Raw genomic sequence first — 128,598 nt, 5'->3', positions numbered from 1 at the left:
CTGGTAATGAATCTGGCTGCAAAGCAGGAGACACGGGTTCAGTCCCTGAGTTGGAAAGATCCCCTGGAGAAGGGAACCACTACCCACTCCAGTACTCTGGCCTGGAGAAATCCATGGACAGAGGAGCCTGGCAGGGGTCCCAAAGAGTTGGACCATGGGGTCCATGGGGTCCCAAAGAATCGGACATGACTGAGCAACTTCACTTTCACTTTCAATGTATATGTTTCCATGCTACTGTCTCAATTCATCCCACCCTCTTCTTCCCCCTCTGTGCCCACAAGTCTGTTCTCTATGTCTGCATCTCTATTCCTGCCCTGCAAATAGGTTCATCAGTATCATTTTCCTAGATTCCATACATATGTGTTAATATACAATATTTGTTTTCCCCCTTCTGACTTACTTCATTCTGTATAACAGGCTCTAGGTTCACGACCTCACTAGAACTGACTCACATGCTGAACCCACATTTTTAAGAGAACTGAACTAGCAAAACCCCTTCAAATAGATCTAAGAGGGTTTGAGATTGCTCCATTTGCAAATTCCAACTGGGCCCCCAACTTTCTGTGTATAGGGAGGGAGCAGACTGAGAAAGCCACTAAGCTGCTAACATAGGCCTTTTTTTTTTTTAAATAAAAGTATGACCCATGGGGTCATGTAAAGAGCCCAGAGGATGAAAATAAGAACTATGAATAACAGTAAACTAGGAAGCCACTCCCAGGGAATAGAATGAGGATTGAGCCAAGGATTTCTCTGCTCCAAGAAAAGGGGGACCTGGCAGCACATATCCAGGTGGTTCTATGGTTGCTATGGATCAATGACTCCTTTGTACCTCTCTTTTCAAGTGGGGGTGTTTACTGTAGTTATCTTGTCCCCATAACACCAATGTGGTTGGAGGGCGGTACAGATAACTTGTGTGGCAGATTGCGTTTTTCCAAATATGGGCACATTAATATATAGATGATCCTATATGCTGTTCTCACAATGTGACATTGACAGGTCTCTTCAAGCTGCTGGCATCCATGTTCCTTGCCTTTGAGTTTTGGTGGACTTTTGTAACTGCCTCAGCCAAATAAAATGTGGTGAAAGTGATGCCGTAAAGGTAACAGCTTTTGCCTGGCACCCTCTCTCACATGCTCTTGCTCTCGCACTCTCTCTCGCCTTGCCTTGGAAATGCAGTGCTGTGTTGTGAGGCAGCCCAGTCAATATGAAGAGATTAGTGTGGCTGTTCTAGCTGACAACCACAGACAGGCTACTAGCCAACAGCTACAAGCCACACACTTGAGTAAACAGAGCCTTAAGATGACGCCAGCCTTCACTGATGGAGAAGGCAATGGCACCCCACTCCAGTACTCTTGCCTGGAAAATCCCATGGATGGAGGAGCCTGATAGGCTGCAGTCCATGGGGTCGCTAAGAGTCGGACACGACTGAGCGACTTCACTTTCACTTTTCACTTTCATGCATTGGAGGAGGAAATGGCAACCCACTCCAGTGTTCTTGCCTGGAGAATCCCAGGGACGGCGGGGCCTTGTGGGCTGCCATCTATGGGGTCGTACAGAGTCAGACACGACGGAAGCGACTTAGCAGCAACAGCAGCAGCCTTCACTGAAAGGGTCTTCCAAGTGAAGCCCCAGACATCATGGAACAAACTATACCCTCTGATGCCCTGTCTGAAAGAGAAGCCAAGAAGGTAATAAATTATTTTGCATTGTTTTAAGCCACTAAGTATAGGGGTAACTTGTTATGTGGCAGTAGATAACGAATGCAAACTGTTTTACGAGAAGCTACCTCTGGGTGTGACTGTAGACATAATTCTGGACATTGAGCTGAGGCTATAATTGGATGAAATATCTGAGGTCTTAGGAGAGATAAGTATATTTTGCACATAGGAAGAACACAAATCACAGGTACCAGAGAGAGGACAGTGCTATATTGTCATATTAATCACCAACAGTGGTTAACCCTCTGCTATATTGACTACGGGCTTGACTGTGTGACATGCTTTGGCCAAGATGATGAAAGCAAAATCTTGAAACTAGTTGCATTTTGGGGTTTACCCTTTCTTACTGCTGGGGAACCTAAGACCACCATGTGAAGCAGCATAGCCTTAGCTCCTAGAGGATTAAAAAACTCAGAGTGAGAGCCCAATTATACAGGTCATTCCAGTTGAGACCCCAGAATTAGCCAGGCAAAGACAGGGCACAGTCATGCAAGGCAGAGGCACAGAGTCACAAACCGGCTGGTTGTGTGCTGTTCTATATTTCTGTAAGGTCAGGTTTGAGAGGTGCTATTGCAATAGGGTCTTGTAGAGGTAGACAGGGACCAAGGCACAAAAATGTTTTATGCTTTGTTTTCATTCTTTCTTCTTTAGGATCATTAGGGGTTTTAAGTAAGGGAGAGACACGATCAGTTAGCAATTTAGAAAGATAATTTTAGTGGCAGAACAAAAGATGGATTAGAGAGGTGAGAGGTGGGAGATATGCAGAGGTTGTGCTAATGGTGTGGTCAAGAAGTGACAAGTGGCCTAATTGGAGCCATGGTGGAAGAAGTGGCAAGGAGAGGGAAAATATGGGAAACATTTAGGAGGTGAATACACTAGGGCTTAAGGATGGATTGAATGTCAAGGTCGTGGAGGAAAGGGAGGCATCTAGGAGCATTTTCTGGGGTCTGGCTTCAGTACTACTGGTACCAGTCACTGAGGCAGGAAATATAGGAAGAATAATAAGGCCTTTTTTTTAGTTCTGTTTTAGTGAGGGGAGGCTGAGTTGAGTTTTGAGTATGTCCGTTTCAGTTGTTTGTCAGACATCCATATAGAGATGTTTGGCTGGCAGTAGTGTATATAACCAGGCTAGAGTTTTAAATGCAGGAGTTGTAGTCATATATGTGAAAATAAAACAAGAACACATACAATGTACCGATTAAGAGTATAGCTTTTGGGCTCATTTAACTTGGATTCACAGAGAAGGCAATGGCACCCCACTCCAGTACTCTTGCCTGCAAAATCCCATGGATGGAGGGGCCTGGTGGGCTGCCGTCCATGGGGTCGCTAGGAGTCGGGCACGACTGAGCGACTTCACTTTCACTTTTCACTTTCATGCATTGGAGAAGGAAATGGCAACCCACTCCAGTATACTTGCCTGGAGAATCCCAGGGACGGGTGAGCCTGGTGGGCTGCCGTCTATGGGGTTGCACAGAGTTGGACACGACTGAAGCGACTTAGCAGCAGCAGCAGCAGCAACTTGGATTCAAATCTCAGCTCCATCACATGTTACCCAGAGTCATTGAGAAAAAATGTCTTCATCTACAGAGACAGAGTAAACATAGACAAGGTTGTTGTGAGGATTAAAGGAGGCAAGGTTTAGCAAAGAATCTAAAATTAATAAATTCTCAATAAATGGTAGATATTGTTACTAAATGATCAATAACAAAGAAGTAAACCAAAACCATGGAGCCAAGAAGTGGCCAAAAGGCACTTGAAAAGATGCTTAACATCACTAATCATCAGAGAAATGCAAATCAAAAGTACAATAAGATAGCACCCCACATCCATTAGGAGAGCTAGTATAAGAAGGAAAGAGAGAAAGAGAGAAAAGGAGGGAGGGAAAGGGAATGAAGAGAAAAAGGAAGGAAGGAAGGAAATAACAAGTGTTGGCAACAAAGTGGAGAAATTGAAACTCTTGTGTACTGTTGGGGGGATGGTAAAATAGAATAACCCCCATGGAAAACAGTAAAGATCCTCAAGAAATTTAAAATACAATCACCATATGATCCAGCAATTCCACTTCTAGGTATATATATCCAAAAATTTTTGAAATAGGGTCTCAAAGAGACATTTGCACATCCATGTTCATAGGAGTACTATTCACAATAGGTTGTCTGAGGAGGCCTTACAAATAGCTGAGAAAAGAAGAGAAGCAAAAGGCAAAGGAGAAAAGGAAAGATATACCCATCTGAAGGCAGAGTTCCAACAAATAGCAAGGAGAGAAAAGAAAGCCTTTCTAAGTGATCAATGCAAAAAGAAATAGAGGAAAACAGTAGACTGGGAAAGACTAGAGATCTCTTCAAGAAAATTACAGATACCAAGGGAACATTTCATGCAAAGATGGACACAATAAAGGACAGAAATGGTATGGACCTAACAGAAGCAGAAGATATTAAGAAGAGGTGGCAAGAATACACAGAAGAACTGTACAAAAATGATCTTCATGACCCAGATAACCACAATGGTGTGATCACTCACCTAGAGCCAGACATCCTGGAGTCCAAAGTCAAGTGGGCCTTACGAAGCTTCACTACAAACAAAGCTAGTGGAGGTGATGGAATTCAAGGAATTGAATATAAGAGTCTGTTCTTATATATCACTCACTCATGAATATTAATTATATTCCTTGATATAAGTGAAATCAAGGAATCTTTTGTGATTGGCTTATTTCAATTAGCAAAATAACTTCAAAGTTCATACGTGTAGAAGCATGTGGTATGATTTCTTCCCTTTTAAAGGGTGAATAATAGTCTGTTAAATGTATCTGTCTCTATCACATTTTCTTTATCCATTCAACCATTAGTGAACATTTAGGTTGCTTCCACTTCTTCAGTCCAGTTCAGTCCCTCTGTCCTGTCTGACTTTTTGTGACCCCATGGACTGCAGCACACCAGGCTTCCCTGTCCATCATCAACTCCCAGAGCTTGCTCAAACTCATGTCCATCGAGTTGGTGATGCCATTCAACCATCTCAACTTCTGTCGTCCCCTTCTCCTCCTGCCTTCAATCTTTCCCATCATCAGGGTCTTTTCAAATGAGTCAGCTCTTCCCATCAGGTGTTTCAGCTGATATCTGAAGGTATCTGTAACAGTCCAATTCCTAGAAACAGAAAGCAAAATGGTAGTTCACCAGGAACTGGGACAAGGGAAGAAAGGAGAATTGTTTAATGGGTACAGACTCAGTTTTGCAAAATGAAAAAATTCTGGAGATCTGTTACATAACAATTTGAATATATGTAACATTGACTGCAGCCATGAAATTAAAAGACACTTACTCTTTGGAAGAAAAGTTGTGACCAACCTAGATAGCATATTGAAAAGCAGAGACATTACTTTGCCAACAAGGGTCTGTCTAGTCAAGGATATGGTTTTTCCAGTGGTCATGTATGGATATGAGAGTTGGACTGTGAAGAAAGCTGAGTGCCGAAGAATTGATGCTTTTGAAGTGTGGTGTTGGAGAAGACTCTTGAGAGTCCCTTGGACTGCAAGGAGATCCAACCAGTCCATTCTGAAGGAGATCAGCCCTGGGATTACTTTGGAAGGAATGATGCTAAAGCTGAAACTCCAGGACTTTGGCCACCTCATGCGAAGAGTTGACTCATTGGAAAAGACTCTGATGCTGGGAGGGATTGGGGGCAGGAGGAGAAGGGGACGACAGAGGATGAGATGGCTGGATGGCATCACTGACTCGATGGACGTGAGTCTGAGTGAACTCTGGGAGTTGGTGATGGACAGGGAGGCCTGGCGTGCTGCGATTCATGGGGTCGCAAAGAGTCGGACATGACTGAGCAACTGTACACTTAAAAATGGTTAAGATGGTAAATTTTATATTATGCATTTTAGCACAATGAAAAGATTCATGAAAGAACATGGAGACAAAAGTACAGATTCCCGACAAACCAAGTGCAGTCTCAGCTATTAATATATTTACCATCTAGTGAGTTCCTGGGCAGCAAGAACTATGCTCTACTCACTGTTGTATCCTCAGCACCCAGCACAGTGTCTGGCAGAGCAGGCACTCAATAAATGTTGGATAATCTAATGTAAGGTGCCTACGAGCTACGTCGCGTCAGTCCTGTCTGACTCTTTGCGACCACATGGACTGTAGCCTGCCAGACTCCTCTGTCCATGGGATTTTCCAGGCAAGAATACTGGAATGGGTTGCCACTCCCTCCTCCAGGGCATCTTCCCCACCCAGGATTCAACCCATGCCTTCTGTCTCCTATATTGGCAGGCGGGTTCCTTACCTCTAGCGGCACCTGCAGTATATATCCTGTATTGGCAGGTGGGTTCTATATCACTACCGCCACATGGGGTATGTATCCTGTATTGGCAGGTGGGTTCTTTACCACAAGCTCCACCGGGGAAGCGCTGATAAGGTAGAAACCATAAGATAGAAAGAAATAGAAGAACGAGAAAGGGAGGACAAGGAGCATACAGAGATGAAGAGCCCAAAACAGGAAAGAAAGCATTGAGTCCTGGAAAAACCAGTATGTTTTAAATCAGACTAGGGGAAGGATATGCCTAGCGGAAGTGGGCGGTCCCGGGATCTATAAAGTGGGCAGATGTATTAAGCCAATCTTCTGGTCTTAGTGCAAACTCCACAATTACTCAGAGGCGTGTGTTGAACAGAATCATAGCTCTTTGAGGGTCAGGAAGAATTAGAATTACAGGCAGCTATCCAGAGACAAGGGCTTTCCTAGTGGCTCAGTGGTAAAGAATCCGCCTGACAATGCAGGAGATGTGAGTTCGATCCCTGAGTCGGGAAGATCCCCTGGAGAAGGAAATGGCAACCCACGCCAGTATTCCTGCCTGGGAACACCCACGGCCAGAGGAGCCTGGTGGGCTACGGTCAAAAGTGTCGGACACGATTTGACGAATAAACGAGAACAATACATTGACAAAACCTGATACATGGCTGCTGCTGTTGCTGCTGCTAAGTCGCTTCCGTCGTGTCCGACTCTGTGCCACCCCATAGACGGCAGCCCACCAGGCTGCCCCGTCCCTGGGATTCTCCAGGCAAAAATACTGGAGTGGGTTTCCGTTCCTTCTCCAGTGCATGAAAGGGAAAAGTGAAAGTGAAGTTGCTCAGTCGTGTCCGTCTCTTAAGCGACCCCATGGACTGCAGCCTACCAGGCTCCTCCGTCCATGGGATTTTGCAGGCAAGAGTACTGGAGTGGGGGGCTATTGGTTTCAGGTTGAAAGGTAATGTCAACTATGGTGGTCCTACACCAAGTCTTTTGGACCATTTCCCCATCTCACCTGGCCCTTGCGGCTTGGGCTCTGCGCATGCGCCGGAGGCCCCAGGTGGCGGCTAGTGTGGTCACAACGCCCCATCCCCTCACTTGAGGGTGACGCCCTTTGGAGAGGCGCCCTTTTAGGACGTCAGCACGGCAGCCTAGAACCCAGCATTGTGTGGGGCGTGGCCTGGTGGAGCCGTTACCCTAGTGACCACTGTCTGGGTTGCCCAGACTTACTGCGGGCGTAGAGAGGGAAAGGTGTGCACGAAGAGAAGAAACCGAGACGGCTTGTGGCACCCTAGCCCCCGGCCCCCTGGGGGCAGATGGCTGTCCATGGACCGGTACCTCAATAACTGCTACAAGGCTGCCCAGGCCGCCACCTCTAAGGCGGCCGCCAGCAGCCTAACTGCCAACAGGGAGCTGTGTGACTCTGTGAGTGGGGGCCGGTCGGTCATCCTCCTTCTCTTTCTTGCTCCAGGGCTGGGTCTTGGGAGGGAAGGAGGGCGGGCAGATGAAAGACTACGGGGGAGGACTCAGCAGAGCGGGGTGGGTCCTTGAACCTGGGTTTCTAAGCCAGTCCTCTGGTCTTAGTGCAAACTCCACAATTACTCAGAGGCGTGTGTTGAACAGAATCATAGCTCTTTGAGGGTCAGGAAGAATTAGAATTACAGGCAGCTATCCAGAGACAAGGGCTTTCCTAGTGGCTCAGTGGTAAAGAATCCGCCTGCCAATGCAGGAGATGTGAGTTCGATCCCTGAGTCGGGAAGATCCCCTGGAGAAGGAAATGGCAACCCACGCCAGTATTCCTGCCTGGGAACTCCCACGGCCAGAGGAGCCTGGTGGGCTACGGTCAAAAGTGTCGGACACGATTTGACGAATAAACGAGAACAATACATGGACAAAACCTGATACATTGCTGCTGCTGCTGCTGCTGCTGCTGCTGCTAAGTCGCTTCAGTCGTGTCCGACTCTGTGCGACCCCATAGACGGCAGCCCTCCAGGCTGCCCCGTCCCTGGGATTCTCCAGGCAAAAATACTGGAGTGGGTTTCCGTTTCCTTCTCCAGTGCATGAAAGGGAAAAGTGAAAGTGAAGTTGCTCAGTCGTGTCCGACTCTTAAGTGACCCCATGGACTGCAGCCTACCAGGCTCCTCCGTCCATGGGATTTTGCAGGCAAGAGTACTGGAGTGGGGGGCTATTGGTTTCAGGTTGAAAGGTAATGTCAACTATGGTGGTCCTACACCAAGTCTTTTGGACCATTTCCCCATCTAGCTTGGCCCTTGCGGCTTGGGCTCTGCGCATGCGCCGGAGGTCCCAGGTGGCGGCTAGTGTGGTCACAACGCCCCATCCCCTCACTTGAGGGCAACGCCCTTTGGGGAGGCGCCCTTTTAGGACGTCAGCACGGCAGCCTAGAACCCAGCATTGTGTGGGGCGTGGCCTGGTGGAGCCGTTACCCTAGTGACCACTGTCTGGGTTGCCCAGACTTACTGCGGGCGTAGAGAGGGAAAGGTGTGCGCGAAGAGAAGAAACCGAGACGGCTTGTGGCACCCTAGCCCCCGGCCCCCTGGGGGCAGATGGCTGTCCATGGACCGGTACCTCAATAACTGCTACAAGGCTGCCCAGGCCGCCACCTCTAAGGCGGCCGCCAGCAGCCTAACTGCCAACAGGGAGCTGTGTGACTCTGTGAGTGGGGGCCGGTCGGTCATCCTCCTTCTCTTTCTTGCTCCAAGGCTGGGTCTTGGGAGGGAAGGAGGGCGGGCAGATGAAAGACTACGGGGGAGGACTCGGGTGGGTCCTTGAACCTGGGTTTCTAAGCCAGTCTTCTAGTCTTAGTGCAAACTCCACAATTACTCAGAGGCGTGTGTTGAACAGAATCATAGCTCTTTGAGGGTCAGAAAGAATTAGAATTATAGGCGGCTATCCAGAGACAAGGGCTTTCCTAGTGGCTCAGTGGTAAAGAATCCGCCTGCCAATACAGGAGATGTGAGTTCGATCCCTGAGTCGGGAAGATCCCCTGGAGAAGGAAATGGCAACCCACGCCAGAATTCCTGCCTGTGAACTCCCACGGCCAGAGGAGCCTGGTGGGTACGGTCAAAAGTGTCGGACACGATTTGACGAAGAAACGAGAACAATACATTGACAAAAACTGATACATTTCTGCAGCTGCTGCTGCTGCGTCTCTTCAGTCGTGTTCGAGTCTGTGCAACCCCATAGACGGCAGCCCACCAGGCTGCCCCGTCCCTGGGATTCTCCAGGCAAAAATACTGGAGTGGGTTTCCGTTTCCTCCTCCAATGCATGAAAGGGAAAAGTGAAAGTGAAGTTGCTCAGTTGTGTCCGACTCTTAGCGACCCCATGGACTGCAGCCTACCAGGCTCCTCCGTCCATGGGATTTTGCAGGCAAGAGTACTGGAGTGGGGGGCTATTGGTTTCAGGTTGAAAGGTAATGTCAACTATGGTGGTCCTACACCAAGTCTTTTGGACCATTTCCCCATCTCACCTGGCCCTTGCGGCTTGGGCTCTGCGCATGCGTCGGAGGCCCCAGGTGGCGGCTAGTGTGGTCACAACGCCCCATCCCCTCACTTGAGGGCGACGCCCTTTGGGGAGGCGCCCTTTTAGGACGTCAGCACGGCAGCCTGGAACCCAGCATTGTGAGGGGCGTGGCCTGAAGGAGCCGTTACCCTCGTGACCACTGTCTGGGTTGCCCAGACTAGCTGCGGGCGTAGAGAGGGAAAGGTGTGCGCGAAGAGAAGAAACCGAGACGGCTTGTGGCACCCTAGCCCCCGGCCCCCTGGGGGCTGATGGCTGTCCATGGACCGGTACCTCAATAACTGCTACAAGGCTGCCCAGGCCGCCGCCTCTAAGGAGGCCGCCAGCAGCCTAACTGCCAACAGGGAGCTCTGTGACTCTGCGAGTGGAGGCCAGTCGGTAATCCTCCTTCTCTTTCTTGCTCCAGGGCTGAGTCTTTGAAGGGAAGAGGGCGGGCAGATGAAAGACTACGGGGCAGGACTCAGCAGAGCCAGATGGGTTCTTGAAGCTGGGTTTCCGGCTCCCAGAGCCTCTGCAGTGGCTAGAGCTCTCTCTGGCCGAAATTAGCTTTGAATGGAGCTCAGAGATTTGTTTGGTAACAGGTGTCAACTGGGAGGCCTTCAGGTTATCAACAGTGCATTTTCTTTCAACCCTGAGTATGTGTCTTTGGTTTATTTGGAGGTATCAGCCCATTTAAGTTTAAGTAAATTTGTCTAAACTAAAATAATAGTACTAGAAACAAAAAACAAGTTTTCTACTTATATCTGACAGGGCACACACAAAGACCCCATCCCAGAGGTCGGAGCCGCTAAGCTATTGGATCTTCCTCTTTCGGTCAAGCTTCCGGTTATTCCAGGAAGTAATGTATTCTATACTACAAATTTAAGTGAAAAGGTAAACTAACTTTTAATGGTGCATAAGTGATTTTGTTGACTGTTTTCTGCTTGCTATTAAACTTGAAACACTGCTATTATTTTGCTTTGAGTCAACTTCAGTTTCACACACCAAGTGAAGTTAAAATGAGTTGATGTATTCAGTGTCTGAACCTCACTTTAATGATAGAAGGCCCCGTGATAGGCCTCCGCCACCCACTTCAGCCTTATCTCCGACCCAGACCTCAGCTCTGAAGGGTCTGGGTGTTTTCTCCCTGTCCACACATCGTATGATAATTTCTACTTCTGTGCCTTTGTCCATCTGGTTCCTGAAACCTGGCATGCTCTCCTCTCCTTCCTGACCTTCAATTTGAGCCGTCTTTCAAGAGCTACTATGTGAAGCCTTTCCCCAGTGTCCCAAACCCTAACGGTTTCATCTTTCCTTGGAATTTACATTGCCCTTGATCTGCATTCTCTCACTCAGCACCAAAGTACTGTTTCTGGTTCAGAGTGCTGCATGCACTGTTTAAGTCCTCTGCCTAACACTCCCCACCCTGTCCTTAGCTTTAGGCCAAGCCTGAAGGAGGTTTGGAACTCTCTGAGTGTGTGCTTTCATCACATTATTTCTACTTATTTCCTGATTTTACTTATTTCCTTACCATTCTCCTCTCTAGGGTGTCATCAAGGATGCATAGGGGGCTCCCTGGTATTTCTGATACGTGTCAAATATATATATTATTTTTTTAAGTTTTATTGCTGGAAAGCAATATAATTTCTCTTTTCAAAACCAATACATTCTACCCCTTCCCACAAATTAACATTCCTAAAACATACTCAAAGCCTATTTGACTATAAGTGATAACACTGCTTTTCAATTTGTAAATGTAGCCCTCTTCATTGGTTTCTTGTTCCACTATCTTCTATTTCCCATATCTTCATTGTGTTACTCTTTTATTCACTTGTTAGCTACTTATTTCCTGAGTTTTTCCCCATACTTATACTGATTCACTGTACACTTTATTATATTGATTCCCCCCAAACACATGTATTTAATTATGATCAGGTACTATATTCAACTACCCTAAACGCTAACTTAGTGGGATCCTTCTTTATCTTCTAGCAATATCTCCTCAAGGAAGTAACACTATATTTTGCACATTTAGTTGTTTGTTTTTTTTTTAACTCTACCCTTGATCTGGAGAAGGCAATGGCACCCCACTCCAGTACTCTTGCCTGGAAAATCCCATGGACGGAGGAGCCTGGTGGGCTGCAGTCCATGGGGTCACTAGAAGTCGGACATGACTGGGCGACTTCACTTTCACTTTTCACTTTCATTCATTGGAGAAGGAAATGGCAAGCCACTCCAGTGTTCTTGCCTGGAGAATCCCAGGGACGGGGGAGCCTGGTGGGCTGCCATCTATGGGGTCGCACAGAATCGGACATGACTGAAGTGACTTAGCAGCAGCAGTAGCACCCTTGACCACCTTGTAAGGTGAAGCTATGACAGATAGATGGTAGTAGAGTTTAGACTAGAACCACAGTCTCCCAATTTCTTAGGCCATGCTTCTTCACCTGACCTTGCTGCTTTGTGAACTACAAATCACTTTAGCAGAGTACCACGGAAACAGAATTTAAAGGTCTTTCATATTGATTTAAATGCAAGTGGAAGGAAAATTACAGTATTCTACTGTCTTCTTTTCAGATCAGCCCATTGTCAGTATTCTCTCACTTCAGATTCTTCTTGCATGTTTTATTTTCAATGAACAGCCTAATCACCTTAACAAATTGAGGTTTAAAAGCGTGATTTCACTCATTTTACATATGTAACACTTTTCAATCTATGTGTTTGTAGCTTTATCAACCTTCTTATGACTTTAACCTGTCTGATCCGTATTGTCAACTTTTGGAAACTGGCTATAAAAACCTGCACCATCCACATTTAAAATCGTACTATAGGGGAAAAGATATCCCGAGGAGATTAAAGAAAGGCGGCTATGTCACCAGCAATAATAAGGTGGGTTGAAGTTTGCTTCCAGTTAACCAGCATAAACCCATGGTCTTGATAGAAGCTTGCTTCTGTACTTCACTGGGAACCTGTGTCAACTTTTAATTGAGCAATAAAGAATACCTGATAGAAAACTCAATGAATTACTCAATATTTGAGTAAAGAGAAATCAGGTGGCTGTTTCTAAATAAAATTGTTCCCACTTGATCATTTTTCTTTGATAAAAGCAACAGATAAACACCAAATGATTTCAATATGTAAAGACATATGCATACACATTTATTTATGCATTTTCTCTCAGCTGTATTATTAGTGCCTTTCCTTTGGCTCTAAAAGTATTAATGGCACTGTATACCCATCAAGGGATATTTCCAATATCCTTTGAGAAGACTAGAGACAAAATGGAAACCTAACAGAATACAGCTTGATGGAATAAATTCTTCTGAAAGTTAAACATCATTATTATACTGGTATTTTAATAACATTTATTTTGTGTGAACCATATTATTGAAATAATATTATTTAGGTAGACATTTCCTGGTGATACAGCCACTGTATTGCCTTCTAAATTATTACCAAAATGTGCTATCACTACCCTTGATCCCAAAATTGTTACTAAAATGAATGTTCTTATGACTCTTTTCTCTGGAAAGTTTCATGATTGTTACAACTTTCTATTTATATATTTGTTTTTATAGGTTTTATGCACCTTGAACAAATTGAATAAGTACAGGCAGTATCTCACCAGTTTGAAATTAGACTTTGAAAGAAACTATGTAAGAGAACAAGTAAGTTAAATACTTGAATTTGTTTTATTTGAGGCCTGTAAGAAAGTTTTTATGTAGGTTGTGAAGAAAGACTTAAATGCAGGTTAATTAACTATTTGTGGGCTGCAGTCCATGGGGTCACTACGAGTCGGTCACGACTGAGTAACTTCACTTTCACTTTTCACTTTCACACAATGGAGAAGGAAATGGCAACCCACTCCAGTGTTCTTGCCTGGAGAATCCCAGGGAGGGGGAAGCCTGGTGGGCTGCCGTCTATGGGGTCCCACAGAGTCGGACACGACTGAAGCGACTTAGCAGCACAGGACGTTTACCAAGCCCGAAACATGAGAAGTCATATCAAAGGACAAGGTTATTTCTGGCCAATATAAACACTGTAGTTCTTTTTTTCTCCCTCCTAGAAAATGATTGAAAAACAAGTAAATAAATTGTATGAAACCAAGAGAGCCTGTGACAGTCATGGCAGTACACAGTTCCAAGATTTGCTGTTACAAGAAAATAAACAAACAACTCCAGACCAAGAGCTGTTGATAAAGCAAAGGTATGACCAAAGTTAATGCATATTTTTGTGGACGTATTGTGGACTCCAGAAAACTGTAAAAGTACTAAAAATAATTGAAAGCAGAATTTAAAAAGTATTAGACGCAATTTAACTTCCTATAGTCTTCAATGTGGACTGAAAAGAAAGGAGATTAAGAGATAGCAGGGATTGGAAACTTTGATACCATATCTAGGAAAGAGTTTCTACCTGAGAAAATGGAGTCATGAGGAACGCAAAAGGTAAGACAAACTGATATTTGAAGAACAATTCCGAAGTACAGCTCCCTGAGCTTGGGAAACCCAAGTTCATAGTAGTAGAGGGAAAGGTGTCATTAGCACATTTCAAACTTAAGTTTAAGGGAATTACTGCCGGATAAAAGAGAGAGAGTTGCTATAACTTCATCTGATGCTAATATAAACAGGTGTTACCCCCCCAACCAACCATGTATGTTCATTTAGCTATTACTCACACACATTCAATCTTATCATTCAGCGGCTGAGCCCATGCCCCAGGAGGCAAAGGGATGAGTTATAGTTCCTTCTGTTTTTCCTTTATCAGGGATGAGGGCCAGTTCCCCATCACCTACTCTTACATTCCATGGATTCATGTCATGATATGCCAAAATATATACTGATTCATCAAAGTGGCAGACTGGTAGTCTGCAGACCTGTCTATACATGAGAGATTGTTCAAGGACTTGACAATGACAGAGAGGCCAATAGCCACTTATTTTTTAAAGAAAATTCAAATATACTTGGTTTTTGAAGTCAGTCCTTAAGTTGACTTCAGCCGTCTTTGGAAACTCATGTTACAGAGCTCCTGAATTATGACTAATCTCTGTATAAAATGCTTCAAATCAGTCTGTTCTACATTTTGCCATTGTCCCAACCACAGTAACAGTCTGATGAGTACATCATGGTGAGTTGGTGAATCAGGCTAGCTTAAAGAACTCTACATTCCTGTAGTTTAAGAAATAAAAAGCAACCCAGAAGGTGGTTTGGGAATATCAGAGTAGATAATACCATCATAAGGGAAACACCCAATTTATATTCCCTTAAATTTTCACTTTTACTTAGATATTTAGATATGATTAGCTTGGAATTAAACAAGCTTGAACACATGGCAGAAAAGCAGAATGTACTCTGGATAAAGGAAGAAGAAAGACTACATCGGGACCACATTAGAAGAAAACTTAGTCTCCGGAGACAAATTGAAGAGGTGAGAAACACCAAATTATAAATATTGATGGGGAAATTATGTGTGATTATTTTATTTATAAACATTTTTAGCAGTCCCACCATATTACCTGAAGTTATTTCAGGTCTAAGAAATAAACCACTGCTTAAAAAATCATAATTATTTTAAAATAATAAACTGCTATTAATCTTGTATCACCATTATAACAGACAAGCTTGTACTTAACATAGTGAGACTGATACCACAAATTACATACCCATCATAGTATAGACACACTTCATCTGCTCTTAAAGTTTTAGAATTTAATTCTAGTGAAAAATAATCATGTCTGTATTCTCACTCCTCAACGCTCAGACAAGGCTATTTGTTCAGGCTCTCTGTCAGAATACATTTAAGGGCAACATATTACATATGATAATTCCTCAAATCTATAAGAGAAAATCACCTTTCCAGCATCTTTTTAGATCTACCTTTGAAGCATAAGCCCATTCTAAAGCCAAGGTAAGATTTTTATTATGGTTTTCCAAGTTCCTGTCAGGGCCTTAATTTGACCTAATTTGCTTATTGACCAAAACAAACAAACAAAAAAGATTATAAAAGAGAAGGCCTGCTGACTACCCTGACATTGTGCTCCTTAGAAATGGAAAACAAATGAAATGTTACTTCTGTCAAAGATTGGAGAAGAAGTAAAAAGAGAATCAAGACTTGAAGAACAACGTAAAAAAGTCAAAGAAGATGCTCACCGTAAGGTAGAGTGACCTTTAAACAATAACTTGGACTGTTTTGAGGAAAGGGTTTTGCTAATTTTGATATTTTAAAGTGTGGATTTTCAGAAGTGACTTAAATTTACAAGGATAGCTATTGATGGAAAGAGCTAGTCTGGTCTGAACCTGGACTTTAAGGGCTGGTCTAAAATGGGACCAGTCTCCAGAAAGTAGGCAATGAGTTCAGTTGGACCTAGTTATTAAAATATATTCTTCAAGCTGGACAGCAAAAGGAAACTTACCCTTATTACCTTCCTAGCTCTGTACTCTGATTTTAGAAATCTCAAGAAAGAGGGCTTCCTTCAAATGTACCATCATATTTGAAGTATCTGTTATGCATTTCCAGTGGCAAATTGATATTAAATTTTAAACATTGAATATATTTTTTTAATATTTAGAAAAAAGCACAACTCAAGAAAAAAATCACTTATCATTTACCAAAAATGCAAAGGAATGACCTTCAGAGAGAAGGATCAGAAGAAAATGTATTTGAAAACAGAAGTCAAGATGAAACAGAAGGTGAGAGAGAAACAATAAAAGACAAAGGTAAGTAGAATATGCATAAATATTTATTAATTATCAGTGGCTTTGTTAAAACCCCTCTATGTGCTAATATAGTGAGGTGACAAAGCCCTTGCAAAGAGAAATTCAAGAAGCTCACACTTACAGGCACTTCCCAGTTACAGGTCAAGTTGTAAAGAATGTACAGACACCCACACACATTTACACAATATTGTTATGTTACAGACATTATAACAAATTACACACTTCTGTAAAGTGGCTCAGCAGACAAGACTGCCTTTACTAGGAGTTTAAAAAGGAGCCAGTAGAGGAGACAGAACAACAAAAAGGGAAAGAGACAGTTATATATAGATAGAGAAAATGAGCCAGTAAGACAAAACATTACCCCCAAAACAGACAAAGAGGGAGACAATGAATGAAAAATAGAAGGAAAATATTAACTGAGGTCCACTAAGAAAAGATTATACAAAACAGTAAGCTAGAAAGAGAAAGAGAAAAAAAATTTAAGTAGAAAAAAAGAAGAGACATTTAAAATATCCTAAGCAAGAAATAGAAATAGAAAGAACAAAAAGGTTAAAAAGGAGAAAATATGATACAAAAAGAAAGAATGGAATGGAGATATAAAGAGGAGGAAAGTGAATGAATGAATAAGAAGAATATTGAGCAGAAGACGCTAGTAAGAAAATACACATGCACGTGTGCGTGCACACACACACTCCATGAGGGAATGGAAGGAGATAAAGGCAAAGAAACGAGAAAAGGACAAGGAGTATGAGGAAGAAAGGCAAACAAAACAGAGAATGAAAGAAAGGGAGCAAGAAAAAGACATATAGACAAAAATAGAGAAACAAAGGAGTAGGAGGAAGAGAGAGAATAAAGAAGTTTAAAAAGGATATGTGAACAGAAAAAAGTAAAAAAAAAAAAACAATGTGAGAGTGAGAAAAAAATTTGAAAAGAAGCCAGTAGGAAAATCTAATACAATTTGGAGTAATAGGGAAAAAATGAGAAGTTAGTAAAAGAAAGAGAGACTTAAAAAGGAGATGCCAATATGAAAAAGCAGTACATTGAAGATAGACTGAATGGAATAAAAGGATCCAGTAGGAGAGGGAGAATAGGAGAAAAGGAAAATATTAATATTAAAAAGGAAGAAGTTAAAAAGTCAGTAAAAGAAAAGAAAATAAAAAATGAAAAGATAAAAAAGGCAAAGAAGGAAATGAAAAGAGGAGAAACAGAGACACAGAGCAAAAGGGAAAGAAAAAGTATAGTACAATAAGGAAAGAGAAGGATTTCAAAAGTTACAGAAGACTAGCATTAAATAAGGGGGGAGGGGGAGGTAGAAGTGAGGGAAGATGGATAGATGGAAGGCAGAAAATATGAACATACTTCAAAAAGGAAGAGCCAGTAGCCAGTAAGAAAAGCAGTACAGGAACATAGAGAAACCATGGAAGAAAGAGAGAAGGGACAGAGAAAGAGAGAAGACAGAAATATAGAAAAGAGGTAAATAGGATGAGTTTATAAAATAGGAGCCAGTAAAAAAGGCAGGACAAAAAAAAATAGAAGGAAGAGAGAAAGGGAGAAGGAAAGCAGTTTGAAAAGAGAAGCCTGTAAAAAGAGAATAAAATAGGAAGAAAGAAAGGGAAGAAGGCAGGCATGCAGGCGGACAAAGAAAAGAGAAAGCAAAAGAAAAGGCATGAAAAGGAGCTATTAAAAATGGGAATAAAGGAGAAAAGGACAGAATTAAAGGAAAAAATTGTAATAAGTTACAGGAAAAAATAAAATGAAGAGAATGTGGCTGTGTAAGAGAGACTTCAAAAGGAGTCAGAGGAATTAAAAAAAAAAAACCTGTAAAATAAACATGATAGATAATAGATAGGTAGAACCAACTTTTAAAATAACCCAGAGGGCTTTCCTGGTAGTCCAGTGGTTAGGACACTGTGCTTCAAATACAAGGGGCCTGGTTCAATCCCTGGTCAGCGAAGTAGATGCACATGCCACAGCTAAGAGTTTGCACACCACAGCTAAAGATCTCACACGCCCAACAAAGACCAAAGACACCACATGCTACAACTAAGACCTGCTACAGCCAAATAAATAAACACTTTTTAAAAGAATAACCCAGAAATAAATGTAAGTACAAAACAAGATAGCAGATGAGAGAAAGAAAGAAACCTTTCAGAAGAGGAGCCCTTAAAAGTGAGTTTAAAAGGAGCGAGAGGGATGGGGAAAGTGCTGGGGGAGGGTGAAGGAGGGAGGAGGGAAGACAAAAAATGTAAAGCAAAAGGATGAAAGGCAGCAGGTAAAAGACAAAGAGAATTAAATCAGAAAAAAAAAGAAAAAGAAGGTAAGTGTTTAAAGGATGGGACAGTAGGAAAAAGTAAAATAAAAAGAGGGAATGTGATTGTATAAGAGGCTTGAAAAGAAAGAGTAAGTAAAAAATTCAAGTACAATTTGGGGAAGAGGGCTGTTTAAAAAGGAGACTTCCGAGGAGGCTTCCCTGGTGGCTTTAGTTCAGTTCAGTTCAATCACTCAGTCGTGTCCAGCTCTTTGGGACCCCATGGACTACAGCACACCCAGGCCTCCCTGTCCATCACCAACTCCCAGAGTCTACTCAAACTTATCTCCATTGAGTCCGTGATGCCATCCAACCATCTCATCCTCGGTTGTCCCCTTCTCCTCCTGCCTTCCCAGCATAAGGGTCTTTTCAAATGAGTCAGCTCTTCTCATCAGGTGGCCAAAGTATTGGAGTTTCAGCTTCAACATCAGTCCCTCCAATGAATACCCAGGACTGATTTCCTTTAGGATGGACAGGTTGGATCTCCTTGCAGTCCAAGGGACTCTCAAGAGTCTTCTCCAACACCACAGTTCAAAAGCATCAGCTCTTGGGTTCTCAGATTTCTTTTTAATCCAACACTCACATCCATACATGACCACTGGAAAAACCATAGCCTTGACTAGATGGACCTTTGTTGACAGAGTCATGTCTCTGCTTTTTAATACGCTGTCTAGGTTGGTCATAACTTTCCTTCCAAGGAGTAAGAGTCTTTAATTTCATGGCTGCCATCACCATCTACAGTGATTTTGGAGCCCCAGAAAAATAAAGTCTGACAGTTTCCACTGTTTCCCCATCTATTTCCCATGAAGTGATGGGACCAGATGCCATGATCTTAGTTTTCTGAATGTTGAGCTTTAAGCCAACTGTTCACACTCCTCTTTCACTTTCGTCAAGAGGCTTTTGAGTTCCTCTTCACTTTCTGCTATAAGAGTGGTGTCATCTGCATATCTGAGGTTATTGATATTTCTCCCAGTAATCTTGATTCCAGCTTGTGCTTCATCCAGCCCAGTGTTTCTCATGATGTACTCTGCATATAAGTTAAATAAGCAGGATGACAGTATACAGCCTTGACATACTCCTTTTCCTATTTGGAACCAGTCTGTTGTTCCATATCCAGTTCTAACTGTTGCTTCCTGACCTGCATACAGATTTCTCAAGAGGCAGGTCAGGTGGTCGGGTATTCCCATCTCTTGAAGAATTTTCCACAGTTTATTGTGATCCACACAGTCAAAGGCTTTGGCATAGTCAATAAAGCAGAAATAGATGTTTTTCTGGGACTCTCTTGCTTTTTCGATGATCCAGCGGATGTTGGCAATTTGATCTCTGGTTCCTCTGCCTTTTCTAAAACCAGCTTGAACATCTGGAAGTTCACAGTTCATGTATTGCTTGAAGCCTGGCTTGGAGAATTTTGAGCATTACTTTGCTAGTGTGTGAGATGAGTGCAATTGTGCAGCAGTTTGGGCATTCCTTGGCATTGCCTTTCTTTGGGATTGGAATGAAAACAGACCTTCTCCAGTCCTGTGGCCACTGCTGAGTTTTCCAAATTTGCTGGCATATTAAGTGCAGCACTTTCACAGCATCATCTTGTCAGGATTTGAAATAGCTCAGCTGGAATTCCATCACCTCCACTAGCTTTGTTCGTAGTGATGCTTTCTAAGGCCACTTGACTTTGCACTCCAGGATGTCTGGCTCTAGGTGAGCAATCACACTATCATCGTTATCTGGGTCATGAAGATCTTTTTTGTACAGTTCTGTGTCTTGCCACCTCTTCTTAATACCTTCTGCTTCTGTTAGGTCCATACCATTTCTGTCCTTTATTGAGCCCATCTTTGCATGAAATGTTCCCTTGGTATCTCTTATTTTCTTGAAGAGATCTCTAGTCTTCCCCATTCTATTGTTTTCCTCTATTTCTTTGCACTGGTTACTAAAGAAGGCTTGCTTATCTCTCCTTTCTATTCTTTGGAACTCTGCATTCAAATGGGTATATCTTTCCTTTCCTCCTTTTCTTTTGGCTTCTCTTCTTTTCATAGCTATTTGTAAGGCCTCCTCAGACAGCCATTTTGCTTTTTGGCATTCTTTTTCTTGGGGATGGTCTTGATCACTGCCTCCTGTACAATGTCATGAACCTCCGTCCATAGTTCATCAGGCACTCTGTCTATCAGATCTAGTCCCTTAAATCTATTTCTCACTGCCACTGTATAATCGTAAGTGATTTGATTTAGGTTATACCTGAATGGTCTAGTGGTTTTCTCTAGTATCTTTAATTTAAGTCTGAATTTGGCAATAAGGAGTTCATGATCTGAGCCACAGTGCAAAAAGAATAGAAGGAACATTTAGGGGAAAAAGAGAAGAAAGAACAGTTTTTTAAATGAAGCCAGTAAGAAAATCAAGTCAAATTCTATGTGGTGTGTTGCTGAGGTATAGCTAAAGTGTAAAAATCAATAAAAAATACAGTAAAATGAAGATAGATGATTTGATACCTAGATAAACACATAGGTATAGGTAGGACTGTAAAAAGAAGCCAATGAAAAAAAGACTACAGAAAATAAAAGCGAGAAGAAGTAAAGAAGAGTGTTTAAACACTGGATACACTGAGAGGAGAGAAAGGAAGGGAAGGAGTAGAGAGGCTGCTATGACAGAGGGAACAGGCTGTTAGAGGGAGAAAGATAAGGAGAAAAGTAATGAAAGACAAAGGAAAAGAGGGTGGAGGGAAAGAGAGGAATATAGGAAGAAAGAGGAGGAGAGAAGCAGTGGGGAAAAGCAAAGAGGAAGGAGGGGGAAAAGGGCTTGCAGGCAGCAGGCAAAGAAGACAGAAAAGCCAGAGACAGAGAAAGCCATCAAGATATATAGGAAGGGGGAGGGAGGGAATGAAGACAGGAAAAGAGAAGAAAGACACAGTGAAAAAAGGGAGCAATAGATACACAGAAAGGAAAGAAGGAATGGAGGGAGAGAGGAGGAAAGGAAGGAAGGAAAGGGAGGGGGAGGAAAGGATGGAAAAAGGAAGGAAAAGAGGATGAATGAGAGGAAAATAAGAAAAGGACAAGTCATTCAAAAAGGAAAAGGTAAGAGATTAAAGATGAGCATGAAAGTGTTTGAAAAGGAGTAGCCAGTAAGAAAAACAATCAAGTACAATGGTCTGTACAAGTGAAAGAGATTCAAAGATGAGAAGGAATAATTTTTTAAAGACCCTAATATATAGATTAAAAAATAGATGATTTATAGTTTGGTAGCAGGCAGTCAGAGGGACAGAACAGACTATAAATAGGAAGTACCAGTAAAAAAAAAAAAAAAAAGGTATAAAAAAAGCATAAGAAAAATTGAGCAAAAAATGAAACGCAGCAGGCAGGAAGAAAAACGGAGTAAAAGAAGGTGGGAAGAAGGGATGGAGGGAAGGAGAGCAGGCAGGCAACTTGAAAGAATGAATTGGTAGGAGAAAGTAAGAGGATAAAGTTTGAAAGTGAGAGAAGCTTGAAAAGATGGGGTCAGTAAGAAACTCAAGTAGGACTGTGGGGATGAGAGATTTAAAGAGAAGTTGTTGAAGAAGACAGTAAAAGATAGATAAACAGATAGAAAATAGAGTATAATTTTAAAAGAAGCCAAGTAATAAAGATAATAGAGAAAGATAGTGTTGGAAAGAGAAAGATGAGACGAAAACAAAAAAGTGTAAAAACAGGTCCCTGTAAAAATACAGTAAAATCAAGCAAAAAGAAAAGAAAAGAATGCATCCATACATGGAGGCAAAGGAAACAAATACAGAGTGGGAAAGAAAGGGAATGAGAAAGAGACATGGGAAATTAAAAAAAAAAGAAAGAAAGGAGGGGACAAAAGAAAATAAAGAAATTAAGATGCTAGGAGTAAGTTAGAAAAGAAAAATAAAATAAAAGAGACAAAGAGAACAAAAGAATGATTGAAATAGGGAGAGGAGATTGAAAAAGAGGACCCAGTGAGAAACTTAGCACACTAGGTGGGGAAGGGGAATTTAAAAAGAAGTCAGTCACAAAAGAAAATTAAAAAAATGTATATACAGAGATTATTAATAGACATTCTTAAAATTAAAAAAGCAAGTCAGAAAACTCAACAGGAAAAGCAGAAGGAAGAGAGGGAGGGAGGAAGGCGAGAAGAAGGGGTAAGGGAAGGATGTATGGTCAGGGAGGGAGACAAAGGAAAGGAGGGATGCAGGCAGCCAGCAAAGAACAGAGACACAGTGAAAGGGAGAGCTAGAGAGACACAGCCAGGAATAGTGGAAAGAAAGGAATTAGGAATTAGGAAAGAAGAGGTTTAAAAGGAAGAGACTCAGGTACAGTTGGGAAAGGGGAGAATGACAGATTTTTTAAGTCAATAAAAATACAGTAAAATGAAGATGATTGATAGGTACATAGCAAGGAAGATAAGTGCACAGGTTTAGGTAGGTGGAACTTTAAAAGGACAGTCCAGTAAAGACAGTACAAAGGAAGGAGAGAAGGGGGCGGGCGGGGAGAAAGAGAAGTTTAAAAAGGAGCCAGTAAAAACGTAAGAAGGAAGAAGAGGGACTTTCCTGGTGGTCCAGTGGCTAAGGCTCTGCACTCCTGGGTCTGATCCCTGGTCAAGGAACTAGATCCCACATGCCACAACTAAGATCCAGTGCAGCCAAATAAATAAGTCAAAACATTATTTTAAAAAATGGAAGAAGGGAGAGAGGGAGGGAAGGAAATAAGGAAGGCAGGGAGGGGAAGCAGGGAGGGAGGAAGAAAATCAGTTTAGAGAGGATGTTTCAGAAGACAATTACATGAATAAGTAGAGAGAATGAGAGAGGAGGATACAGTAAGAAAATTAAGTATAACTGTGCAGGGTGGGAGAGAGTTCTAAAAGGTAGAAGTCAGTACAGAAAGAGTACAATGAACATAGATCATTAATAGCTGGATAGATAGCTAGGTAAGTAGGTATTTATGTATGTATGTAGGTGTATGGATATAAAAAGAGAGAAGAAAGGGGGAGAGGTAGGAATGGAAGGAGGGAGGGGTGAATAAAAGGAAGAAAGGGGCAGGAAAGAAAGTTTATAAGGGAAGAATCTCTGAGAAAAAGGCTAACATAAAGAGTGTGATCATGAGAGGCAGCAAGAGAATGCTGAAAAGGAGAAACTAGTGAGAAAATAAAGTCATGGACAGAGAGATCTAAAAATACATTAAAATAGATAGGAAGATTGGATAGATAAGAAACAGATTTTAAAAATAGAAGCCAATAAGAATGGCAGTATAAAAGAAGTGCAGACGACAGAAGAAAAAATTTTAAGGGGAGTCACTTAAAAAGTATAAGAAATTAAAATAGATAACCAACAAGGACCTACTGTATAGCACAGAGAACTATACTCAATATTTTGTGATAACATATAAGGGAAAAGAATCTGAAAAGTGTGATTCATAGAAACTGAATCACTTTACTGTACACCTAAAACTAACACAACATTGTTAACATTGTTAACAACTATATGCAATAAAGCATAAATAATTAAAAATTTAAAAGTATAAGTGGGGAGGGAGGGAGAGGAGGGATAAAAGCAAAGGTTTAGAGATGAGACTGCAAGAAAAAGAAAGAAAGAGTGGGCGGGGGAGCCCAGGCAAGGCAGGGCACAGGCCTTGTGACTCAGCCTCTCATGGGAGCAGGCCTCCATGGCAGGCCCTTGCCAAGCCCAACTGCCAGCCCAGGGGCCTGAAGTCACCAATCCTGTTTATAGCCTGGGTTCTTGTGGGGTTCCCCATGCAGATTCCAAAGGAATTGGTTATCTGGCTGGTTTCGCCATGGGCTATACAGCAGCAGCTCCAGCCTCTTCCCTCAACATATATCCTGGAGCACATCCTACCTTCCAAACAGTACCCTGCTAACTGCCCACTCCCCAACTCCTGTCACCACCCACCCACCCACCCCACCACTGTGCCAATGTATGCAGCCCCAAGAATGCCTGCCTACAGCTGTGTGCCCCCTCAGTGGTCACCCCACAGACATTTGCAGATGGAGCTGTGTAGTCACATCATGGAGGGTCCACAGCTGGTGCCGCAGGCCTCGTGTCTCCAACCAGGACTTTCTTCTTTATGCGCTAGGATGTATGCTTAGTCACTCAGTCATGTCTGACTCTTTGCAGCCCCATGGACTGTAGCTGACCAGGCTCCTCTGTCCATGGGATTCTCCAAGTAAGAATACTGGAGTGGGTTGCCATTCGCTTTTCCAGGGGTTAATGCTCTATACAATTAGCTAAACACTACTACGGCTGACCCAGCAGGTCCCAGTGCACTCAGTCTCCAGTTGACTCTGTGGGTTGGTCTTAAAGCAAATCCTGTTTGGTGGGCTGTCAGGCAATTTTTTAGCTAACTGTAATTAAGCAAAGGGAGTATTCATCTATTCTGAATCATATCTAGTTGAATGCATGTTAAAAAAAAAAAAAACACAAAAACAAAACTCACATAATTTATCCACAGTGACTGATGAAGAATCATCACATGCAAAGCTCAAAAGTATGGAAAAATATTTTACAACTTGTGTCACTAATGACTGTCATAATATATGCAAAGTCTTAAAAAAGAGACTGTGTGAGTAAGAATATCAAGTACAATTGTGTGTGGTATGGGAGAGATTTTAAAAGTACAAGTCAGTAAAGGACAGTAAACATACATAGATGATTGATAGCCAGATAGACAGCTAGGCATGTAGGTATGTGCAAAGGAAGACAAATATATGATCGAAGAAAGAAAAGACAGAGATAGATTCATCCAAACATGCACACATATAGAAAGGACACTCATAGGCAGAAGCCAATAAAAAAGAAAGAAAAACTTAGAAATGGATGGAAAGAATGATTTAAAAAGAGGACACTAAAAGAGAATAAAAGGAGAATGGAAGGGGAAAAGTTAGAGACAGAGGAGGAAAGGAAAGAAGGAGGAAAGAGGAAAGAAGGAATTAAGAAAGGTAGAGGGTGAAGCACTGAGGGAGAGGATGGGAAAACAACATTATTGAATAAGAAAGAAACGAGAGAAGAAAGGAAATATGAAGGGAGCAAGAGAGTGGGGAGGAAAGAAAGAATCAAAGAAGGGAAGGGGACAGATAAAAAGAAGACTGAGGCAGGAAAGAAACAGAGGTTATGGAGTCCCTAGGAAAAAGAGTAAAATCAAAAGAGAAAAAATGTGAGTGTGAGATGAGAGTGATACATGGGTTCAACCCCTGATCTGGGAGGATCCAACATGCTATGGAGCAACTAAGCCTATTTGCCACAAATACTGAGCCTGTGATCTAGAGCCCATGAGCTGCAGCTGCTGAAGCCCGCGTGCCCAAGAGCTCATGCTCCACAATAAGAGAAGCCACCACAGTGAGAAGCCTGCACACCACAACTAGAGAGTAGCCGTCACCTGCCACAACTAGAGAAAGGCCCACACAGCAGTGAAGACCCAGCACAACCAAAAATAAATACATACTTTTTTTTCGAAGAGAGAGAAGAAAAGAAAGGGGAAGAGAGACAAAGAAGTTGTTTAAAAAAGAAAATAAGAAATATCATTACAAAAAATTTGAGAGAAAAAAAATAAGTTCTAAAAGGAGGAACCAGTAAAGAATGCATAGAACAAGAATGACAGAATAAAATATAATGGAAGTAAAGAGAATGGAGGGAAAGAGGGAGAAAAGAAAAGTAAGACTTTTGAAAGGATGAGGGAGCTTCCAGTTCAAGATGGCAGAGTAGAGGACATGCGCTCATCTCCTCCTGCAAGAGCACCAAAATCACAACTCGCTGTTGAACAGACATTGACAGGAGGATGCTGGAACCCATCAAAAAAAGATACCCTACTTCCAAAGACAAGAAGAAACTGCAATGGCATGGTAGGAGGGGTGCAATCACGATAAAATCAAATCCCATACCCGACAAGTGGGCAGCCCACAAACTGGAGAACAATAATACCAAAGGAGTTCTCCCACTGTTGTGAAGGTTCTGAGCCCCACATCAGGCTTCCTAGCCTGGGGATCCCACAAAGGGACTGAGACTCCCCAGGGAATCTAACCTTGAAGGCCAGTGGGATTTGATTGCAGTACTTCCACAGGACTGGGGGAAACAGAGACTCCACTCTAGGAGGACATGAACAAAATCTTGCACACGCCAAGACCCAGGAGAAAGGAACAGTGATCCCACAGGAGACTGAACCAGACCTACCTGCTAGTATTGAGAGTCTCCTGTGGAGGCATGGGTCGCAGTGATTCACTGCTGTACTAGCAGCAGCAGTCCTGGAAGGTGCCCCTTGGCGTAAGTCTTCTTGCAAGTGGCCATTAACCCTACCATAGAGCCTGTAGACCCCGGGCCTGGGTCTTGCATGCTAAGTCACTTCAGTCGTGTCCAACTCTTTGAGACCCTATGGATTGTAGCCTACCAGACTCCTCTGTCCATGGGATTCTCTAGGCAAGAATACTGAAGTGGGTTGCCATGCTCTCCTCTAGGGGCTCTTCCTGACCCAGGGACTGAACCTGTATCTCTTATGTCTCCTGCATTGGCAGGCAGGTTCTTTACCACTAGGGCCACCTGGGAACCCCTAGGAAGGGAGGGAGTGCAACTCCATCCATCAGCAGATAATTGGATTAAAACTTTACTGAACATGGCCCTGCCCACCAGAGCAAGACCCAGTTTTCCCCACTGCCAGTCCCTCCCATCAGGAAACTTACACAACTCCCCTAGCCTCATCCACCAGAAGACAGAAGAAGCAAGAAGAGAACAATCCTGCAGCTGCCAGAATGAAAACCACATCACAGAAAGTTAATCAAAATGAAAATGCAGAGAGTTATGTCCCAGATGAAGGGACAAGAGAAAACCTGAAGTGGAGATAGGCAACCTCCCACATAAAGGATTCAGACTAATGATAGCGAAGATGATCCAGGATCTCAGAAAAAGAATGGAGAAGATGCAAGAAATGTTTACCGAAGACATAGAAGAACTAAAGAACATAAAACCAGATGAACAATACACTAGAAGCAATCAGTAACAGAATAATTGAGGCAGAATGGATAAGTAACCTGGAAGACAGAATGGTGGAAATCACTGCTGAAAAACAGAATATAGAAAAAAGAATGAAAAAAAAAAACAAGCAAACAAACAAACAAAAAAAACGAAGACAGCCTAAGAGACCTCTGGAACAACATTAAACACACCAACATTCACATTATAGGGTTCCCAGAAGAAGACAGACTGAAAGGACCTGAGAAAATATTTGAAGAGATAATAGCTGAAAGCTCCTCAAACGTGAGAAAGGAAATAGTCAACCAAGTCCAGGAAGCACACAGAGTCCCAGGCAGGATAAACCCAAGGAGGAACACACCAGGACATATAATAATGAAACTGACAAAAATTAAAGACAGATAAAATATTAAAAGCAACAAGGGGAAAACGACAAATAACATACAAGGGAGCTCCCATAAAGTTATCAGCTGATTTCTCAACAGAAACTCGACAAGCCAGAAGGAAACAGCATGATATTAAAGTGATGAAACGGAAGAACCTACAACCAAAACTCTACCCAGCAAGACTCTCCTTCAGATTTGATGGAGAAATCATAAGCTATCCAGACAAGCAAAGTTAAGAGAATTCAGCACCACAAAACCAGCTTTACAACAAATGCGAAAGGAACTTCTCTAGGCAGGAAACACACAAGAAGGAAAAGACCTACACGAAATAAACCCCAAACAATTAAGGAAATGGCAATAGTATCATATATACTGATAATTAACTTAAATGTAAATGGATTAAGTACACCAAACAAAAGACATAGACTGGCTGGGTGGATGAGAACACGTGCATATATGCACTTCCACTTACCATATCACTCTACTTAACCCCCCAAATTGTATGTAATTGCTTTATATTGTTAGGATAATCATGTTTCCATTATGGCTTGCAATCGTAATTATCTTTTATTTTTTGTCTGACTATTGATTGTGAAAACTGATGAACATCTTTTACTATTGTGGTTTAGTTCAATTCAGTTCAGTCGCTGAGTCATGTCCAACTCTTTGCAACCCCATGAATCACAGCATGCCAGGCCTAACTGTCCATCACCAACTCCCGGAGTTCAACCAAACTCGTGTGCATCGAATCGGTGATGCCATCCAGCCATCTCATCCTCTGTCGTCCCCTTCTCCTCCTGCCCCCAATCCCTCCCAGAATCAGGGTGTTTTCCAATGAGTCAACTCTTCGCATGAGGTGGCCAAAGTATTGGAGTTTCAGCCTCAGCATCAGTCCTTCCAGTGAACACCCAGGACCGATCTCCTTTAGGATGGACTGGTTGGATCTCCTTGCCGATGGACTGGTTGGATCTCCTTGCAGTCCAAGGGACTCTCAAGAGTCTTCTCCAACACCACAATTCAAAAGCATCAATTCTTTGGTGCTCAGCTTTCTTCACAGTCCAACTCTCACATCCATACATGACCACTGGAAAAACCATAGCCTTGACTAGACGGACCTTTGTTGGCAAAGTAATATCTCTGCTTTTGAATATGCTATCTAGGTTGGTCATAACTTTCCTTCCAAGGAGTAAGCATCTTTTAATTTCGTGGCTACAATAACCATCTGCAGTGATTTTGGAGCCCCCCAAAATAAAGTCTGACACTGTTTCCACTGTTTCCCCATCTATTTCCCATGAATTGATGGGACAAGATTCCATGATCTTAGTTTTCTGAATGTTGAGCTTTAAGCCAACTTTTTCACTCTCCTCTTTCACTTTCATCAAGAGGCTTTTGAGTTCCTCTTCACTTTCTGCCATAAGGGTGGTGTCATCTGCATATCAGAAGTTATTGATATTCTCCCAGCAATCTTGATTCCAGCTTGTGCTTCTTGGTTACCTAACTGTTATTCACTTAATACCATTGTATCATGATTGGTCAACAGAAAATAATAAAGTTCTACATCACTAAAACTACTATTTAATAGAAAAACCTGTAATCACTTTTTAAAATCCAGATGCATATCAGAATTAATCTTGGAATTTTTTGAAAAATACAAATGCCCAGGTATTGCTTTTTTTCTCCAGAGCTCCAGATGTGTTTCTAATGAGCAGCTATGTTTAAAAGCAACTGGACTATATGATGATTTTTTACTTTTATCTAATTTGTTTCACTTTTTTAATTTCATGTTTAGTGCTCCCATGTCATTTAGTTTATGTTTTCCAATTTCTCTTTTTTATTTTTGACGTTCTTTCTCAAGCCTTTATCAAGTATAGTAGAAAAGCTTTTGTATACATGTATATATATATATATAGATAGATAGATAGATAGATAGTATGGATTATATATATATATATTTTTTAGAAAGCTTATGAATTTTTGCCTAGCTAAAAAATTTATGACATTTATGGCATTCCACTTGTTTGACTCAGTATGAATAGAATGCTAGATTTCTAATTTATACATTCACTCAGAAGTCTGATATAGTTCCATGTATTTTGCGTCTGTTATTCCTGCTAAAAGTCTAGAAAGTTTATAACCTTAGTGACTTTTTAAAAATTTGAATGAGGCTTGAAACTTCTAGTTCAATTCTGAGAATATAAAGAAATACTATGTTGTAAAAGAAAAAAACCCCAGAAAATTAACATGTGATACAGTTATTAAATATAGACTTTGTTCAAATTTCACACACAAAAAGAGTGGATATATGTATGTATAACTGATTCACTTTGCTATTCACTTGACACTAACACAACATTGTAAATCAACCCTACTCCAATACATAAAATTTTTTTAAAAGGGATGAGGCTAGGAAAAAATATGAAATAAAAACCAAAATGTGAGTGAGAGATGCTGAGGAGATTAAAAAGAGATGTTGATAAAATTAAGTATAATTGAAGGCATGGAGAGAGAGAGATCTGAAAGAAATCAGTTTAAAATGGTAAAATAATGATACATTGATAGATGACAGGTTGATAATAGATATTCATAAAGGAGAAACCAGTAGTAGTAAGACAGGACAAAGAATACAGAAAATGAGAGAAGAAAAAGGTTTTTTCAAAGAAGACAGTAAAAGAAGAAAGGAAGAATCAAATTCTATAAAGGATGAGTCAAGGAAAAGAATGGCATACAGAAGGAGAAGGAATGTGAGAGTGTGATGGAGGATAAGTAGGAAAACCAAGTACAACTGTGTGATGTGCAAATAGTTAAAAGTAGAAGACAATAAACGTAACATAAAGCTAAATGATTGATACCTATGTGGATAGCCAGCTAGATAGGTAGGAAATTTAGGTAGAAAAAAGTTTTTACAGGAGAAGGCAGTTGTAAGGAGAAGACTGTATAAAGAAAGAGAGAGGGAAGGAAAGAAAAAAGTTTTAGGAGTAGTAATAGAAGAAAGGAGTGGGGAGGAAGGAAAGGAGAAGGAGGGAATACAAATGAAGGAAGACAAGAGGGGAGAAGGGTGGTAGGGTGGATGATGAAAGGAGGTAGGAGGAAGGAATAAGACACGAGGAAAGGGAGGAGGGACAGGAAGGAAAGAGAGAGGAGGGGCTTCCCTAGTGGTCCAGTGGCTAAGACTCTGAGCTCCCAATGCAGGGAGCCTGGGTTCCATCCCTCTAGGTAGGTAGAACTTTAAAAGGACAATCCAGTTAAGACAGTGTAAAGAAAGGAGAGCGGAATGGGGGGCGGGGGGCGGGGAGAAAGAGAAGTTTAAAAAGAAGCCAGTATAAAAGCTTAAGAAGGAAGAAGAGGGATTCCCTGGTGGTCCAATGGCTAAGACTCTGCACTGCCAACGCAGGGGGCCTGGGTTTGATTCCTGGTCAGGGAACTAGATTCCACATACCATAACTAAGACCCAACCAAATACACAAATATTTTAATAATAATAAAATTAATTTCACACTAAAAAGAAATAGTGATGAAAAGAAAAATCTTTAAAAATAGGAGACAATGCGAAAAGAATGGAAGAAGAGTGGAAAGAGGGAAGTAGGGAAGGAATGGAAGAAGCAAAGAGGAGAGAAAAGGGATGACAGAAGGGAGAGAGAAAAAGAGAGGAGGAAAGACAAAGAGAAAAGGACAATGAATGACACAGAGCTAGAAGGGACGGAAAGAAGCTTTTAAAGAAGGACAAAAAGAAGAGGCAAGATCGAAAGGAGGAAGTGGGAGGAAAGAGAAGTTTAAAATGATGAGCCTGTAGAAAGTGTAAAATATAAAAGAAATGAAACAGAGTGTGAAGGGCTTGAAAAGGATGCATTAATAAAAAAATTAAGCACAGTTGTGGACAGTGGGGAAAGAAATCTAAAAAGAAGCCAGTTAAAATATTTCAGTGATATAAGATTCATGGATGAATTGACAGGAGAGTAGGTTGATAAGTAGGAAAGTATATAAAATATAAATAGATAGAACCATAGATAGGTGAGTGATAGATGATTGATGGTTGGATGGATGGGTAGGTCTTATTTTTAAAAAGAGAACCAAGTTTCTAAAAGTCAGTAAGAAGTCAGTACATACATATACACAATGGAGTATCACTCAGCCATTAAAAAGAATACATTTGAATCAATTCTAATGAGGTGGATGAAACTGGAGCCTATTATACAGAGTAAAGTAAGCCAGAAAGAAAAACACCAATATAGTATACTCATGCATATATATGGAATTTAGAAAGATGGTAACGATAACCCTGTATGCGAGACAGCAAAAGAGACACAGACGTATAGAACAGTCTTTTGGACTCTGTGGGAGAGGGCGAGGGTGGGATGATTTGGGAGAATGGCATTGAAACATGTATAATATCATATGTGAGATGAATCGCCAGTCCAGGTTTGATGCATGATACAGGATGCTCGGGGCTGGTGCACTGGGATGACCCAGAGGGATGGTACTGGGAGGGAGGTGGGAGGGGGGTTCAGGATGGGGAACACGTGTACACCCGTGGCAGATTCATGTTGATGTATGGCAAAACCAATACAATATTGTTAAGTAATTATCCTCCAATTAAAATAAATAAATTTATATTAAAATAAATAAATAAAAGTCAGTACATAAAAGATAGAAAAAGAGAAAGGGAAAGAAGTTAAAAAATATTTTTCAAAGGGGCCAGTACACAGAGAATAAAAGAAAAAGGGAAGATGGAAAGGACAGGATAGGATAGGGTAAAGTAGGAAAGGGAAACAGGAAGGCAGGGAGGCTAACAGAGAAGAAAGAAATACAGAAAGGGAACAAAAAAATGATGAACAGAAATCGAGTAAGAGAAGGAAAGAACGAAGGAAGAAAGGAAGACATATGAAAGCAAAAAAGAGGAGAGGTTTCAAATGGAATAAAATTATAACAAAATGTAAAATCGAGAAAAATACGAGAATGGGAGACAGAAAGGAAAGAAAAAAGGAGAGTCAGACACAGAAAGAAAGGAAGAATGTCTCACGGGCCAAAAAGTTTTAAAAGTAGGAGCCAATTTAAGAGTGATTGACAGCTGGATATAGAGCCAGCCAGCTAGGTAGGTAGATAGGTAGAAAGAACAGATTTTTAAAGGAGAAAGCAGTAGTAAAGATAATAGCAAAATGTATAAAGAAAGGGAGAAGGAAACAAAGAAAATGTTTTGCAAAAGGAGTAGTATAAACAAAGCAAAAGAAGAATGGAAGGAAGGAGGAAGGGAAGAAAGAAGGAAATGAGAGAGAAAGTGGGGGGGGAGAGGAAGGAGACAGGAATGGACAGAAGGAGAGAGAAGCAAATGAAAGAGGATGAGAGAGCGAGCGTGGGTGGATGGATGGAGAAAGGAAAGGAGGAGGCAGGGGCAAGGAAGAAAGACATGAGGAAAGGGCGAAGGGGCAGTGGACAGTAAGAGGGGAGGAAGGGATGGCGGAAGGGAGGAAGCGAGGGAGGGGAGGGGGAAGACATGCATGCAGGCGGGGAAAGAAGAGAGACAGAGACCACGGAAGGAATGGAGTGAGGAGAATACAGAGAAAGAGGAGAAAGTGAGAGGAGGCAGGAAGGAGGGAAGAAGAAAGGGAGGCTGTAGGGAGTGAGGAAAGAAAGCTCTAAAAAAGAGGAACTCAGTTAAAAACAAATAAAGATGAATGCAGAACAGCTAGGTAGTTTGGTAGGTTGATGGATAGATGGGTAAGTAGACAGGATTTTTATGTGGAAGATCTAGTTTTTAAAAGTCAATATTAAAAAGATGAAGAGAAACAGGTTTAAAAGAGGAAACCCAAAAAAATGGATATAAGAGGAAGAGAGGGGGAAGGAAGTAAAGGAGAAGGAAGGAAAGGAAGAAGGAGGTCAGGAAGGCAGGAAGTAGGGGAGATAGGGAGGGAAGGAGGAAGGCAAGCAGGCAATAAGTTTACAAAGGGTGGAACTTGCGTGGTGGCTCGGTGGATAAGAATCCACCTGCCAGTACAGGGGACACAGGTTCGATCCCTGGTCCAGGAAGATCCCACATGCCGTGGAGCAACCAAGCTCATGTGCCACAACTACTGAGCCCACACTCTAGAACCTGTGAGCTGCAATTATTGAAGCTCTCACGCCCTAGAGTCTGGCTCTGCAATGAGAAGCCTGCCCACCGCAACTAGAGAGTAGGCCCTGTTTGCTGCAACTAGAGAAAGCCTGCAAGCAGGAACAAAGACCCAGTGCAACCAAAAATACATAAAAATTTAAAAATAAAAGATGAGTCAGTAGGGAAGTAAGCTAAAGAAGGGAAGAGAATGTAAGAGTGAAAATGTAGGAACCATTTTCCTACAAAAAACCTAAAACAGTTGTGTGGTGGGGGACAGATCGTAAAAGTAGGAGTCAGGAAAGCAAAGACAAAAATAAAGACAAAGATAAATGGTTGAGAGCTGAATAGGTAGGTAGGCAGTTATACAGATGATAGGTAAGTAGGTAGGTAGGTATATAATTTTAGAAGTGGAAGCCAGTAAGAAGGAATGCATGAAAAAGAGAATGAGAGAGTTAGAGCAGGAAGGAAAAAATAAAAGGGGAGCCAGCAGAAAGAGAGTAAAAGGAGGATGGGAGGAAGGAAGACAGGAGGGTGGGAAGGGCAAAGATAAAGAAGGAAGGAAGGAAGATAGGAAGAAAGGATGATGGAACAGAAGTAAGAAATAATGAAGAAAGAAAAGAGGTTTCTAAGTGATGAGTCAGTAGGGGAAAGTGAGAAATAGCAGAAAAAGACAATGTGAGAATGAGGGGGAGAACCAATAAAGCCAAGTGCAATTGTGTGTGATGGAGGGAGATGGGTTTAAAAAGTAGAAGTCAGTTTTTTAAAAAAGAATACAATATAGATGGATAGATGGCTAGGTAGGTAGAGGGATAGGTAGGTACTGCAGATAGGTAGATAGATGATAGGTAGAAACATACATACATACATCCCTGCATACACATATACACATAGAACTGATGTGGAAAAGGAGAAACCAGTGAAAAGTCAATACATGAAAGGTAGAGAGTTGGAAAGAGAAGGAATGAAAAACTTTTTAAAAGTGGATTGCTAAATAGTGAAAAGGAAGAAAAGAGAGGACAGGAGACAAGATGTGTGAGGGGGGACAAAAGAGAAAGAAGGGAAAAGAACCAGATAAAAAGAAGTTTTAAAGGAAAGCAGAAAAGACTTCACTTTTAAAGAAATGAGCAAGAGAATGGGTTCAAGAGAACTTTTAAAAAGGACCAGTCAGTAAACACAATGTGAGAGGGAGGAAGGAACGAAAAGTTTGTGAAGGAAGAGTCAGTAACAAAAGCTCACAGTTCAGTTCAGTGAGATGAGGGTGTAACCTTCTGCCTCTGAGACAGTACATCACTTTAGCAGCCAGCTTTCTCCCTCCATCTTCAACTGTTAACTTCCCCTTCCAGTAGGAGGAAAGTTTCAGGTAGGCATCTTAAACAGTGCCCACCTCAAATGCTTTTTGAAAAAGAAAACATAAAAGAACTTGATGTTCACAGTATTACAGAGGTGACAGGAGAATGAAGATGTCTATTTCACATATGAAATTGACTTATCACTGTAACAAAGACATCATGTTCTATCATGTCAACACCAAGGAATATACATAACTCTAATGAAAACCCAGTTAGCACACATATAGTTTAGAATCCTTTTGTCTATTTCTAAATGATTAGAAACAGGAACGGCAGTCACCTTTTTCACAAATCAGGTGTATATATGTATGGTTGCCTCAGCCAGATTTTTGAGGCACAACCAAGAATTGTCATGGCCATTGTGGGGTCTCCAGCACATGGCCTCCAGGGTCTCTAGCACAGGTATTATGCTGGTCTGCATCCCCACACAAAGAAAAAGCCATGTTCTTCTTGAGCAGGACAGAGGGGTGGAGTTTTTTCCCTTTTGCCAGAAGACAGTTCTGCCCCCCCGCGCAGTAGAGCTTTAACTATACAAGATAATATTATAAAAGTGATTGTCCTGCCTCCCCATCACATCTATCCTAAGGTTTCTTAACCTTGCCACTTGGCATGTTGCACTGGATAATTGCTTATTATGGGAACCATCCCGTGCATTGTAGTATGTGTAGCATCATACGTGGCCCCTATCCACTAGATGCCAGGAGAAATCCCTCTCCCTGATTTGTAACAACCACAAATGTCTCCAGACATGTCCCAATTCCATTGTCCTCTGGGGTACAAATTTGCCTCCCACTGAGACCTACTACGTCCCCTCTCCAGTTTCTCCCCATATACAGATTAGGATATGGTTCTCCCCCTAGTGGGCATAAAAGGATAAATAGAATCTATCTTGAATATCTTTGTCATCACCACTATTAATTTTTTTTTTTTTTATTTTAAGCTTCTTATCCAAAGATCAAGAAAATGAGTGTCACTGCCGGTCACCAGAAGTCACACCAAGGACAAAAAAGTAATAGAAATAATTAGAAATACTAAAATAGTCATTTGTGCTTCTTTCCCAAAGGTGTTGTCTGGGGCAAGAGGTGTGACTTATGTTCTTACTCCTCTACGTGTCAGCAGTATGGGCCACTGAGGCACTTATTATAAAAGCACAGTCTCAGGCACTGCCCCAGTACTGAATCAGAACCTGCATTTTCACAAGACCCCAGTGCATGACACGCACATTGACTTTTGGGGAACACTGGCTTCCATAGCCCCATGGAGGCAGAATAAAGTAAGGGTGCTTGGATGACTATTTGTCCTCTGCCTCCTCTGGTCTTCAGAGACATACCCTTATCTCCACTGATATAGTGCTTGGCCTGTCATCATTCACAGTTAAATTGGCCATCACTGCAATGACTCATGGTCTGGTCTCGCTGGGCTTAGTAGAACCCTCTGGATTTCCCACGCCACCTGAGTCCTGACTGCCTGCTCCATAACACTCTGGGAGGAGCCCTCTTACCCCCAGCCCAGTGACTCCCCTTGACGAGCTTCCCAGCTAGACCCTCAGCCCTTCCTGGGCCATGTGTATACCACATGGGAACCAAGAGTGGCTTAAGAAAGCAAAACCTTAAGGGGAAATAGGGAGAGGTTGGTCAAACGGTACACATGTTCAGCTGTAAGATTAATAAGGTCTGAGGATCTGATGTATAACATGGTGACTATCGTTGAAAACACTGTATTGTATAATTGAAATTTGCTAAGAACAACATGATAGATATGTGAGGTGATGGATGTTAATTAACTAAATGGAAGCGGGGAGAAATCCTTTCACAGTATACATATTTATCAAATCACCACAATGTACACTTTAGCTATCTTACAATTTTATGTGTCTATTATATAAGTCCTAAAGAAAGGCAATGCCAAAGAATGCTCAATATAAGTCAGTAAAGCTGAAATGTTTTAAAACTGGAAGAAAAAGAAAGCAAAACCTCGGCGAGAGCCTTGCTCTGCCTGACCACACTGTATTACAAAGTTTGGGGTCCATGACCCCAGTGAGGAGGAAGAGTCAGAGTAGGGGTAGCCAAGGAAATCTCTTTCTAGAGTCTTAAACAGAGAGCTGAGCAATAGTTCTTCTTTTCTCTCTGTTAACCTCAGTTATCTGAAGCACCAAGGCCCAAAGTAAGCAAAATGTGAAGCCCTGTCTGATTTCTTTGGTCTCCAGTCACTCTCACCACCTTCCCATTTTCCCACCATCTCTGAGCTGCTAAAGGAGTGGACATTTTCCCCCTAACTTTCCTAAAGTCATATCCTTTTTCTTCCTGAGCCCAGATAACTCTTTATTTGGTAAGCTAAGGGTATCTCCAGGACACTATGAAGAATTTTCTCAAGCATTCCAGGATGTTTCTACACAAAAAGGAAGATAAAATTTAACGAAATTCTTGAGACAACTGCATGGCTTGCAAGGCATAATGTCTTGGTTGTGTCATCATTTTGGGGGATGACAGATATTGAATATTATTACCTGGGTGTTCATCATGGCATTTGTCCTGTTAAAAATTCTAACCTCTCCTTCCTTCCCTAGCTCCACCCCCAGGCAAGTGAAAGCCTATGAAAGATGAGGGTAGCGATCTTATACTTAGTCAAAAATGAAAAAGTAATATAAAATTTAAAAAATAGCCCTGTTGCATAATGGCTGTTTCTCATTTCTCAAGCCCCAAAAGTGAGTACAACAAAAGGTGGTCTCCAGACCTACATCTAGAAGGCATGATCACTGTAAAAAAAGTGTAAAATATAGAAAAACATAGTATATGTAATGTGAGAACGTAATAAACTTGGGCAAAAGGCATGAACAAACATTTTACTGAAGATACACAGATGGCAAATAAGCACACAAAACACTGCTTAATATCTTTATTCCTTAGGGAAAAAGAAATCAAACCACAATGAGATACCACTACACACCCAGTAGAATGTCTAGTAGAATTGAAGTAACTGACCATACCAAGTATTTGCAAGGACTTGAAGCAACTAGAACTGTCTGACAATGCAGGTGGGAATGTAAAATGGTACAACCACTGTGGAAAAAATTTTGGCAGCTCAAGTTAAACTACATCTGCCATGTGATTCAGTCATTTCACTCCTAGGTAGGTGCCCACAAGATATGAAAATATATGTTCAGATGAAGACTTGTACATCAATGTCCATAGCAGCATTATAGTCAAATTGGAAACAACCTAAATGCCCTTCAGCAGGCAAATGGATAAACTAGTGTATCCATACCATGGGATACTACTCAGAAATAAAAAGGAATAAAGTATTAATATAGGCAACAATATTGATGACCATCAAAATATGCTGAATGAAGGAAGCCAGATCACCACCCTCCCCCAACAAAAAAAGGGTGGTACAACCCCTGTTTGATTCCATTTATAGCAAACTCTAGAGAATGCAAACTAATTTATAGTAAAGCAGATCAGTGATTGCCTGGGAGATAGGAGAGGAGAGAGGGATGAACTATAAGGGGGCACAAGGAAACTTTTGGGGATGATGTAAATGTTTACCTTGATGGTGGTGATGGTTTCAAGGGTTTATATATATACATATATATATATATGCCAAAGCCAAATGGTACATTTTAAATATGTTCAGTTTATTGTACTTCAATTACAGTTCAATCAAATTTAAAAATTAAATGATTTCTCTTTCATTTGCCTATAGGACCATCCCAGCATTTGTATAGTTCTGTAAAGACTCCCGAAAGAAGATCAACCTTGTTGCATTCTCCACATGATGTAAAGAGTAACACAACAGAACAAAAGGTAGAGAGCTGTATGTCTCAGGTGCTTTGTATTGGCCTCTCATTTATCAGGTTAATTTTTCTTTCTAGGGGATATCCCCATTCACTGGGCATGGCACTGATTGGTTAGAAATAATGGAGTTCTACACAGATCTGAACAGTCTTCCTGGTAGAGAAGGTTCTGAGTCAGCTTCATGCTAAATGTACCATGTAGTTGAGCAGAAACTAACAAATATTTGATGATGATGATGATGATGACGCTAGCTAATGTTTATTGGCAACCTGCTGTGGGCCAGGTCCTAGTAGAAAGTAGGGAAAGGTAGAAGGAAGGGGAAAGGGGGGAAGTAGGTGACATAGGCTACAAAGATAGAAAAGACATAACTGCTCTTGGGGATGCACTGTCCAGGGATCAGACACATAAACAAAAGTCCTTACAGTCAAATGAGAGGAGATTTTTGCTTTGCATAAAATATGAAGCACAGAAAGTGTGGAGAAATAGCCCTGCCTAGAGAAATCGAAAAAAGCTTTATAAAAGGAGGGCTTCATTGAATTGTAGTATTCCCTGGTGGCTCAGAGGGTAAAGCAGACATCTACCTGCAATGCAGGAGACCTGGGTTCAATCCCTGGGTCAGGAAGATCCCCTGGAGAAGGAAATGGCAACCCACTCCAGTACTCTTGCCTGGAAAATCCCATGGACAGAGAAGCCTGGTAGACTACAGTCCATGGGATTGCAAAGAGTCGGACACGACTGAGCGACTTCACTTTCATTGAATTAGGTCTTGAAACATGAGTGGGAAGTTTTCAGATGAGTTAGATGTGAGGATGTAGTGAGGCAGTATTGCAGACAGGCTTACAGTGTTAAGTGAAAGCATGAAAGCTCAAGCCAGCAAAACCAGAGCAGTGGGACAGAAGAGACTGAAATGGTAGGTTGAAGCCAGAACTTTGTATCCCTTGCTGAAGTATGAATTCATTCTCTCAGTAGTAGAAAACCATTGCCGGTTTTTTAGTAGGATGTGAGATACAAATGATTTGGGTTTTAAAAGATACTCTAGTTGCAGTGTGAGATAGCTACATAGAGGAGATTAGAGGCAAGATCGTTTTGAGTCTACTGGGATAGTCCAGATAAAAATGATAAAGGCCTGAACTAAGGCTGTGACAATGAGGGTGAACCAGAGGCCACAGATTTAAGATATTTCAGAGTCAGAGTATGTCAGGATTTGGTGACTCAACAGATGTGTGGACCTAGAGAAAAGGAGATGACAACGATGGTGATGATTTAATTTTTGTGTGCAGGTCTGGTATGCTCTCATAGTGCTGAGGCCTACTTCTATCTCAGAGCTCATTATCCTCCATCATATTTGTCTGTCTTTTCTACTGGGTGATAAACTTCTTGAGGTCAGGAATTATGTATCTTAGTTCCAGGCAGTGTACTCAATAAACATTAGACTGGATTAAACTAGCCTTATCTGAAATAAACAGAACAATTCTATGCTTTCTGGAATGGAGCACTGGATGATTATTATTGGTTATAGGATTATTATACCTATAACCAAAATGTGGAAGACAGACAAGTAGCAAGTTTGAAAAGACAGGAAAAGATAGCGTACCTGGGTACAATATACGCTTCATTTTAAACTAGTTATAAAGTGAGGTACCTGTAAAAGATATCCAGTAAGAGGTTAATAATATGTATTAGCATTGAGACCAGCACGTAGTAGAGAGGTAGAGATGAGGGGAAGGGGGAGATAAGATACTGTATTATTCTGATTGCTTTAGAATCAGCAAAAGTGTCTTTTAGAAGAAGAATTACTAATTAATTTTTTTCTTGAATGTTAAACCATACAGAAAGATAGAGAAACCATTAGGACATCATATCCTTCAAATGATGGAGGTAAGAAAAGGAACAATATTTATAATTGCTCTGATATCTTTTGGTTAAATAATTCATTGTGTCATATAGTCTTCCAAGTTATGCTTTTTTTCTCTTGATTATACAATCCATGATTAATTTGATAAAGGAAGACAGAAGAATTATTCATGGTTGTAAATATAAGCATCACATTTTTAAGTGATTGCTGGGAGAATAGGCCTTCTGGAATCGATAAGGTGTGAGGAAGTTAGAGTTTCTGCTGTGACTGCCTCTGTAAGTTCCTGACAATGCGGCCATTAGAGAGTCCCAGTGAAGAGATGTCTCCCCAGGAAGGTCTCTTTTACCATCTTTTCTCCCCAGACATAAAAATCCATCCTGTTTCCCATCTCCCAGGGCTGGACTAGAGATTAGCTAAGTCTCTGTTCGTCTCCATAAAAGATTCCCACGCGTAACCTCCACACTTACCAAGAGCGCTGGGACATCTTCACCTGGGCGGCCCATGAGTACCTCAGATCCAACATGCGCAAAACCATATTCATCCCCAAACCAGCGCTCTGTTCCTCCTAACTTTATTCAGGCACAAAACCTGAGTCATTTTTGACTCTTTGCTATTTGCTCCAGTCCAGTCTGCCTCCTTAAATTCTCTCATAACTCCCTTCCTTTCCATTCATGCTTCCTGTGCCATTAAGCACTGTAATAATTAGTCTCCAATTTCTTTTTCTTGTTGATCTGTCCTACATTTTGCTGTGAATGTAACCTTCCTGAAATACAGGTTTGAACATATAATGCCTCTACCCAAAAGTCCTCTGTGGTTCCCCTTTGCTTACTGAATGAAGTGCAGAACAGTTTGCTCTAGGGCAGGGGAGTGGTGAGAAGTTTAGCTGGCAAAGTAACTTAGAGCCAGGGAGTTCAGGCTTGTCCCTAATGGCAGCAGTGGCCCCTGGAAGCTGGTAAGCAGGGGACTTCACAAAAGGGGATCTTATACTCGGAGATACTGCCTTAATGTCCATAAATACATACATTCTCGATTATGGTAATCTTAGACTTTATGGCAGCCCAGCAAGGAGAACTATACGATTTTTTCATATTTAAAGTTACCTCTTCTTTTCCCTAGAAATTACTACACTTCAGAGTCCAGGTGTTTCTGCGAAAACACCAAGTATCTGTAGATACTGTCTACAGGATACTTCAAAACAACAGGCAAGTAACTTTTCTTTTGTCCCACATACACACAGAAACAATGAAGTATAAAATGAGGATCAAGACTGACATAACACAATTTCATTCATTAAATGACAATTCAGAACAGTCTTATTCCCTGAAATTAGGCATCTTATAGTAAGATTTTATTTAAAAAAATTGAAATGCGAATCCACAGTAATAATCCTGTTACTTCAGACTTCCAATGCTTATGGCTATCTGTTGTGTTAGTGTTGCCATACTCTAAGTGTAGGGAGTATCAATAACAACTAGTAAGCTAACAGAAGAAAAATCTCAGGTGAGCCTGAGATTTTAAATGTGTTAAATAGACCCAAAATTTGAATACTTGTCTCAATTCTTAATAGAAATTACCAGAAACAATGTGAGTGTTCTCACTTAGCTCTTAGGTATGTAGGCTTCTTAAAAGATGAGCTTCAAGTCCATTCACACAGGAAGCAACATACTGGACTTTCGTGAATCATTTCTCTTCTCATGCTGATGGGTTGTACAGAAACAGCCATACAGCCTCACCCTCTCGCCTTTGTGGTCAGTGATCACTCAGTCGATGGTGGGAAATTGACAACAAACATTTAGGGTACAGCCTCTGGTCACAGCATCTGTCATCTCTGTGGGTCACCAATTGGTCATTCACTTTCAGACTCAAACCCACATCCTTGGCTCCATTAGCACTGTATTAAATGACTCACCTGTTCTAAAAAGTTAACACATTTTCCTATATCCTATGTTGAATGCATAATCTGTATTCTCAGTATCTGAAGAAAGAATCTTAACTACCTTAAGACAATATATGAGTTGCACATCAGGAGTTAATAACTTTTTTCACTTGCCTCACTATGCATGTATGCTAAGTCGCTTCAGTCGTGTCCGACTCTATGCGACCCTATGGACAGCAGCCCACCAGGCTCCTCTGTATACAGGATTCTCTAGGCAAGAATACTGGAGTGGGTTGCCATTTCCTTCTCCATGCCTCACTATACAGTCAGAAAAAAAAGTATTTTCTGAGTGTAGTATAGATGGGAAACTTAATACTATCAATACATATGTTATCCAAAAAATAAGCAATAAACAAATTTAGACCATCTGTTTTTTAAGGCTTTAAAATACACTGGACAATATGAGTAAGTCAAATTGTCACAAATACCTAATTCGGTTTGAGAAATAGTACGACCACTTTTATCCAACAAAATCCAATACTATTTTCCAGCTTACTTCACCCATCCCATCAGTGTCATGAAATGTACTTCTGGTGGCTTGTGTTCAGTTCTCAGGCCTAGGAAAAAGCAAAGTCTACTCTGCTGGATTTCTCTTCCTGTATGATTACCTAAGCAGGTGGAGCTCCTGGCCAACTGAGAGAGCCCCATCGCACATATGCAGAAAAACTGCTCTCTGCCTTCCAGCTCCCTCACAGCATTCCCCCTGTGCTTAACTTTCTTTAAAACCCACACATATTGTTTTTAGCTATTCAACTGATTACCTTCCATGCTGGTCAGTGCACTCTTCAGTTAATTAATTTTAGCATACTAGGAACTCTGTAAGCCTTTGAATTATGTAAGAAATGGAAACCAAATAAAACATAAATATTTATGATAAATAGATTTCTAAAATCATTTTATTAAATTTCTGTGAGACATAGGTGATGCTCAAATTCTTTGAAAACTCCTTTAAGGATTTTTTTTGTTTTCATTTTTCTTGTGGCATGTATAGGTGACACGTGCTGATTTGAATGGGGAAAAGGCCAAGAAATCAAGCTTAAACTATGAGCCAGGTAAACATTATCAACAGCTGTTAAGGAAATCATGCAATGCATTAATACATTCAACTAACATTTACTAAGCTTTTGCTACACGCCATGCACTATACTAATTATTGAACAAAGTAGAGAAGCCATGGTTCCTACCCTGGATTTTACAGTGTGGTATAAAACAGTCATGCCAGTAATCACAACATAATATAATAAGTGCAATAAAGGAGGCAAATACAAAGTCCACTGGAAGCATAGGGGAGACAAGGAAGCTTCTACAGAAGATGCCACACGAGCTCAGACATGAAGGACGAGATGTTGATGTATGGCAAAACCAATACAATATTGTAAAGTAATTAGCCTCCAATTAAAATAAATTTATAAGAAAAAAAAAAGAGAAAGAATTTTCTAAGCAGACTAATGGAAAGAGAACTTCCAGGAGAAAGGAATACATTTACCAAGATATATACATTAGAGCCTAGTGGGTTTGTGGAAATGCAGATTTTTTTTCAGAATTGTTTTAGGTAAAAGTTCAAGTCAGAGAATTACAGAAGATGAAGCTTGACTGGTAGATATCGGTTGATCATTAAGATTCTGGTAAGCTGTGCCAGGAGATCTACCTTTTATCCTATTATCGAAGTACAACTATTGAAGAATATTGACAGGAACCTAATATGGTCAGAATTTGCCTTTTCTACCCACAGAGATAGAAAAGGAACTTCTGGTTACCAAAGGGGAAAGTGGGCTTGGGGGGATGAGTAAATTAGGAGTTTGGGATTAACAGGTACACACTACTATATATGAAGTAGATATACAACAAGGACCTACTGCATAGCATGGGGAACTATATTCAATATCTTGTAATAACCTATAATGGAAAAGAATCTGAAAAGGGATGTGTATGTGTATATATATATATATTATATATAAAATATATAATATATATAGAACTGAATTATTTTGTTGTACACCTGAGACTAACACAACATTGTAAATTAATTATACTTCAAAAAATGACCCAAAAAAGAAAGAAAGAATTTGCCTTTTCTAAAAAAGGAAAGCAGAATTAGAGGTGAGGAGACTTGAGACAATGAGACAATAAAAATAATAGCATATTGAACACTCACTATGTGCCAGGTTCTACGCTAAACCGTATTCTCTCATTTAACCCTCTGAACAACAAAACTGTTTTACCTACCATTTTACACATGAATAAACTAAGTCTCAGAGTTGTAAATTATCATGCCCAAGATTTCACATAACATGTGGCAAAGCCAAGGTTTTAAAAGCCAGGTCTATCTTACTCAACCAATCCTAACCACAATACCACACTGCCCCTTATTACAATTAAGAGGCTATTATAATAGTCAAAGCTAGAAATGAGTCCTGAACAAAGTCAGTGGCAGTAAAGATGAAGAGCTGGGCACAGATTTGACTCAGACTAAGAAAGGCAAATGGATGAGATCTGGCTACTGATTGAATGTGGGAGAAGAATGAATTGAAGACAACGCCCATATTTCTAGTACAGGCAACTTAATGGATTGTGGTGCCATTCAATAGATAGGCAATACAGAAAGACGAACAAGTTTGGAAGACAAATATTTAGTTCAGCTTTGAATATATTGAGTTTGAGGTGCCTGAGGGCATCCAAATGGGACATCTAAGTGGAGCAGTCAAGGAGGCAGTTATAGGTATTGGTCTGGGATGCATGGGAGAAGAAATGAAAGGAACGCCTTATGTCAAAACCTATGGGAAATAATGAAAGCCGTTCCCATAGGTTTGATATACCTGTTCTTTTTAAGGTAGGTTATGCTTTCTCCTCTTTATTCCATCTTTGATCTAAGAGTTATCCTTAAGTATGTTTCTTAATTATCAAGAAATTCATATTTTCAGTCACATTTTTAAAGTTAGATTCAGAGAATGTAGCCTGTAAATATTCAACACATTGAAGTTGTTGACATTTTCTTTGTGGCCAAATATGTGATTGATATTTTGAAAGTATTCCATAGATATACAAAAAATATATATTCTCTATTTAAAGGCTGTAAGGCTCTAAATGAATTTTAAATTCTACTTATTGATTATATTATTCAACTGTTATATGTCTTTTCTAATTTTTTGGTCTACTATTTGCTGAATAACAAATCACCCTAAAACCTGGCAGCTTAAAAAAACATTATCTCACAGTTTCTGTGGTTAGGAATACAGAAACAACTTAGCTGGATGGTTCTGATTCAGGGGCTCTCATGAGGTTACAGTCAAGATGTCATCCAGGGCTGCTTCAGTCATCTAAAGTCTTGATTGGGACTGAAGAAGTCACTTCCAAGGTGGCTTACTCACATGGCTGTTGGCGGGAGGTCTCAGTTCCTCACCATGTGGGCATCTGCATACATCTCTGAATATCCTCATGATATGGCATCTGGCTTCTCCCAGAGTGGGTGGTCCAAGAGAGAGGGGCAGAAGCCACACTATATTTTATAGCCTAGTCTCAGCACACTCTCACTTCCACTCATCACTTCCACTCTATTCATTGGAAGCAAGTCTCTAAGTACAACCCGCACTCAAGGGGGAAAAGAATTAGCCTCCACCACTTGGAGAGAGTATTATCAGAGAATTTGTAGACGTATTTTAAAAACACCACAACAGTATTATCTTCACACTTATTTTTTCAGGTATGTGCACTATTAATTCCAGCTCCTTCCTTTCAAAACTGTACACACTCAAACATACACTCACACACAAAGACACTTAAGAAAGTACACAGAATTGAAGTTAACTTTGATGCAGATCATTGGAATTCATTGATTATTCAAAATACATGTTATATTTATTGGGAGAACAATAGCTATTCACCCTGACTATGAACTGACTTTTAATTGGTAACATTACTTTTTATTATTCAAAGTATTCTGTTTGTCTAAGACTGTTTAGTCATGTATATGCATGACTGATGGCCTTCCTCAATGGCTCAGAGGTAAAGAATCAGCCTGCAATGCAGGGGACACAGGTTCAGTCCTTGAATTGGGAAGACCCCCTGGAGAAGGGCATGGCAACCTACTCCAGTATTCTTGCCTGGAGAATCCCATGGACAGAGGAGCCTGGTGGGCTACAGTCCATAGGGTTGCACAGAGTTGGACATGACTGAAGCGACTTAGCACGCACACACGTGCATAACTGACATACACCATCCCAGTATTCCTATGGACATATTCTACATGAAGACTTGCTTTAGTATCATTATCCAGAAATAGTTACTAAAATCCACTTGCGAACTTTGCTAGACGGCATACAAAGCATGTTAGTATTTAAGTGGGAAGAGATTAATGACAGGAAGACTAATGAATGAACATTGAGCCAACACGTATATTAAAGAATTAATTGAACAAGTAAATGTTCTTGAGTGCTTACTATATGCCAGGCACTGTAAACTAGTACAATACAGCATAGTAAGTCCTATAACAGAGGGATGTATAGGGCGCTTCAGGAGCTTGACAGAGAACGCCTGTCTATCTGGGCAGATATAAAGGAAGGCTCTCTGAAGGAGGTGACACAAGCTGAATGAGTCCTAAAGGATGGAAAGTTTTAAAAAGGGACCTGAGTTACAAGGGAAATAGTGAAGGCAGAGGAACTGTGTGTTGTTCAGTACTTCTGGAGCAGAGAATATATGTAGAATGGTGACCACAGATGAGGCTGATGAGGTAGGCAGTCACCCCAAATCTTAAGGTACTTGATGCCTGTCTGGTAGTCCCTGGAGGATTTAAAAAGAGTGTTGACAGCAGGAAATGAAAGACCTATTAAGGGACTTCCCTGGAGGTCCAGTGGGTAAGACTCCGAGCTCCTAATGCAGGAGGTCCAGGTTCAATCCCTGATCAAGGAAGGAGATCCCACATGCTGTAACATAGTAAAAAAGTAAAAAAAAAAAAAAAAAAAATGTAAAAAAGTCCCATATGCCACAATGAAGATGGAAGATCCTGAGGCTGCAACTAAGACCCAGCACAGCCAAATAAATAAATAAAAGTTTTTTGTTTTTTTTTTTTTTAAAAAGACCTATTCAGTTCAGTTCAGTTCAGTCGCTCAGTCGTGTTCAACTCTTTGCGACCCCATGAATTGCAGCACGCCAGGCCTCCCTGTCCACCACCAACTCCCGGAGTTCACTCAGACTCACGTCCATCGAGTCAGTGATGCCATCCAGCCATCTCATCCTCTGTCGTCCCCTTCTCCTCCTGCCCCCAATCCCTCCCAGCATCAGAGTCTTTTCCAATGAGTCAACTCTTCACATGAGGTGGCCAAAGTACTGGAATTTCAGCTTTAGCATCATTCCTTCCAAAGAAATCCCAGGGCTGATCTCCTTCAGGATGGTCTGGTTGGATCTCCTTGCAGTCCAAGGGACTCTCAAGAGTCTTCTCCAACACCACAGTTCAAAACCATCAATTCTTTGGCACTCAGCTTTCTTCACAGTCCAACTGTCACATCCATACATGACCACTGGAAAAACCACAGCCTTAATTACAATTTTATAAGTAGCCTGTGAAGGATACCAACAAATAGTGATTTTCTTTTTCTCTCTAAAAATTCATCTGCAGCTCCCGGAGTCTCCTTCATTCACGACTCACCCATTAGGTAAGTATCTAAGAAAGCTAATAAAGGAATGTGTTATTTTAAATTAATATTTAAATAATTACACAAGAGTGCTGCTTGAATCCTCTACTCTTGTAGTTTTACTTGTCTGTAGTAAAAGTCTCACCTTTTGCAACCTCTCAGGACTAAGCTAAAATTGTAAAGTAGGCAAAGTTAATCATTCATGCTCTTCCAGTTCCTCTTCTGATCTCACTTTAGTCCTGGGCTCTCCTCATAGGCAATACTTTGACTCCCCTTTCACGTAGCATTACTCCTTCTAGGATCTAGATCTGTTCTTTTCCCCCGTCCCCACTCAAAAATGCATTACTTGTACCATTTGAGGTTATTGGTTTTCAAATGATGATAAATTAGTTTACCGTATAGTATTAATGACGTAATCTGTTACTCCCTAAGGATATTTGCATTTTCATCCAAAGTAAGTCAATCTCTCATGATCTAAAATAAAGGCCAGTGGAGAAGTTTTCTTTTGGCCTGGGGCCTTTCAGCTCTCAAACATTGATGGCCACCCATTCTGCTGATGTCCTGTTCCCCTCAAACTTGAATAATAATTCATGCATATAAAATACCTCCTGATGGAACGTACATACCTATCATCTTTTATAAACCCTCAACAAACCAAATTAGGTTCAGGATAATTTTTATAAATCCCAAACTTTGATGAATTGGTTAGGTAAAGGGAAGTAGTGTATGATGGTAAATGGTGTTGATGTTCAGACCAGGCTTCTTAGAAAAGGATTTTGAGGTAGGAGTAATTGCAGTCAGTTTCATTTACAGAGGGCTCATGGGGTACAAGGATGCTGAAGGAAAGAAACTGACTAGCTCAGTATCAAGGTAGTTTCAAGAAATAAAGGTGAGAGAATGTGTGCATTATAGAGTGTTAATTCCTGCCTGCCTCTTCTTCCTGTCCCCACTATCATCCTAGACTACAGAACTACAGAATCACTTCAGTCTTTTCAACAGCAAATGTTCTGGATAGCCCTTTATTATAAAAATCAGCTAAGATGAAGAGCTATGCACATGACCCAGAGCTGCTATCTCATTCCTCACAAATACACAAGTTAAGACACCTTTATCTGAGCCTAGGACAATTCCAAGCCAGAACACAATGGAGAAGGCAATGGCACCCCACTCCAGTACTCTTGCCTGGCAAATCCCATGGACAGAGGAGCCTGGTAGGCTGCAGTCCATGGGGTCTCGAAGAGTCGGACATGACTGAGCGACTTCACTTTCACTTTTCACTTTCATGCATTGGAGAAGGAAATGGCAACCCACTCCAGTATTCTTGCCTGGAGAATCCCAGGGATGGGGGAGCCTGGTGGGCTGCCGTCTGTGGGGTCGCACAGAGTCGGACACGACTGAGGCAACTTAGCAGCAGCAGCAGCAGGACAATTCCAAGCCAGAACACAAGAAAACACAGCTAGAATACCATCTGGTATGGCTCTGCCCATTGCACCCATGCCACACCTCTTTACCTTACAGGAAAGAACACAGGTTCAAGGCCTCTGGCTTAGTCCTCTTGATCTGTTGCAGCTCCTTGCTCCCTGAGACTCAAGTGTGGGTGCATTATGTCTATTCCATCACATACCTCATCTCTCTTCTCTTCCTCCACCTCCTTAGTTCTCTGTTTTTTCTAATGCTAACATAAAGACATACACAGTAAACTTCAGTTCAGTTCAGTTCAGTCGCTCAGTCGTGTCTGACTCTTTGCGACCCCATGAATTGCAGCACGCCAGGCCTCCCTGTCCACCACCAACTCCCGGAGTCCACCCAACCCATGTCCATCGAGTCGTTGATGCCATCTAACCATCTCAGCCTCTGTCATCCCCTTCTCCTCCTGCCCTCAATCTTTCCCAACATCAGGGGCTTTTCAAATGAGTCAGCTCCTCGCATCAGGTGGCCAAAGTACTGGAGTTTCAGCTTCAACATCAGTCCTTCCAATGAACACCCAGGACTGATCTCCTTTAGGACGGACTGGTTGGATCTCCTTGCAGCCCAAGGGACTCTCAAGAGTCTTCTCCAACGCCACAGTTCAAAAGCATCAATTCTTCGGCACTCAGCTTTCTTTATAGTCCAACTCTCACATCCATACATGACCACTGGAAAAACCATAGCCTTGACTAGACGGGCCTTTTTTGGCAAAGTAATATCTCTGCTTTTGAATATGCTGTCTAGGTTGGTCATTACTTTCCCTCCAAGGAGCAAGTGTCTTTTAATTTCATGGCTGCAGCCACCATCTGCAGTCATTTTGGAGCCCCCAAAAATAAAGTCTGCCATTGTTTCCACTGTTTTCCCCATCTATTTGCCATGAAGTGATGGGACTGGATGCCATGATCTTAGTTTTCTGAATGTTGAGGTTTAACCCAATTTTTTCACTCTCCTCTTTCACTTTCATCAAGAGGCTCTTTAGTTCTTCTTCACTTTCTGCCATAAGGGTGGTGTCGTCTGCATATCTGAGGTTATTGATATTTCTCCCGGCAATCTTGATTCCATCTTGTGCTTCATCCAGCCCAGCATTTTGCATGATGTACTCTGAATATAAGTTAAATAAGCAGGGTGACAATATACAGCCTTGATATATTCCTCTTCCTATTTGGAACCAGTCTGCTGTTCCATGTCCAGGTCTAACTGTTGCTTCCTGACCTGCATACAGGTTTCTCAAGAGGCAGTCAGGTGAGCTTAATAAAATAGAATTAGGAACCAAAAAAATCAGGACAAGAGGATGCCAATGTGATAAGATAGTGATGGGGGGTAAACAGTAGTAATAATTCAACAGATTTGGTGATAGAATGGACCACACGTATGTATGATCAGGAGGTATCAGGCATCATCCCAAGCTAGGGGCCTGAGGTACCAATAGAGGCTCACCAATTACAATTAGATTAAAACTTAGATATTCAGAAGGATTAGGCAGACGGACTAAAATGTAGTCTTGTTACATTAATCTTCAAGGGGTGGTTGGCCAGTTATTTTCTGGACTAAAGTAAGGTTGTATGGCGGAAAAGGTTAGGAACAGAAAGGTTATGTTTATAGTTTTATAACATGGAAAATTAAACTGTGAAAAACTGGGCCTTATGTTTGGGGCTTCTAAACTAAGTGTCATTAATATCACTGCCCTCTTTAAGAAGTAGAGTTGGCAGTACAAACGAACCTAAACCTTTGACACTTTAGTAGTATCAACCTATCAGGGAAAAACACTGAAGACTAGAGAAAAGTAGATGTAATATCATGGCACTCCTAGAATTGTGGTGGAACTTTCCCACATAACAGTGAGTTTATTTGCGTGTTTCTGCTCAATTGACTCCAATGAGAAACTGATAATTCGCGGCAAACTGCAGATTTGTATCCAATATTACAACTAGTTGCTAGTGGTCTTATATAAGGTTTTTTAAATCTATATGGTTAGTTTTGTTCTTAGGTCTTTGCTGTTTCCTTTTATCTTAAAGTATGCCTTTGGGACAGAAAGTCTGGAGACAGGTAGAAACATACATAGGACTCCACTTGCTGCCTATGGTATGAGGTTAGGGAGAGCAGGAAAAAAAGAATCTGGGTGCGTTAGATTGCAGAGGATCTACAAAGAGGAAATTGTGCTGGAGATGGCCTGAGAAACTGGGTCTCAGAAAAATTAGTGAAGCCAAAGGATAGGAACTATGTCACTGATGGTGAGCATTCATGTTCTAGGTTCCATATTGCAAAAAGGTATTAATCCTAGGATGGGCTATTGCTGCCTAACCCTAGCTGAGACCTTTTCCTACTAGTGTTAAAGTTGTCATTTCACAGTCTGACTGTATGTCTCAATATTGGATTGTTAGGCCTTGGTAGAAAAAAGTAAATTTGATAACATAAGGGCAGGCCAAGTAAAAATGAAAATAGAGCACCATGTTTCCTTTAAGAGGGTCAAGAGGTTATGGCAAGGGGTCCATGGAGGCAGTAAAATATGAAAGTAAATCAGACTTAGGCTTTGTTTTTTTTTTTTAACTTTGTGTTATCCTATAATCTACATGATTTTGTTGTTCTCTTGCTACAATTCAATAAAATATAATTTTGGTTCCATGTAGTAGATCAGAATAAATAATCCTGATTAGAGCATAGAAGAGAATATTGTGATACCTAGAAAGGGGCTCCATCTAATTTGGCTTTGCATGTCATCCGAAACCCATTATTTTAATGTCCTTGTCAGTAATCATACATAGATCTTCTACTGCAGGGTGAGGAGAGGAGATTAGGAATTTTGAGGGGGTGAGTAGAAAGTGAATTATCAGAAAGCTCTGATCAGGCAGGTCAAGTGGAAAGAACTAGCCCATCCCTTGTCTTTCCAACCCCATGCTCTTCTCAACTCACTACAGAACAAACATGGCTAAGGTGGGTCAAGAGTGGCAACATCAAGTGTTAGTTTATACAGCACCTATTATTCTACTGTTTATGCTGCAATTATTCTGCGTAATAATTCTTCTGGGTAATAGAGCATGTCCTATGCCCAGGGGCCAATATCTAAATAAGAGGATAAATGGGGAGATTAGATAAAAAAATAAAGCTTATTCTTCTTTGTGAATTGCTGGGGAGAAAACAAAACTCCCAAGCACAAAACAGGTAATCTGATTCAATGATTAGGAATTTGGAGGAAAGTTACATAAATGATTAACCATGAGTAATAAAATCAATCTCTTTTTACTTTTTCAGACAAGACTACCATCCAAATCGCTGTCAAGAGAAAGTATGTATGATGAAATTCACTATAGAGCAATTAAGGATATTTTCCGATATGTTATTAGAGAAAAATCTGTGAATCAGACTACCAGCAAAATCATCTATTGATTTTAGTCCGTTTTCCTCTTTGCCTTTTTCTCTTCCTTGACTTTCACTCTCTGTTAATCTTGAATTTTGCCAAGGTCCGAAATTATTGTTCAAAGAGTTATTGCTATGCGGGGTACAAAGTTACTGTTACCGCCATTTTGCCCCGGGTCCTCAGGAGGGTAGATTGGGGGAGCTTTGGGAGGTTTAATCATCACAAAGAAAACATCCAATACCACACACTCACTCCATAATGGGAAGGCATTACAGGAAATGCCTTTGCAGACCCTTGCAGATCTGGCTGAAGGGCTGAGCACCCTGCCCCTCAGGTAAGTGAACCAAGATGCCTAGATCTATCTTGTAATTCTCCTGGGAGTAAGAAGAATCTTAGGATGGCTACTCCATCAGAAGAAGGGGGTCTCAAGAGAGCTGCAACTTGGACCAGGTGAAGAGCATAAGGTAAGTCTGATAAGCCCCAACTTTGGGGCTAGAAGAAACATGAACTAGAAAGGGGTTCAGGGGAGTAGCACATTCACATACTTTTTCACACGTACGTGAGAGTTTCATAGACCGTCCAACAAACACAAAGGCTGAGACATACTGGCACCAGGAAGATATTTCTTGGTTTACTAGTATAGTGAAAATGAGCTAAAAATCAGATTCTACTTATCACATTTCACTTCATTAAAAACTTGACAAATGTCCCAATTTTATATGTCAAAGTTGGACATGCTTCTCAGCTACCCTAAGAGTAATAATGTAGATCTACTTACTGTACATTATCTCTGGTAACAAGAAAATAATATGTATTGAAATGCTTAGCTCATATGTATTGGAACAGATTTCAATCAATTTAGACCAAGAAGGTGAGTAGCTTATTTATTAATGTTTAAATGTGATTCTTAGAAGTGTCTGATTTAGGTCATGTTTATGTAAAACAAGTGTTTTTCAACCGTATGCTGTCATTTCAAATTATTAATATGTTCTTCAAACTCAGTAGCCATTTTCTGGTCTGCACGGTAGGTGAAAAAAAGTGCTTTACAAGAACTAGATAGTAGTAATGTTTGCATAACACTGTGAATGTGCTTAATGCTGCTCAACTGTACAATTTAAAACGGTCAATTTTATGTTATGTGCATTTTATCACAATAAAACATACATTAAGAGATTTGGGAAGGATTCTAATAACACGACTTTTCCTGGAGGTGTCCTCCAAACCTTCTCTAACTGGTCAGGAGAGAATATGCTACATTCAGCAAGGTGTTAACTTTTCTCTGAATGTTGGCCTAACCTTGAACAATCTGAGGCTAACTTCAGAGATAATTGTGAATTAACAACCACATGATAGGGAATCCGGTGCCCAAATGCCAGGATATCAAACAATGCACAGCTAAAATGCCAGGCATCCAGCCTTTGCTGCCACTGGCTTGTAGCCACAGCGTTGAGAAACAGTTCCTGTGGAAGGTACACATGCTTGGTCTGGCTGTCTTGAGGATAGTAACAACTTTAAAAAGAATGCTATTTTATTATAGGCAAAAGGATTTTTATGACCCCCAAATATATCTGCAATAAGTAAACGTACACAAACAGTTATAGAGTCTGGCAGGTGCACTTGTCATCTGCCCCTGGTCCCCTGTCTAAGCTGTAACAATAAACACAATTAAACATGAGGAAATGGCTGTTCAAGTCCAGGCCCTGGGTTTCTACTTCAGCACTTACTGAAAGAGACCCCAGCTTCCCTCAAGTGCTCCACCTTCTGGCTGTTTGAGCCAAGTTCGGGCTCAGCCTTTTTTCCTTCTGAAATTAATGTATTTGTTTCTTGAGCTGACCTCTGCCTCCCAATCTAAGACAGTTTGCACTGATAATCTTTTATTGGACCTAAGCCTGTTCATTTCCCTTAAATCATCAGTGCTAATTGTTGCCCATTGATTAAACTTAAACAAGTAGCTGTGGTGATTTGCATATGCAAATCAACACAGTCAATTGACCGAGAAAGGCAGCAACAGACCAGCCAGGGAGCCCACAGGCTGACCTCTCCACAGTGAGGCTTTATTTTTCACCCTCATCTCCTAGCTAAACAGATGCCTAAAAGGAGACTCTGTCCACAAAGGCACATACATGTTTGAACTGCAGATTTGTTTCATGAAATAGTTTGTTAGAGGCAATCTGGTTTTTTTAGGTATCGCTTGGATCATAACATAGTCTTACCTCTTGCTAGAGAATTTGTTTTCTATGAGCTTGGCTATCTTTTCTAACCAAGAAGCCATTTACCCTCAGTAATAAACTATTATATAGTTCCAAGGGATTTTTTTGTTTTGTTTTGTTTTTCTGCTTTATTTTTCAATGGGTGTACTACTTTATTAACATTTAAATTTCACCAACAGTGAGCTCAAGTATATGCTAGGCATACGTTCAGATTTTTGAAATAAAGATAAAATGGACAGACAGCTTTAAGGGTGCTACACTGCACAATAAATATTCAACAATTAGGCAATCTAGGGGATGATACAAGTCTACATTTAGGAGCACAAGTATAGCGTCCAAGAGATTTTGAATCAAAGGAAATCTCATTCAAAAAATAGATCACAGCCATAGAGAATAAACCAACTTGAAATTAATCTGGTGTTCTAAATAGATTTCCTATGTTCTCCTTATACACCATGGCTGGATTCTAACTATGCATTGTTTGATATAAGGAATTAAAAGTTAGTTGCTGTCCCTAAAACGAGTAATTTATCCATGATTTCCCTTCTATCCCCACTCACCTCCCTTCCAGGTAACTTCTGAAGAACTGAACAGTAGAATTCAAAATGTCATGACCTGGGTCGTGGCTGCAGTGACCAGTGTATTATACCCAGCCATCACAAAATATGAAGAAAGATTGCAAAATATTACATGCCCAATGCCTGATAACTCCACCCTCTCTTCTGATAGTGCGAGTTGCTGCAGCTCATGCTGTGAGACATTTCTGTATGAAACAAGTAAGATGGTTCAGGCGGAGCCCTGTACAGAGGCAGCTGACAGGTCAATAGAGCAGCCAGTGGCCCCATCAAAATCATCTCTTGCCCGTAAAGAAAGAACAGATGTAGAAACAACATATCACAGGAAAGAACACTTGGAAGACAAACCTAAAGCCCCCAAACCTGAATATAATGAGATATCTGAATCCGCCAACCTTAAAACCTGTAAATCCGATAGTCACCTTGTTGTACGGATTGAAACAGGCACTAGGAAATGTAAAGATGAAACAGATAGCCTAGAATGCCCACTGTCTTCAGATGAAAAAGCAAAAGCTATCAATGAGATGCAGGAGTTAAATAATGTTTATGTTAACTTTAAACATCATCTAAAAGAGGAAGCTGAGTTGATTTTAAGAAACGTTTTTCAGGAAATGGTGTCTGAACTAACCCAGACCATCCCCACCCTTTCCTCTGTTACGACCGAACCTTTGCCTGCCCAAACTGACACGGACAAAGGAGACTTGCTCTCCAATGTTGATATTTCCTCAGCAGCTGCTGAAATTATGGAAAATGTGCTTGGGAAGTTACAGTCTGCAGTTAAGAAAACATGTACTGAGGAATTTTCACCAGGAAATGTATCAGTTCACTTTAAATCAGATTAAGTCAGTGGAGAACATTTTATTTCTCCAAAAGAAAAAACTTCAGAAGTTTCACTGCCTTATGCTTTGGAGAACATGAATGATGTTGCAGAGGACATGGTTCGTGTGATTTTAGAAAAGCTGACGGTCCTTGCATCTGCTAAGCAAAGTGAATTGGCTCATCTTAAAATCACTACTGACCCAGCTTATCAGCAACACAGAGAAGACCCAACGTATACGTTCCTTCAAAGAGCCAGCAAACGGAAATCCAGTGCTAAGACCGATGCTCCCAGTTTGATTGCAAAGAAGAAATACAAAATTTAGTCTCAACTATTTGTTCCAAGTCCTCTCTGGTTGGTTATATAAAGGAAGCAGTCAGCACTATACTAGGTTATATACAAGTTGGACTTCATAATGAAAGGCTAGTTGCAACTGAAGAAACAGTGATCATCCTACAGCTACTTGATGCTCTCTTGGCTCAGCTGCATCAGAAACCAGTGAAAACAGATGTCCGAAAGAGCAGACACTCCAGAATAAGCAGTCCCTCTGGCACTGAAGAAAGGAACAGACTCACCAGGACTGGAGTAGCTAGTGCTCCTAGGTATGGGAGCCTGTTTCCACCTGTTAATGTTCCTGGTGTGGCCCTTTATTCTGAAGACAAAAATGAAGAAAGAGACAGAATTGTAGAAAATGTATTGATTTCATCTGTCAAAGACGAAAAAGCAAAATTACAAGAACAGGTTCCTGACTACTGGTTAACTGGAGAAAACAATGATTTTAAACGCAGAAGAAATATGAACTTACCTACAAAGCCTGCTTATGGACGCAAAGGAGCATTTCACGATCAGGGATTAAATACTGACTTTCCAGCTTTTAATAAGGACCCTTTAAAGGACAAGCCAAGTTGGAATAAAGACATTTTGCTTTTCAGTCAAGATGAAACATATCAAATACAAAAAGCCTCAGAAGATATATAATTAGGAGTATTTTAGCAAAGATGCTCAAAGATCTATCTTCTGGGCCATCTGATCGCTCAGATTATGAAGATGGTAGAGAGGCTTCACTTCTTACCTCAAGAGAACCACAGGATCCATCACATCAAGAATGGATGGACCAGATGTCCTCTGTGTCAGAAATCCATACGGTATCTCAAGATACTGTAGATGCTATATTAAAAATACTTCACGTAACTTCTTGTCATATTATCGAACATTCTTCATCAGTACATCAAACTCCTCTAGATAATGCTGATGTACCAAACAAAGAGTTATTACAAATATGGTTTGACAGTAAAAGGAAGATGAAAATTTTATCTGCACTTAGCGTGGACCCTACAAAACTTTCCTGGGTAGAATCTGGAACAAGTGGCTCAACATCAGAATCTGTAGATAACCTTAATGATAAAACCATTAGCACAATTTTTAAGAAGTTGAACTCATTTATTTGTCCAAAATTACAAACCTGCTTCAAACCAGAAAGCCATGCTGCCCATTCAAAGCCTGCTCCTGACAAGAAATCTTCATTTCGATCTCACCTTAGTACTTTCACAACTAAAGTGGTAAAAATTGTTTTGGGTGCTATCCAGAAAGAACTACGACACAATAAGAAAAATCTAAATGTTAGGAAGAATAGCCCTCCCAAGAACTTTAGAGATACAGGATTTTTTGCTGACGCCGAAAATGAATTAGACTCTGTTGTCACAAAGCTAAATAATGACATTATGACAAGTTCATTAGCTACTTGCATTTGTGAGGTGTTAAGTGGAAACACAGATAAAAGTAATATTTTACTCCCTTCAGATAAGCTAAGGTCTAAAATCTCACATGGGACTGATGGCATTGATCAACAAAAACTTTTGCCTTCTCATTGCCCTCGCATGCAGAAGGAAGTTCACCAATGTACTAGATTTCAAGTGTTAGGTAGAATTGGAGATGCCTTGTATGGTATGTTATGCAAGCTCACTGGAGACCACCCACATGCTCCCCTATCTGATGAGCAAAATACAGAGGGGATCAATAAGAATTTGAGAACAACCAGTACACTGCAGTCCAGTATTAAGCTCATTTCTCGTACAATTCTAGAAGGTATTGTTTGAAAACTATGTGGTGTTGAGACAGATGGCATTTTCAAAAATTCAGAATTTAAAGCTATCTCAGAGCGTATTGACACTGACAGCCTGTCATTTGCTTTGCTTCTTGAGGAAATGAGCAGATGCTATGACATAATCTCAAGCATAGCATCCAATGTGACCTGGCCAGGTAGCCAAGAGATAACTAACAAGGGGAAAACTACAGGTAGCCAAGAGATAACTAACAAGGGGAAAACTACTGCCCCCAAAATAGGAACCAGAAAAGAAAAGCATCTGAATAAACTGAAAACCTTGGCCTCGGACATCTTTGAAATGGTTTTTGCTAAGTTGGAAGGGTTTGCCAATAGAAATTTGGAAAATCTTGGTGCTATAATCTGTGGATATAAAAAGAACAAGACATACTGTGAAAGTGAAAATACCAACATTTGTGGTAACACACATGAAAAACGATTGCAGTCGACTTTATACAGGCATGCAAAGAAAGTGTCAAGTACTATTTTGAAAGCTCTTCAAACTGAATTAAACATGAACTTGCCAGATTTGGAAACATGTATAAGTAAGCCACTACAAGAGAAACAAATACTTAAGAGTTTAGTCAATTTCATTTTAGATGCAGTGTCTCCAGATATGTTTAACGAACCTGAACCAGAAGAGAGAGGCATTGAAAATTACAGATATAGGCCAATCTATGGAAATTTTCTTCCTGGAGGAGCTGACCCAGATTCATATCTAGAAGATCCTGCAGATACAGAGAAAGAAAGTGCTGTGGAGGAAAGACCAGCAGAAGATGAAACTAAATCCGATTCTCTTAAGCAACAGGAACTAGAAAAAAACACTAAAAACTTTTGAAGTGGAACTCAAAGAGCCAAAAAAGTCCCCAGTTGTGCCCATTGTAAGAAATACTTTGAATGAAATTTTTCACAATGATTTAATTGGTCAGTTAAAGGTGTTTACTCTTCCCCAGTCCCATTTATGTGACATTCCTCATGCTGAAGATGAACCATTTGCTCAAACATCTGTTCAGTCCCTGGAGAAAACAGTGGGCCCTTTAGTATCTGAAGCAGATGTAACCATTGTTGCAGATGGTGTCGTTAGAACCATATTTCAAAAACTTTATTCTGCTGCCATGACAGATAGAAATGAAAGTGAAAATAGGTATAATACTATCACCTTTCCAGCAGATAATCTCTTTTCCTAAACCTACCCATGGAGGAAAGTCCCCTGTTTATTCTACCATACTGGATAGAAATCCACGCACATTTCAGTCCACTTTCAATATTGGTAAACTGACCAAAATAAATGTAGTTGAAGATATTATACAGTCAATATTAACAAATTTAGAAGCATTTGCTACTTCCACAGTAAAGGCTCTCTTTTGTCCTCACATCATTTTCACAGTTCCTGTGGCTTTACCTTCACAGCAGGATGAGATTGCTTTACAACAACCATGGTTATCCACCAAAGATTCATATTCTGAAGACCAATTTTCTTGTTGCTCAATGGATCACAGTAAATCCGGAAAGACCGCCTCGATATGTCAACTGAGTGCCTCTAAATTAAATATGTATGCAACAGAAGTGGCTAGACAAATTTTACAAGGAATCAAACATAAATTAGATCAAGACATAAGAAGTCCATTCTTAACTCAGAGTGTTGTGGCCTTTGAAAGTATTCCAAGTCAGGTTGTTAGCACAGTGCTAGATACTGTGTCTACTAAAGGCAAATATGAAAAAAATGTATTTGACAGAGAGACTGATCCAGTTGCACCAGAAGATATTATTGAAAAGCTATTCAATAAAAGTGATTATCGTAAAAGAACTTCAATTTCAAGTACTAGATACCATTGAAGGTATCTTAATTGATATCTGTGAGGAAACAATAGATGAGAATAATCTCCCACTTGCTGTATCCACTCTTAAATGTAATGTAAGTGGGAGACATTTAGAAACAAACTCTGAAAGGGACCCTAGGTATACAAATAAGGCTATTCTTACACTTTTAGTTCCTAAGGAGCGCGTTGCTATGATTTCCAATGATATGGTGGATATTGTTCTTTAAAATCTCACTTCTGCTATCATGGTTCGCATCAGTGCAAATGATTCCATTTCTCCAAGATTGTCTACAGCATTTTCTGATGCATTTTCCAAAGCAGAGCATCAACAATCTCCCATTAAAGACTCAGTGAATGGAAGGGCAGAGCGTCAACAACCTCTTGTTACAGACTAAGTGAATGAAAGGGCAAAGCGTAAGCAACCTCCTGTTATAGATTCAGTGAATGAAAGGAAAAGGGAGAGATTTCCTCTTGCAAGAAAGGTAAGAGATATTCAGCTGAAATCAGCTCTTTCTGATGATAATCAGACAACTGTACTTAAGAAACAAGATGCTAAGAAACCTACTCCTGATCCATGTAAGGAAAATGCTTACTGTTACTTTATTACTAAAACTATTTTGAATAGATTAAAATCTTTTGCCACAGAAAGAATAGATTTGCTACTTATTCTTGATCCTGAGACTAGAGAAAAACCGGATGTTGGCTCAGAATTTACAAATTGTAAACAAAATGACAGTGTGTTTCTTGAATCAAACCAAACGCCATTAGATGTGACTGTCCCGAAAATATCAACAGCTGGAACCATTGTCCATCAAGAAGTCACAAATTACACATTAGCTAATTACAGAGAAAACCATAGACCTGCAATTCATATATCACAAGCTAGTCTTAAGGAATATGCTGACCTCATCGCCAGTACCATTTTGACGCTTATAAAAAATGACAAAGACCTAGAAATCCAAAAGATGTATACATATCAAACAATACTTCATTTCAAGAAAACATCATTGCAAGTGAAACTGTCAACAACATCTTAAAGAGTTTATGTAATAAAGTATCTTTGAAGGCAAGTGGCTTTTACTCAAAGCAGGACCCTGATCTTTTTACCCAACTAGCTGTACAAAATGAAATAGTGCCAGGTCAAAGAAAAATGGAAGACAACACCAAACTGTCTCTCTTTTCAAAATAGTCAGGTGAAAACCAAAAAACACAAGAAGTGGAAAACCAGAGAAGGACATTGGAAGAAATATTTAGAAATGGAGAATCTGGACAGGAAAAAACAAATTCTTTGTTAAGTGTAGTTAAGGAAATTTTAAAGAAGGCATATCAAAGGGTATTGGAAAACACAGAACATTGTTCTCCATTCAATGAACTCCCCCACTTTACATCTGATTCTAAAATTAAAACATCAGCATGAAAAAAAGCCTTACAGTCACATATAAGCAGTGTTGTAAATGACACAGTTGAAAGTGCTTACACAAAACTGTTCTCAGTAATTATGACCTCGTTATATGAAAACAGTGAGACCAGAGGAGAAATGGAAGCCTCTGGCAGTGATGGATTACTGATGAATCCATCATGCTTTAGAGAACTGAAACAAGCAGAAAAAAGCAGTGTTCCCCCTAAACCTGTGATACCACAAGTTTATCCTTACACAGGCATTGGAAGTGTCAGTTCATTGGAAAACACCTTATTGCAATTTTCTCCATTGCGACTGGGTAAACACTTGGTTCAAAAGGTTCTCAAAAAGATCACAGATTTTGCTTTGCTGAATCTAGAAGAGAATTCGTCCCCTAAAGGTCAATCTGATGAAATTCTGAGGCCATGTAATTCTAAAGCTAGCCCCAAGGGCAGCCCTAGGGCAAGTGTTAAGACAAATTTTAAAACAAAATCAAAAGTTAACTCTTTGTCTAAATTTGGAACAAAACCACAGCTCAGACCTAGTGGAGCTAAAGCCCAAAGCAAAACCAAGTTAGGTCCTAGAGAAAAGACCCTAAAAGGTAGCTGGTCCAAGACTTCCATTGGGCTCCCACACCTACTGTCAATAGGGGAGGCCAAAAGTCCCTCACTGAGAGCAAAACTCCCCACTGCAGAGCTAAAAATGTATGCCAGGGATATACTACGTAATATTCTGCAAACAACTGTGAATGAATTTGAAGAGGTGAGGCAAAACAGAGCAGTGGCAAATGTAAACACTTTACTTTCTGATCAAATTGAGAGAGCAAGTGGAATAGTGAGTGCAGTTTTGCAAGGACTACATGCTATGAAGAATAATTTGGCCAATCCAATAAAAGGCTCACATTCAGATGATCTCAAACTTCCACGGGGGGTATTTTAGTACAACCTCTGCTGCAAATCCAGAAGCCCATTTCTCCTTGGAGAATGTTTCTTCACAACTAGACAAACTCTTTCCCAAAGAAGATATTTTTAAACAAATGTTTGACAAATGGCAAACAGAATCAAGCAACATGGATAACGAAAAATATAAGCTACCAATGATAGCCGAGGCTGTTTTGAATGAAATTTCAACAAAAGCAAAAGAATTAAAACTCCATTTCACTTTTAGGTTTGTCACTTCTTGAGCCATGTGAAAGCAGTCACCATCATTTTAAAAGAGCTGCTTCTAGAGTTGAGGATTCTCAAGCACAAATTAATATATTTGGCCAGGAAATCATTAAAAAACTATTTGAAAAATTAGAGTTGTGCTTCTTGACTCAGATGTTCACAACGGATAGTAAAGAAACACTACAAAGCAAGAAAGAAACTGCTGCTAGAAGAAAATGTGGTTCCTCATGAACAATCTTAACGATGTACCAACTTACAACACAAAGTTGAAAGACAAAACACTGGGGATCGCTGGCCACCAAATCACTCAAGAGATCTTGGAAGGGGTTCTGAACACCTTAGAGTCATTTGCAGACCTACAGTTTAAACATGTCTCTACATATGCTTTTTCTGAAATTGTGAGAACACCTATTGAAAACTTTTTTGCTGTGCAACAGAAACCACCAATGAAAACAACATTTCCCAAGTTACAAACACTGACTACGTTTCCTGATGAATCTAAACCAAGTAGTATGATTTCCCAGGAAAAGATAAACAACGCCTTCAACAGCTTTATTTTTTTCCATTCAGAATTGCTTACTTATGCTGTTAATACTGTTACTGACATGCTTAGTATAATTAAGAACAAACTAGACAAAAATGCACAAGGAACCATCTTCAACTAGCATATTTGAAGAAAACATTGTAGCAAGTCAGATCATCAGCACACTGATAAACCAGTGCACTTATTTCTATGAGTTGATGATCAAAAGCCATGCAAAGGAAAATCTGCTCCAAGGAGCTAAAAATGTCTACAGTGTTAATTGCTCCCGATTTACAACTGGACCAGAAATGTCCACTTCAAAGTCAAAGGGAATTAGCTGCTGGGATGATCCTCCACAAGTCTCCAGCTTGTTGTCTTATTCAGAGGAAGATATGAAAATAAAGGACAAGACTTCCTTAGATGTACCTTCATATGTCAGATACTCTACCGGAGATTCAACTAAAACCATAGAGCCAATGGAAGGGCTCGAATCCGAGTTTAAACCATCATCTCCTAGAAGTGAAGCCCAAGCCTTCAGCCATTTTGATCAAGCTGTGAAAGGAGACTACTCTCTCCCAGAAGGCACTGTCTTACAAATTTCATCTCAGAAATCCAGTGACTCTGCACAGGCAGCACTAGAGCACCCCATGTCTTTCAAAGAAGCGGAAGAGGGTGAAAATCAAAGAGTGCTTCACTATGAGCCCCTCAAACCAGTTGTTAACCCAGATGAAATACAGACTACCATTTCTTCACTCAAAATATGTTTAGCTGCAGAAAATATTGTCAATACCATGCTGACAAGTTTTGGCCTTTCAAATCAAACATCACACACTACTGAAAATATGGAAACCATGAAGCCGTTTTATATATCAAAGGAAATGCTTCATTGCCTAACATCTGAACAACTAAAGAATGAGAAAAGCCTACTTAAAATATGGGGAAAAAGAAACAGCTATGGAACTGAAGAAGAAAACAAAGGCCTTGTGGCAAGTGGAGAAGATTCCATTTTACTGGAAAAGTGGAAAAATAAGTACCTGAAGTTAGAGAAAACTCTTGAAGAGCCTGGAGTCATTGATTTTGCTGATTGGGAACTGGGACCACATGAAGTCCACCTAGTAGCAAGATATGTTACTACATCAGTGGTCACACATTTCAACAACTTTGAAACCAAAGGTGAGTTAGGGATGACTTATAAAGAGCTAGCATGGTTTTAGGGGCAAAAAAGTCAATGACAGCGTTAAGAGTGTTGTTTTTAGCCCTCACATGCAAGAAGCTACATTTACCACTTCTCTGAAAATAACCTTAGATTTGGGGTGGCTGTTTATCTACCTATGTAGCTGTGTGTTTTTCAGCTGGGCAATATGCTAAAAGAAAAAATGTTACCCATTTCCATAATTTTTATATGGAGGAGTGTTTTTCAGTTTTCCCTATCTAGAGATGAGATTAAATAGGCGTAATTTAAAGTGGGATATTTTGGTTGGGCATGAGGTAAATAGGCGTAATTTAAAGTGGGATATTTTGGTTGGGCATGAGGTATGGCTATGAAATGATGTCTTGCTTGAGACATAAACTGCTTTAAAGGCAGTTCCCAAACAGAAGTTCCAAGAGGGTTGTTTTTTTTTAAGTTCTTTAAAAAACAACTTCTTACATTATGGTCAGACCTCATGCATAGCTGGGCTTCCCTTGTGGCTCAACTGGTAAAGAATCCACCTGCAATGAGGGAGACCTGGGTTCGATCCCTGGGTTGGGACGATCCCCTGGAGATGGGAATGGCTACCCAGTCTCAACTGGTAAAGAATCCACCTGCAATGAGGGAGACCTGGGTTCGATCCCTGGGTTGGGATGATCCCCTGGAGATGGGAATGGCTACCCAGTCCATAATTCTGGCCTGGAGAATTCCATGGACTACAGCATCCATGGGGTCGCAAAGAGTCAGACATGACTGAGTGACTTTCACTTTCTTGCATAGTTAATTGACTGTAATTATCCAACTTCTTTTTGAGGTATACAGTTAAAGTCTTTGAAGTTATTGATGATAGTTTATAAGGACAGTGGCACTAAACTTCTGGTTCTGTTCATGTTCCAGTGTTCTGACCTAAAGTCTTTTAGGTATAATTCTCTAAACCCATGCTTACAAGTATGATATCTGTACTCCTTTTCTATGAATGTTCCTATGCATATATTGGGTTGAAACCATATGAAATAGCTTTTTCTATATGTCAACACATTCAAACATCAACAGTTTCATCCTGTTCAATTTATTATATACTGTTTAGTCCCAAATGGGATAGTTGGCTAAATAGCCAAGAATGTTTTTAAGAATTTATGAAATCTCTAAATATCACTGGAATCACTCTAGGGCCTTGTAACAGTAAAAGCTAGAAATCATTTTTCTGCCCCAGAATTTCTAGCTTCTTAAAGCAACATAGCTAGCCAAGGAAGAAACCAGCAATTAGAGATTTGAATTTTAAATGGGCTTCCCAGCAGAAGTAAAGATTTCACAGGTGGGAAATAGACATTTGAAGAAAACTCAGTTCCTTTCTTGACTAGGTTTTTTTATTTCTTGAGTAAGGTATTCAGTTCAGTTCAGTTCAGTTCAGTCCAGTCACTCAGTCATGTCCGACTCTTTGCGACCCCATGAATTGCAGCACGCCAGGCCTCCCTGTCCATCACCAACTCCCGGAGTTCACTCAGACTCACGTCCATCGAGTCGGTGATGCCATGCAGCCATCTCATCCTCTGTTGTCCCCTTCTCCTCCTGCCCCCAATCCCTCCCAGCATCAGAGTCTTTTCCAATGAGTCAACTCTTTGCATGAGGTGGCCAAAGTACTGGAGTTTCAGCTTTAGCATCATTCCTTCCAAAGAAATCCCAGGGCTGATCAGTGAAATTCATATATAAAATATTGCCAGTATTTTGAATGGTCAACATTGTTCCTTAATGCATGTTAAAAAAATACCAATGTTTTCTATTTCAAGGTCCTGTTGATGAAAAAGTATCTATTAGTTCCACACTACTAAGCAAAAAATATGAATCAAAACAGCCTCTAAGAAGCATCAACACTGATTCTTCACTTAATCAATTTTGTGAACATCTCACTGAACTGGTTATTTCCTATATAATTTCAAGCATTTCTGATTGTACCAAAGATGGTGAAACAAAACAGAAATCACTAAGAAATGAAGACACAACTTATAGCGAGGTTATTTTAATTCATTCCCAAGTGTTTGAGCATCGGTCAATTTCTATCAGAGGACTTGCTTTAAGCATTTCTGAGGTCATTATTCAAATCCTTTTAAATAGTGACATTTTAAAGGGAGATGTTACAAAAGTGGTTTCTATGAAAGCAAAATATATTTATTGCCCAAAAGCAGCTGTGGCTGATTTCAGTGATCTCTTTCAGGATCTCTTAATAGGAGTGATCCATGTTCTGTCCAAAGAAATAGGAATAAATCATCACCTTGACAGGAAAGGAAAAAACAAATCACTCTCCACACCTAAAAGCCATAGTTTGCTCAATTGCAACAAAGCGAAAACTATGAAAAGACAGATACATGCCAAAGGTTGGAAATCAGCTCCTACTCACCAACTTAATCAACTAATACAGAAAGGTAAACTAAATTCTCTAGCATGTAAGTTAAACACTCTGGTTGGCAGCCTAAGATCTCCTGAATCCAAAGAAGTAGTCAACAAAATTTTCAATATTGTTTTTGATTTGTTTTTGCCAGATGAATGCCCAAATTGGGATACAGATTCTGGTAAAACAGCAAGAAAAAAGTTCCTATCTTCAAATAACCCACAAAGTCATAGAATTCCTAGAAATAACCTAGGGCTCTCCCCTAAATCAGCTTTTCTTCTGAATGTTGTGTGTGAGAAACTTATTAGAATGCTTTTGGGAAAATGTACAACCAACAACTTTCTTACAAATAGTCCTCTTTCTGACAAAATATCAATAGAAGGTCAACTGTTCAACACACTTCAAAATATAGATGATTATTCCAGTTTAACAATGGACTATGGCTTACCATTTGAGGAATATGATATGTCAGACCTTTTTGAAAATTTGGCAGAAATAGATCAAGAGTCTATGCTTAGTATTATTTCCCATAGCTTGGTAAAATCCTTAATGGAAAAATTGTCATGCGGTATACAGCAACCTCCCAGAAGTCCACCAGTTACAGACAAACATTTAACATACAGGACAAGCGAGAGACTTCCCAGTTTCCCCAAAGCAAAAAGGCCAGAATTAAAAGAATCAAAACAGGGTAAAAACTCTGTGCGATTCATGAGTTATGATAGCAAACCTCTGACAGGACCATCAGATGATCTTAGGGTGATTCATTCCAAGATGCAAACCCCATTCAGTAAGCAATTTTCAGGAAAATTCCCGTCTCTTCAAAGACCAGATAAAAAGGCAACAGCCTTTCTTAACATACAATATCCAGGAGGCATGAACACGGGCGTGTACTCTGCCACATTTCTGGAGGAAGTAATTGTGGACATTTTTCTTAATCTCACCACCTCATTGCAAGGCAAAAATGTGAATATCACTGAAGCCCAGCTTAATGAGATGAATATATTAGATATCAACTGCGTGGTGAATGAGTTTAATACTGCTCAAGTCACTGTTTTACGGGACATTGAAGAAAAGATGTGTTTTCCACCGGTCTATAAAGAAACTGTTAGTAAGATTGGTAACTCCATTTATAATGATGTATCATGGGACTACACATTGCAAGTTACCTGTAGTGATCATCTGGCATATGCTGCCATGTCAATAGCAGAACAGATAACTAGTGGCATATTGAAAGAGAGTATAGACTACCAGCTCCCATTGTGCTTTATAAGAAAGCTCATGCCTAATTCATATCACCCTCTCAAAGCTGAAAATATACTACTGAAACTTCAAAACAACCTAAGTGAACTTAATTACCAAAGTCAACATTCAACAGGCTATATCACTATGCTCTCCTACTCATTTTTAGCAGATGTCATCAGAAGACTATTATCTCAGCTCATTCTTCCACCCATAGAGGCTTCATGCTTAGGAAATAAATACCTAAAGACATTAGATTTTAATGAAGTATCCACCTGTATAATAAATAAAGTTTTGTTAGCCATTTCAAAGCATAAAATTTGGCTCACTAAATATGATTGTCAATGTGTATATACAGAACAAAACCTTCAAAATATGGTGGAGTCTATTTATAATAATATTTTGCAGATGTCTGACTCACTTGCGTCAATACAGAAAAGCATAGAAAGCCAAAGTCCAATTATGGTTGACCGAATGGCCGGTCTTATTATTCAAGAGATTATTGAAAATCATCTTCAACCCTTTTTGTGTGAAGAGAGCTTACCTCATTCAATGTCTCCATTGGATGAAATATCAAATATGGTTAAAGAGGTTCTCGGTGAAGTCACAGGGTCACACAGACCCCAGAAGTCATCATCACTAGGTATAAGCTTTTATCCTAATGCATTTGTAGAAGAAATTGTTGCCAGACTATTATCAAAGGTCTTCAATCCAAAATATAACATGGAGTGTGATTTGGATAAAATGACCTCAAAAATAGTAAACTCAATAAACAACCATTTTAAGAAGGCTAAAATCTGTGTTCTTCGTGATGACCAAGAGCAGCCATTCCCCACTGTCGATACAGACACCATGGATGAACTTGTCAATTCAGTTTATAAGAATGTTCTGAAACAGCATGGGCTGGCTGTTGATAGTAAAGAACTCAAAGACAGTGATATTTTTGCAGAAAATATCACCAATTTAATTGTAGCAGCTATATCTGATTATCTTTTTCATCCGCTGTTTTCTGGAGATTTGTCAGCTTCTTCCTACACTATTTTGACAGCAGAGAACATAATTCAGAACATCTTTAGAGGCATCACTAAACCTACCCAGCCAAGCCAGCATTTATCACCATATAACACTTTGCTGCCATACACATTTTTAGAAGAAATAATCAGAGAATTATTATCTAGAATCTTTCCTTCTGCATCTAACATGGTTCCATACAGCAAAACTCCAAAAGATAGATCAGAAAGTAATCACAGTGAAATCTCTTCAAAGTTAATCAGTGATATTAGAATGAAAATTTCTCAACATGAGATTCGATTTTCAAAAGATGAAGATGAAACTGAATCTGTTTATTCAGAGGATGATGTTCAGTGTCTCGTTGATTCCACATTCAGAAATATCGGGCAAAACTCTGGGTCTGAAGAAGCAGTTGAGCACGATATCACAAGCAGTGACAATGTTTTTATTGATAGAATAGCAAGTTTTATCATTAAAAATATTTGCCAACAACATCTTCATCCATTTTTGTACGGAAAGTTGTCATTTACTTCATCATATAGATACTTTGATAGTACAAGAAGAAGACATTCTTTTTTTGCCCGTGTTTACTCCTCAGCCTTTTTGGAAGATGTGATCTCTGGAGTTTTAAGTAAAATATTCCACAGAGCATTAGGTATTGTACAAACAAAATCACTAAGAGATTCAGAAAAAGAACTGTTGGAAACAGCCAAAAAATTCATATATTTGATAACGGAAGAATTCTCAAAAGTTCAAGTTAGTACCCTAGAAAATGCTGAGGAACAATTGTGTTTGCCACCAGTAGATAGAGACACAGTGATAAAAATTATCAATGCAGCATATAGCAAAGTTTTACAGGAATATGAACTGGAACCTAATAAGGACTTTTTCAGTGACACCAAGACACTGGCTGAGAGGCTTACTAAAATTATCCTGGCTGAAGTTTTTGATTTCCAAATTCCTCCATATTTCATAGCAAAGCTACCTTTCAAATCATATTCAAAACTCAATGCTGATGTTTTGATAAAGAGAGTTCATTACACAATCAATACATCAAGCCTCCGAAGACAGACTTGTACAACATATACCACCATATTGTCACATACACATTTGGAAAAAATAGTAACTCAGGTTTTATCTCAGATAAGTCTATTGAACTGCAATGCAGAAGACCCATACTTTTTGCAGTCAGACTTCAACAACACAGTTGTGAGTCTGATTGATGAAATCATGTCAATAATTTCTAAACATGCAATATGCATCATTAAAGATGGAAATGAAAATAAAAATGTAATTTCAGAAAACAGTATCCAGGCTATGGTTGATGCCATTTTTACTGCCATTTCTCATTCAAAGCTATACCAGTCTGTTTCAAAAGATAAAAAAGGCATAAGTAATATACCTGTAACAAAAATAGCAAGTTATATAATAAGGGAAATATTTAACCATCATCTTGAGTCATTTTTACCTGGAGATAAAACTCTTCCTTGTACAGTGGAGCAAATTTATCAGCAGAGAGCAATAGATCCTAAACAAAGAGAATTATCCTTCATCGTGAATTCAGCTGTCTTTTTGGAGGAAGTAATTTCTGAGCTTTTATGCAAAATTCTTTGTATATTCTCATATGTCTTGGCTACTGAAAATCCATGTAAAGCAAAAGCCAATGTTACAGATATTGTTACAAGATTAGTAAAATCAATTGTGCTGGAATTCACCACTTCACAAATTTTAGTTGCAGATCACTTGCATGAAAATCTCTATTTTTCAGAAGGATACAAAGAAATGGTTAGAAAAACTGTTAGCATTATTTATGAAAAAATATTAGATGATTATCAATCTCTGTTTCATATTTATAGAGCTATACAAAATGATGCTGTTGGTTTTGGGGAAAAAATATATCATCTTCTGTTAGAAGAAATTTATGATTATCAGGTGGAGTCATTAGTTTTAGGAAAATTAGAAACTTCTTCCTATTCCTCCCTCCAAGAGAAGAATATCATCAGAAATGTACTCAATGCCATCAACAATGATAGCCATGACTTGCCATCATGCATTACTGTATTGCCTCGTTCCCTTTTAGAAAATATGACTTACAAGCTTCTGACACGTATGTTTCCTTCACCTGAGACTCAAATAGAACCAAACGAGGAAGAGGTGCCACCAGATTATGAGTTTGTGAATACAGCTTCAAAACTAACTGATGATATTATAACAGAAATTTCTGAACATGAGATTAGACTTGCCGAGGCAGAGGAACATGTGGAAAATTTGCAATTAGGGGCAATTGATGACTTTGTTGACTCTATATGTAACAATATTATTAAAAAAATTAAGTTTGAAGATGAAGTGCAGAAAGATGCATACAAAAGAGGAGGCTCATTCCTTGGGAGAATAGCTGGTTTCATTATGAAGGAAATTGTGGACCACCATCTGCAACCATTTCTATGTGATGAAAAATCATTTCCCAGTGACTTACCCAGAAATGATGATGTCATTGAACTCTTGAATCCCATTAAAGAAAAAATACAGTCCTTGCCCCAGACTTCTGTATACTCTGCTACATTTTTGGAAGATGTCATCTTTGACCTTGTTCGCAAATTTTATACTCTACCAAGAATTGCTGAAAATCCTAAGGACAAAGAGATATCGGAAAGAAGTATGGGCCTGGCTATTAAATTTGCAAATGTTCTGATAGGGGAATTTAGGAAAAGCGAAATTAAAGTTCTAACAAATGCTGAAAAAACGTTTGCATTTCCACCAGTAGATAAAGAAACAGTTGATAAAGTATGTGATTCTGTGTATGATGAGGTGACAGAAATATATGGATCTAAAAATGTTCAGAAACATGATAGAAGTAACATTGTTATAGAGATGGTTGCTGCTTTAACTAAGAAGGCAATCTCTGCTTTCAAGATTCAGCCACTTTTTTCAGGAGGCCGGTCTTCCACCTTGTTTTCATATCTAGATGTGGATAGCATCATGCAAAGAATTCAACACCTACCATATAAAACCTTTACAAAGATAAACAGAAGCTTGAAGGAGAACCCAGTTTCTTCACTAGAACAGTTATCTACACGTATTCCCCTAAGCTCAGACCTGAAAAACAAAATGGACACTTTGGAAATAGACAGCAGAGCAGTTAATGGAAAAGAGAACTTCAAAAAGAAGACATCAATGAAAACAGGCAGCAGCCAGCAGCCAATATGTATTAATATAAGTAGTATTATGAAGAGCAAAGTAACTACCATAGCATTAGAGTCAGTTGGAGGTATGGCAAAGAAAAAGAAAGGGGATGAAAAGAAAAAGGAAACTTCAATTGGAAAAGATGAGAACGTATCAAAACTTACTTCAACGACAACCAGTGTGAAAAGTAAAGATACTCCGGGGCCAGATTTGGGTACAGCATTTACAAAGAATGAAATCAAGAAGAAAGACCACGTGTCTAGAAGAGATGAGAAAGGGCGAGGTGATGAGCTATATCAACATCTTTCACCAGCTATTGATGATACAAAAAACAAAGTTGTCCTGAAACCAAGTTTTGAAATATGTGGTAAAAAGAAGTGTGACAAGAAAAAAGGAAACAAAGTTGTCCTGAAACCAAGTTTTGAAATATGTGGTAAAAAGAAGTGTGACAAGAAAAAAGGAAGTTCATTAGGAAAAGGGGATATACCTCTTGAATTACCATCTCTGACATCCAAGGTGAGAAATACAGAGATCCAAAAAAAGAGGAGGGATTCTCCAGCTTACCCAGCTACAAATGGCAAACAGATCTTACATTCTAAACATGCCCAAAATGTCCCTGTAAGCATTTACAGAAATGTTTTAGAAACATCATCTCTCCAAGGACCAGTGGATGATTTAAATTACCCAAGCCTCCTAGGTGAAAACGCAGCATATGTAACTCAAGCTTGTGGCAAGGATTTTGCCCAGCATGCCTCAGTGAATTCAGCTAAACAAAATGCTCCTGCAAAAGAGGAAGAGAATGAGATCCAAAGGCAACCTCGTAAATGGGACAATCCTCAGAACCTACTAGAAAATAAATCCAGGATTTTCCCTGCTAACTTTTTAGAGGATGTTATCTTTGAAATAGTTAACAAATTGATTTTTTCTTCTTCACTGGATACATATGATGCATGTCAAAATGTAACCAATGATGTAAATCCAGCTGAGCTCTATGGCATGGCTATGAAACTGATTGATTCCCTGTTAAAGGAGTTTTCAGATGCTCAAATTAAAGTATTAAACCCAGATCAAGGAATTAAGTTCCTTCCATCAGAGGATAACGTTTCAGCAGTTCATAAAGCACCTCTCAGGCAAAAAGAACTGTCTGTGGTTAAAAGACCTTCCAAGAAAAAGATAATTATGGATAATATACCACCCATACATAACATGGTACCTACAACTAAAGTACCTTCTTCAGGTCAGACACCTTTTATGGCTAAAATACCATCAATTGATAAAATGTTGGTCAATAAGATTGTTCACTCCTCTATATGCAATATCTTACAGGATTATAGATCTCAGGACTCCATCTGTGAGGACATAAATTTTAATGTTGAAAAATTAGCAAAAAGGCTAGCTAATGCAGTAATAGAAGAAATTCTTCAGTATCAGCTAAACTTGCTATTTTATGATGAGGGTTCAGATCCAGAATGTTTGCCTCTAGAATCTAAGAAGGTTATGAAAAAGGTCCATAAAGTGGCCCAGACAGCCTGCAAAGAATGTCAGACATCATCACCATATACCATAATGCTGCCTTATGAATTTGTAGAAAGGATAATTTCTTCTCTTCTATCAAGAATTTTCTCAGCAGTAGCCAATGCTAAAACAGAAATGTCTGAGGATAATTTGTACACAGAGTTAGATTTCCTTCAAATGAAGTTAGCAAGTACAGTTAAAACAGAGATCTCCAAAGATGAAGATATGATTATACAGTATGTAAAATCCTTACATCCTAATGATGATGAAATTATTCAGTTAGTGGTTCAAACTGTTTATAATAATCTCTTGCCTCAATTTGGATCTCAAGAGAGCATACGAAAGTGTATTAGCAGTGGTTGCAAAATCCTTTTAGAAGCCATAGTTAATTTAGTTGTACAGGAAGTGACTGGAAATCAGTTACAAAACTATTTTTCTGGAGAACTAACACCACTTCAGTGTACAGAAATTGATAGTACTATTGACAATATCCTTAGAGGTGTTACCCAAACTAGTGAAGTTCCCCAGCCTCAACCATCCCGGGCTTACAAACTGCCTTTTAACATAATAGAAGAAATTGCTGTCAAGTTTTTGTCAAAGCTTCTATCTATGTTTCCAAAAGCAGATAAGGAACAAAACAATTTTCTGAACGCTGAAATGCAAAAAATAAGCTCAAAAATCTTGAGTTCATTTCAACAATATATCTCTCAAAGTCATATTACAGTAGTGCCACAGGTCAAAGAGTCCTCCACTGTGTCTTTAACAGACAGTGCAACTATTGAAAAAGTCGTTACTTCTGTTTATAGCACTGTTCTAAAGCACTCTGGCTCCCATATTTCAGTGTACAAAGATTTAATGGGGAAGAGCAATGTCCTTTCTGACATAATAGGATTTTTAATGGTGAAGGAAATTTCCAATTCAGAATTTCATCCTCAAGAACAGGAAGAAACATCAAGTTCAGAGTTAGTTCTAGAACCCGTCAAAATTATGGAAAAGGTGGCTAAGATTATTGATGATCTGAAGTCAAATAAAAAGTCTCCAACCAAAAAAGAGGCTGTATTAGATGCCAGGTTTTTAGAGGAAACACTTGCCTTGTTCTTGGCTAAACTAGTCAAGTTGCCAAGTGCCTCAAGCAAAGATGCTGAAAACTTATCAAAGCCTGAGTTAAATAAAATTGCATCTCAATTGACAAAATCCGTGACAGCTGAAATTTCCAGGAAAAACATTCGTATTGTAGCTGCCAATCCTGAAGAATACTTTTTAAATCCAGAAAGCATAGAAATTATTTCTCAGATGGTTGATTCTGTTTATAATTGTGTACTACAACAATCTGGAACACATGAAGAACTTTATCATGATATGAAAGATACAAACTACATCTTTCCTAAAGAAATGGCTTCTTTAATTATCAGGAAAGTTTCCAGTTGTCCATTAGCAATGATTAGCTCAGGAGATCCATGTGCTAATCTCTTTGGTGATTTGGACATTGATCGAATTGTTGAAAAGGTGCATGAGCGTGCTATCAAAATAGAACCTGGACTAGAGCAAAAAGGGTTAGATCAAGGTTTAAGGCAAGAGGAGCTTTCGGTTAGGATAATTCCTCACCTTGGCAAAGAACCAATTAATATTGATCCCGACATTGTTGCAGAGCACTTAGGGGTCATTTCTATAAAAACACAGTCTCTTGAGAAGCTGCAGACTGAGTGTTTAGCTAGAACTGGACACAGCATTGAAACACTGAGAAGAGCATCAATAAATGGGAAGAGTTACTCAACTGAGATACCTGCTGCGGGAAACAGAAAGAAAGAAAAACGCATTTATTTGGATCAGATGGGACGACTGAATGTAAAGCCTTTAGAGGTAAGTGCAAAAGGCAGTGGTGAAAAGAAATGAGCAATTAGTAAGACCTGTCTGTCGTCCTTCTGTGATTTCCTTTTTCAGGGAGGTCTGTGGGAATGCACTTGTAAAGTATGGTCAATTTCTCTTGCCCAGCCCAGTAGAATTAGGGACTCTGATTCCTCCAGTACAATCCTCTGCTTTCCTGGGACTAACCCCATCAGCAATGTGGCTCATGTAAAGGTGGCAGGCTAGTTTCCAGTAGCCAGTCAAACTGAACTGCCATTTCTTGAAGAATGGGAGTGCAGAGAAACACCCTTAATAGCAAACAGAGCTGATTGGAATTGTAGTTTTCATTTGGCAACTCAGAGGAAATACAATTCTGACAGTTACCACAATTCTTTTTAATGGATATACATTGTCATAGTACCATATGAGTCCAAAAGGGCCAGTTAGAATATCAGCTAAACTAGTCTCTATTGGATTGAAATCCTCAATCTTAAAGCTCCTCAGAAGTATTATTTTCACTTAGTAACATTTATCAACAAACATTAGACCAAAAGCTCTTTAGAGTTTTCTTCTTATTTCACTTTTTTTCCCTTTGTTTCCCAGTTCTCTATATACATCCTCAGCACAAACTAAGTTTCTTTCCCATTCTAGCCTTGTTCTGGATCCAGTTGTCTTTGTGCTGCTATTTTTATGAACTAGTTTCTCTGCAGTCCCATATTTGGGCTCCAAATGTACTTCAGTAATGGGGATCTGAATTGCCAAAATGCTGTCCTTAGTACAATGCAACTATTTGAAAAAGTAGTTTGTTCTGTTTACGGATCTTGGGGGCAGTGTTGCCAGGAGATAGAGTTCCACTGACCGACCCCATTTTCTCATTGAATACCAAAGCCCCTAGGTGTAAATGAGCCTCTTGCACTGTGCACTCACACACCTGTGGCTCACAAACAGGGCAAAGTTCTATGGAACTAGCCTGCCTGGAGCCTAGGCCCAGGAGCATGTTTTCCTTAACACCATTTTCCAACTCACTGAACTAAGTCTCAGAGCTAGTGAATACATTGATGGGTACTTTTTTTTGGTTCCAAATACTGAGACTGTCATACACTGATGGAAATCTCCCTGGTCCTTAGTTTCTTGGACTAGATAAAGGTCCTTTCTAGCTCTCAAATGTCCTTTTCTCTCTGGGTTTCAAAATTACATTAGTATTTACTTAGTAGTCTTCATTTATATGTAAGTAATTCCTTGGGCACAAAATCTGTCTAAACTGTAGAACATGACTCTCATGTCATTACTTCTTAACCATCTGCAGACATACCCATCAGTTCTTCTTCTTGGTTACCTGCTTTCATCTCTTACATCCTTTATCAGTAGTTTAACTATCTCTTATAGCCCAGAAGAACTTGAAAGAGAACCAGATCAGATCAGATCAGTGGCTCAGTCATGTCCGACTCTTTGCAACCCCATGAATCACAGCACGCCAGGCCTCCCTGTCCATCACTAACGCCCGGAGTTCACTGAGACTTATGTCCATCGAGTCAGTGATGCCATCCAGCCATCTCATCCTCTGTCGTCCCCTTCTCCTCTTGCCCCCAATCCCTCCCAGCATCAGAATCTTTTCCAATGAGTCAGCTCTTCGCATGAGGTGGCCAAAGTACTGGAGTTTCAGCTTTAGCATCATTCCTTCCAAAGAAATCCCAGGGCTGATCTCCTTCAGAATGGATTCGTTGGATCTCCTTGCAGTCCAAGGGACTCTCAAGAGTCTTCTCCAACACCACAGTTCAAAAGCATCAATTCTTCAGCGCTCATCCTTCTTCACAGTCCAACTCTCACATCCATACATGAGCACTGGAAAACCATAGCCTTGACTAGACGAACCTTTGTTGGCAAAGTAATGTCTCTGCTTTTGAATATGCTATCTAGGTTGGTCATAACTTTCCTTCCAAGGAGTAAGCATCTTTTAATTTCATGGCTGCAGCTTTTGAATATGCTGTCTAGGTTGGTCATAACTTTCCTTCCAAGGAGTAAGCGTCTTTTAATTTCATGGCTGCAGTCACCATCTGCAGTGATTTTGGAGCCCAGAAAAATAAAGTCTGACACTGTTTCCACTGTTTCCCCATTTCCCATGAAGTGATGGGACCAGATGCCATGATCTTCGTTTTCTGAATGTTGAGCTTTAAGCCAACTTTTTCACTCTCCACTTCACTTTCATTAAGAGGCTTTTGAGTTCCTCTTCACTTTCTGCCATAAGGGTGGTGTCATCTGCATATCTGAGGTTATTGATATTTCTCCCGGCAATCTTGATTCCAGCTTGTGTTTCTTCCAGTCCAGCGTTTCTCATGATGTACTCTGCATATAAGTTAAATAAACAGGGTGACAATATACAGCCTTGATGTACTCCTTTTCCTATTTGGAACCAGTCCGTTGTTCCATGTCCAGTTCTAACTGTTGCTTCCTGATCTGCATACAAATTTCTCAAGAGGCAGATCAGGTGGTCTGGTATTCCCATCTCTTGAAGAATTTTCCACAGTTTATTGTGATCCACACAGTCAAAGGCTTTGGCACAGTCAACAAAGCAGAAATAGATGTTTTTCTGGAACTCTCTTGCTTTTTCCATGATCCAGCAGATGTTGGCAATTTGATCTCTGGTTCCTCTGCCTTTTCTAAAACTAGCTTGAACATCAGGAAGTTCACAGTTCACATTATTGCTGAAGCCTGGCTTGGAGAATTTTGAGCATTACTTTACTAGCGTGTGAAATGAGTGCAATTGTGCGGTAGTTTGAGCATTCTTTGGCATTCCCTTTCTTTGGGATTGGAATGAAAACTGACCTTTTCCAGTCCTGTGGCCACTGCTGAGTTTTCCAAATTTGCTGGCATATTGAGTGCAGCACTTTCACAGCATCATCTTTCAGGATTTGGAATAGCTCAACTGGAATTCTATCACCTCCACTAGCTTTGTTCATAGTGATGCTTTCTAAGGCCCACTTGACTTCACATTCCAGGATGTCTGGCTCTAGGTCAGTGATCACACCATCATGATTATCTGGGTCATGAAGATCTTTTTTGTAGAGTTCTTCTGTGTATTCTTGCCATCTCTTCTTAATATCTTCTGCTTCTGTTAGGTCCCTACCATTTCTGTCCTTTATCGAGCCCATCTTTGCATGAAATGTTCCTTTGGTATCTCTGATTTTCTTGAAGAGATCCCTAGTCTTTCCCATTCTGTTGTTTTCCTCTATTTCTTTGCATTGATCGCTGAAGAAGGCTTTCTTATCTCTTCTTGCTATTCTTTGGAACTCTGCATTCAGATATTTATATCTTTCCTTTTCTCCTTTGTTTTTCGCTTCTCTTCTTTTCACAGCTATTTGTAAGGCCTCCCCAGACAGCCATTTTGCTTTTTTGCATTTCTTTTCCATGGGGATGATCTTGATCCCTGTCTCCTGTACAATGTCACGAACCTCATTCCATAGTTCATCAGGCAGTCTATCTATCAGATCTAGTCCCTTAAATCTATCTCTCACTTCCACTGTATAATGATAAGGGATTTGATTTAGGTCATACCTGAATGGTCTAGTGGTTTTCCCTACTTTCTTCAATTTAAGTTTGAATTTGGCAATAAGGAGTTCATGATCTGAGCCACAGTCAGCTCCTGGTCTTGTTTTTGCTGACTGTATAGAGCTTCTCCATCTTTGGCTGCAAAGAATATCATCAGATTTCAGTGTTGACCATCTGGTGATGTCCATGTATAGAATCTTCTCTTGCATTGTTGGAAGAGGGTGTTTGTTATGACCAGTGCATTTTCTTGGCAAAACTCTATTTATCTTTGCCCTGCTTCATTCCGTATTCCAAGGCCAAATTTGCCTGTTACTCCAGGTGTTTCTTGACTTCCTACTTTTGCATTCCAGTCCCCTATAATGAAAAGGACATCTTTTTTGGGTGTTAGTTCTAAAAGGTCTTGTAGGTCTTCATAGAACCGTTCAACTTCAGCTTCTTCAGCGTTACTGGTTGGGGCATAGACTTGGATTACTGTGATATTGAATGGTTTGCCTTGGAAACGAACAGAGATCATTCTGTCGTTTTTGAGATTGCATCCAAGTACTGCATTTCAGACTCTTTTGTTGACCATTATGGCCACTCCATTTCTTCTGAGGGATTCCTGCCCGCAGTAGTAGGTATAATGGTCATCTGAGTTAAATTCACCCACTCCAGTCCATTTCAGTTCGCTGATTCCTAGAATGTCGACATTCCTTCTTGCCATCTCTTGTTTGACAACTTCCAATTTGCCTTGATTCATGGACCTGACATTCCAGGTTCCTATGCAATATTGCTCTTTACAGCATCGGACCGTGCTCTTATCACCAGTCACATCCACAGCTGGGTATTCTTTTTGCTTTGGCTCCATCCCTTCATTCTTTCTGGAGTTATTTCTCCACTGATCTGCAGTACCATATTGGGCACCTACTGACCTGGGGAGTTTCTCTTTCAGTATCCTATCATTTTGCCTTTTCATACTGTTCATGGGGTTCTCAAGGCAAGAATACTGAAGTGGTTTTCCATTCCCTTCTCCAGTGGACCACATTCTGTCAGACCTGTCCACCATGACCCGCCCATCTTGGGTTACCCCACGGGCATGGCTTAGTTTCATTGAGTTAGACAAGGCTATGGTCCTAGTGTGATTAGATTGACTAGTTTTCTGTGAGTATGGTTTCAATGTGTTTGCCCTCTGATGCCCTCTTGCAACACCTACCCCTTACTTGGGTTTCTCTTACCTTGGGCATGGGGTATCTCTTCACGGCTGCTCCAGCAAAGCGCAGCCATTGCTCCTTACCTTGGAAAGAGAATAGCTAATCCGAAACAACTACCCCTGCTAACCTTAAGGGAAGTGAAAGTTGCCTTAAAGACAGTAGACACAGGTAGCGCAGCATGCTTCAGTTGTTTTGATTCCTTCCAGCTATCTGAATAGCAGTGTCATGAGGATGAGGGTTACAGAAAGAATAGATCGGTTTAGAAAACCCAGACAACTCTGTCAGAAATCTACAAGCCAGGCCTCATTTGCTATTTTGAGGTACCAAAACTTCCTAATACACCAGACACATGCCTATTAAAGCTCATACTGTGTCACATTCACATTCCAAAGCCATATACAATGATCTTTCTATTTTTTTTGACCCCTTTCCCTCCACCAGCACAGATAACCAAAATTGATTATTTCCATTTCTTACAGAAGTTCTTTAATTTTGTTTTGCACAAAGGATATTCCTTTAAGGCAGCATTTATCTGAAAATCTGGTTTGCAGTGTTACAGAGGGATCTAGGATTGATAACTCAAATTAACTTAAAAGTTCTGTGGCATCATCAAAAGGCTACAGAAATGGGAAAAGTTATTTGTTTAACTGTAATGGTCTCTTCCTTAATCTGGCTTTAACATTGCAAAATGGAAAGTAACATTTGACTAGGGAGGTGAGGAGAATGAAAATTTACTCTTTGAAGCTTCCTTTGGAAAATATGTTCCAAGGATTAGGGTGTTGGAGGGGTGAGGAGTGAACATTCAAAGTCCTTCACAATTTTGCCATTATTCATCAGTTTTAAAAATCCCGGTCAGCCAACACTTTGTCTTTTCCATGAAAATTTCTTTATTTAGATTGGTGTATTAGTTCCCTAGTAAGAAGTTCAGAAAAACATGTTATCGTGTCTAAATCTGTTAAAAGACTTGCAAAGCAAATGATGAAAACAGTGTACTTAAAGTATGCATTTTGCATTTCTTGATGAGTAAAATGTAAACTTTGAAGCAAAAGGAGGAACCTTAGGGTCTCTTCTTTGAACTGGACTGTTAATCTTGAATGCAAAAAAGAATTATCGAAAAGAGGAAATATTGCTTGTGATTTTCATTTATTTTTTCTTTTAAACATATGACTAATATATAAGTAAAAGGCACTTAAAGATAAGTAATTTTACTAAATTGAAATAGAAACCATGTGAAAGTTGCCTTACTATTCAATACAGTAGAACCACAGCAAAAATGACTGAGTTGATTGTTTTTTAACATTCACTGTCTCTTTAATTCCAGACTTCTAGTAGAAATTCATTTCAGAGCTTAATAAAGCCCGACATCACCAAAGTGGAGCTTTTAAAAGATGTTCAAAGCAAAAAAGATCTTATCATTCGGTTAATCATTCGGTCAATAATTCAAGAAAATTTAGAAAATAAAGAAGAAAGCTTAGATTCTGATGAAGATGAAGTTGTTTTACAAGAGGTTGTAAAAGAAGAAGAAGAATTTCTAGAAAGCCCACTTGAAGATCAAGTAAAAGAAGACATGAAGCTCACTACCAGCACAGTGGCTCACCCTAAGCCACCAGTTAGCAAATGCAGTCTGAAAAAATTTTTGTCAGTAGGAAAATGTCAGCCCAAATCCAGAGTAACTATAATGACTGAAGTGTCACCAGCAAAACAGACGGAATCTGAACAGACACTAATAACTGATTCTAACATTGATGTAACTACCTCAGAATGCTTGACTGTCACAAACTCGCCTTGGGAGAAAAAGACACAACTGAGCGTAAGTGAGAAATGTAACTATCAGTGACCAGGTGTCTCTAGAAAGGGTAGAGAGTTTCACAAACTTAGTCCAAGTAATACACATTGGGTAGGAAGATAAGGGCATCACCTGGATCCCATGTAGTCTCTCCCAGCTCTGATGATATTTACAACAAAAGGGAAATGATTAACAGATGAAGCCAGGAGCCTCAATTGAAGAAAAACAGATCATGGAAAGAGTCCTAGGCTATTTAGGACAAGAAAAACAGAAAATAGAAACTGGTTAGGAGAAACACAAGCTAATTATTTAAAATGCTAGGTTGTGGGGGGTTTTGGTACACTGTACTGCCCTGTAAATATTCATTGGAAGTTTTGTGTGTACCAACTCCATTCCAGTGGGCAGGACCAGAAGATGGACTTGAAGGGGAGTAAAAACATTCATGCAAATTCAGCCTATCTAGGTTTGAATTCTGGCTTTGTCACTTAGTAGCTATGTGACTTTGGGGAAAGTTATTTAACCAACTATCTTCTTAAAAATTACTTATCCAGCTTGTTAGTTGAATATGTTGAATATTCCCCCTGTAAACAGCCCATAAACTCTAGCTCTTATCCCTAGTTCTGTACCCTTCTAGTTGTGATCTGGGCCTCACTGACCTCTTGGGTTAGCCCTCCCCCAAAAATTGTACCTTACTCATATGTATGTGGATTACACATGATTTAGAATTTCCTAGTAAAACAATCCCATGGATTATCCATTTGCAGGAAACCTGGGTTCAATCCCTGGGTTGGGGAGATCCTCTGGAGAAGGGAAAGGCTACCCACTCCAATATTCTGGCCTGGAGAATTCCATGGACTACAGTCTATGGAGTTGCAAAGAGTCATACATGACTGAGCAACTTTCACTTTTACTTCTTTCCAGTTAACTCAGAAGCAGCAATGGACCAGAGAAAACAAAACACAGGACTATGACTCTGGCCAGTTCAGGAGCTCATCAGGTCAATAGCCTTGCACAAACTCTATGTATTGGGATCTGTTTATTTACTGGAAAGCCATGTGAAATCTCATGAGCAAACAAAGTGTGCCTGGTCAGAAATGCTGGCTATATAGATAACTAAGGAAATGTTGTGGTATGTTTTATTTATTATAAACACTCTTTTGTGTCTTGTATTTTTCCAGGAAACAGAAATGAGACCTAGCACTGAACCAACACATCACTTCATCCATAGAATGATGAGTGCATCCTCATATACTGAAGAAGATCTGGCTTCATTTTCTAGGTACAGTCAGTTAAAGTAATACTAGTTGGCTAAGGAAATAGAAATCTGAAATGAAGATTATGTTGAAGGGAAGAATGGGCCCCTCAAGTAAACCTGTGAGGAAGCCAGTTTAGCCCTTCAATCTCCCCTCACTCCTTCCCCTAACTCCCCTCTGTGTTTACTTCCTGGGCCCTCCCTTCACATCTTTTCTCCTATTCCTATTTATCTGGTCTCTACTTTCTTCTCCTGGGATCTGCTTTCTTGTTTAGTTACTTTGAGTCTTTAAATGTGTTAGGTTCTTGAATCTGGGAGACAGGCTCTGAGTCAACAGTCCCCACTTAGTTCACGTATGTACCTAAATGCTCAGCAGGGTGGCAGTGTCAGAAGAATCCCAAGGACATAGAGGGGCAATGTAAATTAGAGCACTCAGGGAAGAATTCTCAAAAGCATTAGAGTTGGAGTCGGGCTTTAAATGATGGATAAGATTTAGATAAGACCATCCAGGTTGGAAAAGACTATAAGAGAAAGGCTGGACCATGTGGTATGTATAGGGACAGGGAGGAACAAAGTACACTGAAGTCTTAATAGTTTTTCTAGAAAAGCCAAAACATGTCTAAAATGGCCCTTGTGTTCATAAGAATATTCACAAACTGGGAACAGTAGCACTCTGTTTTTGTGTTTTAAAACTTTTTATTTTATATTGGAGTATCACCAATGAACAATGTTGTAATAATTTCAGGTAGACAGCAAAAGGATTCAGCCATACATGTATACATGTATCCATTCTCCCCCAAACTCCCTTCCCATCCAGGCTGCCACATAACATTGAGCAGAATTCCCTGTGCTATACAGTACTTCCTTGTTGGTTATCCACTTTAAATACAGCAGTGTGTGCATGTCCATCCCAAACTCCCTAACCATCCCTTCACCCCACCCTCCCCGCTGGTAACCATAAGCTCGGAACAGTAGCACTTTGTATCATGGGAGAAATAGGGCATAAGGAAGAAAATCCACCCTGTCCCAACTATATCCTTTTCCACCTGGCACCATGAAATTAAGGGTTCTTTTTGACCCGATGCCATTTTAGGACATCCACTCCTGGCCCACCACTGGCTTTATCTCCACTCACGCTTGTCTTAACATACATAATTAGTATTGCAGGCAAATCTCAACTATTGGTATTGCATAAGACAAGTGGGAACATACAAAACCAAAGTCAACGTAGCTGTCATTTTTATTTTGACATACCATGCCAGGTTTGCATCTATATAAATAAAGACTTGCACAGATGGTTCTTTAACAGTCATTATTATTCATTAATCATTATTCATTCCTTCATATAAAATACAAAGAAAATGAAATGTCTTGTATCTTTTCTTTAGTTTTGATGACGACCATTCCACAGATCCAAGTGCCAAGGTTATAGAAGGTTGGATTGATTTCTTTTCTTACTTTAAATTAGATTGTATTTAAAAAGAGAGTTTGTTCATCACATTGACAAATACTGAGTTTTCCAGTAGGCTGATCTAAATTGGAGGAATCAGTGTCAGTTAACCAGTTAGTGTGATGAACTAGTTTGCTTTTTCTGAAACGCTAGTAAGATTCCATTAATAATTGTGGTGAAAAGTATGTAGTGTGACTATAAGTTTACAGTTACCATGATCCTGTGGGAAATATCCAGGAAATAAAGGTTTATCACATCTGTATGTAGACTACAGCCCATGCTACTAGGATTTAATAATCTCTTTAAGAATGTATGCTTGCTTTATATAACTAGGTTGCTGCTGCTGCTAAGTCGCTTCAGTCGTGTCCGACTCTGTGCGACCCCACAGACAGCAGCCCACCAGGCTCCCCGTCCCTGGGATTCTCCAGGCAAGAACACTGGAGTGGGTTGCCATTTCCTTCTCCAATGCAGGAAAGTGAAAAGTGAAAGTGAAGTCGCTCAGTCGTGTCCGACTCTTAGTGACCCCATGGACTGCAGCCCACCAGGCTCCTCCGTCCATGGGATTTTCCAGGCAAGAGTACTGGAGTGGGGTGCCATTGCCTTCTCTGATATAACTAGGTTAGCCCTAGTAAAATATATTTAAAAGCTTTTAAAGCTAAAAATGAAACCTACATTTATTTGCTTACATTAAATCCTGGCTAGGGTGGACCCCACTTTAATTCTGTCTCTGTTAAAACTGACTCATTATTTATGAGTTGGGTTTGGTCCTCTATTCTTTTAAAGCTCAAAGGATCAATGTGGCTCTAACAGTGGGACAGCACTGAGGTAGGGGTATCATGTTTACTGTAAAGATGGCCTGAAAACTCCAACTACAGAGCTGGAGTTGGCCTTGGTTGTTTCAAGCCTGCACCCACTCAGGAAGTTATTCAAGAAATATATCCTCTCCATTTGAGAGTGGGAATAACATTCATTAAAAGATGAACCCTGTGTACGAGACAGCAAAAGAGACACTGATGTATAGATCAGTCTTATGGACTCTGTGGGAGAGGGAGAGGGTAGGGAGATTTGGGAGAATGGCATTGAAACGTATAATATCATGTATGAAACGAGTCGCCAGTCCAGGTTCGATGCACGATACTGGATGCTTGGGGCTGGTGCACTGGGATGACCCAGAGGGAGGGTATAGGGAGGGAGGAGGGAGGAGGGTTCAGGATGGGGAACACAGATATACCTGTGGCGGATTCATTTCGATATTTGGCAAAACTAATACAATATTGTAAAGTTTAAAAATAAAATTAAAAAAAAAAAAAAGATGAATCATAGAATGGAGGTAAATTGCCAGAATCCCATAAACAGGTCATCATCAGAGGATGATACATCACTGGTGTGTTTCCTGTATTATGGAATCATAGGCTGTCAGAGCCAGAAAGTAGCTAGTATAACCTTATTTTACAGCTGAAGAGACCGAGGTTCAGGGTAGGAAAGTGACTTGTCCAAGGTCATACTGTCAGTCAGAATATAGATCCCACGTCTCCTAAATCTGAACTCAACGTCATTGTTTTCTTCAACTTCACTGCAGTGAGTCACACTTAGATATAGGTATCCTGTGGTAATATTTAATATTGCACCTGTCCAGTTCATGCATTCATTCACATTCAACAGAGTCACTGGGCACTTTCTTTGGGCTGGACACTGTTCTAAGTTGTGGAGATACAGCTGCGAATGAGAGACAAAGTCTTCACCTCCTTCTAATTGGGAAGGGGATATAAACACAATAGGGCTTCCTCTGGGGTGGTGAAGAGTTGGCCAGGACTGAGTGACTGAGTACAGCACATAAACACAATAATTCTGGATAGGAATAAGTACTTCCCATTTCACCCAGGATAAAAGCCAGGGTCTTTACAATGGCTTACAAGGCCACACATGGTCTGGATTCCACTCGCCCCTCCTGGTGACCTGTCTTGACCACCTCTCTTTATGATCCCTCTTAATCACTCCACTCCAGCCACATGAACATTTATCTTCTTCAGATCTTTGCTGAAATATTATATTCAAAGTCAAAAATTCCCTGAACACTTTTCTTTAAAACTGAAACCCCAATGCCACCCCAGCACTCCCTGCTTTAATTTTATCCCTAGCATTTGTACCATCTGAAAGCTTTTTTAAAATTTTGTTTATTGACTCTCTCCCTTCCCTAGAATGTTAGTTCCATGAGGGCAGGGATTTTTCTCTGTTCACTGTATCCCCACGTGTCTACAAAAGAAGCACAGAGTAAATACTCAGTACATATTTGTGAAATTCATGAATGAATATGAAAAAAAATAATAAAGAAGAGCCCAAGTGATACAGAATGACTGACTAGATTAGTTTGGTCCAAGAAGTCTAGAAACATCAGATCTTAATAACGGGAAGGAATTGACCACAAGAAGATCTGGAAGCAGAGGGTCCCACACACAGAGTTCAGTAAGTGCAAGGACCCTAGATGGGATGAGCTTGGCATGTTAGAGGCATCTTCCCCACGACCTGTGCCCAGAATTTGAGGATCTCACCTCTTTCGGTTTCTTCTGCTTGCCTAGTTTCTGTGATTCTCTGATGAAATTATTGAGGTTATTTTTGTGCCAAAATGTGTACATGTCTCAGAAATAACTGTTTTCCAATATTGTGTTTTGATCACAGAAAGTCTTGAATGTCCATGTCTGGAGAATTTGAGCAGTCTTGAGGTAAATATTTTTCACTGGCTCCCCTCACTGTGAGCCAGTGGAACCCTGACAGAAATGAGGGAGTGCCTTAAAGTAAGGGTGTGGCGTGCCTTAAGGGGCCTCAGGAAGCACTCCCAGTTGGGGCCAACCCCTGGTTGAAGTTATTGTCCCCGAGTAAGTGCATAGGGTAAGCCCCTTAGCACCTGAGAACAATGGCATGCAAGGAGTGAGGCCCTTGAACTGGAAGGCCCGGTGGGGGCAGGGAGGGAACAGATGCTTCAAAGAGGAAGGGGCGCTGGCTGAGGGAAGTGAACGCTGGCTCCATCTGCTTTGCAGGGTACCCTTGCTAGGCAGCTTTCCAAAAATCTGGCCCACTCCTTAGTGTGATCCCAGGAAATTCCCTCCACCTAAAGCCCTCTTAGGAAGTCTCTGAGGAGATTGAAACTACAGATCCTCCTAGATCCTCCTCTCTGTTTTGTATTACTTTTGCTTTACTCTTGGTTCACTTTAACCATCCCCCAGCATGCGTGTACGCACACATTATCATAAACCATCCCCCTTATCCTGCATTATTTTCTTCACAGCACTTAGATCACCATTTAGTCATTTATTCAACATCAAGTGCCTACTATGTGCCAAGGGCTAGAGATTCAGAAGTAAACAAAGCTGTCAAATATTCCTGCCCTCATCCTCTGGCAGAGGATTCACTTGAGTATAAGCTTCATGACAGCAAGGGCTTGTCTCTTTCACTCATAACTGTATGCCCAGCACCTAACATAGGACTGAGATAAAGTAGATGCTCAATAAATGTTTGTCAGAAGAACAGCCTTAGCACCATCAGAGTCAAATTTCAACTAAGTCAGGAGTGCCTCAACTCCTACCCCCATAAAGCTGATGGACAGCCCTGTGTGGGAACTGTTACACAGAGCAGAGGTTCTCAACCCTGGCTGCACCCTGGAATCAACTTTAACAACTGACGCCCAGCATTCCATCCCCAGAGATTCGAATTCAGTTGGTCTGGGTTGCAGCCTGGGCCCTGGGTGATTTTGATGAACAGCCAGTGTTGAGAACCACTGAGTTAACAGACTTGTGTCTGGCCATTTAGTAGCATCTGCCCCTTCCCCTCCTTCCTTTAGATAAGGAATTTTCAACCTGACTTCATGCTAGAGTCACCCAGGCAACTTAGAAAAGAGAATGCTTGCCCCAGCCCCAGGGATTCCTGTTCATTTGGGGCGGGGTCCAAGCATGCCTATTTGTAATATTTCTCCAGATGGTTGTGTTGTACAGCCAACGTTGAGAACCAGTCCCTTAGATTGTTCTGTCCCAGTTTATCCCTTTATATATCCTATCCTCAGTATCTTAATCCATAAACTGCCTCAAATCCAAAATTTCACCATAATACTCTGCTCTCCATACCAATGATAGGTGTTGGTGTGGAGAGCTTCTCTCATCTCTCATGCTTCTCTCATCTTGCCTTCACTGATTTGCCCCATCCTTTTTAACCGCCCTCACCATGGCACACCTAGCCCAGCCACCTCCCCCAGCCTACTGCAGGCCCTTCTGGGACCCTGCTGCTTCTGCATTCCAGGGGGTGAGGAAGGTCCACAGAGCAAAGCCAGCACCTGAGCCACCATCTCCGCCCTGCCCCCTCCAGGCTGCTGCAACCTCACACTACCACTTTCTTGCTCCAGACCTCACAATGGTTAAGAATTATTTCAAAGAAGATTGGGGTAGTAAAATGGACCTCCCCTTGCCTCCTCCTTCCCTTAAGACCTCCACTATCATTAGCTTTGCTCAGAGAAGGATCGAAAATGTTTTATTTGTTCCAAGTTCCAGGAGGGGAAGGGCAGCATGGCTGACATTGTTCTGTGACCTGGGACACGTGAGCCCTTGAAATTATCCGCCAGGGGCAGCCCTTGTCTGAGTCTGGCGCCAATCCTGGGTGTCCTAATTAGCAAGAATTATGAGAAGTCATGCCTAGGAATAACCAAAGTCCCAGAAGATAATTCTTTGAGACTGAGGGGCCCTGAGATTACTATGTATGATGCCACCATGGTTGTGCTCCCTTCAGGGTTTCTAGTGTTCGCTGTCCATCAAAGGGCAGAGGCTTAAGCTAGTATTTCACCTTTGTCTTGGCAGTTTCTCACCCTCTATCAACATAGAAGTGACCGGACCAGCCAATATTCCTCAAACGATGGCACTTCAGGTACAACAAATTTATCATTTTAGAATGAAGCTCTCAATTATGTCATTTTGAACATAGAGGAGTTTTGATCATTCACCCCCCTTGCCCATCACATTGAGTGGCTCTTGCCTTGCAGCACACCCACCCACCACCAATATGAGGATGAAATAATATGACTTAGTATGTATGTGTGTGTGTATGTGAGTCGCTGTTGTGTCTGACTCTTTGCTACTCCATGGATTGTAGCCCTCCAGGCTCCTTTGTCCATGGGATTCTCCAGGCAAGGATACTGGAGTGAGTGGCCATTTCCTTCTCCCTTAGTATGTATGTAGATTGCAATTTGCAGGTTATTATGCAGTTCTCTGACTTAAACTTCACAGCAAAGGGGTGACAGGTACTGGAAGTAACATTTATTAGGGACCGGCCATGTACCAGGCATTCTGCTAAGTGCTTTTCTCACATCCACCCTGTGAAGCACCATTTCCATTATATCGACAAGGTAAGTCACTAAAGCTGATCATACCATGCTTCCTTGCAAGTCTTGAAGCTCTCTCTCAGAGAGGAGAAAATGGAGGCAAATGACCTGCCTGAGGTGGCACAGCCAGCAGGTGGCTGAGCCAGGGCTCTAACATCACAGGTCTTGAGGCTCTATCCCATATTCTTTTTCCTGCCAAACAGGGACCACATCTCAGAACTAAGCGGTGACCAGGAACTGCCTGCAGAGTTCAGTGATAAGTAGAAAAGATCCCATCTAGGTTTCCAAGTAGCATGTCCAGTCAAAGAGTAAAATCACATTCTTCTGTGACTTTAGTTTGATGGGGATGCCTCCTCCCAACCCTGTAGGTTCTACACATTAGAGGAGTTCACTGAGAAGCAGTTCAGATAACCTATTTTTGCTCTGATAAGGGCTTTTGGAGGAAGAAATGCAGAAATGGCTCACCCTGTGCTAAGGTGCTCAAAGTAGTAAAGCTCCCCACAGAGGAGAATTTACATTGAATTTGAAATTACAATGATACCTGCTTAGGAAAACCCACCCCAAAAGAGGGGACTTCTGGACCAACACAGGCTCATTACAGCTTATTTTTCACGAATAGGATTTTGGGGGAATCAAAATCAGTTCATGGTACGACGTGTCATTCCCTAGCCCTTGGCATGTGTCATGGCCATAAACACCCAGGTACATTTCTCTCTTCAGAGTGACCAGTACCAACCAAGTGAAGTCCATGGTGCTGCCCACAAAGCAGATCAAAGCAGCAGCAGGGTGTCTTGAAGGAGACCTGGAAATGGTGGCCAGGCATCTACATTTTTAACAAGACCCGCAAATTGCAAAAACAAAGCTTTGTTTTTCCCCTCAAGATTTTCAGAATGTGGCCTTGCAGTATATGCTTGAATTCTGTTACTAAGTCTTTGTCTTACTTTTTCAGAAGAGATCTCTCCATTCAAGCCTTTACTTTTGCAAATTTTGGCTTTTTCATTATTAATTTCCTGGTTCTTATTTTGTTTAAACTATCAGCACATTCCAGTACTGCATTATTGATCTGAAGAGCTAAACTATTCCTACTCCCCTTTATTTGGGGTTAAATTTGCTATCTGCTACCTTAGAACCTTCCCTGGTAGCTCAGACGGTAAAGCGTCTACCTACAATGCAGGAGACTCAGGTTCGACCCCTGGGTCGGGAAGATCCCCTGGAGAAGGAAATGGCACCCCACTCCAGTACTCTTGCCTGGAAAATCCCATGGACTGAGGAGCCTGTTGGGCTACAGTCCATGGGGTTGCAAAGAGTCGGACACGACTGAGCGACTTCACTACTTCTTCACTTCTTCACCTTAGTTTTAATCATAGATCCTTGAGGTTCCTAAGGTTATATTGCTAAAGAGAAAAACTGAGGATTTGCAAGAGGTCTAGGAGAACCATATCTTTTACTAGAAATAAGAAGGTATGTTCTTTATTGCCCTGTGTCTTCTTATGACATCCTGTCACAATTCATCAGCAACAAAGATAAATGCTCATTTCTGTCCTTACAGATACAACAATCATTTTGTTAACATAAACTATTAGATGCTTTAAGAGCCCTTTGCACAAGACAAGTGGTATAGAACAATGAGTCCAAATGAAGACTTTTATTGGCCACTCAAGTCCTGTATAGCTCACACAAACAAACAGATCACTTGGGTCAGACAACTGAAAATGTTCCCAGACTGAGTAAGAAATGCTAGCCTTTTGTAGTGCACAGCTGCTTTTGCCTGGACATTTTGAAATGGACACCAGTACTGTTGAGAGTTGAAAGTTACCTTCTTGTGTGGAATTAGCTCATCAGGCTACCCATGTGACCTTAGACAAGGCATCTGACTTCACTGGGTTTCTCCTGCTTTCTTCCAAAGGCTGTCAGAAGGAGCAAACTACTCTTTGTGAAAGCACTTTTAAAAACAAAAGCTATTATATAACTACTTATTTCTGAATCCTAAATGATCACTCCCCGGGGCCTGACAGCAATTGGAAAGCCTGGTAACTGATCACATTTCTCTCTTGGTTGTTCACAGACTTTGAAAAGCCCCATACTTCCTCTAGACAGAGGTCTGAAGTGTTTTCAAGATCTAACACCAGTGTTCGGAAACCTTCTTCACCCTCACCCCCTCACCAAGAGAGAAAGTGAGACTGTAATACCCAATAACAATAAGCATGTTGACCTTCCTCAAAAAATAAATGGTTGTTAAAGCTGACATTGTGTCCTACACACTGATTCTTATAAATATTGAAAATAAGAGCAAAGAAAACATAAAAAGGCAGTTGGAGAAAAGGAGGGTTTTGATAAATGCTTCTGACAAGCATTTTGGGATGAAAAGAGCAGCTCTGTGTCACATAGAGATCCATCTAGCAAGCAGTGTGGGGTTGAAGCTCTGCTCTTGAGGGCCCTGCAGCCTTGCTGGGAAGATGAGAACTAACTTCAAAGCAAACGTGTGATACCAACAAAACAACGTGTCATCACATCTTTCAGGCAGCCTGGGTGTTCAAAGAAGGGAGTCATCGCTGTGGGCTGGAGTGGTCAGGATACATTTGCTGGAGGAAGTGGAATTCAGACAATCCTCAAAGGACCATTAGGATTAGGGAGGCCTTGACGGCACCAGGAAGGCTATCCCCTAAGGTCACACACCTGCATACACTGCCGCCACGCCTGAACAATTTAGCTCTGGCCCATAGGACATTCTACGATAATGGAAATGGTCTGTATCTGCTCAGTTTGGTACAGGAGGCACCAGCCCCACGTGGCTATTGTCACTAGCGTGACTGAGGAACCCAGTCTTTCCATTTTATTTCAGTTTAAATAGCCACATGTAGCTAGTGGTTCCCTTATCAGACAGCACTAGTCTAATTGGTACAAGGCCTCAGGGACAGCTGCTGCTGCTAAGTCGCTTCAGTCGTGTCCGACTCTGTGCGACCCCAGAGATGACAGCCCACCAGGCTCCCCCATCCCTGGGATTCTCCAGGCAAGAACACTGGAGTGGGTTGCCATTTCCTTCTCCAGTACATCAAAGTGAAAAGTGAAAGTGAAGTCGCTCAGTTGTGTCCGACTCTTAGCGACCCCATGGACTGCAGCCTACCAGGCTCCTCTGTCCATGGGATTTTCCAGGCAAGAGTACTGGAGTGGGGTGCCACTGCCTTCTCCGTCAGGGACAGCAGCCAATTCCAATTAGGTTGAAGGATTCCCTGAAAGTTCATTTCCAAAGTCTATCCTCAAACAAAGACGTGTAGAGATCTAACTCCTCAGGGGGGCTTTGAAGCCTCCATGCATCCTCTTGGTCCCTTTAAGAGACATGAACCACCAGTGTGGCCAGAGAGGAGCTCATGGTTTCCAGTCATATTTGTGCCACTGCACTTGTCAAAACTCAATTGATGGAGAAAGGATAAGCCCCATGGAGAACACCAAAGTCAGGGAATCACAAATAGAAAATTGGAACCTGCATCTGCCAGCTGGCCTCAAGCAGTGCTTTGGCTAGAAACGGCTTCCAGGAGACAGCAACACATGAAGAAGATCACTCACTAGTCGTTCTCATACCCCAGCTTTATCCAGGAATTTAGGTCAGTGGAAGGTCTCAGCCTTATACTAATGCCCAAGGGAAATATTTCTATGAAAGTAAATTTCCTTTATGCTGTACCTATAGTCCAGAAATGTTATGTTAAGTGACGTTTAGTAAATAGAATGGCAGGTAGTTCTGCCCAAATATCACATATACCTAAATTGCGCTGCCTTCATCTCATTTCTGCCCTTACATACTGAAGTTCATCGCACGCGGCAGCATAAGTTTAAACTTAGCTTTTAAAGATGCACAATAATGACAAGCACTGATCTTACATAAGCCTTTGTTTTTATTAAAAAGTAATACCAAAAAATAAAACTTTTTTAAAGTAATAGCAATCCAGTTTGGAAATCAAAAGGTATAAAAGCTACAGTGAAAAGTTTCCCTCTCCTCTCCCAGCTGTTGGCCTGGTTCACCTCTCCCAAAGCAATCTCTATTACCAATGGGACCAGTATCCTTCTCAGAGATAGGCTTTGGATAACAAGTGTATTTTCATATGACTTTAGCAAGAAGTCTAATATCCTCCCTCAAAAAAGGCAGAAAACAGAGAGGAAGAGGGAGGTGAGAATGGAAGGAGAGAATGCATGCATGCTATCTGACAGCTACTATGTCCTAATATCACTGCATTCATAGTCTCAAAGTCAGTCATTTTTTCAAATGCTCTTTTGTCTAATGAACTAAATGTCAAAAGGTGAGTGCCAGAATGCGAGGAAAGGTGCTTACCATAGCTCTTCAATGTCTGCTGGCCAAAATACATTAAGAGTGTATGAGCTGGTAACTACAGTCCTTAGAGAGAGAACCATTTAAATATTTTAAAAAAATGAAAGCACTAAAAGTAACAATGCAGTGAAATAAAATGCAAATTAGAATAACCCAAATGTATCACAATATACCTTTTAGAGAATAAAACAGGAATAAAATGATAAAAATCCAGTGTTGCCCAGATGTGGGGAATTACATTTCAACTCTACAGTGGTGGCAATCCCACAAATCTGATCTTTCTGAAAAGCAGTCTAACAATAAGATGGGTTATGGTTCCAGCTGTACTTTTGGACCTGGTAACTACATTTAGGTAAATTTGGTCCAAGGGAATAATATAAAGTGAAAAAAATGTAAAAGACTATATGAAAATGTACATAGCATTACTATTAATTATGAAGACAAATTAAAACAATCCTAGTGGGACACTCGGAGAAGGCAATGGCACCCCACTCCAGTACTCTCGCCTGGAAAATCCCATGGACGGAGGAGCCTGGTGGGCTGCAGTCCATGGGGTCGCTAAGAGTCAGATACGACTGAGCGACTTCACTTTCACTTTTCACCCTCATGCGTTGGAGAAGGAAATGGCAACCCACTCCATCATTCTTGCCTGGAGAATCCCAGGGACGGGGGAGCCTGGTGGGCTGCCGTCTATGGGGTCGCACAGAGTCGGACACGACTGATGCGACTTAGCAGCAGCAGCAGCAGCAGCGGGACACTGGTGTGGTGTATTATCAGGAAAGAATGCTATACAGGCACTGAAAAATGACAAGGATAGTGAAAATCTACACACACAGAAATGCAGATATTAAATAAGTAAAACCAGCACACAAATAAAATGTGAGCACAAAATAAGGCCCTGTTTGGGCCTCCCCACAGGGGCACTGGGAGGGGAGGTCAGTGCCCCTCCCCTCCCCCTCATGCCGTGCACGTGTTCCAAGGGGCCCAATCGGGCCTGCCAAGCAAGCAGGACGTGAACCAGAAGGCGGCCACAGACCCAAGGAGACCCCAGGGTTTCCTACAACCACCAGGGAAGGCTAGAGGAAAAAAAAAAGATGTCACACTGATAACAATCACACAGTATACTTTATGATTTGGCAACCATATGATAAACTAATAAAAATTCAAAAAACTTAAGAGATCTAAATAGTCAAGAAGGACTTTTTTTTTTTTTTGGCTGCTGTTAGCTGCTTGCTAACAAATGCCTTTCTCTTGAGGAAACATCATCACAACCATCTCCAACATCAATTCTTATGCCAATTCTAAACCTAGCCTAAGGTGGATAATACCAAATGCCTCAGTTTCTTATGAGGCGTAGAAAAACAAAGCATTAGTTCAGATTTTTTTGAACAACTTCTGTAAAGACAGTAGGTCATCTTCAGTCAATCCCAAGGTGTTCTTCTAAATTCTAAGCTGGCAGAAGGTAACCAAATTTTTGACTGATGTTCATTATAGAAAGTATATTGGCATTAAATATACAATAGCTATATAGCTAGGTGACAAGCATATATTTTAGAGTAACTTGTGTCATATGGTTTTGCCCCTTTTTAGGACCCAGCACATAATTTCAGTATTTTTAATGATTCATCTAGGGACCAATGTGTCTTTGATGACACGCTATTGGTCACACTTAGTTTGCATGCATGCTAAGTTGCTTCATTTGTGTCCAACTCTTTACAACCCAATGGACTGTAGCCTGCTAGGCTCCTCTATCCATGGAATTCTCTAGGCAAGAATACAGGAGTGGGTTTCCATGCCCTCATCCAGGGGATCTTCCTGATACAGGGATCAAACTTACACCTCGTACACTGCAGGCGGACTCTGTACCACTGAGCCACCAGGGAAGCCCATACTTAAAGAATAACAAATGCTTATCACAGATATAATTATTATTTCCAACTGGAAAAAATGATCTGTTCTTATCATTCATTTTATGATGGAGTTCCCAGTAACACTTGCAGAAATCAGGGGCCACCTATTTAGTACAGAAAAGATACTAGGTTAAATCCTTACAGTGCAAATAGTCACACCCAAACATGTCTTCTAAGCTTAACTTTTCAGATGAAAGATATCAGCAAATGTTTGACTTTATTGTTTGGTCTCAACAGCATAGTGCACAGCACTTTATACTTCACTAGACTACCATTTAGACAATGACCAGGCTATTCCTTTCAAAAACCTTCAAAACATGTTTACAGAACATCTCCTGTACTAGATAAGGATCACTTCCAATTTAGGATTCACTGAGTCCATAAACTGCCAAGATAGATACTTATGAGGTACACATTCTAGTAGGTTAGAGGAAGGAAAGAGACAGACTAGGGTGTTAATCAGGCCACATGAAAGAAATACTGATATGCCAAGAAGTAAAAGATGTTCTTAATGAGCCCTTTATTCACTGGCTGTTCAGCTTTGAGGTCACTGCGAGTTTGTCCACCAATGAATTGCAACTCTTCTGTGAAGTGAACCCATGAAAGGAACCAGTAAACATTCGTTGTTGCCAAAGATCAAGTAAAACCAATAGCTAGCTGGCTGTTCTCAGCTGGGCGTAGTGCAGCGTGTATTTGCCCCTCTCAGATCTCTGACTCCAGGGAGCATAAGTGACTGACTGCCACAGCTATTGAGCTCTGAAATGCAGTGCTGCTGCACTTTCCATCACCGCTGCATTTTCACCAAGGCCAAATTTCTCATGGGCTACTCAGCCAATGGCAGAGTGTAGCAGAGATGCTAAGATTGGTTATTCCTGCAAGACACAGGACTTCCCCCACAGGTGACTGGGCAGGGATGCTGTCAGGGAAGAAGCCCATCCTCACAAAGGATGGCAGGTCGACCTGATCCCACATTACAGATGCAAAGTAGACAGACTTCATGGGGCAGAACAAGATAGTAATACTTTATCAGCAAACAGCATGGGTATCAGTGGAGTTCTGCCAGTCCCCCAAGGGCAATGCAATGGGCTCAGAGACATGCTACCTATGTGGCGGGTTGCATCACTGCCGAGGAACCCAGGGTCAAGGGCCCAGGACCTTCTGAGCAATGAACAAACAAACCAGTGCTCCCTCCCCTGGGAAGCGAGTGGTTAAACAGTAGTCATACTATGGTCACTTTGCCCTACACAGAAATGGTTCAGCATCAAGAAGCAGGTAAACTGTGCTTTCAAGAACCTCAGCAAGAATGTGCAGATGCTCAGGGCCGATGGTGGACTGCCTGTGCTGAAAGACGCATTTGCTTCACAATGTCCTTAGAATTGCACCACCTGGTTAAGAATTTTCCTCTCCACACTTCCTCCCTTTCCTCTCTCCACCAGGGTTAGAGACCTGCATCTAGTCCCACAGCTCTCCCCTGACTCCCTCCCCACTCTCCCTCATAGGCCTTTACCCTGATAAATCTCTTGTGTTTAATCCCATCTTGGCCCCTGCTTCTCAGAGAACCCGAATTATCACAGATGGTGCTGGCAGTGGTCCAAGAGAACAGGCTGTGTAAGATGGGGCCTGGGACTGCTTCAGTCACTGCCTGGTGGGCAGAATGGACACTGTCCTGAGGGGATGTGGGGCACGGATAGTCCTAGGCCTTGAGGACCCAACTGCTACAGATTTCTCTGGAGATGATGTGGGAAAACTGAGAAAACAGGCTGCCAGATGTGGTGATTCAGACTTTTGAAAATGGAGGAATAAGGAAGGCCTACAAAGACAGTGGAAATGGCTGGATATTGTTAAGTGTACTGATGCCCTGCAGCAGGGTAATGAGAAATGGATGACCGTTAAGTAAAGAGTATGTGTGAGAGCCAGAGGGCCTCCAGCGAGCTTCCAAAGAGGCCCCCGGTTCCTGCAGTGGAGGAGTGGATGCAGCAGAGCAACAAAGAAGCCATAAGAGTTGCAGAACTCCAGGGAGATTAAATACTCAATATTCAACATATGGCAGGTCGGCTTTGCTGCAGTCAGGGCCACATGACTTCATATGGTTGGAAAATCCTTGGGACCCTGAAACGTGGGGTAGGAACATCTGGTTAGACTCTCCTGAAGGCGGTGGCTCTGGAGACACCCCCACCCAGCTCTCAGTATGCAAAGGGGGCCATTCTTTCCAAACAAGGGCTTGCCCACCCTGTGCTGGAAGATGCTAGAGGCTGCTCCCCTCACCAGACATGCAGTGCCCCCCCCTCAGGAGCTGTGTCCAGCCTCTTTCCTGGTTACCAAACTGCTATCTAGGATTAAATTCCAGCATTACCTGGCTAGGGAAGTGCTGGGCCTGCCAAAAAGCTGCAAGAATTAACTGGCAGGTACTGACAGGAGCCATGGGAACACTGGGTTTGGTTTTCAAGGGTGCTATATCAAGAATCAGAAAAGCAAGAATTCAGACTTAGAACTCAGCATATAGGATTTAGAGGACTTCCCAAGTGGCTCAGTGGTAAAAGAATCCAGCTGCAATGCAGGAGACATAGAAGATGCAGGTTCGATCCCTGGGTGGGGAAGATCCCCTGGAGGAGGGCAGAGCAACCCACTCCAGTATTCTTGCCTGGAGAAGTCCGCTGTCAGAGGAGCCTGGTGGGCTAGTCTATAGGGTTGCAGACTCAGACATGACTGTAGCAACTGAACACACGCACACACATACATACAGAATTTAACCCCCAGGCAAGAACTGCAGGGGGTGAGCAGCTTCCAGAGGTGGCTCACAGAGGACTGGAGAAAGTGCTGGCCACCACTAGGCAAAGTAGAAACACCTGAGCTGTCCTGGCAAAGGACCAAGGAAGGAATGAAGAGGCCAAGGGGAGTAGGTATCCTGGAGAGATTGCATGAGGTAAGAAACCTCACCAGAGGGTAGTATTCCATAGCAGGGTCCAGAGGATATCCCACTCACCGAGGCACACACTGCTGAGAGGGGCACCAGTGTCATTAGGTTGAGAGGTGGCCTCCTCTGCAGGCCAGGGATGGCAGTAAGAGATCATCACACAGCTGGGGCCCCACAGTAATAAAAACCTAGGAAGTGCCGAAGAATTGACACTTTTGAACTGTAGTGGTGAAGACCCTTGAGAGTCCCCTGGACTGCAAGGAGATCAAACCAGTCAATCCTAAAGGAAATCAATTCTGAATAGTATTGGAAGGACTGATGCTGAAGCTGAGGCTCCAATACTGTGGCCACATGATGCAAAGAGCTGACTCATTAGAAAAGCCCGTTGACGCTGGGAAAGATTGATGGTGGGAGGAGAAGGGGGCAACAGAGGATGAGATGGTTGGATGGCATCACGGACTCGATGGACGTGAGTTTGAGCAAGCTCCAGTTGGTGATAGACAGGGAAGCCTGGTGTGCTTCAGTCCACGGGGTTGCAGAGTCGGACATGACTGAGTGAACTGAACTGAACTGAGCGGTGCTTATCCACCAGAAGCCAGGAAGACACAAATACTAAAGCGAACCTCAAGGTCAGAAGGGCAACCAAGCGGGCTTCACCCACATGGACTCATGGAAACAGCATAAATGGACCATGGTATCCCTAGAAGCAATACAGAGAGCCACCAAGGGTTATCACTCAAGATCTACAAGCTGAAAAAGGCAAAAGTGGAGAAACAGGGGGCCAAGGGAGGTTCTCCCCAATAAAAAGTCCAAATTACTTGCTCAATTTCCAGACATCAGTCCATCCTCACATCTAGAAGAGGTAGCTGGGCCCCTAGAAGGAAGGACAATGCCATGTAATGCTTCTCCCAGCACTAACTAATGAAGGGACCTAAAGCCACTCATTTGGGTGTATGTACACTGGGGCAAGAATAGTCAGACATTTGAATACTGGATGCAAGATACAGATGGCGTATGTAGATTATATATATATATATATACACACACATACATATATGTATACCCTGTTTCTCTGAAAAAACCCTAATTGATACATAAATCAAATACATATTCCATGGAGATGCAGTAGATCAGTGCTGCTGTTAAACACCTGAATGATGCAGACAGTGGTAGGCTCTATGGTAACTCTGCACCTATGGCCATATGGGGATTCCTGTATGACCAGCTGAAGGAGGAAACAGCTTGAGCCTGGTTTACAGATGGGTCAGCACTCAATATCTAAGTACAAAACGAAGATGGGTGGTATCTATATAACAGCAGATACGTTCACGGGGGAGAAGGGAATTTTCCCAGTGGATGGAACAAGCAGGGCACTTGACTTGGTGTGGAAAAAGTGGCCCAAAGTGAGACCGTTTATTGAATACATAAGACTCCTGGAAGTGGCCAATGGCTTGACCATCCAATTGGAAGCCTGGAAGGAAAAGGGCTGGAAGATCAGAGACAAGGCGATCTGATGCAAAGGCTGTGGACTGACACATGGGAGCATGCAAAGTGTGAAGATTTCTGCATCATATGTTAACCACCACCAGAAAACATCTCTTATGGAAGAGGCACTGAACCACCAGGCAGACACAACGACTCAGCCAGGTGCAGGGGCCTTCAGTAGTTACTACACAACTGGCATGATGGACACGAGCAGAGTGGTCACGATGGCTGACGGAAGTCCAGCAGCAAGGACGCCTGTTTACCAAGGCTCATCTCCTGGGACTCCTCTGACAGGTGACTCTTGATCAAGGGCTCACCACTGGTCTTGCTGAAATAGTCTTAGAACTCCACTGCAGTCTTAAGACTTTTCCTATGTAACTTCCTTCTTTCCCTCCCTTTCTTCTCCAGAAGTCAGACATACGTCATAGTCTGACAGCTTTCCCAATCTCCGCCAGCTCCCTCCCCACTCTCCTTCATGGACATCCCAACCACCAGTCTAGGTGCACATCTCATCTAGGACCCATACAAACACACCAGTTACTTTAACTTAGCACATTCACTATTAAAGCTCTAGTCCTATGTTTTACAGTGTCAGAAATTCCATTTTAATAATTCAGCAGAAGTATTACGGTTTTGTGGACTGTTCCTATCAAATTCATAAAGGATTGATTAAATAAATAAGTAGAATAAAATAAATAAATAAAAAGAATCTCAAAATGAGAAAGAACTACCCATCAGACCAGACAGATATGCAATGGAGCTGACAAAGTGTTCCCACCTCACCAAGAGCAGCTACGTGAAAAGCAGACTAATACAATATTGTAAAGTAAAAAAAAAATTTAAAAAGCAGACTAAGCACATAACAGGTTGGTATACCTGGCTAGCCAAAAGGTGGAAACAACCCACATGTCTATCCATTCAGGAGTGGGAAACAAAACATGGAATATCTATACAATGGGACATTATCCATAAAAACAAATGAGGTGTCTGGAGAAGGGAATGGCTACCCACTCCAATATTCTTGACTGGAGAATTCCATGGACAGAGGAGCCTGGAAGGCTACAGTCCATGGGATCACAAAGAGCTGGACACAACTGAGTAACATTTTCACTGATACAATATGGATGCACCTCAAAAGTATTATACTAAGTAAAAGGCCCCAAACACAAAAGGCCACATGTACAATTCCACTTACAAGAAATGTCCAGAATAGGTAAATCTACAGGAACTGAAAGCAGATTGGTAGTTGCCAGGGACAAGGAGGAGGAGGGGATGGGGAAGAGCTGCTTAATGGGTATACAGGGTTTCATTTTGGGGTGATGAAAATATTTTGGAACTAGATATGGTTGGTGGTTTTATAACACTGTCAATGTACCAAACTGCACTGAATGTTCCCTTTAAAATGGTTAATTTCAAGATAAATATCATATACTAATGCACTATATGGAATCTAGAAAGATGGTACTGATGAATTTGCAAGGCAGACATGGAGAAACATAGAAAACAGACTTATGGACACAGCGAGAGGGGAGGAGAGGGTGAGATGTATGGAGAGAGTAACATGGAAACTTACGTTACCATATGTAAAATAGATAGCCAACGAGAATTTGCTGTATGGCTCAGGAAACTCAAACGGGCTCTGTATCAACCTAGAGGGTTGGGATGGGGAGGGAGATGGGAGGCTCAAGAGGGAGGGGACATATGTACACCTATGGCTGATTCATGCTGATGTTTGACAGAAAACAGAACTCTGTAAAGCAATTATCCTTAAATTAAAAAATAAATAAATTTTTAATGGTTAATTTCATGTGAATTTCTTCTCAATCAAATAAATACATTATAAGGGAAAAAATGTAGACATATCAACCAAAACAAAAACAGCAAAATTGAAAAAAGATGTCCACAATTTCAAAAAACAGGGGGCAGGTAGGCAAAAATAAGGAAGGAGCAGGCTGATGTTAAGAATCCTTATCACATGCATAGCAACCTGTCTGAACCTAGTTAAGCCACACTTCTCTGCTCAGTGGTTATAGCTGCCAACTGGAAAGGTTCTTAACATGTAGCACAAAGACTGGAATTCTAGAACTGTCCGGTATTTCCCCTTCCTGGCCATTTCATCATAAATTGGGGTCATGAATTCATGGCCATATTTATGAACCCAGATTTAGGTACATGCTCTGGTATGTACCAAAAGTACCAAGTATATTCCCAGGGACAATGGATTCTGCTCAAAAATCCAGGATATTTAGCTGTTAAAAACTACAGCTCTCTTGATGATTATTATACTCAAGGGATCAAAAGAATTCATTCTCAAAGACTTTACATGTAAATATAGTAAAAGAATAACTGAATTTCATTGTATTTGAAAAATACAGCTCAGTTTTAATTCTACCATGCTGAATAGCTAAATAGGCTGCGGCATCAGTGATGCCTGAGCTCCCTAGGATTAGAGGACTCCCGGTCCCGGGAGTGCCGGGACCTTTTATGCCGGTGGGATTTATCTCGGCTCCTACTTCTACTCCTGTGACTACGCCCCTCAGAGCCCCTGTCATGCCGCCCCTCAGAGCGCCTGTCATGTCGTCTGGAATGTGTGTCTGAGCTTCTACCCCTGTCTCTCTCTCTGTGCCTGTCTTCTCTCTCTTCCCTCCTGCTTGATGACTTGTGTTCATGCTTGGACTTCTCCTTTCTTGGCTCCCTCTCTTGGTCCTCCGTTCCACCACGGCAGGTCATCCTGACCTCAGGGGAACTGGGGTGGGACTTCCGCACCTCCCTGGACTCTGACTTCTGACCCTTCTCTGCGGTCTCTGAGTGCTTGCCACTGTGCTTTTTAGAGCCAGGGTCATCCTTTTCCTTTATCATCTTGCTTCTGGGCAATGAAGAGGAGGCTGGCTGCTCTGCCTGTACCTCCCGGCCAGTCTTCTCTTTGTCTTTCTTTTTTTTCTTTTTTTCCTTTTTGTCTGGAGGAAAAGAGGGGCACAATCAGTAAGAAAAAGAAGATGGAAAAGATGGAGGATATACAAAAGGAAAGCATGCTTGGCAGCAGTGTGAACCACTCACGGTCTCTACTTCTAGAAAAGTGCCTCCAAGAATCCAAGCTGGATGTCTGTCACCCTTAATATGTCAGGTTGCTGTATAAGGCAATTCCAGCTCTTAATTCTCTCTCTAAAGACCCAACCTCCAAACAGTCAAATTGTTAGGTACCAGAGGGTTAGGACTTCAATATATGCATTTTGGTGGCCAGAATTTAGCCCATAGCATTAGTCTTCTGCTGATACTTCTTCTTTCCCAGTTAAAGTAAGGTTCCCCACACCTGCCCCTTGCACACTTGAGAACTGACTACCAACTCTCAGTGAAGGCTAAGAAGAGCAAACATTAAGCCTACCCAGAATCTTCTCACAGGCTTTAACCATTTACCTTTTTTGTGTTTTTTGGTGGGTTTGTCATCTTCAGAGCCCTCAGATGAACTTGGTGGAGGAGTATGAGTCCCACAGCCCTTCTCCTGCAGCTCTCTGGTCACCTCATCCATTTCTTCTGAGTCCTCAGGAAGTCGATAGTTAGATACATGATCCACTCGGATAGTTCTTCCTTTGATCTAAGACAAACAGGCACTGCTTTAGCAGATAGCTAACTATTTGCTACCAAACAGAGCCTTATATCTATTTGAACCCAGCTGCAGAAATCCATGGTTTGAACCATTCTCATTACCCTCTTGCTAATTCTGTTTCTCAGAAAATCTCAAAAGCAGACCTGCTCAACTGATGTGTCACAGAACACATCCCTACACATTCGCTCACCCCTGGGGGCAGTCAGGTAGAGCCTGGGGCAGCTGGAGATCCTGGGAGCCTCATCAGTTTATCAGAGTTCTATATAAATATCTCCATGTTATAAGTGTGCCATGAAGTGAAAAGAGCCTAGGAAGTACTGCCCCAAAGCATAAGCAGCATGGAAAACTGCAAGAGTTTAGATGCACAAACATGAATTACCTTCCATCTGTAACATTAATTTACAGTGAAACACACTGTTAAGAAGCCTGGAAGCTAAAGGGAATTCCTAAAATTCAGCTCAATGCTACAGCTGCTTTCTCAACACAAATGGATGAGGCCAAAGTGAACAACAGCTGGGAGTGGGTAAGGAATCTAGAAAGGACTACTTTCTTTTCTCTTAAGCCCTCACTCCTTGCTCCACCCCCACCATACTGGAACCACTGGCTCATGCTGATACTATCACTGTGAATCCCAACTCTCCAGGTGAACAACAAAAAATTAAACCTTCACTTAAAACAAAAACATTCGGGCAGATACAGACTTATTCTATAGGCAATGCCATCGGAAATGTGAAATGTCTGGCTTTTACTGTTCCATTCAAGAGCAAGTTTTTACTCTTACCCCTAAGCCTGAGTACTTTCACCTATCCCATTCCACCATAAAAGGTGGAATAAAATCACCTTTTATGGTGACTCCCTTTCACTGCTGGTGCAATCAGTGACAAATTCTCCAAGTCAAGAGTCACCCCTCCAACCTGTGACAATGCTCATTCAATGGCAGTGCTTTTCCTAAATGAGCACAGGGAGCATGTGGAGCATAGGTAACCCTGACTTGCCCCATCCCCTTTTCATGCCTCACTCTCATGTCATCACTCACCGTCGCACTTACAAGGGTGGAGGAGAGAGAATAGAGGACAGAAACCTTCAGAATGAGTTACTTTCATAGACTTTGTCATAAGATTTTAACTAGAGAATTTTCAGGGCCCAGTACTGCTAAGTCAATGGAGACATATGAGAGACATACATGGCCAGGTCCTCAGTCACGAAACCATGATAGAACCCCAAATTCCCTGATACAGGACAGCATGAAACAGCAGTGTTTGCTAGTCTCTTTGCTCTCCAATACAGCAGAAATGAGAGTGGAGTGTGAGGAAGAAAAGGTGAAAAACAAATGCCTGGTTGGGTGCAAGATGAAGGGGAGTGGGGGGTCATGGTACCTATGTTCCTGAGGACATAGCTTGCTAAGTGATGGGGAAAAGAAACGCATGTTGACAGGGTCATGAGCCAACGGAATTGTGTCCTGGGGTCATTTCCCAGTCAGTATGTCCCCACACCTCTGCAACCCAGCTGACCAGTACTGCCCTTGAGCCTGTAGTCATCAGCTGGGAAATGAAACTGACACCCTACCCAATGGAAAAGTTCTGCTCAGTAAGCATACTCACCTTGATCCCATTAAAATTGTCAACAGCCAGAACTGTGCTCCTCTGGTCTTCATAGCAGAGGAAACAGAATCCTTTGGATTTCCCAGTCTTCTTGTCCCGTACCAGATTAATGTTAACAATCTCCCCGTATCTATTTAATTTATAAAAGAGTAAGATACTATTGACTTAAAATGTAAAAACTTTCAGATTGGATGACAAAACAAAATTCAAATAATATAATCTGTACAGGAGACACACTGAGAACAAGATGACAAAGAAAGGTTAAAAATTAAAAGTTAGAAAAAGATATATCAAGAACACCTAATTTAAAAAATGGGTGGTAGTATTAAGATCAAAGATGAATTCAAGGCCAACTAAAGAAAACATTTAAATGTGACTAAGAGGGCTCTTTTACACAGGAAAAAGGTCCTAATACATAAGTCATGAAATTTTATACACAAATTAACACATCCAAAATTTTAATTAAAAATACAAAGAGCAACTAAGAGTGAAAGTTATTAGAGATTTTAACACACCACTGTGAGTTCACAACACATAAAATTGAGAAAAATAAGTCAGAGGAATTAATATAAAATTATATAACTACAAATAAACATATACTTAATAATATAACACTTACATTGTTAAAAATATTAACATCAGACTAGTAGATATACAGATACATTCGATTGTACAAAGAGTTTCTTCTCAAGAATCCATGAAACACATATTAAAATTGACTGTAGACTAGATCTCAAAGTAAACCTCAATCATCTCCAAAAACAGCACAGATCATGTTCTCCAATCATAATGTGAAACAGCTGGGAACAATAATTTCAAAACAAAAAATGCCCTAACTAGAACTTGAAACCTGTTCTCCAGGCTAACTACTGGATGAAAGAGAAAGTGAAATAAAATAAAGAAATCATGGTAGAGTATTTAGAAAACAACAAAAATGGGAATATATACCAAAACTTAGTGTGTGTTAGTCGCTCAGTCTTGTCCGACTCTTTGCGACCCCATGCACTATAGTCCACCAGGCTCCTCTGTCCATGGAATTCTCTAGGCAAGAATACTGGAGTGGTTTGCCATTTCTTTCTCCAGGGGATCTTCCTGAACCAGGAATCGAACCCAGGCCTCCTGCATTGCAGGCAGATCCTTTACCATCTGAGCTACTAGGGAAGCCCACCAAAACTTACAGGATGTGGCTAAAACCACACACACTCAGGAAAATCTGTAACATTAAAGAATTTTATTGTTAAAAAGGAAAGGGGAAATCCCCGACAGTCACAGTGGTCAGGACTTGGTGCTTTCACTGCCAGGGTCTAGGTTCAAACACCGGTCAGGGAACTAAGATCCCACAAGCCACAGGGGAGCAGGGGAGAGTAAATCTAAGGAAGGTACGTGGAAGTTAATAAAGACATAATTTAATGAAAAAGAAAACAGAAAAAATTCTACCTTACTCATTATATAAAAATTAATTCCAGAAAAGTTAAAGCTTCATAAATTTAAAACTACAGTCATAAAAATACAATAGTAACTGATGGAAATGTCATAACATGATCACATACATATACTTCAGACCAAAATCTAGAATCTTACTTAAAAGAAAACACTAGAAATGATTCAACTATGGTATTCAGCTATTTAACACTATTTAATATTGTAGGTATTGGCCCATGCGATTAGACAGGAGAAAACAGATATAAAAAAAGAGTAAATGTATGTGTACGTATAACTGACTCATTTTGCTGCACAGCAGAAACAAATACAACACTGTAAATCAACTATACTCTAATTTTAAAAATTAATTAAAAAAGTAAAGCTATCTCTGTATGAAGATTATATATGATGATATATATAGAAAACCCAAGAGAAGCAATGATAAACAATGATAAAAACAAACTATATAACAAATCTGTAGGATAACAAGATATAAAGACAACAAAAATAAACCACCCTCTTACAAACAATGATCATAAAATATAAGGAAAGAGGAGCCCCATTTGTAACAGCAACAACAAAAAGATAAAATACTTAAAAATAAATATAACAACAAGCAACGTACAAGGTCTATGCAAAGAAAACTCTTAAAAACTACTGAAAGACACAAACACAGTTTTCAATAAAGACACCTCTTTTTCTTGCATAAATCACCTCCCAAGTTAATACTTCTGTATAAGGGTGACACTCCAATTTGCTGGGGGAAATATGGAGTTTTAAATAAATGCTGTTGGGACAACTAGATAGCCATTTGAAAAAATATGAAATTGGGTCCATATTTCACACTATACATCAGAATAAGTCTAAATGGATCAGAGATTTCAATGCATAAAACTGAAACTATACAAGTATTAGAAGAGAACGTGGATGGGTGGGGAGAAATACTTTCTAATTATGACTCAAATCCAGAAGCTTAAAAGACTGATAAATTTGATCACTGCTGCTGCTACTGCTTAGTTACTTCAGTCGTGTCCGACTCTGTGCGACCCCATAGACAGCAGCCCACCAGGCTCCCCTGTCCCTGGGATTCTCCAGGCAAGAACACTGGAGTGGGTTGCCATTTCCTTCTCCAATGCATGAAAGTGAAAAGTGAAAGTGAAGTCGCTCAGTCGTGTCTGGCTCTCAGCGACCCCATGGACTGCAGCCTACCAGGCTCCTCCATCCATGGGATTCTCCAGGCAAGAGTACTGGAGTGGGGTGCCATTGCCTTCTCCAGCAATTAGAGGACAGATTTTACAGGGGCAGCATGAGGGAGTCTGGGGGATGATGGAATTGTCCTTCATCCTAATTGTAAGGGTGATTACACAAATCTATTCAAGTATCAAAAAAAAAAATCTCATAGGACTGTACATCCCCTAAAAAGTCAATGTTACCATAAGATCATTTAAACATATGAATAAATGAACACATAAAAATTTAAAAATAATAATTTTGCAAAGAAAAAAATTCACAATAAACAAAGTCAAATGACAAACCAGGAGAAAACATCTGCAATTTACATCACAGATTAAGGCTAGAAAGCCATTTTTTTTCCTTTTGCTATAAAGGACATTATCAGGACAACTGGAAGTCAAATAAAGTCTATAGATTATATAACAGTGTAACAGTGTTGATTTCCTGAATTTGATCACTATCCTGAAGTTAAATGTCCCGGTATTTTGGGAAATACACACTGAAGAATTTAGGGGTAAATGTGCATCATGTCTGCAATTGACCCCCAGATGGTTCAGAAAAAAAATAATATGCGTATAGGTGGAGAGAAATAATAAAGCAAATGTGATAAAATGCTAACATCTGGGGACTCTGAGTAAAGGGGATATAGGTATTCTTCATTCTATTTCATAACTTTCCTGTTTTAACCCAGAAATTATTTCAAGTATTTCAAAATAAAAAGTAAAAGAAAAAAGAATACATGAGCTGGCTTGACAGGATAACTACAGACCAAACTGGGACAGTTTGAGCATCAAGAAATAATAATAATGGCAATGTAGTATAACACATCAAATTAAAAAAATAAGTCCACAGCAATACAATACATGATAAAGTGTTAAAAACAATAAGTTAATATCCTTGATACATGAAGGGCTCTTTTAAAATCAGTAAGAAAATAAGGAACACACTAACAGGGAAAAAATAGGCAAATGATCTTAATAGACAATTTACAAAGACAAATAATAAGGGCCTATAAATCTATGAAGAGATGTTCAACCTCCCTGATGATGAAATAAAGGCAAAGTAAAATAATAATGAGAAGTCATATGGCAATATTTTCTTAAAATAATCATTACTGATTAGGATTCAGGAAAATGAGCATTCCAGTCAGAGTGAAAACTGACAACCTTTTCAGAGAGTAATTTGACAATGTTTATAAATTAATTTCATGAAGGAAACCATCAGGGAGGCATACAAAGATGCATATATCACAATGTACACTGCAGTATAATTCATAACAGCAAAATATTGGAAATAATGCCCAACATTGAAAAGAAGACAATAAATACACAAAGATGTTAACATTTTTTTCTTAAAGTACATTCTTATTTTATTCTTCGTACTTTTTTCTTTTTCCCAAATGTTCTACAACAACTATACATTACTCTGATAATCAGAAAACAAAATATTTTTTGAAAGCCACTGTTATCAGTGACACAGGCAATCATCATGGAGAGCAATGTGTGGAGCCAAAACAGAGAACTGGAATAAACACACACACTAGTGATCATCACTCAATGCAAATAAGACAAAAACAGCTCCCAGGTGGGAGACTGGACTAGGCAGAGCTACCACAAAGGCGTGGAAGTTACAGGCTGTACCTACTGTGAACTTCCCAATACCCAAGAGTTGGAAAAAGCAGCCTCAGGCCCTACCAGGGCCCTCTACCATGGCCTTTTTCTTGCCCAATTTCTTTCCCACAGCCTTCTGTCTTGTATATGGCCCAACCAATCAGCCAGGGACCTCTGCCCACTGGATGGTCCAACAATTCCCTGCCATGGCAATGCCTCTGCCAGGGTGTGCCCGCCACTGTCTGCTTGCCCAACCTCTTTTATCATGGTTCTCTGCCTGAGGACTCCACAGTCCAGGGGTCACGGCTCTCTGCTGCTCTGAGCTGCCAAGGCCTTCTGGCACCTATGGACTAACTACCCTGTGTAGCTTTGAGGTTGTACCCAACCCCTTTACTACCTACTACCAGCTGCCACTACTAATGTGAGCTACCAAGACTCTCTCCCACCTAGTGCTGCTGCTATCATCCCGTAGCAGAATGAAGAATATAAGATTCTCCTATTCATCTTATCCCTCATCAGCCTGTGATTCTCAGTCTCCAGTTAAAGAGACTGGCTCTGCTCACTAACCTTATACTCAACTAGAAACAAACAACAACAACGAAAAAAACTACTGCCTAAACCTTTTGCTTTTTTCCCAGTTCCTCTGTGCTTTGCCCTAATCCTACAGTGCCACACAGGTGTGGGCCCAGAATGGCCCCATGATCATGAGTTACCCCTAGTTTGTAAGAGCCCAAGGGGATGGGCCAACAGAGTACCTTCCTAGGAGTTCCAGTCTGTTCCAGTGTAGGCTTCAGTGAAAAGACAATAAAAATAGACCAGAATCTCCAAGACAGGCTCCTATATCAACCAACTTCTTGGATTTGGCACATTGGAGAGTTCCAGAACCATGTCCTGGGACTGATCCAGACCAGAACAGAAGTTTCAGGCCCCCCCATTGCAGGGATGCCAGGCAGTCTACAGTTAAAATAAATGGACTTTTGTGATGCCATAAAATGCATTACAACTTCCTGATGTTCAAGCTGGTTTTAGAAAAGGCAGAGGAACCAGAGATCAAATTGCCAACATCCGCTGGATCATGGAAAAAGCAAGAGAGTTCCAGAAAAACATCTATTTCTGCTTTATTGACTATGCCAAAGCCTTTGACTGTGTGGATCACAATAAACTGTGGGAAATTCTGAAAGAGATGGGAATACCAGACCACTTGACCTGCCTCTTGAGAAATCTGTATGCAGGTCAGGAAGCAACAGTTAGAACTGGACATGGAACAACAGACTGGTTCCAAATAGGAAAAGGAGTATGTCAAGGCTATATATTGTCACCCTGCTTATTTAACTTATATGCAGAGTACATCATGAGAAACGCTGGGCTGGAAGAAACACAAGCTGGAATCAAGATTGCCGGGAGACATATCAATAACCTCAGATATGCAGATGACACCACCCTTAGGGCAGAAAGTGAAGAGGAACTAAAAAGCCTCTTGATGAAAGTGAAAGAGGAGAGTGAAAAAGTTGGCTTAAAGCTCAACATTCAGAAAACGAAGATCATGGCATCTGGTCCCATCACTTCATGGGAAATAGATGGGGAAACAGTGGAAACAGTGTCAGACTTTATTTTTGGGGGCTCCAAAATCACTGCAGATGGTGACTGCAGCCATGAAATTAAAAGCCGCTTACTCCTTGGAAGGAAAGTTATGACCAACCTAGATAGCATATTCAAAAGCACAGACATTACTTTGCCAACAAAGGTCCGTCTAGTCAAGGCTATGGTTTTTCCTGTGGTCATGTATGGATGTGAGAGTTGGACTGTGAAGAAGGCTGAGCGCCGAAGAATTGATGCTTTTGAACTGTGGTGTTGGAGAAGACTCTTGAGAGTCCCTTGGACTGCAAGGAGATCCAACCAGTCCATTCTGAAGGAGATCAGCCCTGGGATTTCTTTGGAAGGAATGATGCTAAAGCTGAAACTCCAGTACTCTGGCCACCTCATGCGAAGAGTTGACTCACTGGAAAAGACTGTGATGCTGGGAGGGATTGGGGGCAGGAGGAGAAGGGAATGACAGAGGATGAGATGGCTGGATGGCATCACTGACTCGATGGACGTGAGTCTGAGTGAACTCCGGGAATTGGTGATGGACAGGGAGGCCTGGCATGCTGCGATTCATGGGGTCACAAAGAGTCGGACACGACTGAGTGACTGAACTGAACTGAAAATGCATTACGGAAGCAAACTACTCTGATGACCCAGAAGGTAAGAAATAAAAAAGTGACTTACTAAAAAGAAGGAAAAAAAGGTGACTTACTGTGAGAACACACAAATGATATCCCCTTCAGTCAATTCATAAGGAAGTCCCCCTCAAAAAGAAAAACACATTTCAGTTCAGCAAACACTTACCAAGTGTCTACTATGTACCATGCATGCACTAGGCCAGGCACTGGGATGCAAATCAGAATAAGCAACAGGGCCTTCCCTCAAAGAACCTAGTCTAATGCAATGACAGAAGCACACAGAAAATGCAGCAGTAATACAGAAAAAGGAGTGATTAACTTTGAGTGGAAAAGCTGGGGTCACCCCTAACCAAACTAACCCCCCTCACATCCAAAATCTTCTGGACAAAGCAGATAGTTTCCAGCACAAAACTTGGCTTCCAAAAACATATCTTGAACTCATGTGCTCTCTATCTGCAAATTCACAGCTAAGGTCCAAAATCAGTTTAAATATGCAAATATTAACCCCATCTCACGAAGACTATGGATTTATAAAGTCAATTGTTAAGCATTTCATAGGAAATAAATTTCCCTGCAAATGTTTCCTTCCTCATCAATAGAATGGGGATATTACAGTTCTAACTTCACAGAATTGTTATAATAGTTAAATAAATGGAAATAAAATGCTTAACACAATGTCTGGTCCAATAACCTCTTTGAATAAACTGTCAAATTACCGCATATGACACAAAGTGAATATAGAGATGGTGATATGGCCACGGATAGCAGGCAGGACATAATTAGATGAGGAAAATAAACTCTGAGGGAAGGAGAATGAGGAGGGGAGGGAGTTGGGAGTAATATGAGATAGGGGCTAAGACCATGAGTTCTAGAGTGCCATAGTTCTGGCTGTTCCACTTCCTAAGCTATGTGACCTGAAGTCATTAACTTCTCTGCACCTGTTTCTTTAGTTGTATAAATGGGGAGGGACAGGGGGATGGTAGTAACGGTATCTGAGAAACCAAGTAGCACGATTCTCAGCACAGTGAATGGCCGGCAGTACCTATTATGAGCATTGACTTGGCAGGGAGAGCAAACTAGAAATGGGGAGAAAACAGACAAGGAAAACGTATTTACAGAGACACAGCGGAAGGGAATAGATGTGGGTGGTGAATGTCGGGAGGAATCAAAGGCGGGAACGCTGAAATGTTAGGAAGCAGGGCGGGAGGGAAAGAGGAGCCCTACGAGAGGAAAACGTGGGCCTCACCCAGGAAGATCCAAGCGCTGTCCTTGTACTCGTTGTGCCAAGACACCTTCTCCGCCACCCCCAGTTCGACCTCACGCTCATTCAGCTCATTAATCAGCTTCACTTTAGTTAAAGGGCTAAACCGGAAGGAAAAGCGGGCATGTAAGCGCGCCCCGGCCTGAGGTAGAACAGAACAAAACCGAGAGACTAATTTTCTAGACTCCCCGCCTCTCCCGCCCGTCAGCCCCGCAGATGCTCTACCACCTCAGCCCCCGTGGGCTGCCCCCGGGCACCAGTTCCCCCGACCCCTCCTCAGAGGACAGTCGAGGCCTTACTTCATCTCCGTGGGGTCAGGCGCAGAACCTAGGAAGCAAAGTCCCAGAGAAGCTGCAAGACGCATGCGCGGTCCCGGCGCCTCGCGCCCATTGATTGCAGCGGAGCTTGCGCCGCGCCGGAAGAGCGCTGACGCGCCGGGGGCGTAGCGCTTGAGCACTAGAGCTAGCAGCGGCTTTCCCTGTTCGGCGGTGCTCGCTCTTTAATCGGAGAGTTTTTCTCTGGTCCATTTGTACGTTCCTCCGAAAAACTGGGCAAGGGTGCGAGCCTGGTCTGTTCAGGACTCCTAGCTTCTGGACGACACCTGGCATTGATTAGCTTAGCTACAAATGTTTGCTGAATTAAGACTGAAAAAGTGCCTGATACGGCGACTTAAGTCGTAGCCTTCGCTCCCAAATTCCGCCTCCATCCTTCACTCCCAGTCAGTAACTCACAGGCGCACCCCCAACAAAGCATCCTTGTTCAAGAGTGACGGCAGAAAAGTAAAGATATCTGAGAGGGTGAATGTTTTTTTTTTCTCTCTCTCTCTCAAATCCCAATGCATAGGCAACTGACAAGTATACCGCCATAAGCTGAATTGCATACCCAGATTTGTGTGAAAAGCTGCTACCCCTTTTCCACAGTCTCCTACGGGAGGTAGAAATTCGTATTGTTAAATTAATAGCTAACAGTTGAGCAGACAATACTAAATCGTGTGCTAATCAATTCATATGCATTGGCTTTCTATCCTCACAACAGCCCTGTGATGTCTGTGATACAATTATTCTCTCCATTTTATAAAAGAAACTGAGGTTCAAAGGAGTTAAATATTAATGGTTTGAAAGGTACTCTGTCTACCCATCAGGTCTGGTTGATTTATGAATCCATACTGAGCATCTATATATGTTTTGTACAGCAAGTCTGTAGACAATTGTAAGGTTGGGTTCTTTGTCTTCAAAGAGCTGATAATATTGAGCATACAGGATATATCTGCTTTATAGATTTCACTGCAGAAATAATCAGGAACCTATAGAAGAGGTGGTGACATATAGTGTGTAAATAAACCATATTGAGGATTTAATCCATCTTGCACATGTTCACATCACTATCTGGTCTTAGACCATGCATGGTCTAAAAGTGAAATTCCAGAGCTGTGTAGTTCTCTGTGTAGGCCTAGCTCAGAACCCCTGAAACAGGCACTTCGTAAAAGTACTTTGATGATGACGGTGATGATGACAACTGTACCCTCAATGGTTCACCATGTACCCAATGTCTCGCTAAGAAGCAGAACAGAATCTGCCCATAAATGACAGTTTCTCTTCATTCATTCTGTGTCTCTTCCCTTCCCCCACTCCAACCCAGCTATTCATTAACTTGGTAGAATTACATTGGCAATGAAAACTAAACAGTGACAGATTGCATAGGGGTTTTATCTGCTCCTAGAAACCTTAGGTTGCCTAGTTGTAGGGTTGAAGTAGTCACTGCAAAGTGGTAAACTAGCTTGCAGCATTATCTGGCTGAATTCTTCCAGCAACTATGAAATGAGAGAATTGGAGCAAACCTAGGCCTTGGTCATCAGAGTTCAAAGGGAAGCTGAAGCAAAAGAGGAGAGTAAAACCAACCAAATAATAGACATCTGGGATGGCAAACTCTGGTCCTCCTGTCAGACATTAAATTCAGAAGGTCCTCTGGATTCTCATCTCCTTTCCACTCAGACTTATGGAAATCTCTAGGCATCATCTTACCTACCAATTCCTACCAATTGGAAGTATATCCGTGGAGATGTCCCAGGCAAACTGGGAAGGTTTTCAGCTCTCCCAGCTTCTACTCCTTTCTTCACCAATAACATTCATTTAGCACCCATTGTATGCAGAGCTCATTTCTAGGTTCAGTGGGTAATGCTAAGGAAATTGACGGCAGTCCCCACGTTCAAGGAAAGGCTCAACAATATGGCTAGTCAAATTCATCTCTCCACTTCTGACCACCGCACCACATCTGCATACACTTTCCCTCCTGACTTCTCTGTTTCAGGGAATGTTATCACCATTTTCCTTGTTATCCATGTTCAAAAACAGGGATGTCATGCTTGTATTCCCTATTCCTATTTACCCAAGGATATCTATCCAATCACCAATTCCTAATAATTGCGCCACTTCAGTGTCTGTCAAACACATCCTGTCTACTCTCGGTGATGTTCTGAGTCATCATCACATGCCTTCTAGCTCTTTCAGTACTCTTATAGCTGCCCCAGCCCCTATTCTTCAGTCTTTTCTCCAACTGCTCCCCCGTCTCATGAAGCCTCAGTTTCAGCCAGGCTCCACTTCTATCTGTTATCTCAAGGGCCCCTTTCATTATCCAACCTAGATACCTCTTCTGAGAGATCCATATATCCCTGGGCCACTCACCTCTCTCTGACTGAAACCTGCCCGAGCTCCAAACTCCAATCAAGGCATTTCTCGTTCAGGAAACTTTTCCTGACCTCACCAGCCTGCAGTGATGGCCCCCGCTTCTGAACTCTGCAGTTCTTTACGGCTCTTTTATGTTCTCCCCCTAGAAAGACTGTGAGGTCCTAGAAGGTAAAGACTGCATCTTTAAGCTCTCAGTACCTCAAACCTCAAACACATAGCAAGTACACAATACAATTATTGGTTAATGAAACTGAAAATACAGCTATGGTTACCTTTATGGAAACAGATGAGGGTAAAGGGAAAGAGGCTTTTATTTTCCCTTTGTCCCTTTCTACACCGTTATCATTTTCTTACCTTTACCCAGGTATCTTTTCTTTATCACATTTTCATTGCCATGTTACCTTGGCAGAAAGAGCATGAACTTAATTTTCTTGCTTTTGTCTTTTATTCACCCATTCAACAAATATTTATTGAGAAATTATTATATGCTAGACACTGGTATAAGTGCTGGAGATATAACAGCAATCAAGGGAAGTGGAATTCCTGTCCTTATGGAGTTTACACTCTTATTGAAGAGAAGGAAAATTACATGAAAATACATCCAATCTTGATAAATACTATAAAGGAAAAATAAAGCAGCACTGGTGACAGAGAGCAGGAGAGTGTTGCTATTTTATAAATGATGTCAGTCAAAGAAGCCCCTTCCCCAGTAAAGTGACATGAAGGCAGAGATCTACAAGAAGATGAGGAGCAACAATTGGAGATATCTGGGAGAAGAGTGTTGTAGGCAGCAGGAACAGTACGTGCAAAGGTCCTGAGACAGGAGTGTGTTTTAGAAACAAGCATGCCAGACTGGCTGGAGAGGAGCAGGCAAGGGGATGACAGATTTTTGTTTATTTAACAAAATCTGATTTAGTACCCACCACATGCTAGACACTTTTATAGGTACTTTATACATATTAATTCATTTACTTCTCACAGCAACCCTATGAAGGAGATACTATTGTCCCCATTTTGGTGATGAGGAAACTGAGGCACAGAGAGGTTAAGTCACTTGCCCTAGGTCACATAACTGATAAATGGGGGAACCAGGATAGTGTGGCTCCAAAGTCTGTATCTTTAGCCTCTATTCACGGGATAAATGGGGGTCAGGGGAGCAGATCAGGCATGAACATATTGGGTGGCAACTTTGGATTTTACTCAATGTGAGGTGAGAAGCCACCAAAGGATGTTAGTCTGACTTATATTTTAGCAGGATCACCTTGGCCGCAGACTGGAGGTGGCCAAGGGTGGGGAAGTCAGGGGTGGGGAGGATGCGTGGAAATGCCCAGGATAGAAGCAGGAAGACAAGTTGGGAAGCTCCACAATAATTCAGGCAAGAGATGATGGTGGTTTGCCTCAGGGAGATAGCAAAGGAGGTGATATTCCATGCTGGTATCTTTTTACACTAAAAAAAAAATAAGAACACGTCTAACCAACATAAATCATATCCTGTGTTAGTGTTAAGGTGCTGGTCTAGATGCTGGGGATACTACAGTGAACAAAACTACATGATTCCATCTCACAGTGTTGGCAGACACTTACATATGTGAATAAATATACAAAAGGATGAGTGTTGCAGTGAAGACATGAGTGAAATGCTATTGGAACTATATAAGGCATCAATTCATTCTGACTGCTTGGGGTCAGAGGAAGCTGGGGATGGAAAGCAGATTGTTGTGTACTACAGAAAGGCAGGTAACAGTTGAACTGGACCTTGAAGGTAGTCACCTTGTAGATGGAAGATAGGGAATGGGCAAGAGCATCTCAAGCAGAGGAACCAGCAGAAGAACTACCAAAGGCAAAAGATTTGCATTTTTACAAAGTTGTCAGGTCATACCAATGTTCTTGATCTGTTTCACCCTTTGATGCACAAGAGACTAGAAGACAAGGCTTCCCTAGTGGCTCAAACAGTAAAGAATCTGACTGTAATGCAGGAGACCTGGGTTAGATCCCTGAGTGGGGAATATTCCTTTGAGTAGGAAATGGCAACCCACTCCAGTATTCTTGCCTGGAGAATGCCATGGACAGAGGAAGCTGGCAGGCTACAGTCCATGGAGTCACAAAGAGTTGGACACAATTAGCTGCTTTTGGAGAAGGCAATGGCACCCCACTCCAGTATTCTTGCCTGGAAAATCCCATGGATGGAGGAGCCTGGTGGGCTGCAGTCCATGGGGTTGCTAAGAGTCGGACAGGACTGAGTGACTTCACTTTCACTTTTCACTTTCATGCATTGAAGAAGGAAATGGCAACCCACTCCAGTGTTCTTGCCTGGAGAATCCCAGGGACGGAGGAGCCTGGTGGGCTGCCCTCTATGGGGTCACATAGAGTTGGACATGACTGAAGTGACTTAGCAGCAGCTGCTGCTTTATTTTTCCTCCATGTGCTGTGCTTAGTTGCTCGGTCGTGTCTGACTCTTTGCGACCCCATGGACTGGAGCCCGCTAGGCTCCTCTGTCCATGGGGATTCTCCAGGAAAGACTATTGGAGTGAGTTGCCATGCCCTCCTCCAGGAGATATTCCCAACCCAGGGATCGAACTCAGGTCTCCCACATTGTGATCAAACCCAGATGTCCCACATTGCAGGCAGATTCTTTACCATCTGAGCCACCAGGGAAGCCCTTTTCCTTCATTGTATTTATCAACATTGGATGGATATTCATGTCATTTTCCTTCTCCTCAATAAGAATGTTAACTCAACGAAAGCCTTTCCATGGACTTCCTGGTGGTCCAGTGGTTAAGAATCCTCCTGCTAATGCAGGAGTCATAGGTTCGATCCTTGCTTCAGGAAGATCCCACATGCAGCAGGGCAATTAAGACCATGTGTCACAACTACTGAAGCCCACAGGCCCTAGAGCCTATGTTCCACAACAAGAGAAGCCTGCACATCGCAATGAAGAGTAGCCCCCTGCTCATCCCTACTAGAGAAAGCCCTCGTGGAGCAACAAAGACCCATTGTAGCCATGCTGCTGCTGCTGCTAAGTTGCTTCAGTCGTGTCCGACTCTGTGCGATCCCATAAACGGCAGCCCACCAGGCTTCCTCGTCCCTGGGATTCTCCAGGCAAGAACACTGGAGTGGGTTGCCATTTCCTTCTCCAATGCATGAAAGTGAAAAGTGAAAGTGAAGTTGCTCAGTTGTGTCCGACTCTAGCGACCCCATGGACTGCAGCCTACCAGGCTCCTCTGTCCATGGGATTTTCCAGGCAAGAGTACTGGAGTGGGGTGCCATTGCCTTCTCCATTGCAGCCATAAATAAATACAATCTTTTAAAAAGCCTTTTCATATCCATCATAATCTCGTTTTCATCATCCCCACAACACTGAGATGTAGGTATTATCGTCCCCATGTCACACATGAGGAAGCCAAAGCTAAGTCAGAGAAGTGAAGTCATTTGTCCACACAAAAGCACAGGAATTAATGTAGGGGTAGCCTCCAAGTGTCCTGAATTCAGAGCCTGTGCTTTTGCCATTGGACAGTGGTCCCCACCCCTGGCTGTATATTAGAATCACTTGTGGATCTTTTAAAATTCCAGATGCAGAAGTCACATCTCAGACTAAGGACATAAGAATCCCTTGGTGTGTGACCCAAATGTCAGTACTTTGGGAATCAACAAATGTTTCTACTGCACAATTAAAGTTAAGAACCATTTCCCTGGAGCATTTCACTAGAGGAACATAAACATCACCTGGGAGCTTGTTAGAAATGCAGGTTCTTGGGAACACCTCAGAACTAATGAATCCGAAACTCTGGCAGTGAGCCTCAAGAATCTGGGTGTTAACCAGCCCTCCAGGGGACTCTGATACACTCTTGAATTTTAGCATGGCCTTGAAACAGCCATCTTGACTTTGCACATAGAGTCAAGGGGCTGGGGAAACAAAAGCATGCCTTAGATCCAAGTATAAAATTAAACCAAGTGCTAAGCGACTGAAACCAGCCTCCTAATGGATGTACCAAAGAATAAGAACTGTTCAGGTTGGCAACTGGAATACCACCCCACAGGTTTTCTGATCCTTGCAAGAGAGACATCTGCCAAAGGCCCTCTCAGACTGTCAAAACATCCTGGAATATAATATTTGCTTCCAATTCTGCACCCTGCTTTCCACGCTCTCACTTAAAACACTAACCTTTCCCATTTGTGCTCTGACCCGAATTGAGTAAATAAGCTTCTAATCACTCTTCTCCCCACCCCTCTCTTCTTGGTATCCAAGATGAGAGTAGCATGCAAAAGGTTAGTTCTAATGTACCCGAGTAAATGGATATACAATCTAAAATAAGAATGAGCTACACAGCCACTCTCCCTGGCCCCATCTCACCTACCTCAGCAACACTGCTGTCCTTTGGTCTAACTCTATCGCTGGAAAATGGAAAATTCCACAACCAAACATTAGAGCAGACACTTTGCAGAGTACAGCTCACCTCGTCTCCTGTCCCAGAGATAGCTCAAGTCAATAGGATCAAGAAAAACAAGGCTAATGTGATCCTGCAATCCCACTTCTGGGCATATATCTGGAGAAAACTATAATTCAAAAAGATACATGGACCCCAATGTTCATTGCAGCACTATTTACAATAGCCAAGACATGGAAACAACCTAAATGCCCATCAGCAGATGAATGGATAAAGAAGATGTGGCATATATAGACAATGGAATATTATTCAGCCATAAAAAGGAATGAAACTGTGCCATTTACAGCAACATAGACGGACCTAAAGATTATCACACCAAGTGAAGTAAGTCAGAAAGAGACACATAAATATCATATGATATCCCTTATATGTGGAATCTAAAATATGACACAAATGAGCCTATCTATGAAACAGAAACAGACTCACAGACACAGAAAACATACTTGTGGTTGCTAACAGGGAGCGGGGAGGAGGAGGGAGGGATTGGGAGTTTGGGATTAGTAAGTGCAAACTATTATATGTAGGATGGATAAACAACAGGGTCCTACTGTATAGCACAGGGAACTATATTCAATATCCTATGATAAACCATAATGGAAAAGAACATGAAAAAGAATGTGTGTATATATATATGTAAAACTGAATCAATTTGCTGTACAGCAGAAATTAACACAACATTGTAAATCAGCTATACTTCAATAAAATAAAATTCTTTTTTTAATTTTATTTTTAAACTTTACATAATTGTATTAGTTTTGCCAAATAAATAAAATTCTTTAAAAAGAGAGGCAAGGTCACAGGATCAAGAAAGTACAAGGCAGGCACTTTCCTGGCAGTCTGGTGGTTGGGACTCCACACTTCCACTGAAGGGGGCACAGGTTCAATCCCTAGTCAGGGAACTTAAGATCCCACATGCCACTTGGCACAGCCAAAAAGAAGAAAGTACAAGGCTGGCAGCCACAACTCTTGACCAGAGACAGGGTCCAACATAAGGCAGAAATTTTCTCAATGAGTATACCCAACAGACAGCAGCTTTCAATAGGGAGTGGGCTCTCTTCTAAACTGAATGACAGTTAGTAACAATTCTCTTTTGCTTCTCTGGCCTTTCTGAATCCTCAACTAATCAAGCTTTAAGGGACGAGAAATAGGGGACCAGCACACCCTATTTGAAAGAATTAGAATCTGAGGTGTTAGGAAATGAAAGATAAGAAACCACCAACATGTGTATAACTCTCCTGAAAGTATGCTGGACCCTAAAACAGCTTGCCTGACCCACTTCCCACTTCAATGGATTATGGTCATCTTGCTTGATTAAAAGCAGTCATAATAGTAACAGAATTCGTTATCCAGAAAATGCTTAATTCAGCTGAGATTAGTTGTCAAGCTAGTATTTGAGGTTTAGGAAGAAAAGAAGTGGACATTTAAGATCAAGTTATGGAGGAAAAAATGTATGATTAGAGTCAATTATATCTTCTGCGAGACAGGAGACCTGATGAATGCCCTGGTCTCTCCAAACAAAGTCCTTGAAACATTAGTGAAGGGAGAGAGCCTGGCGAGACAACAGGAGGCAGGTACTTGGGAGTTGTCTAGTAACTTGGTTGTTGGAGGAGGGACTAGCTCAGGGCCGAGGGATACATCTGCGCTGGGGTTGCTTCCTTCAGATCACTGGAGAGGCAAGAGGCTGAGGACTGAAAACCAGAGAGGGAGTGATTCTCCATGACCAGCAGGATCCCAAAGACAGCCAGCCGCCAGCCTGGACTGCCAGCTCTGAACACACAGCTCCGTCTCACCCAGCCCGTGAGAATTTGAGCTAGAGGGCCAGTATCCCCTGGTAAGTGGAAATCCTGCCACTTCAAGACATGGAATCATCTGTCTCATTTGGAGTGATCCTTGCTGTCCTGGCCTCCCTCATTATTGCTGCTAATGCCCTCGTGGCCATGGCGGTACTGTCGTTGATCCTCAAGAATGATAGCATCAGTCTCTGTTTCACCTTGAATCTGGCTGTGGCTGATGCCTTGCTTGGCCTGGCCATCTCTGGCCTAGTCACAGACCAGCTCTCCAGCCCGGCTCGGCCCACAGAGAAGACGCTGTGCAGACTTCGGATGGCATTTGTCACTTCTTCTGCAGCCGCCTCTGTCCTCACGGTCATGCTGATTGCCTTCGACAGGTACCTTGCCATCAAGCAGCCCCTCCGCTATTTCCAAATCATGAATGGGTTCATGGTCGGGGCCTGCCTTGCCGGGCTGTGGTTGGTGTCTAACCTCATTGGCTTCCTTCCCCTCGGGATCCGTGGATTCCAGCAGACCACCTACAAGGGGTCCTGCAGCTTCTTCGCTGTGTTTCACCCACGCTTCGTGCTGACCCTCTCCTGTGTCGGCTTCTTTCCAGCCCTACTGCTCTTTGTCTTTTTCTACTGTGACATACTCAAGATTGCCTCCACGCACAGCCAGCAGATCCGCAACACGGAGTATGCGGGAGCCCTGGCCAGGGCTCACCGGCCCCCACGGACCCCCAGTGACTTCAAAGCTGTGCGCACGGTGGCCATTCTCATTGGCAGCTTCACTCTGTCCTGGTCGCCATTCCTTATCACGAGCATTGTGCAGGTGGCCTGCCAGGAGTGCCACCTCTACCTGGTGCTGGAACAGTACCTGTGGCTGCTCGGTGTGGGCAACTCCCTGCTCAACCCACTCATCTATGCCTATTGGCAGAAGGAGGTGCGGCAACAGTTCTCCCAGATGGCCCTGGCTATGAAGAAGGGGCTCGCCGCATGCCTTCTTCTTCTCTTGGCCAGGGATGGGGGTCCAGAGGGGCGCAGGGAAAGTGTGCGTTACATCACCACCATGTCCCACTCAGAGCTTGAAGGCTAAGATGGTAAAGGCAGACCAGTTTCAAAGTGCCTCTCCCTCGCTTTGCAGAGCCCCAACTAGGAGATCAGATGGAGCTATAGGGGAAAGAGAGCACTTGCTTCTGGCAACTGACCACCCACTGTACCCCTGCATCCCCTCACCCTCTATAATCAGCTTCCCCATTTGCAAATTTCCATTCCTCCCTGCCCTTCTTTTGCAATGAGTGTGTTTCTCCTATACAGGTATACTTACTTAAAGCAACAAGTGTACTACTGGAAAGATGCTTAAACTCAAATCTTATTTTTGAATGCACTAAAACAGCATTGTCTAATAGAAATCTATTGCAAGCCACCTATGTAATTTTAAATGTTCTTGTAGTCATGTTAAAAAGGTAAAAATAGAAACAGACAAAATTAATGTTTCATTTGCCTCAATATACCTCAAACTTTATTATTTCAACCTGTAATCAATATAAAATATCATACTTTTTTTCATGCTAGATCTTTGAAGTCTACTGTGTATCTTACCTTTACAGAACATCTCAATTCAAACTAGCCATGTTCCAAATGCTGAAGAGCTACACATGGACAGTGGCTATCAGATTAGACAGCACAGTATTAGAAAAATGAGGTTCTGTTCTTTGTAACTGCTTACTATAGTGATTGCTTTGATAAAATGAGGAGTCCTGCCCTCCCTGATATAATCAGACATTTTATGTAGTGAGGTTGTATAAATGTAGGAACCTGAAATAGATACTAAAGCTGGTCTTTTCCCACTCTTCATGGTGTTCAAAAGAGTGTTTCTTTGACAAATAGCCAGTCTTGTGATTAGTTCTTCTGTTAACCCCCTACCCACCCAGCCCACCACCTTCTTAACTCTGTGGTGCCCCTTCCTCTCAGTTGGCCTCTTACGTCACTTGTAGCTTCTTGCTGGTGATGATGCTGAACCACAGATTCCAAGACACTTAAAGGGAAGAAAAGGGCAGGTACCAAAACACGGCACTGCCAAGCTCTCCACACTGGGCCCACTTTGCTCCTCAAAGCTTGACCTTCTGCCATTTACTCCCAAATTTGCATTTCCCTAAGAAATTCGGTTGCATAAGAGGATGCCTCCAAAATGGCCCAGGAGACTAGCCTCATCCTGCTCTCTTGTGGGTACAGAAAATGACAGTTGGCAACTGGGAATTATGCTCAGTCTCCCTCTGGGCAACCCTGGCAGCAGAAATTATAAGAGCATAGTGGGGAAGAAATCTAGGAACCATGTTCAGCCATCTTGAGTTTCCTATAACCCTTTATCCAACCTCCTAGTCTCCACAATACATTCCTCGGAAGTTTGCCGCCTAAGGCTCTAAACTAGATTATTTCCCTAGAAAGCTGCCAAGTGGACAACAAAAATGGGAAAGGAAGAAACCAAAACAGTACAGATTGATTTGTCTGGGACTTGGTGCCAAACAACCTTGGAAGGTTAACCCCTCAATATCTCTAAAAATGATGACTTGGGGATACATCTGAACCTAATGTGTAATGCCTAACTCTAAGAGGCCTCTGACAATTTTCATTCCAATCTCAAACTATGATGCTCAGAACCTGGATGGAATTGGCCTCTCAGAAGGATGCTTCGCACTTGGGTTTTCATTCCCCTTCAGTCTTAGATTAACCCCCAGTTTGCTCTCCTCAGTTGTTCTGAAGTTAGCGGTCATCCCTTTTCATGTCCATGTTCTTGAAAGTTCCCTTCTCCCTTTCTTCTCTTACCTTCAGACCAAATGGCACATTTTTCTCTGATCTCTTCTAATACACATCAAGCCTTCTCTGGTAGATCATTTTGCAAGTTGTTCTGTTTGCTACTCTGACCTAGAGAAGGGCCGTGCTTGCCTTTGCCAGAGTAACCTTTATGTTCCTACAACTGAAGAACTTTCTGGCTCTCGAGTGGACGATGGAGTCCAATATGCCTTGAAAGGCTGAGCACCCAGCAAGTACCAGTTATGCCAGCTTGGACTGGGTTATGAGTTACTGGGAATGAGGTAAAACACAAAGAGTAACTGGGTTTGAGGACAAAATTGAAAGCAGGCTCAAATCAATGGTCTCCTTATTAGTGGTTCAAAGCTTAATTTTCTGGCCTTGCTGCAAAGGCCTGATTTTGCCAAGGTAATACAAGCAAAGTGGAATGGAGTTTAGTTACAGGAGAAAGGCGGAGGCCAGCTGATTGTTGTGCTATGAGGTTCAGCCTAAAAAATTCCTGCTATTCCTGGGAGTCAGTGTGTCCAATGGGAAAATCACAGGTTTTGAAATCCAACTGACCAGTATTCAAATTATGATTCAGTCGTTTAAGTTTTCAAAGCCACAGCTTTCTCATTTGTAACGTTGGGGGTAATTATACCTACCTTATTTGGTTATTAGTGAGGATTAACTCAGACACTGTATGTGAAAATGCCTAGTAAACCACAGCACACTGTTAGTGCTCAGAAAATATTCTCTTCCTCTTCCTTAAAAATCCTGAGGAATAAAATATCCAGCTAATCGATTCAAGGGAATCAGTCATGTTTGCAGGCATTGTGACCTCTAGGACAAGGACTATCAGGCTCCAAACCATGAATTCCTCAATCCCTGAATAAAGGTTTTGAAAAATGAGTGATGAGAGGTGACTCAGGCTGGAAAAGACAAACATAAATCTAATACCTTAGCAGGATCAAGACAGAGGAGATATAAACAGGGCACTGTTACCATATACTTGGGTTTAAGAGTAACCGCAATCAAGATCCCTGTGTTTGATAAGCCACCAAGAGCAGAGATACAGAAAGCTCTGTACTAGTCTAATGGCTTTCTTTGATGCAAGTTCCTGTACAGAAAAGGGAATGCACTGGCGTGGAAATATTTAGATTTCATTCATGCATCCAATGTTGTCTCCCGATGCACTTGCAGAGAAGCCAGATCCTGTTCAGCAATTTGATCAAAATAGCCAAAAGATATTAATACCTTGTAGGACAGAATGTAGATCAATTGGGCTCATAAATCATTTCCATGAACAGCTTACTATGAATCTGTTTAAAAAAAAACACTGTGACATGGCTAAGTTTTATACTAATTCCTTGGGTAGCTCATGTTATGCATAGCACACCTCTGTTTCAGACGACAACCCTCAAAAACAGAACACACAGCCCTCTGGACATGGGCATTTTGAGTTGTCTCACAAATGTTAGAGGCAGGTTTCCATGATCCATCACCACCCCTCTGCTTGTCCACATGACCAACAGCCATCTCTGAGAGCTGGCTAGCCAGACTTGGCCTTGGGATACTGTCGCCCTGTATGAAGAAGTGTTTGCAGGTTCACACGGGAAATGAACTTGTGACTTTGATTTCATCTGTACTTGCTCAGTCACTGGCCAAAGTGAACAGAGACCAGTGAAAACAGCAGGCTCGAGAGATACTTCGAGGATGCACAGAACGAGAAGAAAGATGGTGCTGACAGCTGGGCGACAAGAACAGCAACTGGCCCCACACCTTAGCTGCCTTCAGCCACTCATTTTGTGATTCCTTCAGTACCTTCTATGTCATCCTTCAACCTGCTGGCTGGTCTGAAATTCTTCTCCTTTTAATTAATAAATCTTCATTTGTTACTTCTTGCAATCATATAAACTCAATGATGGTACCTATAAGTGTCAACTGCCATTTATTCATTCATCTGTCTACATACCCCATGAATGTTTATTGAGAGCTAGGTGCTAAAACTACCCCAGATTTCCTGGATTTCTTTTAGAGATATATTCATGCATACATGATGGTCATTACTCTTTTCTGATTATAATTTTTATTCATTTTAGAAGTTTTTAAAAATATAGAAAATTATAAAGGTACCTATAATTATACCATCCAGAGATATTCACTGTTACTTTCCTTTATCTGTTTTCTTCACTTAATATTATATTGTGCTATTTTCCTGTCATTAAACTTTCTTCAAAAACACGAGTTGTAAAGGTTGCATGTTTTTCAACATGAGTATATAATATTTTAACCATTTTTCTATAGTTGTACATCTGTTATTTCTAATTTCTCACTGTTATAATACCACTTCAAACACCCTTGTGTATAAATCCTTGTCAGGCTTCCCAGGTGGCTCAGTGGTAAAGAATGC

At 41.2% G+C, this 128,598-nt stretch overlaps 3 protein-coding genes across 12 annotated transcripts; 2 read left to right on the top strand and 1 right to left on the bottom strand.

Moving 5' to 3' along the window:
• Positions 1–7,258: 7,258 nt before the first annotated feature.
• LOC102390612 (fibrous sheath-interacting protein 2) lies at positions 7,259–93,157 on the top strand. Of its 10 annotated transcripts, none has more exons than XM_045164504.1 (21): positions 8,311–8,678; positions 10,294–10,416; positions 12,247–12,408; positions 13,098–13,187; positions 13,586–13,725; positions 14,802–14,943; positions 15,561–15,671; positions 16,085–16,232; positions 36,257–36,325; positions 39,019–39,119; positions 40,943–40,988; positions 42,082–42,167; positions 43,893–43,953; positions 48,513–48,549; positions 53,245–53,278; positions 82,387–82,875; positions 84,030–84,130; positions 85,492–85,538; positions 88,230–88,273; positions 90,392–90,458; positions 92,978–93,157. In XM_045164504.1, the coding sequence occupies exons 1-21, from the start codon at positions 8,580–8,582 to the stop codon at positions 93,088–93,090; spliced, it is 2,310 nt and encodes a 769-aa protein (XP_045020439.1). In that variant the 5' UTR covers positions 8,311–8,579; the 3' UTR covers positions 93,091–93,157. The 10 variants fall into 10 exon arrangements, 8 of the variants coding, with proteins under 8 accessions (XP_045020443.1, XP_045020439.1, XP_045020444.1 ...); XM_045164502.1 differs by lacking the exon at positions 8,311–8,678 and adding an exon at positions 9,615–9,921; XM_045164505.1 differs by lacking the exon at positions 8,311–8,678 and adding an exon at positions 9,617–9,903.
• Positions 93,158–103,309: 10,152 nt separating this feature from the next.
• Positions 103,310–114,951, bottom strand: RBMX2 (RNA binding motif protein X-linked 2). Its single transcript, XM_025275789.3, has 6 exons — positions 114,795–114,951; positions 114,481–114,596; positions 113,309–113,360; positions 106,748–106,877; positions 104,957–105,134; positions 103,310–104,499 (listed from the first exon to the last, which is right to left on the bottom strand). The coding sequence occupies exons 1-6, from the start codon at positions 114,857–114,859 to the stop codon at positions 103,964–103,966; spliced, it is 1,077 nt and encodes a 358-aa protein (XP_025131574.1). The 5' UTR covers positions 114,860–114,951; the 3' UTR covers positions 103,310–103,963.
• Positions 114,952–123,375: 8,424 nt separating this feature from the next.
• Positions 123,376–124,792, top strand: GPR119 (G protein-coupled receptor 119). The gene has a single exon (XM_044937396.2). It carries the CDS (start codon positions 123,484–123,486, stop codon positions 124,489–124,491), a length of 1,008 nt encoding a protein of 335 aa, XP_044793331.1. The 5' UTR covers positions 123,376–123,483; the 3' UTR covers positions 124,492–124,792.
• Positions 124,793–128,598: the final 3,806 nt, after the last annotated feature.

The sequence above is a fragment of the Bubalus bubalis genome, chromosome X (genome assembly GCF_019923935.1).
Source record: "Bubalus bubalis isolate 160015118507 breed Murrah chromosome X, NDDB_SH_1, whole genome shotgun sequence".
NCBI lineage: Eukaryota > Metazoa > Chordata > Mammalia > Artiodactyla > Bovidae > Bubalus > Bubalus bubalis.
Note: the sequence above shows the minus strand (reverse complement) of the source record. Positions and strands in the feature narration are given on the sequence as shown.

Bases quoted from the DNA above. Each gene is read 5' to 3' on its own strand.
- LOC102390612 (XM_025277350.3), top strand. From the start codon at position 64,078: ATGCACAAGGAACCATCTTCAACTAGCATATTTGAAGAAAACATTGTA. The intron at 82,876-84,029 runs GTAAGTGAGAAA...GTATTTTTCCAG, and splicing joins AGAAAAAGACACAACTGAGC to GAAACAGAAATGAGACCTAG. The intron at 84,131-85,491 runs GTACAGTCAGTT...TCTTTTCTTTAG, and splicing joins GATCTGGCTTCATTTTCTAG to TTTTGATGACGACCATTCCA.
- RBMX2 (XM_025275789.3), bottom strand. From the start codon at position 114,859: ATGCGTCTTGCAGCTTCTCTGGGACTTTGCTTCCTAGGTTCTGCGCCT. The intron at 106,878-113,308 runs GTAAGTCACCTT...TAAATTAAATAG, and splicing joins ATCATTTGTGTGTTCTCACA to ATACGGGGAGATTGTTAACA. The intron at 105,135-106,747 runs GTGAGTATGCTT...TGTTTGTCTTAG, and splicing joins ACAATTTTAATGGGATCAAG to ATCAAAGGAAGAACTATCCG.
- GPR119 (XM_044937396.2), top strand. From the start codon at position 123,484: ATGGAATCATCTGTCTCATTTGGAGTGATCCTTGCTGTCCTGGCCTCC.